Consider the following 140,998-nt stretch of genomic DNA (forward strand, 5'->3'; position numbering starts at 1 on the left):
TTATTTGATGTAATGTCTAGCTCCGGTTTAATTAACAGTACCTTCTCCTTGAAACATTCGATCATTGCAGGGCACATCAAAAATCTGCGTCTAAACCATTAATAGCTTTGGATTTTTTTAGAAATTATGGAAGAATTTCCATGTGGCTTGAATGACAGTGGCAATTTTTAAGATTATAAATAATTATAGCAGGGGCTAAGTCCTTTCCACAGTCCATGTTTATGATTTGGAGAATTGCAAAAGCCTGCCAACTATGCACCGATTTTCGAATCTCTAATAGTTTTTCTTCTCTTCAGTTTCAAAACTTTTTATAAAGCTTTAATTCGGTCCCCTCATCCATATATATTAAAATATTGCATCTAAATTGTATGTATTTTTTTATTAAAAAGAAAAAACAAAAAAAAAGGGTTCCTTTCTAGTAACAACTCATGAAGTGTTTGCCTAGAAAAATCATTTGAGAATCTCTCACTAACTTTAAAGGCAATTAAGAAAGAAAAAATATTTGAGGAGGAAAATGAAAAAAAAAATACTTTCGCGCGTTATCTAGGTAATTTTGATACATCAAAACTAAATCCTCTTTTATTCACATCTGAAGCCTCGATCGTGTCTATAAATACAATTGGTACATCGATCTAGGAAAAGCTTTCTATATTTTTAATAATCTAAAACTAATTATAAGTAAGCACTCTTTTGATTCACAAATCAATCATAATCTGAAATCCAACATTATCCTACCATCAAACGTCCTACATTATAGAGAAATCATAGGACTGACAATCGTGGTTAAATACCAGAGTGATTAATATTTGTCACGAAATTTTATCTGTGGGCTTGGTAGCTAAATACCAGTTAGCTAAGTCCAAGTCACTTAGACTTCATAGACGACGCCACTGATAAAGTTCTAAAAAATCTAAGTAGCCTAAAAATAGAGTTTTCGAGTTGGATAACCAGTTAATCAATTGATCCTAACAATCTCATTTATTCTTCCTAGCTAAGGTGTTTGATAGCATATATTTGATGCCTGATAAGTCAAAGTGGCTTGCGACTAGTACCTGTATAAGATCACATTTGGTGGAGGTGGGGACTCTCTAATTAATGCTTAAATAAGTATTTTTTTAGAGAGAAAAAATACAAAAATATTTTAGAAAGAAATGTTTTGAATATATGTGTGTGTGTGTGTGTGTGTACGCGCAGTAGAGAATGAAGATTGTGAATATTTGTCTGAAGGTTTCGTGGTGTATTTATAGCCCGTGATTTTTTTTTCTTTTACACTAATAGAATTTAATGAGGTATGAATATCCTTTACATCTATATTAATGTTTGATAGAAATATGACGGGTCCCCAAAGAACTTTTATACATCTAAAAGGTTTAGGAAGATTAGAGTCTAAGACGTTAAATCTAGCTAAATCCATAGAAGTTGAGCTCTTTCTCTAAGCTAAACCCAAGAGAGAAGGGTCATCCCCTTGGAGTACATGCCTCGGGTAGGATGGTCATCGCCTTGGACATGCCCCAGGTAGGATGGTCGTTACCTTGGACTCGGCTAACTACCAAGTCCAAGTGCCTTAGGTTTAGCATGTTTGTTATACCTGCATTATTTTGAACTTGACTAATTTTCAAGTCTAAGTGCAATGGACTTGGCGGACTGCCAAGTCCAAGCGTCTTGGGTCCAACATGTTTTTCAGCCCCACGTTACTTTGGGTTTGACTTGTTCTCCAAACTCATATTACCTCATTCTCTTGGGCGTGTCAAGGGAGAATGGTCGTTACCTCTAACTTTGCTAACTACGAAGTCTAAGTGCCTTGAGTTTGATATATTTGTCAAACTCACGTTACTTTGAACTTGGCTAAATATCAAGTCCAAGTACCTTGTGTTTTGCATGTTGATGGAGGATGGTCATTCTCTTAGACGTGTTAAGGGAGGATAGTCATTCCCTAAATGCTTTGGGTCTGGTATGTTTGTCAAATCGATGTTAACTTAAACTTGGCTTAATATCAAGTCCATGTACCTTGGTTTTGGCATGTTTGTCAAACCCACATCACCTCATTCCTTTGGGCATACCAATGAAAGATGATCATTCTTTTAGGCGTGCTCGGAGCTTGGCACATTGTCAATCCTAATCGTGTCTGGGTCTGGCTAATGTCCGACCCAACATTCTCGGGGCTTGGCACCGTACCAAACTCATTCACGTCTGGCTCTAACTAGTGTCAGACCTAGCATACCCAAGCTTGGTATACTGCCACGTCCAATCATGTTTGGCATGCTCGGTGCTTGGCACATTGTCATGCCCAACAACCTGGGACTTGGCACATTACCCAACACGTCTTTATTAGGGCGTGCTTGTTTTTCTAAAAATTTATATTTGTAATTTTTTCTTGATTCGATGTTTATTTGGTAAAGATATACTGGAAAAAAACTTGGTTTATCAATATGTTAAATGAAAATACCCTAATTTATTGAACTTAATATGGATGGAAATCCGGGTGCTGCTGGTTCAGGAGGACTTCTTCTTGATAGCATGGAATCTTGGATTATAGGTTTTGCTCAACACTGGTTACTGCTCTTCGATTAAGGCTTAATTGTGGGCAGTGATATGCAGTTTAGAGTTGGCTTAGAGTTGGCCTAGAACTTGGGAATTAGAAAACTGGTTCTTGAGTCAGATTCAACTCTTGTCATCGACTTTATCTCGAGATATCAAAGTAGGGTGGATGCAAACTATGCTTTAATTGACAAGGCCAAGAGGTTGTTGGATAGAGACTAGGAGGTGAAGATTCAACATGTTTATCGGGAAGCAAATCTAGTTGTTGATTGATTAGCTCATTTTATACTATGACGTGATTGGATCCTGTATTCCACTCTTAGTTTAATCTTTAGGTTTGTAAAGCACTGATTTTCACCCAAGAAAAAAAAACATTTTTTCTATTAACAAAAGAGGCATTCAATAGCTAAAGAACTAAAAGAAACACTAGCGCCGGAAAGGCCATGCCAATTGCAACTTGATGTGGTGAGGATCTTGTGGAGCCTGCAGTATTGCCCGGTGACAAGCATATGTGAATACCAGCTGACGGTAAAAATGAACTTGGACCGACATTTGCAATAAATAAATTAGAAAAAAAAAGTTTCAATTAAAGCATAAATCAATCTAAAACACCCTTAATCGTCAAATAAAAGAACTATAGTTTAATGAATTCACTGAACTCACCTCCGTTTGCTGGGGTTGAAATATTGTAGAACTGGTAATCATGGTACCACAAGCTACAGCTAAACCCATAAATATCCCAACTTCTCTTATTTCCAACTAAGTTTTTGTAAGTCACCAATTGAAATTCCAAGCACATGCCACAATCACTCTTGCTGAGATCTCTGGTGCATTGAGCCATGCCATACCTCTTTCCGTTCTGTCCAACATCCAATACTGCAGTCTGGTACATTAAAGGCTGGCTCGGAGTTGTAGATACCAGCGTGTTCGTGAAGTTAAGTGCTTCTGAGACCACTTTTGGATCTTCAAAATTGGTATCGTTGTAACTTGCCATTCCTGATTGATCCCATTCACCGAAAAAGCTCGTGTTTGAGTATCGTAGGAAACACCACGTAAACCAAAGCGTTGCATTTCTACTGTTTGAGCAGCCTTGTACCATGGTAACATTCTTGATGCAGGCGGCACAGTCTGCGGCGGAAATATCACCTCTACATTGTGCAAGGCCATAGATCTTGTTAACACCTTTTCCGGCTTCGGTCGTGTAGAAGCCATCATGGATAGGCCCATTTGCAACAAGTGAATTCAGCATACCGCTCAGATTGGCTTCGTATTCACTGCTATTGGTAGCCCTATCAGATTCAGAACATTGTGAACCGGTATTCACATTTGTGTCAGCGTGGCAAGGGCTCGATAACAACCAAGTTGAAAATATAATGAATATTAACATCTCCATGTTTTTTTGAATCTAAGGGAAAGGTCATGAATGGGCTAAGTTCTCTATTTATGTTGATATCATAATCAAAATTATCAAATCGTTGCATTTTTTGCCTTTTTCTATTGTAAAGTCAACTCCTTATGCTTTGAATGTGTTTAGCACTAAGAAATAGAATAAGTCAATAAAACGTAGCTACACTTATTTATATCATGAATGCTTATGCTTAGCGGTATAAAATTAATGTAATTCAAATTATTTGCTTAAATTACGCTTCAGATAGATATGCTTAGCAATATAAAAATTAAAGTCAATCCAAGCGTAGCTTGTTGCTTCTGGGTGCATGTTGTTGCCTTCTACGTACAGTCATCACCTAAACCATGGACTTGGAGACAGGCACCAAAGGCTACGTAATGGGACTTTGGGAGATTATAATTTTTAATTTGTAAGTAGATTGTCTTGGATAAATAAATAAATAAATAAACAGGTCCCGTAATCAATGAAATCATTATCATTTACCTCATCCTAATCTAATGAAATAATAGAATTGAAAGTTGTACCAGCAAATCTGTAACTTGTGCTTAATTATTTAACTAATTTTAATTAACAGCAAAAAGTTGTACCAGCAAATCTATAACTTGTGCTTAATTATTTAACTAATTTTAATTAACAGCAAAAAGTTGTACCAGCAAATCTATAACTTGTGCTTAATTATTTAATTAATTTTAATTAACAGCAAATCTGAAGATGATTGAGAGGAGCTTGAATCATTATAACCTAGTGTCACTGCGCTGGATGGCTTATGAGAGATCAAACATTCTCAAGTGGTTCTATTTGGTCATTGCATGTGCCCACTACAGTGCAAGAGCTTTTGCAGCAGCTCGTATAGAGGAACTATGCTCATTAAATCAATTACACTTTTTTTTGTTGATCCTGTTATGCAAAGAGTTATCAAATAAATTATAAGATTTAAAGTATAATTTTTTAAAAAAATAAATAAATTATAACATCCTGTTTTCATGTTATGCATGTTATGCTTAGCATTACCCTGCTCAAACTTGATAGGATTAGGATAATTTAAAAACATATAAAAATAATAAAAACTAATTCTCAAAAATTGTTTATTTTTTTTATATATAAAGTACACTTGAAATATATTTTATTTAAAATGGGAAGGATTAATATAGCTTCGGTTTTGAAAGATTAATTTGGTTTTTATCTTGAGCGAAGTCTGCTAGCGACAAGCTTCAACTTACCATATTGGAATAGTTTAACGACAAGAAAGTTTTGCTCTTTGAAAATGTATGGTGAAATGATGGAAAGCTAGAGGAAATAGAGTATGGCGAGAAGCAGAAGTTCGAATCTAACTGTATATATAAGCACGTTCAACTTTGTATTGCTGATGGCATTATAATTAATAATGTTATAGATGAAAACTTGATGCCTGTGATATGAAAAAAAGTTGAAAAATCTTTTTTTTCTAGCGGAGTTTGATCGATCAGTTACATTTAAATGGCAACTTTATAAGCTAGAAACAGAAAAAATGGAAATCCCATAAGAATTTCGGATCAATAGTGGAAAATTGATGTAAAGATATAGTAAGTACAGGCTATGATGCCTTTTATCAAGATATATTAAGAGAGTCAAATCAAATATAGTCTACACAAGCAAATTAATGGAGGGGTGAATTGCAGAGGAAGGTCAACTTCATACATATCTCATATATAGTCGGAGGTTTATCTAGAGTCAATGGGAAGGGCATTCAATTATATAAATGCAAAGAATTTCATCACATCAAATGTGATTGTCATCGATTAAAGAAGACAAATTAATAAAGATTACATTACAATCACAAAATATGTTAGAACACCTATAGCAATTCATGGTGACTCCATTTTTTAACTATTTTTTGTTCTCCAATTTTTATTTTTAATTACAGCCTTTTATACCCAAATTAATAACCATTTAATTAACAAAAGAAAGAATTTAATAAAAAAAAATAACCAAAGTGTAAAACAAGGAGAAATCATGTGATCAATCTCAAATTCAATAGAAAAGTCTTTTTAGTCCACCTATTTTTTTCTTACTTTTATAGTCCTTTTAATTTTTCTAATTTTAAGTTTGGTCTAAAAATTTATTTTCTTAAAAATTTAATCCATGAGTTTTAAAAAAAAGAGAGAAAATCACCTGAAAAAATAAAATGAAAGAAAAGGTTGGTGGATGGCCACCTTTGACAACGAAACTCAATGCTCTTGGTGTCAATAGATTCCATTCGACAATGAGAGTTCGATGATAGTGTTTTTTTCTACAAACATGCCTCATAGGGTAAATTGGGTTCTGTTTAGATGTTTTTTATTCAATTAATTCATATTTGTATGTGTATCTATTTTTTATTTCTACTATAAAGATTAGTTTATCGCTTTAATAATTATTTCATGTTAACAACTCTTTTTTATTTATTAGTTTATATATTTTTTAATTTATTTTATAAAACATAAATAGTATGATATCTTAAGAATTAGATTTTATAATTTATTTTAATTTATTTTTATAAAATCAATGCATTCTTAATCAAATATTTTGGTATTGGATTAATGCTTTAACTCTAATGAATTATTAAAGTCAGAATCACATTGAAACCAAGGATGCTTTTGAAGTTTTTCTCGTCATCAACAACATGAATAAACCCCCTACTTGGACCAAATTCAACATGAAAGTAAGGGAAGTCTTAGGGGATTGACCCACGAATTCCTTTCTCACTTGTATCAACGAGCATTGGTATAAAATAATTCTTAGATAGGTAAAATTTTAAATAGATAGAAATGAAACAATTAGTATTAGGAAAACTACAAGTATGCCCTCAACCTATTAGATAGGTTTTGATTTGGTCCCTCTCCTCCGGACTACGTCCACACCGTCCTCACCCCATCAATTTTAGCTATCATGATACATTTCCAATGCCAACTTCATTATCTCACACCTTGATCATCCAACTTATAATCAAACAGCAAAGGCATGTCTTATGAATACTGAGCCCTTAATCCAAACTCTATTCAGATGTCTTTACTCCATAACCGTTGCTAGCAGGAGTTTTCTGTTTCGTAGCTGCTTCTATATCTAGTGCAGGTGGTATTGGTGGTGGAGGGTTGTATATTCCTGTACTGACTATTGTGGCAGGTTTTGACCTGAAAACAGCCTCAAATTTCTCAGCTTTTATGGTCACGGGAGGGTCTACAGCTAATCTCATGTGTAACTTGTGTACCGGAAGTGATAAATTTGGTGGTAAGATCTTCTTAGATTATGATATTGCACTTCTGTCAGAACCATTTATGTTGTTGGGAGTTAGTGTTGGGGTTACTTGTAATCTTGTTTTTCCAGAGTGGCTAATCACAATTTGGTTTGCTGTTTTTCTTGTTCTACCTCTAAGACTAGTAAGAATGGTGTTTTTCGTTGGAGGTTGGAATCAGAAGAAGTGAAGAGAAATGGTTGTGGGAATTTGAGAAATGGTTGGTTAAAAATGAGACTAGCACTAAAGGAAGTGGAGAGGTGGAGAGTGTCAGAGAGCCTCTTTTGGGTTGTAGAATTAACTAGTGGCATATTGAGGTTTCCATGGATGAAGTTGGGGATATTAGTCATGATCTGGTTCGAAGGTTGCTAGTTTGCAGTTGCTGAACAAACCACAGTAGTAATATTTAGCCACTTGCAGTTGCTAGTTTTTGTTCTAGTAAATAGTTCGAAGGTTAGAAATCAGTTTTTGAGTCAGGCTTGAAATAAAAAGCTGTGGATTTAGCAAAAGCACTTGCTTATGCATGTAAATTTAGTCCCTACTATGATACATTCTTGTGGAAACTTCAAAAAAAATGTAAATCCTCCTAATGTTCAGATTAGACATCAAGAGCAACCAGGACAATAATATCCTTCGAAATAAAATTATGGAAGTTTTTTCGGAAGATATTTTCCAATCTTAATACATCAGTGCACATAAACACCTGTATCAAAAGAGAAATGAGCAACGGATTTGATAGATAAAAACTGGTAAACCAAAATCACCAAGTCTGATTTATGAAAATTACAAGATATACCATCAGTGATTGCACTCATACATTCTTAAACTTACAAATCGACAAGAACAAAAGACAATTGAAAGAACAGAAACATTATCTGTGACAATTAACAAGAATCATAGTTAGCAAGGCAACAAAGGCTTCCAGTGCTCTGTGAGAATGTAGACACCAAATCCCTGCCTGAATAACTTAAGCGACTGGAGGGCGTAGAACATGATCCTGAGAAGTATCAACAACAGCGGGGGGCATGAACTGCCACATAGATAGTCCAGGATAGCCAACGAAGGGCATCAGCTTGCTGCCAACAACGTGGCCTGGGGCAGAAAATGGAGATGGAGTGGCAGGGGGGTGAGGTAGGTAGGTTGGTGGAGGACTCGGAGCTTTCAGTTGCCACTCTAGGTTCTCCTTTTCCATCTTTAGCTTCTGTTTCTCATCACGAAGCTCGTTCTTCTCTGCCTACATATACAAAGTTTAAAGAAGATAAATGACAACAGAACTTACCAGGTTTCCTTTGCGTAATCATTTATAGTAACAGACCCCATATAATTTATAGCATGCATTTTTCAAGCCATTTTTAGGTGTTCCAGATTAAAGATAATGTCAAAATACTGAATACCAAATCCAAAGCACACCTTTAGTTCATCGATCTTCTCCTGTAGAGTCTCAATAGACTCTTTCAGCTTCTGAGATTCATCTCGCAACTGAGTCACCATTCGAGCAGCATCAACTAGTATAGCAGATTTGTCCACTTTAGGAGGCCTTCCAGGATCTAGAAGAGCACCCAATTCCATGAATCTGGAGTCCATGGCAAACTAAACATGAGGGAAAAAGAGAACAAAGAAGATGAGCATTAGAGGGGCTCTTTAGCATGCCTGTCATTCAGCCTATCCCGCCGCATTTTCTCTCTGCATGCTTTGGAGCCAGGTGCATTACCTGATCCATGCCTCACCCTGTCATACAATTTGTGCAAAAATAAAAGTTTGTGCACAACAAAAGCAGATATGGAAAAAAAAAATCAAAGAAATGACTAACAAATTATTATTGATCTGTGTAAACTGTACCGTTTTCGAAACCCAATTTCCTTGAGACCATCTGAATTCTCAAATGAATTATTGAATTCCGCACTGAAAACAAAAAGGATAGAGAGAGATAATGATTAGAACATCCATAAAACAGATAGAGTTGATTCACTTACATCAAAACTAACATGTCAGAAAGCAAAAACTTGAACTTTGTGTGCATGCACACGAAATGTAGACATGCAAATAAGACATATACGGCTATTCCTATGATCAAAATCTTCATCCTTCAGCACACAACTTAGCAGAAACCCTCCAATGGTTGCAGTGTTGCTAAGGATTATAGCAGCATCGAGAAAGATATACTAAAGAGCCAGCAATTGGTAATTAAATTCATAATGAAAACCTAATATCACAGTTAATAAGAATTAAATGGAACCATTCAGCCATATTAACTACTCATTCCTAATAAGAAGTAAATCCAAATCCCAGTACTAAAAAAACCACTTACAGCAATACCAATAAACCTGAATAAATAAGCCAATGCCTGGATAAAAAAAATAAAAAAGATCTCTCTTTTATTGAAATTGATTAACAAATTAACAATCTTCCAACTATATTGGGGAAGGAATTAGATGATGCTATCATCAAAACCTCAAAAAGGAAGTGACTTGCAACAGTGGAAGAACAATCATATTGCTAAAAAATCTCAAAAACTCATCAACAAATCCACCAAGTTCTATTCTAGCAACAAACATTAGCATGGTTGCTAATCAACAGAACTTGCAAAACCCATTTTGTTATTGACATCTCAAGTCATACTGTCCAATAAGCAACAGAATTCAGTCTTTTCAGACAGCATACTAAACTAAATTCATAAATCCAACATAAATTTCTAAACAAAACAACAACAACAACAACAAAGCTACCTACTTGCTGTAATAAAGGGAGGGAAATTGAATTTTACCAATCACAAAAAGTTCATAAAACAAAAGGAAACATAAAAAGACACCTTAAAAAGGCAGTATCATTGAAAGAATGAGAAGACCAAAGAGACCCGTTTGGGGTTTCATCAAGAGATTCAAGACAAAGTTGTTCACCAACAGGGACAGGAACGTCTTCAATCAACCCACAATCAAAAACCCAGTTAGCATTATCATTTAGTGACACCATCTCCGCCGGAATTCAAGGTTCCCGGTCTGTACTCCGATGAGTTGCCGTGGTGGGAAGAAACGAAAATGTTGAAAAAGACACGAGTGAATTTAGTGTGGTTTGTTAGGATATGAAAAGGAAAAGAAATGGAGAAAAAAGTGGAGGATATATATTTGATTATTTTCAAGTGTCACGTTCTGCTATATTCATTTTGATGTTATATTCACCACAAGTCAAGAAAAAAGGTGAAGCTAACAAGCAAATATCGAAAGCAACACGACACAAGCAAGCAACTCTTTCGATGGCCTTCATCATGTTCAAGAATAATAATAAGAGAAAAAAAAAATCATTGCAAATCTTTTGGGAATATTGGGCCTTCAAATTATGGTAGGGCAAGTTTTTTGGCTCGGTATTCTATATTTTTATTTATTATAATAATTTTTATGGTTATAATTTAAAAAAATTATAATTACAATTTTTAAAAAAATAAATTTAAAAAATAAATAAAAATTATTATAAGATAAATTTTAATACGCAAAATAAATAAAAAGTAGATCTTCATAAATAAATAAAATACATTATTTTAATTTCTATAAAATTAAGGTTAATAATGCAATTCTAAATGGTGCTCAATGAAAAAATATAAGTTATTAAGCTAACCAAACGGGTTTTTTTAATGATGGGATAAAAAATAATTGTTATTACAATTCAAAATAAATAATAATTATGGCCTTTTAATTTTTGCTTCTTTAACTTAATAAATGAGATTGATATAAAAATATATTTTTAAAATTATTTGAGAAAATAACTTCGTTATGAGATTTTTGGTATGGGTCAAAAATAAATATATTTTTATAAAGTATTAAATAAGTCATAAAAAATATATTTGATATGATACAAACTCATGTATCATCTTGAATCAAAATTACCATTATTGGATTTCAGGGTAGCATTTGGTACCATTTTGATTAATAATATATGGAATTTTTTATATATATATATATAAAAAAAAATCCCTGCTCATAAAGTTTGAATAGAATCTACAAAGGTTTACAAATCGTGGAAATTGTTTCCTGCCAAGATTAAAATTTAATTTTAGGTATTAATAAAGCCAGGATCAAATTCTGCCATGGTGTCCCAATTTGAGATTGTTTGCATTTACCATTATCAGAAATTTTAATCACACTGCTGTCTAAAGCAACAAATCTTTAGTAGTAAACAAGGTAATTAGGAAGTAAACCAAAAGGAAAAACCAGTTTTAATTACACAATTAAGAATGTAATCACACTTACAAGCCAAAGTCACTGGAAAAAACTGAACCACAACAACAACCACACATTTTACAGGTTCAGTAAGCAAAGTATAAAGATCACAGAGGCTATGCATTATACGCACGAATGGACTGCACAAAACCATCAATCCTTTTCCTTATCTCTTCTGGATTTGCACCAACTATCTTGTCAACTTGGGCACCATCCTTCATCAGCACAAATGTCGGCATGGCCTTCACCTCCATCTTGGTAGCTACCTCCTGACCAAACCAGCATAAAGAAAAATGTGGCGAAATCACATGATAATAACTTTAACAGAAAAATATCAAACATCTAACCACGGGCCCTCTCTTTCTCAAAGAGATTATGACATTTCAAAAGAATGATATTAATCTAAAAATTTAAACAAAGTTCTATGAATGATTACTTTCTAGCATATCTATGAAACAAGTTCATTTGAATAGCAAGACTATGATACCATGTCAAAGAACCATCTTAATCAAGAACCATGATTGTTAAATTGTAATTTTTGATAGCAACAAGGCTATGAAAACATCTCTACCAGTTTGGTAGAAAAGTGTCAAAATAATGTCCAGATGCAGTAAAAATCTTGCCAACTAAAAGAAATTAGATTAAACAAAATTATGCACATTTGAGATTAATGGTGTTAATCTAACCAAAGCATTGCTGAAATCAATTTAAGTGCCTAAAAGTTGTGCAAGAAAAGGAATCAGTACTTGGAAACTAAAAGGTTCAAATCAACAAAAGTAGAAACTTTAAAAACTTTAACACCCCGGGTCAGAGTCAAAAGCCTAGTTATAAGACCAGACTTGACTTAGTGGGTCAACCTAGTGAATCACCAACTCGAGCTAGGTCATTGAAAATACCCTGTTTTTTTGAAACAATGTTGTTTTGAAAAAACCCTGATTTGCTTAGCTACAAAAAACACTCAATCAACATCATGAATTTTAACAAAAATGATGATACAATTGAAACTAGAAATGGTTCAGATCAGTTGAGGAGTTCACTTAAGGTTCTTGTGGCTACATGACAGTGAGAATTTGTAATCCTGTAAGAAGATATTGTTAAAATACTCAAATTAAGTTGGAGAATTAGCATATGTCCCCTAGAGATATTTTAGTGATGATACTTCCAATCAATCAAAATAAGAATAAAGTTGCTATGAAAAACAAATGATGCTTATACTCAACATCATGTGAAGGAATCAAATCAGCAAATATTTGAAGTCATATGTAAAGATATCACTACCAAATATCTTATACATACATGTATTTATGTATGTATGCAAGCAGAAAAGGTAAGCATGTACGCATAGAAACATGGCAGTATCATTCTTGGTTCAAGCAATGAATTGATTACCTTAACCTCATCCACATCAACAATGAGAAACAGGCCATCTGGATAAGCTGAGGCCAGTTCTTCAAAAACTGGGTTCATGGCCACTGATGGCATACACCATAAAGCTGTGAAGTGAACAACGATCTACACAACAACATGGCCTCAACAATAAGCAAAATATTCCAAACCAAAGAGACCCTTTTATGACAACTTCTTCCACTCATCACCGATGTTATAAAAACCTCTCGATGGTTGTCAATCAAGGTCTATAAAAGGCGTGTTTTTGTTCCTCGAACACAAAATCAGCTAGAAACAATTTAAAGACATGTCGCTTAGAAACTTTGCTGTAAACCTAAGATGGCAATTGTGAAGCTTAAAAGATACAGAAAAAAACTTACAGGGCAGGCTTGATTGGTGGCTTGGGTGATATAGAAATCCCATGACTCCACTGACTCCACCTTTATAACTCTTGACTTAGGTTGCTGTTCTTGGCTCTCCATGTCTCCTACTTTCCTTTTCTCCTTACTATTTCTCTTCTTTTAACTACTTGGCTTCTGCTTCTGCTTCTGAATCCTGTTTAAGAATCTAGACACTGCTAGTTCTGGCGTCCTAGTACAACTAGATTACAAAGGTAAATGCCACACTTGGACCCACTTTTTGATCTTCGTCAAATTTTGGATATTTTCTACTCTATCCATCTAGCCTTTTTTAAAGGAAAATGCCAAGTTGAAGCGGGTCCACATTTTTGATGGCTGGGTCAAGGTCATTTAGGAGAAAACACAAGCCTAGTACACGAATTACAAGGCCTTAAACCTTAACAACAGATCTATATAGGACCCCAAACCCCTGAACTCTAGCAAAAATAAAACAATGCTTGTGTGCCATTGACCTTTGTACAATAAAACAGAAACTCCCTCAGAATTTCAAACCAAAGTGAATCAAACCACTAACATTACAATATCTTACAAAGATAGGCTGTGAAAGTGATATACATAACTTTGTAAAAATGAAAACTCATCTTTTAGAATCACCGGTTAGATTCTATAGCCTCCTTTGTACCTGTGTTCTCCAATTGGTGATTTCTGGCATTCGACTTATGACTTAGCCAACAATGACTCCTATAACAATGAGCTAATACAAAGATCCTAACCTCAACATGTAGTTCTAAGAGTACAAATTATTAGCATCTACAGGGGAATACCCAAACTCATTGCAAACACCCCAATGGCACATCAATGACCCTAAATAGAAGTTACTCTGTTACAAATCAAGGTGTGGCGATACACACAACAGAAGCAATTGAGCATTAGCCATAACTCAAGTGCAAATCTGCAGGTCAAGATGTCATTTGAGCAGTCATTTGGCGTCGAGGAATCCCAATTTCGCAAGCATTGACTCTGGCAGCAAACCGAAGGGAACAAAGGGACTCGCCAACTGAAGCAGGATCCGGGGAAATATTGACAAACATCAGGGTTTTGGAATCCCCTCCTAGACAAGGCTGTAATAAAATTTTAGAAAAAAATCTTGAAGTTTAGATAGATCCAATCGTCTGAGACCAGAAACAACATGTACACAATGATTCCCGCTCATTGGAGTAAGTATTTTCGTTCAAGTAAAAGATGCAAAGAGTTTGGAGGTGTCTTTAGAACTCATGTGTTACCTGCAGAAGATAAGTCAATTTTGAGTTCCTAAAAGGAACATGGTCCTCTTTCTTTGCCAAGGCAAATATCACGTCACTCAAACTTGACAAGCTTCTATTAATGGCCTGATCATGTAGAACAAGTTAGCATAATAGCATCGAGATGAAACACAGAGTTTGCAATATTGGATTATTATGGAGCAAACCTGAGTTTCCTTTAACCTGTCTCCAGTAGCCCCACTCCTTGAGAGTCGCTCACTTCCAGCAAGATCTATGAGGTTTAGAACTCCTTGCACTTGTTGTTCAGTACCCTAGCAACATATGAAAAAAAGTTGAACACTAATCAATTTAGATTAGAAAATTTAAGCACTTGCACGAAACATTGGACAAATAAGCACCTCATTTACTCCTGATATACGCAATGTGAACACAAAATGGCTTCTTGAAGACTGTTCATTCATTTGGGTCTTACCAACGGACCTAGAAAAACAAACAGGCAAGCAAAAACTTTTCAAACTAATATAATCTTAACTACGATGCAACAAGCACTAACATTTCCTAACAAAATTTGTTAAGCCAAAAATGATGGGGAAAAAATTAATTCAACTCTACAAATTTGCACAACAAGACAGAAGCATCTTAGTATCAAAGAAATTACTCCACCTGCTTTGTGCAGCTTGCCGAAGAAGAGAAGAAATCTCTTCTATTCTACAAACATCCACAATTGTAAGATCAGTGACATTGGTGTTTCCATTTGCATCGTGTTTGATGGTATACTGCTTTCCAGGAGCTCCATTTTCTGCACCACTCGATTTATTTGTTGACAACAAATCACGAATGGTTTCATTGTATATTTCCAGCATTGAAGCCTACAAATTTAAATCACAAATTAAAAGATAGTTAGATTAGCAAGTCAGTGTTAGACATTGAACAGTAGTTTTAGATGCATACCTGCATTTTGTACTTCCAACCCTGTGCTATAAGGGATTGACTTGTTTGAAATATTTGTTCTAAAGAGCGTGGTATCAGCCCCTTCTGCTCTGAAGCTTCTGGCCTGCCCATCATAGTATAAGTTTTTCCTGAACCTGTTTGACCATAAGCAAAGATGCATACCTGCCAAATGTAGCCCATTGTGGCTGATTAGGGCCATGAGAAAGGCTAAAAGGATCTATCAGACAAACAGAACTAATTTCAATTTAAAATTTCACTTTCACGCATGTTTTTAAACATGTAAGCCAAGAAATCATTGGGAGAGCCAATTAAGATTAATATTTTGAAATGTATTTTTGTAATCAAAATAATAACCTAAACTTCTTTTCCAAATACAATTGCATTCCTCTACAAGTTCTTTTAAGAATAATGGCCTAGAGAACAATTCACTCTAGACGATTGCTACTGAATTCTTTTCATCTTTTCAATTCACCAAGGCTAATTTTTTAAAATCTATTTTTATAATATCCCTATGTACAAGAGAAAGGGACAGTAGAATCACCTTATAGCCATCAAGGGCACTCTGCACAAGCTGTGATATTTCCACAAAAACTTCTTGCTGAGAAGCATCAGGATTGAACACCTTGTCAAAGTTAAAAGGATATTTCTGTCCTGCTGAGAACAAAAGCCAGAATTTTTATTAAAAAAAAATTGTCATAAAGAAAGCATGGATTTAACAGAATAAAAATATGTAATGTGCAGTTATGCTGGGAAACATGACTATACCACTTTGTATTACATCGATGCCTCTGCCAAGAGCTTCTGTTGAGGTAGGATATGAAATGACAGGCTGCTCAGACCCAGCAACATCATCTGGCAACACAGGACGCACTCTGCAAAATACTCGAATATTCCCCTTTAGCTCCTGCAATACAAGGCTTGTTTTGTTAATACCATCATCCAAGGCTTCACAAATTAGCACAAAGGAAACTCTTACCAAGATAGTGTTATGCAATTTTTTCCTCAATTTCTCTCCTTCAACTAGCTGATATTCTGTCTCTGCTAGGCGCTCCTGTAAATCATGTACATTTCTCCTTTGCTCTTCAAATTCTGCCCTTGTTTGTATAGAAGATAAATCAGACATCTAAAACAAACAAACAAGGATATTGTTAGGTTTCCTTTAAAAAAATGGTTGATGCACAAGATAACCAACTTCCAATACCTTTAGCTTTTCATTTGTAGCAGTGAGCTGATGCTCCAACAGGCATATCTGCTCCCTCTGGGAAGAACATGTCTCCTGCAACAAAACCTTATTCTCAGAGTTTTCAAAAAATGAATACTAGGCTTCTATAAGAAAGTGGCATGTACAACCTCTAAGGATTTTGTTTTTTCCATCAGATATTCTAGTTTTGCACAGGATTCACCGGTACTTTCTTTATACTTCACCAATTCAGAAGTTAAAACCTGCACTTGAGCTACTTGGCGATCACGATCCTCTCTAACCTGCTGCAACTCTCCTCGGAGACATTTCACTTCATTTGCTAATGTGTCTTTCTGATTCAAAGCTTCATCTTGAGCAGTCTAGAAAAATACAAGTGTCATAGCAATTTAAATAATAAGAACACTTGCAAGCTGTTAAATTGATGACAGTTGAAAGAAACATACCCTGGCTAAATTTAACTGATCCTGCAATGAACTATAGTGACCCCTTAATGTACTGTGGTTCTCCATTATAGTAGACTTCTCTTTTTCTACACGTTTTAGAGACTCACGAGCAACTTGAAGTTCAGAATGCAGCTTGCTATTGTACTGTTGTAAACTCAAGTTGTACTCTTGTAATCGCTTGTACATATCATCAACCGAGGCAGCCTGCAAAATTCACCAAAGATATCAATCATTAAGTTAAGCAACATAAGGAATTAAGAAACATAGAGTGAAAACATGGTGAAGTAACATTAAGAAATAAAGATGCAAGAATTACTCTTTGATTGGCAACTAAAATATCTTGTTGGGCTTTCTCAAGATCTTTCGATAGAGAAGCCTGCAAAGCTTCTAATGCAATTCTTGCTTCATTTTCCTTTCTATGACAAGCAATTGCATCCTATTTGCAAAAAAAATACAATATCAAAATAAGAAAAAAAAAAACAAGAAGAAGAAGAAGAAACAGGAAGAAAATATCACAGCAGAAAGTAACAAATTGAAAATTTACCAGCTTTTCTGATTCTTCTTTTACAAGTCTCTCTTGTACACAAGTATTATCTTGCCTCAGCTCACTAATAGTTGCACTAAATCTCTCCTCCTTGTTTTTCATCTCTGCCTCTGGAAGAACACAAATGAATCAACATTAAAAAATTTGTTTTGTCTACTTGAGTTAGTACACATTCGTCAAATAAAAACAAAATACCCAACCAAAGGGATACCATTTTACGATACTCTGTGCATCAAAATGGTAGGCCGGTTTGAATGCGTTCTATGACACAAATTACTGGCTAATCTTCGATACATAAGCTAACAATCAGTAGAACCCATCTTATTTTACAAAAGAACAAAAGGAATCCCAATTCCCAGCAGACATTATGTGATCAGCCAAGAAATTTCAAATAAACAAGACCCCTAGAGTTAAATCAATGGTTCACTATACTTGGTATGGAATTCATGGAAACAAATGATGGATGCGGGGAACTACATTTGCAGGTTCTCGATTACCAATTTATCATAGAGAATGACACTGACCTATGAATCCTATGTCAACTCAGTCAATGTATGTGGGTGCAAGCAATAGATTAGATTATCAATCACTTGTCAACAAACATAAGATCATGTAGTCCTGGAATGAGACATTAAAGAACCAAAAGTACCAGTTTCAGCACACTTCTTCTCCAAAGCATCTAAAGCATTTTGAAGCTTTCCTTCCCCTTCAACATGGGCTTCATCCCTCTTCTGGAACCATTTGATACAAACCTTGAGCCTGGCATTAAGTTCACTCACTAGTTCCATATTACCCTGCCAAAACAAAACGACAGTACCAAACTTTTCAAAAATAAAACCAAACCAACAAACAGTCCCTTCACCAAACCAAATTCACTGAAAACAAAAATAACCAAGTAAAACCTTGTGATCAAACTTCTTCATCTTCAATCTCTCATTCACCAGCGCATCAATTTCTTCTTTAGTAAACTCAACATTGCCACAATCCGAACCCTCAACACAGCTTCCCACATCACTGGTGGCAGCAACATCCAGCTTTTTGTTAACAGAACCAAATGGCTTGCGTTCTGTGTTCGTGGCTCCTCCCGTTCTTCCCATCCCAGTCCTCCTCCGCTTATCTAATGGGATACTTTCCACCCCTTCCTTCTTCTACAAACCCCAACAAAGCATCACATCAAAAGAAAATTCAACTAACTAAAGAAATGGGACCAAAAAAACGGAGCAACGATTGTTCAGTTAAACCTAAAGAACACAATTACATCCAATAAATGAACAATTAATCAAGACAAAACAAACCACAAATCAGCAACAACCCAGTAAATAAACTTCGAATTATCCAATAACTTTCATAAATATTAACCTAACAGAACCCCAAATTTGAAACCCAGAATGGCAAATTACAGACTAAACTGAAATTCACTACTATTTAATTCAGATTAAACAGAAGTTAGACAAATTAATATAACAGAAGCCCAAATTTCGAAACCCAGAAGGGCAAATTTCAGGCTAAACTGGGATTTACTACTATTTAAATAAACTTAAACAGAAATCAGATTAATTAATATAACAGAGACCAAAATTTTGAAATTCACGCAACAATTAATTAAAACTAATTAAGGGCAACACGATAAGATAAAATCAGTTCACACAATTAAAAAAGTCATTAAACACAAAAACCAGAAAACCCATTAGCATTTTGCTTCGAAAAAGCTAAAAACAACAAATTTTCTTTAAATTTTTCAAGATCCGAACCTCCTTTTTATTTTCTCGGCAACCAAACAACCCCTTTAAAACAGACAAAAGGAGAACAACAGCGATGATAAAAACAAAAACAGCAACAGAAACAAGAACAAGAAAGAAACTAAAAAGTTCTTACAGAAGAAGGACTTCGAGGAGGCCGATTCTGGTTCCTAGAAGTCATGAGAAGCTACTACCCTGAAAAATTTTCTCGAGCCAAACGCAGAATCAATCAAATCCGTTGGTTTTCACTTATATTGTACTAGAAGGTGCCAAGATTGAATTCTGACCGTTGATTGTTCGATTAGCAAGAGAGAGAAAGTTGAGATCTTTAGGGGTGTGAGAGAGAGAACGTTGGGGTTTTGGGCGGAGCGTGAAATTTGAATTGAATCTTTGATTTCAAAACTGGAAGATGTGGCGTTTGCTATATATGTTTACTGATTTGCCCTTTGTTGGAGAAAAGTGTACGTTGCAACCTTTCGGACCAAAATTCAAATTTTCGACTCATTAGTTCAGGCCTGGTTTAGAAATATTTACAACAGCCTTTTAATTTTTACATTTTAAAAGCATTTTAAAAAAATATTAATTTTTTTTATTTTTTTTCTTTAAATTAATTTTTATTTTTATATTTTCAGAGTATTTTGATATATTAATGTCAAAAATAATTTTTAAAAAATAAAAAAATATTATTTTAAAATATTTTCGAGTAAAAATCACTTTGAAAAGTAATTATTACCTCACTTTCAAATATTTTTTAATAATTAAAAAAGATAGAATAAATTGAAGACATAGTTATCATATCCAGCTCATAGAGTGATATAAAATGGAGTCCACGTAAACTAATCACTAGGTTAATTTGGATCAAAATTTTTATTAAATTTTTTTTTTGTGTTTATTCAATGAAGTTTGACTAAATTATTAAAATACCAATCATATTAATTAGGTTTCATTGTATCTTATTGAATTTAATTAAAAAAAATAAAGCTAGGTTCAAAATCAACTCGTTTGTTGAAGTTAATCAACAACTATACTTGTGTTGTGAGTAGTTGAATTACGATAACTTACAAACTTAGGGTGTGTTTATTTTTGTGGCTAAGTTTATTTTTTAAAGTATTTTCAAAATACTATTCATATAAAAAAATATTAAATTGATGTTTTTTTATGTGTTAATGTTAAATAAAAAAAGTCCCCAAGGAGTGTAGCGTGGTGGCAAAGGGCTTGAGATCTGCACAGTAGGTCTCGAGTTCGAGTCAGGGCGTGCACCTCTTGTAAGAGCTTGGGACAGCCGGGGTTTTACTCACTCACCTGGGCCCACAAAGTGCGCTTTCCGGGGGGTGGGGTTTCCTTGAATCCAAAAAAAAAAAAAAGTTAAATAAAAAAAACTAAATGTTATTGAACAAGTGGGTGGCTTGGTAAGCAAGTAGGTGCCACCTTCCATTTCAGACTTCAATTCTTCTTTAAACACAACATGAAATCATTTCTTTTATGTTTGATTATAACAAAAATGTTTCATAAGAGATAAGAACTTGCTTCGTTCGACTTGAGTTGAGAAGAGTCCTATTTATTTTCCTATGAAAAAGTCCCGTAATGCTTGTATGTTCTTCCTGAATGGAAGGAGTGGTTCCCTTACTCGCTTGCTGCATTATTAAACACAAACTTAAATTTGAGAAGTAGGGTTTTGGACTAAGAGAAATGTATTTTTAGTTTAGCAATTTCTTAAAATAAAGATAAATGTAGTCATAAAGTTTATTATAAAACTATTCTACCCAAAAGATACGTGAATTTAATATTGATAATCTTTGGGAATTGAGATATGATCTTATAATCAAAGAAACAATTTTTTAAAATAATATGAGATATGCTAGTCAAGTTACAAGTAATTACCACGCAGGGTGAAGCCAGGAATTTTTCTTATCCTGGCCTATGATATAAATACATATAAATTACTTTTAAGATTAATTGTTAACTCGGATATATAAATTTTTCAAGTTAACAATAAAGTTTTAATTCAAATACATAACATAAAATATATAAAAAATAAAATTTAAAGCATATAAAATTCAAAATAAAAATAAAATAAATTACACTAGTAAAGTTGCATCCTTTGATGTTTTGTAGAATAGAATTAATCTATAATCGAATCCAAATCAATGTCTTCAACAAGCTCTCGTTCAATGTAAACCATCGTAGAATCTGCTAAGAACTCCTCTTTTATTTTATTAAGAAGTACAGTTTTAACATGTTTCATAACCGAAAATGTCCAGTCTATAGTGGTATGAAAACAGGCAAAGTCAAAACAAGACGAATCAACCTGTCAATTAAATGATAGTGCTGCAACTTATTTATTTCAGCTAATCCTCGACATAATTCAGAAATGGTAAACATATTCTGAAAGCTCTCATGATAAATCACATAAATTTAATAATGCTCTAGTTGAGATCTCAAATAATACATCTCTTGTTCATTGAAATCTTTAGGATAAAATTTCTCAGCAAGCTTATAAATATCATCAGCTTTAAATGAGTTAAAATTGTCCTTAGATTCTAAAGCAGAGCTAAGTACGAGGAGTTCCACTGTCCCATCACTAAATTTAGAATTTAATTCTTCCAATTAAAAATCTATTGTTAAGTTAAATATATCATAATGATAATACTGGTAAACTGTCACTGAATCTTGTTGTTGACATGAACGAGATGTAGCCTTTTTATACTAAGCATTCATATGTGGTATGTTCATCTCATATTTTGTGCAAACTAATTGCACATTTGCAAGGAGAAGATCAAATCTGGCATTTCTCAAAATTCAAAGCAATGTTATAGTAGTTGATACAAAATCCATTGCATTTAAGATGCCAAGAGATTTTTGCTGCAAAGCTCGACAAAGTAAATCTGTAATCCCTATTATTTTATGCATCAAATATAAGATGAATATACTTTCAAAAGATTTCATCATAATCAAACAACCACCAGCTTCTCCACGTATAGAATTAGAAGATCATTCTTTAACCATACTTTCAAGCACAATAATAGTTGCACCATAAATATCTATTAAGCTGCAAATATAATCAAAATGAGAGCTCCAGCAAGTAGTTCCACTTCGATGTAAATTACTAATTTGATTAGCCCCTCTACCAGTCTCACATTCTTCAATAGCTACCATATGTGCAATTTCTATAGCTTGAATATCATGTAACTCGATATGATGTTTGGAAGAAGCACTAATAAGATTAATAATGGTTGTTAATTTTGAGAAAAATAACCAAATAAAAATCTCATTTACAGCTGCTGCAACAAATGCCAGTTGTAGTCAGTGAGCAAAGCAATGTACATAATATGCATGAGAACAATCTCTGAAAAATAGAGTTTGGAGTCCATTCCATGCCCCTGTCTGTCATAGTTAAGAGCACATTGTTTTTACACTTTAAAAATATATTTTTTTTAAAAAATATTTTTTTAATTATTTTTTTGATATTTTTCAATATTATATTTATATCAAAAATAATTTATAAAAATAAAAAAATATTATTTTAATATATTTTAAATAAAAAAAACATTTTAAAAAATAATCTCCTCTAATAATACATTGAACTTCCAGGTTGCAGTCCTAGCTTGCCATTTGATTGGTACATGCCTGCCACATCGTGGCTAGAAAAACGAAAAAAGCTCCCTTTGATTTCATGGAGGAGAATAATTATGGGTTTTGAGTTGTGTTGGCAGTATAAAAGTGGTAGCCGTGTGATCTGGCAATCTAGTTGAAACTATATTATAATTTAATCAGAGCATGTCTTTGCATATGAAAATGTGGTGCGAAGAAGAACAATTACAAGATATATTCAAGAACTCAGAATATTTTGAAAAATATAATTATAAATATTCAAGTATTCGAATAATATTTTTTTCTTACCTGGACTACAGCCCACCTGAGCCTTGTGCAAGGCTCCGCCCTTACCACGCTATGTGGTAAGAGAAATTAGTAGTGATCCTACATAAGCATGTCTTAATGTCTCCTGTTTACTATTTTTCTTATGATCAAGGAAAAAAGAACATGAATTTGTTGTTTCAGTTGGTACGATGCATAAACTAAGGAGTGGTTTTGAATTGATTATTGCATGAAATTATTTTACTACATCCCATTTAGAAAATCATTTTTACAGACAATTCTTGACAAAATCTTGGTGAAATCGAATTCAATTATTCTTGAAAGGAACTGATTGATTGAACAATTTTAACGTTAGAATTAAAATCTTTTTAGAATCTAGTTGGCATGATTCTACTAGTCCAAAGGAGAGACCAAACCAACGTGTCAAATTACAAGAAATCTAGTTACACATGTACAACAATGGTTGGTTAAGACTATATCCAGCTTATCCAAGTAGAAAATTCGGCAGATAAGGTATGCGAGCTCAAGAACCAATCTAAATCACAAATACCACACATAATTTAACAAGAAAATCCAATCCCCCCCCCAAAAAAATATATTTAGTGAACCACCAACTTGAGCACACAGATTGTTAAAGGAAAGTTCATACATGGCACAAGCAATGGCATCGATGGCTGGTCTACGTGGAGCATCTCAGGCTGTCCTTGAAGGTAGCCTCCAGCTAAGTGGTTCAAACAGGATGTTGAATGTGCCTAGCAACACCACTCGTGTGGCCGTGGCACGCCCTGGGCTTACTGTTAGAGCTCAGCAACAAGTGTCTGGTGAGCTTGAAACTAGCCGTAGGGCCATGTTAGGTCTTGTTGCTGCTGGTTTGGCTTCTGGTTCTTTTGTTCAAGTTGTTCTTGCTGATGCTCTTCCTATCAAACTTGGCCCTCCTCCCCCTCCTTCTGGTGGACTCCGTAAGTTCATGAATTAGTCCTCCTAGGTTATTCTGCTACTTGTAAACCAAATGTTTCAATCTTGAATTAGTTGTTGTCAATGGTCTTTAGTCTAGTGGTACTCTCTCCTGCTTCGGAGTAGGAGTCGAGTTCGAATCCAAGCTTAGCCCTAAGCTAATAACATTTTTGGTGAAAGAAAATTTAATTTTATGCTTCAAAAGATGGTGAAAATAAGATTAGATTATTCCAATGACAATTGGGCAGACATCCCACGTCGAAACATCGAGGGTGTCTGAGCGTCTGACAAGTTAAACAGAAAGTTCAGATGTCTAACAAATGGTATATGACATTGTTTTTCAAGTATGATGATTTTGTGTGTTGGCAGCTGGGACATTGAACTCTGATGAAGCAAGAGACTTTGATCTGCCACTGAAACAGAGGTTTTTCTTGCAACCACTTCCCCCAGCTGAGGCGGCAGTAAGGGCTAAGGAGTCAGCTAAGGACATTGTTGGTGTGAAATCTTTGATAGACCAGAAGGCTTGGCCTTATGTCCAAAATGACCTTCGTCTCAAGGCAGGATATCTTCGTTTTGACCTCAACACTGTTATCTCTGCTAAGTCCAAGGACGAGAAGAAATCCCTTAAGGAACTTACTGGAAAGCTCTTTGATACCATCAGCAACGTAAGCAATACACTATTTTGATTAAATTTGTTTTGATCATCAAACACTTTCAGTTGTTAATGGAATTAGTTTTTCTCTTTCCCTTTTACCTTTTCAGCTCGACTATGCAGCAAAGATTAAGAGCACTCCTGAAGCTGAGAAGTACTATGCTCAGACTGTATCTACTCTGAATGATGTTCTTGCTAAGCTTGGTTAAGAGAAACTCATGTAATTTGATTTAAGCTTTTGTGAAATACTTTATGAGACACTTCATTTGGATGTTCTTTGAAGGGGATCTAGTTGTGAAAAAGAATAATCATTGCCTTGCTATTCTGTCTATGAGGCAATCATGAGCATGCTAAACAGAGGAATTAATTTATTGAAAGCAAAGAAGGCTATCCTTGTATAGCCTTCGTAGCTAGTTAAAGCCAACCAGTAAGCAGTGAAACTAATGGAAGCATGAGAAGAGAACTCATAGTAACTATAAATCATTGGAAAAAAAAAACAGCTATTTCTTTTGTCAGGCAGGAACATAATGCTCGGAGCACGAAAATCATGGGGCATGAAAGCAGAAACATCAATACCAGATCATAATAACTTAATCAAATTGCAACATCTGGTTTCTTTACTAGAAGTGTTCGTATGCTTTCATAAACTATGCATCATGACATTGATGCGCCAGATAAGGAAGCAGTCAGCCAATGCAGGAAAGGAAAGTAGCTTTCAGCATGGCAATGCATCCAATCTCTACATAATCAAGCAAAGGAAAGTAGCTGTCAGCTTCCTAATACAAAGCAGAATCAAGAACTTGAATATTATTTCTCGACAGACCAGAAATTCTATGATGATTTTTTTTCTTTCCCAATTTATCTAGAATATCTATGTAAAACATCATCAAGTGAACTGCACATACCACACCTAATAATTCAGTGAGAAATAGACTGAAGTAAGGATCAAGATAAAGTTGACAATCCATAGACCTATGACAAAAGGATGGTGAATTTCAGCAATCCGGTTGCATTCCTTTCAAGGGTTACCAGGCTAGGGCCTGTCAGGATCATGAATACAAGATAAACGAGGTAGTTGGCTGAATTTGTCCTTAGATTTCAGGACCGACTCCAATATGTCCTTACAACTCTAATTGCTCTCAAACTATCCTAACTTCCTAAATTATCCTAACCATTCCCTGAATCCAGTGCAAGCAGATAGACCTGCATCTCTCATGTTAATGATTAGGGAATGGCTTGTAATTCCCAAATGGCTTCTAACCCTAAATATATTGCAATTCACATAGCACCAGTTATGCAAAAGGCAAGAATTTCTCCTGCTATAACCCTTTTTCTAAGTGAGATTTGCCAAAGATCCATGTCGGGTACTACCTATATATAGTGGCTGAACAATTTACAAGCCTAAGAAGAACGCTTCTACTAAGTGACAATGATCTCCCATTCTACTGTAAACAATGTTTTTTGTATCCAAGTGTTTCCCCAGAGGATTACTTGATAAAAAGCAGAGGAAACCATAATGAACTAGTGAATTGGAGTTTGATTCAAGTGGTGGAGATGGGTTATTTTAGCAGGGTCAGGAGTTGATCAATCCACGACAACTGCGAGGAAGTACAATCTGATATGAGATTCCCTTATCCTAGGTCTCTGTTATCTGAGTATCAGATCGTTCTTTTACCTTATCTCAGCATGGTTTTCACAGCTTCAAATTATTAGGAGTATCGGAACTAGAAGGTGCACTGCTTCTCAAATTCCAGCCTGAATTGGTCGAACTGATTCATTCAACTAGAAGGTGAGCTATAGTTTCATATTGGTTAGGAAATAATTCCAACCCAATGAATTTATATAATTAATATTTTGTTTTGAGTCAAAGATTTATACTCAATGTGTTAAAAGCGGATATTAACATAATCTCAATTTATTTTATAAAATAATTTGAATATTCATTAATACTTCACCAAAAAAAAACCTTCACGACTTGAGGAAAAGACGTCAATACCATGTTATTTATCTTTATTCTATAAATATTTTAGTTATTTTACTATGCATTAAAAAATGAATTAACAAAAACAACCCAAACAAATTAATAATAATAAATAAATTTTATAAAAAGATCAAAATACTCTAAAATTAAAAATAATCAATTTTTCCTATCAAAACTATATACGTTGCGGTGAATCTTTATGGCTACACAAATTTTCCCATGGCCATGTTATTGTTCATGTATATATAACAAAACAACTCATGGTATGTCTCTTATCAAAGCTGCAGCAAGAAATCCAAGTTCAGAACAGAAAAATCATGGCTCGTGAGATCAGGATTCCTTTACTAACAATATTGCTACATGTCTTTAGTCTTTTCTGATCATATTTATATGAATTCATACCGGCAAAACCAGGCCACCTACTCACTAGAAAAGTTCCCCCACCATGACTGAATGGTTAATAAATGTTGCAATAAACTTTCTCTATAGATGTTGATACATATGATCATAAATATAATTGCGAGACCGGCCAGGTCTCAATCCATTGAGTCATATATAGGATTAACTTGTTGGACCATCGAATTAATCGATTAATAGAAGTTCCTTATTTTTATTCAAAATAATTTTCTTTTAATTTTAAAAAAATCTTACTTTTAACTAGGTTTGAGTTTGACCAGTCACAAGTTAATTAATACATTTGATTACCTAAATTTAGCCAGGTTAATTTTAAAATTAGTTTAAATTAAAACTCATTTTGGATTTTGCTTTGAGATATGAGTTTATCGAGTCTGTGAAAAATCAGATTTACTATTTGTTGATAAAAAAAATCTTGAAAAATGAACTTACATATGACCGTGCGGTTTCAGTTCCTTTGAGTTTCACTCTATACTGAATCTGGTCCAAATTTTTTAATGTTGATCCGATCGATTTGTTTAAGAAGGGGTAAAATAATGTAGAGGTGATTGAGGATCTTGGCGAATTTCTCTCGTAGACTTGCATTCTTTCTAGGGAATGCAAGACCATACCATCTCCTTCATTCACTATTAATATTCCTAGAAGAAGGTTGGATATATATCTACGAGTCATTGATATCCCTTTGCTAGCTCCTTGTTTTTTAACAATTTTCCTTTCCGAGTAATTAGCAGATAAAACACTAATCTTGCTTCATAGTTCAAGCAAGTTGTTTACGAATCCTTGAATACATGATGTCTTACTCTCCTAATCTTCACAAACCTTCAAACAGTACTAACCACTACGAAGAAGATCAACAACAACAGATCAAAAGCCAGTCCCAGAAATATGAGGAGATTATTTCAACCCTTCCTCAGGAATATGGATGGTTGGATGAGCATTACAAGATTGAAGGATTTTGGTATGATCCTTTTTGGGCTGTTGGAGTTCTTTGGGCACAGGAAAACTTCCAGGCACGCTCTAGTGATATTATTTTGGCCTCATTTCCTAAGTGTGGCACCACATGGCTAAAGGCTCTCATGTTTGCCATCCAGAAGAGAAATGATCGTTGCCTCAATGATTCAACTCACCCTTTACTCACTACAAACCCCCATAAGTGTGTTCCCTATTTTGAGCTGCAAGCTCATGAAGATGACCCATTTACATACCTAGATTCTCTTCCCTCACCTAGGCTACTTGGCACACATGTCTCTTACACTTCATTGCCGAAATCCATCATAAATTCAGGTTCTAAGATTGTGTGTATTTGTCGGGACTCGAAAGATGTTTTGGTCTCCTTGTGGAAGTTTGTCAATAAAATAAGATCTGGAAGGAACATGCTACCCCTGCCTCTGGAAGAAGGGTTTGAGCTTTTCTGTAAAGGAGTTTGTCTTTCAGGACCCTTTTGGGAGTACAATTCGGAGTACTGGAATGCAAGTTTAGAACGTCCGAATAATGTATTTTTTCTCAAGTATGAGGATCTGAAGAAGGATACTACTTTTTACGTGCAGAAGCTGGCACGATTCATGGAATGTCCCTTTTCGGTAGATGAAAAAAGTAAAGGTGTCGTGAAAGACATAATAAAGCTATGTAGTCTTGAGAATTTGAGCAATCTGGAGGTGAATAAAGCTGGAACATTTCATCTGGGCTCCAAAGCGAAGGTGGACAACAATGCATTCTTCTGGCGAGGTAACGTTGGAGATTCGAAGACTTGTCTGACGCCTACGATGATCAAGCGACTTGATGAGATTACAAAAGCAAAGTTCAAAGGGTCTGGACTGGCAATTTAGGCGGGGAAAAGAGAAACATGGAGTATTTTTCTTATGTGAGGTACTGTTTCCATTTCATGATTTTTTGGAGTCTAGTTTAGCCTTCTTTTTAGATGTTAATTTATCTTAATTAGAATAAATTAATGGTGTTCATCAGATTAATAATATATGAACATATATATCACATCTTTATGAAACTTTTTAGGTTAATTTGTTTTCTAAATTCATGAATTAGAAATTGTTTCCATTTCATGAGTCTAATACTTAACAATAAACTAAAGGAGGTGGCACTCACAAAACATTGTTAATGGTGTTTTTTATTCTTTTGATTTTTTTATTTTTCTAAATCTATGTATTTTTTTTTAATTTTATACTTTAATATTTGTTTTATTAAATATTAGACTTCATAATTTATCATGGTTTGTTTTATACATGGTTAGCTCGGTCTCATAACTCATGTTATATATTTGGGCTTCAAATAAAGAGGCATGAACAACTTCCAGGAGATGTCGATTCTTACGCTCGGCGACCTCATTCTGTTGTGGTGTATATGCACATGTGGTGTGATGAACAATACCATATTGACTTAAAAAATTATGCAGATCATGGTTGACGTACTTTCCTCCATTATCAAGCATGAGCGTCATGATTTTCTTGTCAAATTGAGTAGCAACATATTGATAAAATAGTTTGAATTTGACAGTTATTTCACTTTTTTGTCTTAAAGGAAAAGCCTAGGTCATCTGAGTGTAATCATCAATGAACGTCACAAACCACTTATAACCACTAATTGTGGAAACACGTGATGGTCTCCAAATATCAAAATGGAGAATCATGAAAGGCATAAAACTTTTATTCAACCTTAATGGATAAGAAATACGATGACTTTTTGTCAAAATGCAAGTTTCACAACGAAAGTCTGATTCAGTAAACTAAGAAAACAACTCTGGAAATTGAAGTTTCAGATAACCAAATGAGGCATGACCTAATTATCTATGCCATAACCAAAATTTCTCCATCTTGATAGACTCACCTCCTTTCACATGATGTGCATGACTCAATCTCTTAGCGGTGTCGTCTATTAAGTCTAAATAATATAGTTTTCCTCTCCTAGTACCACATCTAATCACAACCCTGGTGTGAAGATCCTGAAATATACAATACAATGACAAAAAACACACGATACAATTAAGGGAATCAATGATTTGAGAAACAAATAACAAGTCATAGTCAAGTAAAGGGACAACTAAGACATGATCAAGATTTAATAAGGATATAAGAGATAATGACCCTTCTTCTATAACTCGGGAGGTGGTGCCATTGACACTGAGAATATATGTTTGGCTAGAAGGTGTGACAGAGTGTACCCCAATAAAACTAGATGTCATGTGATCCGTTGCACTAGTGTCAATAATCCAGGATCTATTACCAGTAAGTGAGGATGTGCAAGAGTTACCTGAGGTGGAAAAGGCCTTGAAGTCAGTTGTACCTGATGAGATTTTTGATGAAGTCTCCTATAATGACTAAACAGATGCAAAATGAGGCTCGATGTGAGTCCCTTTTACGCCCTATGTGAACCCATCCTTCTAGATAACTAATGATTTCTTAACAACCCTTAATTGTGTGATTATCTAAACCACATCTGATACATTTCATTGGAGCCCTGTTACGAGCAAGGTTGACATTGTAATTGTGCAGCCGAGATTGTTTGGACTTGGCAGCGACAAGAGTTGTGGCTTCGGAGGTTACACAACTTCAAACATGGTTCCCTGTCAGTTACTTTCTCTTTTAATATATGCATATGCAGCCTTAAGTTCTAGCTTTGGCTCCATCCTCAAAATCTCTCCTCAGACTTGTTCAACATTATTGTTTAAACCTGCAAGAAACATATAAACTCTGAGATGATCAACTTCTTTCGTCTAGTTTCAATGTCTGACGGATGCTCCATGGTGCTTGAACTTAATTGATCAAGCTCTTGAAAAATCTCAGTGAGCTCAACGTAATATTTGGCAACTAAAACACCCGTTTGTCTCATTATGAATGACCTACTGTGAAGGTTGTAAATCTTAGCTTCATCAGCCCCATCTAAATAAGTTTGCTTGATTGCATTCTAGACTTGTTTTGTTGTGTCATAACGAATAAGCCTTTTAATCTGATTAGGTTGCATGGTGTCAAACAACCAATTATTAACTTTGCAATTTGTTGCACACCATTTATTAAATGTGGGATTTGTGACTGCAGGTTGGGCGATATCACCGGTCAGATGGCCATGTTTTTCTCGCTCAATTATCTTTATCTATATAATTTGATGCCATAGAGAATAGTTATACTCATCCAGTCTGATTCCTACAGAGAAATAAAAGGTGTCACTCTGCAACGTGACTGTTTATGTGGTAATGTTGGAGTCTCCCGACATGAAGGATTTATTGGTGTTTGCTGAACCATCATCATCTGCCATGATTTTGGCTTATAAATGAATGAGAGAAAGAAGTAGGAAGAACAAACAGAGCAATTTGTTTAGTGTAATTTGGTCGAGGGAACAGTGAGCAATGGTTATGAAGGGTGGCTAATGGCTGCTACTGCGAAGGGAGTTTACGATTGTTGTTGCGGAAGCGATTTATGGAATTAAGGCAAGAGACTGTCAAAATCGACTGCTCTAATACCATATTAGATTTGGTGATGGTAATATTCTCTTATTCATTATGTTTTGTATAATAGCATGTGTGTGTGTGTGTGTGTGTGTGTCTCTCTCTCTCTCTAGAGAGAGACCTATATATATATATAAACTGGTAAACTATTTAGGAATGTTTTTATGAGCCTATAATTTTACAAAATCAAATAATTGATTCAAACTAATTAGGAATATACAACTCATTGATAGTAGATGTGTTTTAAAATATGAAGAAAAATTTATAACTTGGGTCATAAACCCAACTAAGTCAAATACGTTGGTTGTATTTCGATAAAAATGGACCAAATAAAAAATGAATCAAATAAAAAAATTAGGATAATTTGAGAAAAAAAATATTTTTTTAAAAGAGGACAAACAATGTATTTAAAGCTCATAAAATACTGAAAAATAAAATTAGGTAAAAAATAAAATCCTAATTCAATCTAAGTTAAACTTTTTTATATGAATGTTTTAATTACATGGGAGGATGTTTTGTTTTTTATGTGCGGAAGTTTTGATTTTTATTGTGTGGATGTTTTTATGAACAAAATTATTGATTTATGCTCGGATGTGTAAATTTTATATGAGGATGTTTATTTTTAATTTATGCTCAAATAATGATTTTCAACTGATTTTTTTTATTAAAAAAACTAGTATGATTGTTTTCATATAAAAAAGAAGTTTTTTTTTTAATCCTTAAATAGTTCCTATTACTCAAATATTGATGCTTTGTTGTTTTCACGTAATTATCATATCAAAATAAATTAAATTGTAAAAAATAAAATAGTCCATTCAAAGGATAATAATATACAATTATTCTAAACAAATCACTCTTTAGTAGATATTCCATGGAGTAATGGGAAGGATTAAAAAAAAAACAGGGAGCAAATGTCTAGAAAAGAGGGGTGTGAATTGAAAATTCTTGAACTATTAAGGACTGAAATGAGATTTTTATAAAAATTAAAGGAGGAAATTGCCTCCTTATCTTATATGTAGCTCCACGCATGCTTATTGATGTTTGCCGACTAGCAAAGGTAGTGTTTGTTTCTACGATTTTGAAATAAAATAATTTTTTTGTTTTTAGATTATTTTAGTATACAAATATAAAAATAATTTTAAAAATAAATTATTGATCAAAATAATTGTCGGTCAATGTTAAAAATAAATTGCTATAATGGTTATTTTAATGGTTTAATATAGTGTTTGGTATTTTGAAAGTAATTGTATTTTAAATTATATTTTTATTTAAAAATATATATTGATGTTAAATATATATATTTTTAAAAAATTATATTTAATATCAATATATATATATTTTAAAATAATCTTTAAAAAAATATGACATCGCAAAGATAAACAGGCTTCCGAAAAGGTTCTCATGACCGTCTCCGTAGTTAATTACTTTGAATTGATAATTTGAGGGGCTAGAATTGGAAAAATAAAAAGTGGGGGATTACATTGGATATAAACAAGATTCAGAGGTTGTTTGGACCAAATTGTGAGGAGGTTAACTTTCAATCAAGAGGGTTTACTCTCTATTTAGCTCCTAAAATTTAGATCTAATAAGAGAATGAATTTTTATTTATTTATTATTTAAATCAACAATCTTCACAAAAAAAAGAAGAAATTATCATTACTATTATTATTCTAGACCATTTTTTAGATTTTTAAACAGAGCATGGGTATTGTCGTAAATTCGCTCTCCTCCCCCAACTACCGTAAAATTTCCCGCCACTAAAAAAATACCATGAGTCCACGATCCAAAACTAAACCTCACCATACAATCTCAACCGTCTATAAGATCCAAACAAGCGGCCAAAGATCAGAATCCGCGTCCTTCCCATTGATTGGTTCACAATCACTCTCCCTTCCTATATAATAAACCCAGTATTGTTCACTTCCATCAGGCGCCAAAAAAAAAAAACTATCATCTAGCATTCAATAACTCTTCGTAAAAACTAAAAATCCCGATTTCTTTGTAGATTTCAAGTCTCTTTTGGGAAGATGGCAGGAAGAGGAAAGGCTTTGGGGTCCGGAGCAGCAAAGAAAGCAACCTCGAGAAGTAGCAAGGCGGGTTTGCAGTTTCCTGTGGGACGTATTGCTCGGTTCCTGAAGACTGGGAAATACGCCGAACGTGTTGGTGCTGGTGCTCCTGTCTACCTCTCTGCTGTTCTTGAGTATCTTGCTGCTGAGGTATAAAACTAGCCTTGTTTTCTTTCCTCCTCTTTGCCTATTTTTTGTGTGTTTTTTTTTGGGGTTAGTGAGTACTGAGAAAAGTTTGTGAAATTTGGGAATATGAATATTTTATGTTTTTGTAGATTTTTGTGAAGTTTGGGTACATTGGTGTTCTTTGTTTTTCAAGTTTTTTGGGGGTTTTTTTTAGTGATTTTGGTAAAAATAAGTGTGCCAATTAGTTGATTTTCATTAATTACAGGGTGTTTAGTTAGTGAAAAGAATTCGGGAAAATCAAAAGAAAATTTGGTGGAAGCTTTTGGCTCTGATTTATTAATTGAGATTCAAATCTTCTGGGTGTTTTTGTATTTTTTTTCATGATTCTTTATCCTGATTTTACATGTGCTCAACAACAGGACCGTTTCTTTTATCTGCTTCAATTAATTTTGGGTGTTTTTTTTTGTTGTGTAGGTGTTAGAACTGGCTGGGAATGCAGCAAGAGACAACAAGAAGACTAGAATAGTCCCGAGGCACATTCAGTTGGCAGTGAGGAACGATGAGGAGCTGAGCAGGCTGCTTGGCCAAGTCACAATTGCTAATGGTGGTGTCTTGCCTAATATTCACAACACTTTGTTACCGAAAAGGGTTTCTAAAGGTCCAGTTGATGATGAATGAGAGACGAAGCAGAATTGGCTTTGTCCATTGTGAAGTTACAAAGAGAAGCCCTTTTAGGCAAATACTGAGAAGAATTTAGGTTGCAGTAGTAGGATTAATTAGGTTTTATTTGCCCCTCTTTTTCCCCCTTTTATTGAATTAATCTTGATTTGATGTAGTTCTAGTTTGTTGATTTCTGAAATGAAATGTGCTGCTTCTTCTGCCCTTTTTATGTGTTGAGAAATTCCTTGATCACTTCATTGTTCGGTACTATATGATTGATGGCAAGAGATATTCAGTAAGTAGTAATGAGAATACACATTAGCATTGAAGGGAGTTGATCAAGTGGTAGCTCATTAAGCAAGAGCTTAAAACCTTTACATGATAACTTGGATGATGATTGTATGCCTAATGGGGAGGATTAGAGTATGATGGGATCAATTGAAATGAAAGGAAATTGGAAAAAAAGACTACGCTTGAGAAGTAGCAGGGGTTCGATGCCGAGAAATATGGTCTCTGGCTGAAGCAGTGGCAGATACATAATAGGCAACTGCGAAGATTCCATGAATGAAACACAGGATGCCTCCGATGGAGAGAATGTGATGATACGATAATCCACATGATTTTCTTGATTTTGAGTTTGCCATTGTCCCTATGACCAGCATTGTGAACCCAATGGCCAGTATGATCCTGATTTGCCCAAAACAGCAGTATATGCATGTCAGATTGAATCAAGTTTTTGTTTGCAGTGTTGTATTGATAGTAAATACCATGAGAAGAAAAGAGAAGCTACAGCTAGCTTCCTAGTAGCGGATGCCTTTAAAAAATCTTCCTTGGACCACATGCAAGTGCATCCACCAAGCAAGTTAGCAATGATATGAGCAAGGGGAAGAAATAATATTGCAGCCAAACCTAGCTTGAAAGCTTGATAGCTCGGGTCTCTACACTCAAAAACCCACATCTTTAAATGCTTCACCTGCCATCAACAAATCAAGATCCAAATGAAATGATCTGCAACAAGAAGCTGAAGACATTCAATTCAGAACTGGTTTACCTTGTTTTGAGCCATCTCAGCTTCAATCCCAAGTATGCCAGCAACAACATCCAGTGCTATGATTAGGAGGCAAACCAAAATACCATGATTTTCAGCCATTTTTCTTTTCCAAAGTGACCAGAGGTAACAGTTCTATAGAAGGTTGTGAACAAGGAGAAGGTAGGCTAGGGAAATCTTTATAGGGAATTTGCCTTTCTTTTTAAGCAAGCTTCACGAAAGACAGAATAAGAATAAAGTTGAGATCATCAATAAAGGAAATGATATTAGATTACCTGTGAATTACGAGTAAATACCTCTTTTCGTCTTGACATTTTTCTTCTTTCTTTTGGTGCTTCTTTTCTAAATTCTGATTCTTTTCATGGGAGACAAGGAAAATTTAATTTAAAGAATCAGCATCGACTCGGTTCAAATTTTAAGTCACAAGTCAGTTGGGTAGACCCGCAAATCACTAAGTCATTCTGAGCTTTATTTTTTTCTTAAAAATTTCTGAGACGATGTTTTAATAAAACTAAAAAAAACCAAGTTTTACAAGTAGCTTCGCTTCTAGGCCAAGCTTGAGATCAATGGGAGATCGAATTTGCTCGCCAGGCCAGCCGAGTCTTATATCACTGGTTTGAGGTATCACCAGCAAGGTTGTAACATTGACGTTCATGAACACCCAAGCAGAGATCCTACCTCAAAATTGAAATTATTCCCTTAATTACATCGGCACATTCCAAAATCTCAACTCATACAACGCTATAAATACTTATCTAACCGAAGGTAAAAACCCCCTCGTTCATGTGGGATTTGATAGCCTACAAGAACGTGGAAAAATTGGTATGTACACCAAGAGTATTGTATCCTATTATTTACAAGGTCAACTTTTTTTTGGGCGAACTATATTTTTGTAATATAAATTGGTTTATTTCGACTTTTTAACTCTTATAATTTAAAATCTATTAATGTTAATTGCACAATTATAAATAATTTCAATTTCATCCTTGATAATTAAATTAAATAGCTAAGGAAATCTAATGATCAACCCACCTTTCGATATTTTTTATTTTATGTTTTGAAGTATCTTTTTGAAACAATATCACCTATATCGGGGATAAATGAAAAATGATGAGCTTTAATAGCTAATCAAAAGATCAGGGTGTAGCTATAGATTTGTAGGACCATAGTGGTAACATTGAAAAATATTAAACTTTATGGGTGAAGGAGGAAAGTTGATGAATCTATTGGAGTAAAAATGAAATTTACTCATTTTTTTAAAAATAGCCTTTCCCTCAACAAGCCAACCGATTGCTATTTGGGCTTTTTCCTCATGGTCTTAAAGCCCTTGATGCAAAAGAAAACTATTTTTTCTTTTAGTTTTCCTTAGACAAGGAATTACAAGCAACCTCATTGGTAGAAACATATTTGGAAGAAGCCAAACAGGATATTAGAGGGTGTTTTGAAATGTGGTTTTACTTGTATTTTTTAAAATTTTAATTTTTTTGTATGTTTTGCATTATTTTGATGCGCTAATCTCAAAAATAATTTTTTAAAAAATAAAAAAATTATTTTGATGTATTTTGACATAAAAAACATTTTGAAAACAACCACAACCACACTCCTAAATAAACACTTAAAGACAGAGGACTGAAATATACAACAAGAAGAAAATTAATGGTTAACACCACATTAACAATATTTTTTTTATCTTGATTTAAAAGTTTATTTTATTTATTTTTCAGTTCTAAATATTATAAAAGAGAGAGAAACTCATTGAAAAACAATATAGTTGTTAGTTTGTCACAATATGAACACTAAAAAAGAGGATTTTTTGTGTTAATGATTTGCTTTTTTTGAGAGGATTTCAATGGGTGTAAGTTTTCTCTTTAAACACCGTGGAAAAAATAAATTGGCTTTGATTTTGATATAATATGTCATCGTTTTAATATTAAATAAAAGATGATATCTTGAGTTTTTTTCAAGGCCAAACCATCCTTTTTATTGGTCATTTATGTTGCATTTGAATTTGTCAAGTTGATCGAGTCACATTGAAACTACTCTTTTATGATTTAATTTTAAATTAGTGTCATGTAAAGAGTTGAGTTGAGAGATTTTAAAATTAATTCATTAAAAGGAGTTGAATAACAATACTAAATAATTTTATATGACTTAGATATTTTTTATTACTTTTAATTTTTTTTATCTAACCCACCCGTAGTGTAGTGCAATTATTTAAGAAGTTATCATTCTTATTTTGATTGAATAAAAGATTTAATATATTTTAAATTACATAAAAAACCCTTCTCTATGTAATTATAATGAAAATAAATATTGATATTAAAACTTGAGTCTTAATTCATTAAACAAATTATATACAATATAATGTTTTTTTTTAATTATAGTTATCAAATTTAAATTTGTTTGACAAGTTGATTTGATAATTTCCCAACCTTGTTTGTTTTAATTCAATAAAGTTTAAATGATAAAAAAAGAACTTCAAACCCTTGCAAAACTAATGAGAACTTGTCAAGCAAGCTTCATTATTTTTTTTTTAATTTTTATTTTGAAGGACTATTGTTTTATTTTATTTTTTACTTTTTTTATTTAAAATTATTTCATTTAAAAAATAAAAAATATTATTTTAAAATATACTGAATTGATTTATAACTCACAAATTAACCCAACCAACTGTTTTTAACCAGACGAAATCCCGGGTGACGGTGAGTATATGGTATCTATGTTTTCATCTCTCATGGAGGAAAACAAAAATCAAAATCCAGTCAACTTTAGAAGAAGCTACACTGGTCAAGACATGGATTGCAGTAGCATAAGAAGCAACACTTGTCAAGACTTCAGTCTCTGTAGAGCAAAATATTGTTGGACATAAGAAGCTGGACATTTCTCCATTGAGAGTCATCATCACTATCCTGTATCCGAAAAATCAAAATCATTGTAAGAAAGCAAACACGCTTTCCTTGGCATATTAACAATCAAGATAAAGGAAAGGAAAGGAAAAGATGTCATCATCCTCAGTATATTACCGATGGAAAAGCTTCGAGGAAGATGGAGATCGACCAGAGAAGCCTCGTAGATTTGGAGTTACAGAGATGAGAGGGCCTCAATACACTCTATTGAGCCAGAACATGCTTCAAGTATGTATAAAGAACATGTTTTCTCTCCTTTAACTTACAAACACTGTTTCTTTGTTGATTTTGGTGGATGCCCGTCTTGCCATTTAGTGGACTAACTAATTATTGACCAACTTTAGAGGAATAAAATTCTAGCTGTGTGTGTGTTTTGCTATGAATCACCATGTATTTGATGTAGTTTAACACAATGCTGTGTTTTTGGTAAATAAATGCTTAGATGATGCCGCGCTCTCTAGTCTCTCGGTTTTTTGTTTCTTTCTTCACGGTCGGGTGGGGGATGTGTTAAGTTTAAGGAGATAAAGGATAATTATTTGAAGTGTTTCTTGAATGACCCAAGTAAAGTTACCGAGTGGGACATGTATAGAGAAATTAATAGGTTGAAATTACCAAGTCTAGCTAGTAACTTCAAAAGCGGGATTTGTACAGAGAAATTTTGCAAGTTAAGAACTTAATACGAGTTTTGAGCCTTTTGTTATAATTTGATCTAAAGATTGTTTCTGCAATGGCGTTTTCATAGAATGTTCTGTGATTTATTTATTATTTCGGATAATTATAGGTACGTTGTGGAAAATGGCTATTCGATTTAGAGCGTTAAGGAGTCTTCAAGTAAATTTGTGGAATTGTGGTGTAATATCAAAGAAGCTTAATGCAGATTGATTGAATTTGATTCTTTATTTGCTTCTTACTTGTGCATGTGCATACTCGTATAATGCTTGGCAGAATGTTTTCGAGACAATGGGGCAGTTTGTTGATGGACTGAAATTCTCCGGTGGTTCTCATAGTTTGATGCCAAAGTCTTCTATTAAAGAAGTGATTGATATGGCTCACAAGCATGATGTGTATGTTAGTACTGGTGATTGGGCTGAGCATTTGCTTCGTAAAGATCCCTCCAGCACCTCCAAGCACTGTTAAGGAAGCAGCACCTGTCTTGGTGTTTGTTTGCTATGGTTACATATTACTTGAAAATGAAGAGATATGAATCTAGCATGATGACTGGTGAACTCAGGAATATGGTGTATCCTTAACTCTAAGTCATACGTTGCTAATCACATTCACAGGACATAGAGGCTGAACTATGATTAGATAAAGCTCAAATGGATAATCGATCCATGAATATAAAAATGTCTAAGATATATTTTTGGAATCTTTCCCTCCGACTAATTGGAAATGTAATGCAGGATGCTTTTGATAGAACATGACAAGCATTTGATGTCAACTGAATGATTATTGTTGCTAATGATCATATTAAGGTTGTCGGTATCATAACATAGGTTAAACTGTTGACTGAAATCGGATTATTGATTCTGATGAGATACTCCAATCAGTCAATGCTCTAAGCTTAATTTATAAGCAATTACAGCTACGCGCTTGCACATGTTCACATGTTCTGCAGTTGCATACCATTGACAGTTTTGATATCAATTTTTCTTTCATAAATTGGCTTCATTCAGATATAAAGAAGTATGGAACACTATGCATGTGGAAACCCTACAACTAGCATCTGAGAGATCTAGATAGTGGAAAGAAATTATGCTAATTTGGGAGAAAATGGACGAGAATATTAGTTAATGTTCATTCATCAAAACACACATGTTCAAACAATTATGGATAAAAGACTAGTGTATCCCCTAGTAGATTGGTGGTTCAGGTGACAAGAAGATGATGACGCACCTGAATTCAGAGACACATGCGGTCTTTTAAGGATGCTTGAGCCAGAGATTAATGAATTTGCCCATAACAGAAATGTAAATTCTTCAGGACAATTGCATCTGAACTTACAAGGTATATCTTTGTTGCGCAGAAATGGTTGAAGATGCTAATCTCCTGATCAGAATGGCCCAGAGGTGCTTAGAAGCTGGGGCAGATTATAATGATTGATGCAGATGACAACTGCAAGGATGTAATTGCAACGGTCGCCGGACGACTAGGTCTCGAGAAGACCATGTTTGAAGCATCAAATGCTAAAACTACAGAGTGGTTTATCAAAAGATATGGTCCAAAGGTATATTCCACTGTCTCTCCTTCTTAACAATATGGTGAAATCCAGTGTTTATTGAACTCGCTGTTGCTAATGGCATGCTTTCTTTCTCAGGTGAACCTCCTTGTGGATCATTCTCAAGTAATTGGTCTAGAGTGCCTCCGAGGACACAGCATGCATAAATGTTTTAAATTTCTCTTGAAATTTTTTTATATACAAAAACACATCAAAAAATTTATATATATAATTTTTTAAAAAAACATTGAACCGCAGTAAAATACAGATCAAATAGCTAGTATAGCGTATTCCTTGTAAGCTGTTATGCCACTCTTCAAGCTTGTGATACACACACACGCACACACACTTGTTACAAAGGAGAGTTGGAACTCGAGACCTTCGGGTGTGTGAGCATATCAATATAGTAAAGGTCTAATGCAATATTCTAAAGCATTATTTTATCTTTTACTCCACACCAATCTCTCCTTCACCAACTGCCAATAACCAGTGAGGCCGTGGCTGAAAGAAATGAAGCCTGACTTCTGTAGCTATAGGCAGTAAACACTCCTCCGATATACTAATTTGCATCATGAAGCAAGTTCTTGTTGCTGCTGCTGTGTAGCTTCCCTAAGCACCACCTAGTTTGACCTCAGTATAATATCTTCCTTATGGCCTTTACCTAGAGTTTAAGCAAGTACCTGACAGCTAAACCATTGAATCAAGTCTCAGGAAATGCACCTTTAACTACACATTAAGTATCCCATCTCTTTTTCCTTAATTTAATTTGACCAAAAATAGATTCATAAATGATGGAACGAAGTAAAATGCACATAGATTCCAAGAACAGGAATTATATATGAAGGCATCAAGGAATTAACATGGACTAGACCTCAACCATTTTTTATTGGCACACGCTGAAGTCTACGACCTCTGGACACTCCACACTGAGTGAAGGCAAACCATGAATCTTGTTATGGCCACAAAGAACTTTGTTGGAATGTGTAAAACCTGCAAAATCAAGGAGTTGCAGATGTCGAGCCACCTATTACACTCAGCTCAGTATGGCAACAACATTTACCTATATCCTTGCCAGTCGGAAGCTTACTTGTCCAGTCACACCCGTTTGTGTGGATTACAATGGTTATTCATCAAATTAAACTGAAAATGATACAGTTTGTGAAGCAATCGATCATGCATAGCTACACATCCCATAAACACAAAATTTCCCTTTCTTGCACTTCTTATTGCATCCTCCACAATGTCTTAATTTTATCAAATGATCATGTGTTCATACACTTTCCTTTGAAGCATGATTCAGTGTACTTGCACTTGTACCTCACATTCCACAGTTGAAGCGATCTGTCTTAACGTCAACACATTTCTCATTGCAGCAATCTGGCCCTGGAATTCTCTTCAGTCGACAAATGCGAGGCAATTTATTGCATGTCGGATTGGCTATCGTGTTCTGCTGGGCAAGAATGCGGCCACCCCCTCGTAAAGAAGTTACAGCTTCTTGAATTTCACACAATGAGAGTTGACTTTGCATGTTTGAGTTTTCGCTGTAATGATCTGAATGCAGAGCTGCAACAGTAGCTATGGTTGCAGATAGAGCAAAGAAGAGTTTTAGCAACTTCATGGCCACTAAAATGAAGCCAGGTTGGTGGAAGAAAATCTTACTGATGGGGCCTTATGGATAAATTTTTGTGTGAAAGCTGCCTATAGGAAAATGAATTTGCAGCCAACTTTTTCTGTGTGATCTTTGATCCAGGAGATTACTTAGAAATCACTAAATACCTTAAAACTTTAAAGAAATAAGTTGATTAAATGTGAAGAAAAGTTGGCCTCCTATTGATTCTGTATCCCCATTATTGTAAAGTAAAATTGACAGCAAGTTCTTCCAAGCATTTTTAGTACTATTTCAAGCATTCTGTATCTACATGGTATATTACTATATTGCACCCATAGTTTTGGGTTTGAATATAATACCTTTTTATTGAACAATAAAAAAATAAAAAAAAAGTGTGGAGTTGATTTTATGGTTAAGAATGTAATTTTTAAAAAAAATTAAAAGAATTGTTTTTTAATATATCAAACCAATATAAAAGATATAATTTAAGATCATTCATATATAAAACTTAATCTTATTTAATGCATAAATTAATTCAAAAGCATCTTTTAATTTACCATTAAAAAACAAGTATAAGGTCTGATGCAATATGCTATATCCTTATTTTATTTTATTCCCCATTATTTTTTTTCAATGTTAAAAGAAACATCCACACTTAGCAAATATTTCTCTAGTAAAGAAAAAACTAAATTACGTGGGAGTGGGCTCAATTAGACTCAGTCAATTTAAAAAATCCAAAAATAATTTAGATGACCAATAAAAATATAGTTGACTAAAAAAAATAAAATTCAAGTCGACATCTATTTTTTTAAAAAAATATTGACACAACTACATATTCAATTGATCCGGGTCAATTTTCTAATTCAGTGACTTAGATCATGAGACTATAATAATCCCATCTAAATCAAATCAAAACAAATTATGAAGTTTAATCCCAATCAATCTAATGCTAAAGAATAAAATTATAAAAAAAATTATTAAAAAAAAATATTTGAAAAAAAGACTCAAGTCAACCCGAGATAACTTGTCAAATCCACGACCTATGTTATAAGACCAGGATAACCTTATAGAAAATAAACTGGAATAAATTATGAAACTTAATTCACAATCAACTCAATATTGAAAAATTGAGTTGAAAAAAAAATCAATTTAAAAAAACATACAAAAAAATAATCCGAGTAAACCTACCAAATCCATCATTCAAGTTATGAAACTAAGATAACAATATAGAAAGTAAACCAAAAAATAATCCTAATTAATATATCAAATTTATGACCCAAGTCATGAGATTAGAATAGTTTTATAGAAATTAAATTAAATAAATTATGATAACTTTAGGGCCCAAATGACATTAACCAGAGTTTAAACAAATACTGACATGTGAAACTATTGATCAGGCTTAGGAAATGCAAATTTAATTTGTTATTCATTGAGTATCAATTTTCTATTTATTTATTTTAATGAGGTTGTTAATTTCACCCATAGATGTTGGAATAAAGCAGGAAATCAAAGTTTAATTTAAATTATGGAGAGAGTAGAGTAGAAAATGAATGAGAGTGTAATAATAATTACTTTTTAGAATGATTTTTATTTATAAATATATTAAAATAATATTTTATTTTATTTTATTTTTTAAAATTATTTTTTATATTAACATACACATAAAAGTAATTCAAAAATATATACAAATTAATTTTAAATAAAAAAATTCAAACAAAGTAGAAAGGCAACGAAATACGTGAGAGTTGACTAAGTACATATATTTTTAAGTGTTGACCGATCGTCTTTTCTTACATTTTCTGCAAAAAGTAACTGATTTTGAATACAAATTTCGTTTTGTCCAAAACAGCAGGAGTTAATGTTAAGAATATCAATTGTTAAGTAAATAATTAAAGCTATTAAATACAAATAACGAGACATATATACATGCTGGCTATATTCACATTGTTTGATCCTAAGTATGAGATTTTCAAGGTTATGCTTTTGGCAATTCTCCATATTTACACTTCGATTAGTAAAATCACAAGCACTCTCACAATTTGATGGTATGAAATATAAATTAAGCCAACAGAACCATGGTGTTCCTTAGAGAAAGAGACTCAGTCTTGCAGAAACATGAAAGGAAATATACTCTATATCAGAGAATTACACAGTTTGTGACGCATTCATGCATAGCTACACATCCCATAAACACAAAATTCCCCTTTCTTGCACTTCTTATTGCATCCACCACAATGTCTTTTATCAAATGATGGGTTCACACACTTTCCTTTGCAGCATGTTTCAGTGTACTTGCACTTGGAGCCACACGTTCCACAGTTGAAGCGATCTGTCTTAACGTCAACGCATTTCTTATTGCAGCAATCTGGCCCTGGACTTCTCTTCAGTCGACAAATGCGAGGCAATTTATTGCATGTCGAATTGGCTATCAGGTTCTGCTGGGCAAGAACGCGGCCAACCCCTCGTAAAGAAGTTACAGCTTCTTGAATTTCAGACAATGAGAGTTGTCTTTGCGTGTTTGAGTTTTCGTTGTAATGATCTAACTGCAGAGCTGAAACAGTAGATATGGTTGCAGAGAGAGCAAAGAAGAGTTTTAGCAACTTCATGGCTAGGAATGTGAAACAAGGTTGGTTAGAAGAAGATCGATCTCATTGATGGGGTTTTATAGATAAATTTTGTGTGAGAGTTGACTACAGGAAAATGAATATGGAAGCTTTGCTTTTTCTGTGTGGTCTTGATTCGGAAGTTTACTTAGAAATCACTAAATACCCTTAAACAAATTATAAGTTGATTGAATGCCAAGAAAAGTTGGCCTCCCAAAGATTCCGTATCCCCGTTGTAAAGTAAAATTGACAGAAAATTACTCCAAGTATTTTGATGTTCATATAGGAAATGTGAGATATATAGATAATTCCAACTCAGTGATGTGATGTTCATATTAGAAATGCTGAATGTGTACTGAAACTGAAGCCAGAAGAAGTATGAAGACAGTATAAATGCTTGTATGTTTTCACTTTGATAATATGGATAGCTAGCAAACTTTCCTGTCCTGGGAGGCCCTTGTTAAATCCTACCAGAGGCGGAAATGAGAAGAGGACCCCGTATTGCCCCCAGGTCACTACAAACTATTTTAAATTCTTTGCATACTAGCAAAATTAATATATAATTATTCATAAAGAAATAAATAATATTATTATAAAAACTCTTAATCATCAGCATATTAATAGTAAATACAAAACCCCCTGAGCTTGATGGAACCATTCCAAATACGCCCCATTTCCATCTCTCAATTTAATTTTGATGTGTAAAAACTAAATAATAAGAAAATAGAAAGAAAATAATAGAGTGCAATAATTAAGGAGATATCAAACAAGCCATGCATTTTATGAATGTATTCCACCAGCTCGAATATGTCTAGGAAATGTTGATTGGCAGCTGGAAATAATGATTACTTTAAACACATAATTGATATTGTTTTTACTATTATATAGTTTCTAATTTGTAAATAATGAATAAATCAATTAATATGACATCAATTTCTTATTTTCCTTTATTTTATGAAAGAAAAAAAAAAGCCAATACATTCAGAGCAATCTCTGTGCATTTATTAGCCTTGTTTTTTTTTTTTTTTGTTTGAATCGAGTTATAATTGATACATAAACATCTATTTTTAAACAAAAGTGGATTGAATTATTTAGTGCATTTATTATCTTTATATGTAACGTTTTTAAATCTTAATTATTAAAATAAGTTAAGTTGAAAAAAGTGGAGATTGATTAGAGATTTGATTGATTCTAATGAATCTTATCTAATAACGTAACACGCAATCAATCACAATTAATTTAAGGTTATCTAATTGATACTCCCTCCATCCATTTTTACCAGTCGTTTTGCGTTTTTAATTATCCATTTTATTTAACTATTTTAAAATCATTTTTTTACAAATATTAAATTTTCTACTGTGTCCCTTTGTGTCTTTTAAATTTGCAATCCAAAAATGCTTCATAATTTGACAATTGATTTTTTTAAAAAATTGTATCTTTTAATATTTGTCACAATATATATATATATATATATATTAGGTCCTGTTGGTGAAAGATTTTATGTAAACCCCGGAGTGATTGAAAATGAACTCTAATAAGCGAGTATTTATGACACAAAAATATTGAAGACTATATATTGACCCGCGTTGCACGTTGGTTAAGTTTAATTTTTTATTTACGTAAAAAAAAATTTAAATGTTATTAATGTTTTTTTAATAGAAAAAAATTAAATTATATAAGATTTTATCTGATATAACCGGTTAACTTTACTAGTTCAAAAACAACTTGTACAACATGTGAAAACAAGTTTTGATTAAGTAAAATTTTAAGATGATACTTTTTTAATATTAAAATAACAAAATATTGGATTGACCTTGAACAACCCAAGTTAACGTGTTAAATTCATGACCTGGGTTATGAGATTATAATAACTCAATAGAAAGTAAATCAAAATAGATTATTAAGTCTAATTCCTAATCAACCTAATATTGAAGGATGAAATTGAAAAAAAAATTAATTAAAAAATGACCTAAAAAACAACCCGGGTTAACATGTTAAACTTGCAACCCGGATCATAAGACCGAAATAACCACATGAAAAGCAAATAAAAAAATTACAAATTTTAATCCCTAACTAGTTCAATATTAAAGGATGAGATTAAAAAAAACCAATTAAAAAAAGAACATAAAAAACAACTTGAATCAATCTACCAAACCTATGACTAGAGTAATCAAACTGAGATAATCTTAAAGAAAAAAAATAAAAAAAAAACCTAATTTAACCCGAGTTAACCTGTCAAATCCGCGACTTTGGTCTTGAGACTTAGATAACCACATATAGAGACCTTGCATTTATTGAATGATACAATTTAAAAAATAGATTATGAAGCTCAATTCTCAATCGATCCAATATTGAATGATACAATTTAAAAAAATTAAATTAAATAAAAAACACAAAAAACAACTCGAGTAAAGATATTCTCATAAAAAGCAAATCAAAATAGATTATGAAACTCAATTCTCAACGATCCAATGTTGAATGATACAATTTAAAAAAATCAATTAATTAAAAGACACAAAAAACAACTCGAGTTAACTCAGGTTAATCTGTTAAGCATTATTTTCGTGTCATAAGACCAAGATAATCTAATGAAAAATAAACAAAACAAATCATGAATTTTAATTCTCAATCCAATCAATATTAAATGATGAAATTGAAAGGAAATCTAAGTCAACTGGGTTAACCCTTCAAATTTGTGATCCGTATCATGAAAGTGTGATAACTAAATAGAAAAAATCTAATATTAAAAAATAAAATTAAAAAAATATTAGTTAAAAAACAAAAAAAAAGCAAATCAATTGAAAAAAAAAAGAAGAAAAAAAAAAGCAAAGCAAAGCACTATTTTAATGAATAGTGCTTTGTGAGGAGGGGTACATTAAAACCCTCTCCTCTTTTAGTTTATAGTTAATAAATTGTTTTTATGAAGAAATTAACTACAAAAAATAAAAATATAAAGTAAATAAATAAATATTTTAGATAAGGAGAGAATGTTTTAACTGTTAGATGAAATTATCGATATAAAATTATAATGAAAATTATGAATGTTATTGATTGATCAGTTTGGCAAACAAATCAGTAGATCTTTTGGATAGAATGAACAGTAAAATTTACTTTTGTCTAATTAGATCGATAGAATTGGTTGATCATTTCATTGACCAGTTGAAGTTTTAGAAAGATTTATATGAATTGATTGACTATTTAAATTGAGTAAATAAAATTGGTTTAATTTTATTTCAAATTGAAAAAAAAAAGTTGTTTTTGGATTTATTATAAAGGAAATTCATATTAAGATGTTGGGATGTTACATTTTAGTCTTTCATCAATACTAATAGATATCAATCCTTTTCAAATAATAAGATATAATTTTAAAATTCTTATGCAAAGGTCATAATCTTTCATATCTGGAAACATAGAACTCTTTAGAGAAAGAATCATATATACAGATAAAATATCAGCCCTGATAGTAGAAAATTAAAAAGAGAGAGAGAGAGATGAGAAAAATATCATCCATATAAATGAAAACAAGAAAAAATCAATAAAAAAGAGGTTGCACGGGGTCTTTTGTTGACTGTTGAGTGAAAGAGAGAGTGGAGACAAAAAAAGAAAAAACGAAGAGACAACATAATTTTTTTTTTAATAATGAGTTACTAATCAATGATCTTTGAGTTTTTATTTACTATCATTTTAAAATTTTTTATTGGATCAATATTTCAGATGGATATTGTTACACCAAACGTTACCTCTCATTATTTGTTGTCATATGGATCCTCAAAATTTTCACCGGCACTTTCTTAACTTGTCATTGTCCTTGTGGCTGGTGGTTGGTCCTAGAAAGGAAACTAGCTAGTAGTAATGGCGAGGAGTCCACTAAAGAGAAACAACATTGTAAGAACCGGCTTTCCTTGACAGTCCATCTTTCTTTCGCAATTCAAACGTTACAGAAATCGCTTTCTCATGGAGTTCGTCAGAAGTGTTTGGAGTTTGAAGTCTAAATAAAGATTAAAAAGAGGAGAAACAGAAGGGATGCCTTCCAAAATTTGGTTCTCTGTGAAGAAATCATTGAAGTGCGAGCTAAAGCCATCAGACGTGCATGATCCAAGGGCCAAGAGCGATCTGAGCAACATTCAGACAAGAAACTCAATCAAGTCTGGATGTTCAAGATCCTTGTCAAATCTACGAGAGATCATTCATGGGAGCACGAGGTATACAGAGAAGCCACTAACTAGTAGCCCAAGATCTCTACAAAGCACTGATTTTCTCAACTCCATAGCACATGAAGTAGTCCTTTGTGACACTAAATGTGAACTAAAGATTACGGGTGGCAGAGGTTTTGAAAAGGGTGATTCGTCCTTTGAGGATATCCTTAAGCTACGGACACCTCGTCCTAGAGGACATGACATTGTGTCCCCCAGAAGGTCAAGTAGCTATTCAAGGAAGAAACATGGTGATTCTCCTATATATTGTAATGGAAACGGTTTATCTTCCAAGCCTAAAAGCTCTCATGATGCAGATTCTTATGGTTCTCCATCTTTAGTTTGCAAGAAATGTCATGCAAAATTTAAGGAGTTGGATGCTTTTGAGGCACATCATCTTTCAAACCATGCTGGTAAGAGGCCTCAATCCAACAACTTCTGTCTCTTAATCTGTGTATAATCAAGTTTTTCCTGCTTTTTTTTCAACAACAATCTTATCTCTCTAGAAAGTCATTAAAATCAACATGTTTGAAGGTTCATCTTAATAAGCTGGTTTTCAGAAAATTTGGGTGCCTGCATTTGTGTTTTCTTCTGCACAAATCCATATTCTTATGATGAAAATCAAGAGAAATAATCTAGAGTAATTATGACAACAGGTCTACTTTAGAGCCCTTTTAAGTCAAAATCTTGAATATTATTGTCAGTTTGTCTTATAGATTTCTGTTTTCTGAAATGTCACTGCCATTGTTATGATTGCTGCAGTTGTGTTGTCTTTTCTATCAACTTATTGCTGAGTATAACTATACTTATTTGACAGTACTGTTTCAATTTTTTAGAAGCACGCAGTCCTTTTTATTTAATTTTTTTAGTTCAATTGGCCAATAGAATCCACTTGTCATTATCCTTCTGCAGTTACTGAACTTGTGGAAGGGAACTCATCTAGGAGGATAGTAGAATTAATCTGCAGAACAAGGTGGTTACAATCTGAGAACAACTGTGTTACTATAGAGAGGGTTTTGAAGGTCCACAACATGCAAATGACCCTTGTTCAATTTGAAGAACATAGAGAAATGGTGAAAATCAAAGCTAGCAAACTGCCTACGAAACATTCGCGTTGTCTCGCCGACGGCAATGAGCTTTTGAGGTTCCATGGCACAACTGTCGCTTGTTCTCTTGGTCTGAATGGCTCCTCTAGCCTTTGTAGAATGGAGAAATGCGGTGTATGCCAGATTTTGAGACACGGGTTCACTGACAAAGATGTCAATGGCATTGGGGTCGGAATTTTTACTACTTCCACAAGTGGCAGAGCCTTGGAATCTGTAGAAGTAAGTCAAGATAACCAAGATGTAAGAAAGGCTTTGTTACTATGTAGAGTTATTGCTGGAAGGGTTCACAGGCCTTTGGAAAATGTTCAAGAAATTGCAGGTCAATCAGGCTTTGATTCACTTGCTGGGAAAGCTGGTCAAAATTCACATCTACTTGAGGAACTGTATCTGCTAAATCCCAAAGCTCTCCTTCCTTGCTTTGTGGTAACTTGTAATCATGAATGTTAAGAGATCAATTACAAGTTATGCAAATTCCTCTTTGCTTTCATTTTCTTGATTCCTTTCTCCCCACTTTGAAATACAATTTCAAGTTACAGTTTATTTTTTTCATTTGTAACCGTGGTTTGATGCGTTTTAAAAGTCTGTTCCACTTCAAGAAATATTAAATCAAATTTTTACATGTATTTTTTTTTATAATTTTGATATGTTAATATAAAAAAATCTTAAAAAAATTTATTTTAATGTATTTTTAAGTAAAAATATTTTAAAAAAACATTCCATATCACAATACTATTTTTTATATGTTTTTGAATCGTTTTAATGTTCTGGTCTTTAATATATTTTCTAATAAAAAACAACAAATAAAACCATTCATTACTTACATAAGCTCACAACGTTGTTCAGTTCAACTTTAAAGTGCCATGAAATAATGGATTATTTTAAATGCACGTCAAGACCAGCACACATGAGCGCACATACATTCTATGTTATTGAATAATTAATGCTTCATCTGTCCCATGTCTCGGCCTTTTCAATTCTTTCCATCGTCTGAGGGCATGGGTTAATTGATACTTAACAGGACGCAGCTCCGCATGGAGTCCTCGTTGCTATAAAGGAGGAGAAAAATAGTTAAAAACCCTAGGATTTGGAATTCAGATTTTTTTATATACAAAAACGACCCAATGAGATGCAGATTTTGTCCCTTCTTCCATGATTTTTATTTTCTGGTGACCACCGATCAGCTTATCTGGAGGCTGTTGACACTCTTGGTGGAGGTTCAGGGTGCATTAAACACTGCATGGTCCCCTATCCTCTCACTGCACAGGGTGGTCACTTCCAAAAGTCAATTAATTTGAGTTTTTTCTACTGCTCACACATAGACACCGGCTGACGGTACAAAATTTTGTCTAGAATTACTTATAGTTTTTAAAGTATTTTTTATTTAAAAATATATTAAAATATATTTTTTTATTTTTTTAAAATTATTTTTGATATCAACACATCAAAATAATTAAAAATTTAAAATAAAATTTAAAATTTCTAAGAACATGATTTACACGGCGTTCCCAAACGAGCACTAAAGCTTGGATGCAACCTGTTTTTAGTTGGAAATTAATTTTTTTTATTTTAAATTAAATTTTTAGTGTTTTTAAATTCTAATATTAAAAATAAATTTTAAATAATAAAAAATATTATTTTAATAAAAAATATTTTTAAAAACAAGTACTCACAATCACATACCAAAATTATTCCTTCTTATTACAATTTAACACCAGCACATTCAATCCAAGAAACTAGATCACAGTCGTGCGTTATGGGTATGATATTTTTTAAAAATAAAAAAAAACTCTAATCATTAGTAATTTGTTTTTTTAATAAAAACAATTATAATTATAAAATTAAAATAAATTTTAAAAAAACCTCATAGTCTTAGTTTAAAACCTGAATTAACCTTTTAAAATCACGAAACATGGTTTCAATAGTAAAATCAAACAGCCTCTTCATAAAAAAAAAAATAAAAAAAAAATTCACAGTCAACCATACATCCACACATGATTCTAGCGCAGAGAAATAAAAAAGAGCTGGAACATGAGACTTCCCCACGGGGCATTATGAGACATTTTACTTTTATTTTTATTTATAAAAAAATTATTAGATGAACAGGACCCATTATAAGCTTAGACTTATGAAATGTGTATTTTGTTATGATTTTCTATAATTTTAAAAAAGATTTTCTTCTGTAGTTGCACAGGATTTCAGAGAAGACGACATGGTTATGCATGAATAATGATGGCTTGAAACCAATGGGTCATAATGGCATGGAAAGGTGTTGTTTTCATGGCAGTGGAACGACATGTGCTCTGAGTAGGCACAAGTAATAACACCACCACAGGGTTAGAAAAGGACCGTTTAATCACGCCATTAAACCACCAGTGCAGAATTTAGGTGAAAGGATGACGAAGGGGGTTAAAAAATTGGTATATACAAAAGCCACTTTTCAGTGCCCGTTTAAAATATATTTACTGTTGTTTTTCAATTAGAAATATATTAAAATAATATTTTTATATTTTTTAAAAATTATTTTTAATATTAGCACATAAAAATGATCTAAAAATAACAAAAAAAAAAATTTGAAATAAAATTTTTTTTAATTTTTTTAAAAACACTTTTAAAATATAAAAATAAATTGATAAATTTTTGAATGTCAAAATGATAAAAAAATATTAGTACGGCTGAATTTCCATGTCATTTTCGCAATATGCTCTTTATTTAGCTAGTATGAATGAGATTTCAAGTTATTTTTATAACTCAAGAGGAATGAGCTGGTATTTTGAATAAATTTTCTTGCATCATGAAAAAAAAATAATTGTGAATTTAAAAATTAATGCTTTTGTTTAATTAAATAAAGAGTTGTTAATGTAAGGCTAAAATAAAAAGATAAAAGGTAGATACATATGATGCTAAAAACGGTATATTTTTTGATAAAATATTTTTTATCAGTGGTTTTAATTTTTCAAATAAAATATTATCATTATCTTAATATTAGTGTTTTAATAAAATAAGATAAATTAATAATTTTGACGTGTATATATTAAAAAGATATTTCATCCACATTTATAAAATTATGCATTTAGCTTCATATATAACTATTAAGAAAGTAATTGTTAATATTATAATAAAAGAAGCTACATATTATTTAAAAATAATGGCATAACTGAGTGATTATTTAAACCTCATTTAAATAATTTAATTAAAAAATATGAAAAAAAAAAAGAAAAAACAATGGCATGAAGAAATTAAGGGCCATGCATGGGCTGGACCTATGTACCTAGCCCACATGAAATTCTGGCGTGTTTGGGCTGGCAAAAAGTCAACTCTTTCTTGGTCTTGAATTCCCTTAATTAAAAAAGAAAAACAAAACACGAGGACCAAATTAAAAGAAGCTGCAGCTTAAAGATCAAAATGAAAAAAAAAAACCCTCAAGGGATTACGTAGTAAATTAGGCAATGCTACAGTGCTTACAAAGAGTCATATGTGAGGGGATGAATAAAAATGTCACAGTGAAAGGGCGACTTTTTTAATTTATTTGTCAATATATAAAGCAATTTCATCTCAAGCTAAGGAACGAATGAAATTCTGTTCTTTGTAGGTGTGGTGCGCTAAGCTCAAAATAAAAATAAAAAAATAAAGAATTATGTATATATTGTTTTTGTTAATTGAAAAAAAAATCATTAAATAAAAATTATCTTATAAAAACCGATAGTTGACATAGATTAATATCTATAGATAATTTCAAAAGAAAAAAAAACGTACATGAGTGAAAAAATTCTAAATATTCAAAATCAGTAAGTCTATTGAAAATTATCAATCAAAACAAAATAAAAGGATCTGCCTTATATTTTAATTTTATTGATTACAACATTATAGTTGACATAGATTAATTCATATTCCTAAGCAAATTCATCAACTCATTCAATACACCAGTCTTGAATATTTTTTTTTAATTAACGTGGATATACAGGTCAGCTTGCGTGTATTTCGACTAATTTCACGGGTCTTGAAGTTAACAACCATGTAAGTTTTCAGTGGCCCTGAGATTTATGAGACTCAAACCGGTGACCAGTATAAAAAATTTGTTCATCGTATTAATTGCACTCATTAACTATATATAAATTAATTTTCAAAAATAAATGACACCCAAGCAAAAGCTTGCCTGGATAGATACTAAACCTCATCACAAGGATTGTACTCCATTTTTATAACTATATAAAAATAATCTCATTAAAATAGGCCTATAAAAAAACTGTCCTGATGCATTCATTCTCCTAATAATATTTGGATAACTATATATAATAACAAGGAAGGGTAAATTATAATAATCTCCTCAGGATATTGTGAAATTGAAGAGATTATTAATCATGAATTTAAGAATTTGACGAAAACTCCTTCAAACTAAAAAAAAAAAAACATTATAAACCTCCTTTTGTACCCAAAGTGCCCCTTAATTACCATTTAAAAAAGATAATTAAATTAAAAACTTGAAAAAGTTAGGGAAAAAAAGAAGAAATAGGGCATTATTAGTTTTTAGGAGGAACAATATTAATTTCACTATTTAGTTTTATTCTTTTTTTTGAGTTTATTTTCTAATATTCTTTCTCTAATTTTTAGATTTTCTTAATCCAACTACTTTTTCCTAAATAGTGATTAAGGACATTCTATAGATTAATAGGGGATTTCTATCAAGTCTTCAATTTGTTTTTTTAGTAATTGTAATTTCATGATACAAAATATTTTTAAAAAATAATCTTAATATTATTTATTTTAAAAACATTTTAGAAAAAACTGTTTACCGTAGCACCAACTTATTAACGTCCTTTCCTTTAAAGTTATCCATACGATGTTCTTTTCAGTCAGCTTTCCACACATGTTGACATACAAGGCCAAAACCACAACATGAATCCTGCTGTGTGGACTTGGGTTTGAATTATTTGGGTGGACTGCCTACATGTATATATATAACTGGATGATGCCTTGCATATGTGGGCCTGATTTCATTTTTCTCAAAACATCAGATGAAGATGGTTAGGTCGTTGTGATGTTTGGTATTACAGTAGTAGTTATTTTTTAAATAATTTTTTGTACTAAAATATATATTAATAATTTTTTAAAAATTAATTTTGATGTTAGCACATCAAACTGATCCAAAACATATAAATTATATTAATTTTTAATTAAAAAAAATTAAATGTTTTAAAAACATGATTTACACGTTTCCAAGCATAGTCGACTAATTCATCTATGAAAAGTAAATAAATTTCATGGGAGCTGAAAATAAGCACCTAACCGATCATGGAAATGCTGCACCTAACCTCAGGCAGACGGATACCTACCCTCTTTCCAAGATCTGCTCCTGCTATCAAATATGTTCTCTTTTTTCTGTTTATGTTCTTCATTACATTATAGAATAAGAAAAGAAAATAAAATAAAATAAAAGAAAATAAATAAAGAAGAAATAGAGGAAGAGTTATTGGTTTGAGCCGTAGGTGGACTTCACGTGCTCACCTTCTACCTAGTAGCTCCAAGCCGGATTGTTCGCTCGGTTGTCTAGAAAACGAAACGTCAGTATAAATTAAGTCACATCTCTATGAGAGAAATAAATACCATAACAATAATTCTCTATCACATTTTAAGAAAGAATTCTCTGCTAATTCAAATATTTTCATCAAAGCATGGCATCCCAATTGACCAAAAAGACAGCTTGTGTGATCGGCGGCACAGGGTTTGTGGCATCTTTGCTCGTGAAATTGCTGCTTGAGAAGGGCTATGCAGTGAACACCACAGTCAGGGACCCAGGTTGGTGCTCATTTTTCTCTTCTTGCACCCTTTTCTTGGCTTGCCCTTTGTTTCCTGGTCCTTTTTGTTTCCGTTCTTGTGAAGACCTGGGAGATAGATGAGAATTTTGTTCTGACGTTTCTTTAGTTTTTTTATTTTTTCCGTTTTGCTAAATTGCCTGGCCCTGATGGCCAAATGGGCAAGTCAATCGAGCCCATGAAAAAGGTCAGTCTCCACCTAAAATTTCGTCTAATTTGAGCCCTTTATAGTTTATAGTGGTCAACGATCTAGAAGTCCTTTCGTCTTCTGTCCCGTGGTCTGTAGGGGCTACCAACATGCTCCATGCTTCTTAAGTTATGGCTATGATTATTCTGGCACTTGTCAAAACTTGTATTACACAATCACAATGTAGTGCTTTGTGTATGCAGACAATCAAAAGAAGGTTGCTCACCTAAAAGCACTACAAAATCTGGGGGACCTAAACATTTTCGGAGCAGATTTGACTGATGAAGAAAGCTTCAATGCTCCCATAGCAGGCTGTGAGCTTGTCTTCCATGTTGCAACCCCAGTTAATTTTGCTTCTGAGGATCCTGAGGTACAAAAAATCTCAGAACAACGCTAGTAATACAGTCACTTGAAATTCTAATCATGTTGCATATTTTGGTATTGAGGTTGCTTCTACTTTTTGTGCTGTGAATATAGAATGACATGATCAAGCCAGCAATTCAAGGAGTGCATAATGTTCTGAAAGCCTGTGCAAAAGCAAAAACAGTTAAAAGGGTCATTTTGACATCCTCAGCTGCAGCTGTATCAATCAATAAGCTTAATGGTACAGGCTTGATCATGGATGAGAAGAACTGGACAGATGTTGAGTTCTTGACTTCTGAGAAACCACCCACCTGGGTAATTAACAATTTACTTGCATAATTCCATGATAGTAGTAGACCTATTTGAACAAAATGAGCAGTCTAAATCAAGCTTATCCTTAACGTGTATAGCAGGCCTATATACCCGAACAGATTTTAGAAGTTTAATCGCTGACAAAATTATGTGAATATATATGCAGGGCTACCCTGCCTCCAAGACACTAGCTGAGAAGGCAGCCTGGAAATTTGCTGAAGAAAATAACATCGATCTCATTACTGTCATCCCTAGCCTCATGACGGGTCCTTCTCTCACGCTAGATATTCCCAGCAGCGTACACCTGTCAATGTCATTGATTACAGGTGCTAAACCAGCTAGAAGTCTAGAATGTAAAATATGCATCATTTTGTTTGTGTTTTCTATCTGTTCAAATTAACAGATATGTGGCCCTTTCATGGGTTTTTCAACAAATTGCAGGGAATGAATTCCTGAAAAATGCTTTGAAGGGTATGCAAATGCTGTCAGGCTCGATCTCAATCACGCACGTAGAGGATGTTTGTAGAGCCCATATATTTCTAGCTGAGAAGGAATCTGCTTCTGGTAGATACATATGCTGTGTTGCTAATACCAGTTTTGTCGAGCTTGCAGAGTTCCTGAATAAAAGATACCCGCAGTATCAAGTCCCAACTGAGTAAGCTACTAGCCTCAGGATTTTAGACCTTAAATTTTCCATTTTATAGAAACCATACTGCCTCTGAATCTCTCTCAACTTTTCTTGTCAAAATATACAGTTTTGGGGATTTCCCGTCCAAGGCCAAGTTGGCCATCACTTCAGAGAAGCTCATCAGTGAGGGTTTCAGTTTCAAGTATGGGATTGAAGAGGTCTATGACCAAACTGTGGAATACTTCAAGGCCAAAGGATTGCTGAATTGAGGAGTTCAAGTTATTTGTCACCTTCATTAGAAGGATTGGCATTTGACTGCGGAGAAATTCTAGCTTGGCTGTATTTGGTGTAAAAGAATAATTCCTCTAATATTAAGGAAGTGTAGTACTGCTATTATGCTGAAGCAATCTAGCGTCTTTATTTCCAGACAGCACGTTCCCATTCAGAATGTACCGGACGTTGCCCGGAGTTTACCGAAACTGAAACCCAGAACGTCTTGCCCTTCCCCTTTTTGTTCGTCATCAAAGAACAATGTCTGATCAATAAAACACTTGATCCTTTTCTTGCATCACAGCTAGAATTTGTTGATGCGTTTTCTAGTATCGTTTTCTTTTTCTTTTTTAATTAAGAACTAAAAGGATAATTATGCATTTAATAAGATAAATTGAAAAAAGAAACTGAAAATCATAAAAGAAATTGTTAATGCTAATTTTAAACTAAAATGAAAAGTTGATTTTCATTATAGAAGGTAAATAATAAATGCACACATAAATACCTGATCTCATACCGCAGAGCACTTATTTATTTCTTTTTAAATTTAATTATATAACAATTAAAACGGATATTTGAATTGCGGCAATGGTTTAAATTATGGTGAAAAATATACTTTTTTAAATCAATTAAAATTTCTGGGCCATTTAAAGAAAAAAACCAGGTGTGTCTGAGACTCTGAGTTAGAAGAACGAGCACTAGTCCAAAACTAAAGAGGTCACGGATATTTAGGCTGAAGGCTATAATACCTGTTCACATTCTATTTTCCAAGGAATGGACCGATTCTTAAATAAAAAGAGAGAAGTTCCGCAACTTGTTTCCAAGTATAGCAGTAATTATTTTTTAAGATATTTTTATTTAAAAATTTATTAAAATAATATTTTTTTAAAATTATTTTTAATATTAATACATTAAATAATTTGAAAATAAAAAAATAAATAATTTTTAATTTTTTTAAAAATTACTTTTAAAGCATAAAAACAATCCTCCACTACCACTTTGCATCCAGAATATTGTTGCCAGGTGGAACTCTGTACGGAACAAAATCAGCAATTGCACTCCAAACATGACTGTTATCACAGATTAATATACAACCACTTTGATTGAGATATATAAATCTATAAACATCAAAAAAAAAAAAATCTCATTTCTTTCTTTTTAGGCATTTTTTTTTGCTCTTTTTATTACAACTAAGTTAAAACAAATAAAGTTCAAATATAAATTTTTTAAAATAATAAAGATTAAATCTATAAAAAATGAACTTGAATAATCAGATTAAACTTTCCATATTTTTTAAACAATGTAAAAGGATCGAGACTATGTTTTTTATGTTAATCTTTGATCTTTAATTTTTTTTTCTTTAACAATAACATAATTTTTTTTCTTCAAAAAATCAATCTTTAATTTAATGTCAAAATTTTCTATGACATATCGAATATGCGAGAGCTTACAAATCAAAATATATCCCAACATATAAAATCATGTCATGAACATAATTTGTAATGATGAAATAAAAATAAATAATACAAGTATAAAAACTTTGTATAGAGAATAATTTGAACTCCGAAACCAAATAAAACCCAAATTATTTTTTTAAAATACTTTGAAAATATTTAAAAAACCTCAATAACTCTATTTTCAATCTCAAAATACCTTATACTTAGTTTCAACTAAATAAAAATAAACTTTGGGGATTTTGATCTATTTTTTAGTAATTTTTTTTCTCCTCTCAATTTATAGGGATTGAAATGTGAAAAAACAAAATTCAGCATTGAAATGTCAACAATGAAATCTACATTGACTAAAGATGTAAAAATCTAAAAGTACAGGGACTAAGGTATACTTCTCCACATCTTAGGAACAATAGCCATTGCACTCAGAGGACAATGCAATCCACAATTAGTTTTTGTCTTGTTTATCAATAAAGATATACAACAACAACAATAATACAAAAAAAACCCATTTCCTTTACATTTTTTGTAATTATTATATTTATAATGGATTTCATACTAGAAACGGTGGTTTTCTTGGGAACCTGTATTTTAAAGGGTGTTTGGAATTATGATAGCAGTTGTTTTTTAAAGTGTTTTTACTCGGAAATACATCAAAATAATAATTTTTTTATTTTTTAAAAAATATTTTTAACATTAGAACATCAAAATAATATGAAAATACAAAAAAAATAATTTGAAATAAAAAAAATATTTTTTTAAATATTTTTTAAAATATAAAAATATATGAGGTATTAATGACCCTGACCTGCATATATATATATATATATATATATATATATATATATATATATATATATATAAAAGACTTGCAGTTGCTGCCTTCTGGCTGTTTAGGCCTATCTTCCTTTATGATACTTTATTGTGCCAAGTTTTAAATGGGTAAATGGGTAATCAAATTCAATCATTCTATCAATCAACACTACAGATTCCTGATGTTTGTGCTTTGTAAGAAACAAATTTCTGAAAGGCAAATGAAAGGCAGAATAAACAAAATTAGCTGATCGATGTTCTGTCCGAAGGAGTCTCCCCGGAAACATGAGGATGCCTTGTCCCTGACCGATGGCTATTTTTACTTTGATTCTCAGCACAAGTGCTTATCTGCATAGAGTTTCATCTAGAAACTGTAAAGGTCTAACTTGGGGATTCAAATTTAAGATTCCCATGTTTCCTCCGTTCTTCCAGGGATTTTTAGTGCTGGTCTTTTATCACGGATCGGATTGTTATGCAAAAAAAAAAAAAAAGCTAACAGGAAAAAGAAATTCTTGTTTATCTTCCTAGCTTTTCCTATGTTCTAAGCTTCTAACAGCAGTTGGATTTGGTTTTTATGGGTTAACTCTTGCATGGATAGAAACATAAGTTATAAAATCATATCAGACACTCTACATAGACTATGAATATGGACTCGGTGAGCTGATGGAGGACTGGATTGGATATGACAGGATGGTGTACAGGATAGGACAACATTGTCCCATAGCAGGAGATCATGAGGAAGAACAATAAAAACATAGTTGTCTGCTCTAGTCTAGGGTTTGGCTTGCTTTAATATCATGATTATAGATTTGTAAAATTAACCCAAATATATTTTTAAAAAACTCTGTTTTAAATAGAAAAGGTTCAAAAAATTATTGAGATAACTTTGTTTTGAATAATATAATAAGATTTATTTAAATTTAATTGAATTAATCGTGAAATGACCTACTAAATCACTTAAATTTAATAAGATAAACTATCAAAACAAGTAAAAATAAACCCAGTTTAGGCTAGATTTCGGATTCATCAGATCAATGAGCGCTGTGCTATACTAGATTTTATAACAATGCATAAAAGTGAATTTGTTTTTGTCAATTTCTATCAGTCTCATGTATCAAAGCTACCTAATGGAAAATTGGATAAACCAAGTCAACAACGAAGGTATATGAAAATTTGGATAAACTGGGTTTTATATGAAGGTTTGCCGAGGAAGGAGCTCACAGCTTCACCTCAGCCCAGTTCAGTCTTCGCTTTCCATGCAATGGATCATTTTCTGGATTTTATGTACAGAACTACAGAAAACGTATGTGCTGCGCTTCCAGTTGATTTTATTTATGGATCCCGGTCAGCTGCTTCTTCCATTGTTTTATTCATGTGGGACTCCAGTATCCACTAGAAATGCAGCTCTTGGAGTCAAGCCACTACAAGGATAGGCGGCGCAAGTGACGGAAAAAGGCGAAGGTGATTAGGTCGAGTAGAATTTATCACATGAGAATTCAAAATAAAAATAACACCATGAACCATGAGGAAAGTCAGACTCAGGAAAACAAAAAAAAACAAAGAAAACTACCTTGGGTTTCGAGCTTCTCCAAGTGCGTGGTCATCCCCACCGATCCACCATGCCATTAGCAAAACTTTGACAATGTCAAGTGCCAATCACTGGTCCTCTATATTTGTTGCTTGATGCAATGCAAGTAGAGCATCCTATGAGTATGGATTTAATGTGTGTAAGTCTGTGTATCTCGAGTCCAGTTAAATTCTTATGAAAAATAAATTTGGAGAGTAGTTTCTTGAGCAGAAGCCTTGGCTCCTTCTTCGGTCCGCCACTGTTTAAATAATTCCTCAAGTTTTTTTTAATAAAAAAATAGGTAAATAAACAAAAATATCATAATGCCATGAAAAATAGTAAATCTTTTATCTTACACAGTTGTATCGAATTACCAAATATATAGTTGTGAGACCCGATTAGAGTTTAACTCAAAAAAAAAATAGTTGAGATTATTAGATTAAAATATATAATTGAGATTATCTAAGTTAAACTTGAATCAATTATTTTTTATTAAAATAATATCATTTTATATTTTTAATTTTTTTAGAAGTTGACCTGTACGAATTTAATCAATCAACATGTTAGATGTACTGAGTTTATCAATACTTTTTTATAATTTAAATTAAAATAGGTTAAGGTTAAATTTTAAATCATAAATTTTTCGATTCAATGCATAAAATAAAGTTACTACCAAGCATAAATCACAAAGCTCGAAGCTACAAAATGAAGATATTTCATGTCATGTCTTAAAATGAAGTTGACACAAAACAAGATGACAATGGTCACTACAGTAATGAAAGCTTGTCGCCATGGCGTATGCAAAGTTGTGAGAGCTTTTATAGCGAACTAGATAGTTCATTGTTCCCATTTTCTTGCAAATTGTCTGTTGTCTCCTCCAAGTCTTGGTTGATTTTCTTCTTTTTTTGAAAGTGCCTCGTTGCGTCTTATAAAAACATTGTCTCTGTGCACTTTGACCAAGCAACATCAGATTCAAAGGCACCACTTTTTACTTTTCCTCTTTCCCTTCTCCGAGAATGAGCTCTTCATAATCATAATCATATCTCAATTATCATTTTTGGATTAAGCTGAAAAGTCCCTCCTTTTCAATTGCATGGCAGTCTGATTTGAGAGGGTTCCTGTTTTTTTTTTTTTGGCCAACAATGGAAGTTTGCTACATTCTTGAAGTTGATGTCAATGGAGAAGAAATTTTCATAGTGGACAAGGTAAGAACACTCCGCTTTGCTTTACCTTGCCTTGCCTACCTTTCGCGTCTATAACGGTCTCTCTATCCATATTCGTGGTGGTTTCTGCACTGAGTTTTCTACTAATTCTTATGCTCAATAAATATCTCTGCTGCCTGCCTGCCTCTCGTCTATCTAATCTAAAACCACTGTCCGATGGTGCGGGGCTTTTCATCATATTTCATGTTTCCATTAATTGTTATTTTCACCCAAGCTTTTGTTCTTTTCCACAAATTGTAATGGGGTCTTCACCATTTAATGCCGACAGCAACAATGTCCTCGAGTAGTGTTTCACTGTTCTGTTTGATGCATTTAATGCCTTTCTCTTGTCGGTAGTTGTTTGGGATTAGAAGGATCCAATGAACAAGGTGTTTTTTTGTCAAGTTTTCTAGTTTTTTTGCCTACTTTGGTCCTGGAAAGTTTCATTGACTTGTTGTTGCTTTGTTTTCAACTTTCCGTTTCTCATTTTGTTGCAGGAATTTGGTAAATGTTCTGTTTTAACCATGTGGTCATATTGTGTGTAATTTTTTGCAGAAAACTCTTTCATCTTTCTCAGATAGGCTCAGCAAATTATTTGGTGATTTGACTGATGGTTCAAGAAAATTGAAAGTAATATTTGACAACTTTCCAGGAGGTGCATATGGTTTTGAGCTCATGGCAAGGTTTTGCTACAACAATGGCACCATTGAGATAACTCCTTCTAACATTGTGCTGCTAAACCATGCTGCTCATTACATGGAGATGGGCAGTAATAGCTCAGCAAAGCTTAATCTAGTAGATCAGACTGAGAAATTTCTTGAAGGGATCAACTACTGGACTTGGTCTGAGCTCCTACAAGCCCTTAAACTGTGCCAAGATTTACTTCCTACTATAAATTCTTCATTTTTGCTTGATAAAGTCTTGGATTGCCTTGTGAGGCTTACTTTACCAACTATGGCAAGCCCATTTACATGTTCTTCAGACAATTCCAGTTTTCAGTTCTCATGTGATACAAGCAGCACCTGTAGTATGAGAAACAACTGGTCTCAAACAACTTGGTGGTTCGAAGATCTTTTGGTTTTGAATGTTAATTCATTTGACAAAGTAATCAGGATGATGATGTCCCAGAAACTAGATCACGCTACCATTTTTAAGTTCATCGTTTTTCACCTAAAATCGATATATTTCAGTGTCACAGCATCTGAGAAGTGCAAAATCACAGAGCTTGCAATCAATCTGCTTTCACTGCTTGATAGGAGCTCTCTTTCTTGCAGAGGCTTATTTGATATTCTACTAGCAGTCTCAAGGTTGAAAAATATAAGCAAGTTTTATGCACTCAAGTTAGAGCATCTGGTTGGTTCAATGCTAGATCAAGCAACTTTGGATCATCTACTTGTTCCATCTCCACACAGGAACCATCATGTTTATGATGTGAATTTAGTTTTGAGGCTTTCAAAAGCATTTTTCCTTGAAGGTTCAACGATGTCTCAAAATCAATTAAGGAAGGTTGCTAGCTTGATGGATTCGTACCTTATAGAAGTAGCTCCAGATATCCTTCTGAAACCTTCCAAGTTTGCAGCACTGATAATGGTTCTGCCAGATTCTGCTAGAGAATTTAGTGACAGACTCTATCAAGCCATTGACATGTATCTCCAGGTATGCTAGTTAACTTATGGCATTTAAAAAGCAAAAAAGCATAAAGATATCTAAATTTTGTCTGAGCCAATCTATGTGTTTTCTTTTCAAATTTGGAATGCTTGGAATGACTTTGGCTCAACACAGGTCCATGTTCAATTATGTGAAGAGATAAAGATGAGACTATGTTCTTTTGTCAACCATGATAAGCTCTCGGCAGAAGCTTCCAAACACCTTGCTCAAAACTCAAACTTTCCACCAAGATCAACACTCAAAAGTTTCATTACTCAGAAATCCAAGCTCAATAGCTTAATCCATAATCACTTATCTCATTTCAAAGTCTCAAGCCAATCGAAGTTTCATAGCAATGCCATGGAAGAACAAGAGGGCTTTGATCAAATCCTTATTTATGCAAGAAAGCATGGACATTCAAAGGAGATTGACAATCTTGAAACCAGATTGCAAGGAATGCAGAAAAAGGTGACAGAATTGGAGAAAGTTTGTACAATGACGCATTCGGAGATGTCAAGTGTGACAAAATCAAGATTGCATGGCCCTGGAAAGGCTAGATCATTGCCGAAACTTTGTTCATGAAAGGAATTAGGCCTCAAGATTCTTGTGATTTTCACAGTATGCCTTGGCTAATTGTGTATATAGTATGAAAATTGGATTGATGTAAACATGGCAATTCTTTCTTTCTTTCTTTCACTCTAGCAAAGCTCGGTGCAGGGCACATATTTAGCAGAGTGGGAGTGAATTGAACTGCATTAGGACAGCACAATCCTCCTACAAGACTTTGGCATCACCACCACTAAGAAAATGTTGCAGGGAATTTATCAAAACATGTAAGCACTGTCATTTTCCACTGGCCTACTTGGAATTTGATCTTTTGGCATCCTCGAAGTGAAAGTGAGGAAAATGTTCAATTCTAATTGCACCTTAATCTATACTTTTGATTTGTTTTCTAAAGCACTTCTTTGAAATCAAGCAAACTTGAAGGTCTTGAACCCATCCAACTTAAAGCAAATACCAGTGCTATTTCATAGTAATGCCAGGCATGGGCCATCATGCTAGAAAGTAACTCGAGATATGCTTGTCCTTTGGATAATATAATGCTACTCGAATCATTAACATGCCACATAGTTTATTAGAATGGCAACAAACCACAATATTAAGTTCCTCACACGAGAGGTAAATAAGGTGGTATCTAACTGTTTAAGGCGCAAAAAACAGGGAATAAGAAGAAGAAGAAAGTCGCTGAAGCATAGATATTAAACTCGGGACTCCGAGTCTCGTATTAGCAAACTAGAACTTGATTTGACTTTGAACTATTTTGAACATTGATCATGTTAAATTTGGGTGATCTATTGGATTAATCCGTGACCAGTTTACCTAATTAAACTTGATTGTTAAAACAATATATTCTTGAACAAAATCTAGCCTAAACACATTTGTTCAGGCCGTGAAGAATCCAACATTCTATCAATCAACACCAGCCACCCTCATCTCTATCAACGCCGGCCACTCACCACCCATGTCTCCACTGAGCACCAGCAGCAGTAGCAGCCAAGCTCACAGTGGAAAGAGAAGCCGGGAGAGAAGGAGAAGGCCAAAACCAAACAAAATATAAGAGATGATCATGACTCTTGAATAGTTTAAAAATTGTGATTTTTGTGAGCCTATCCTATCAAACAGAGATCTGGCGCCACCAGCTTCAAACCAAACAAAGTGTGGAATAATGGTCATGATGGTTTAATACATCGTACATTAAAGATTCAATGTTCATATCATAGTTATGTGAAACAAGGTTAATACCCTTTTTGTAGGTTATTGAACAAACCAAGATGATGGAGGCATCCATGTCCTTTCCTTGACAAAGAATCAATGGCTGTTTCTAAAGAATAGTGAGAGTGGACTGCAACAGCGACCTATGCGGCTTATAGCATGCGAGTTGCGGGGCTCACTACTCAAACAAAAATCTTGAGAGCCCCGGAGAAACACGACAGATTAATTTATGGAGTTCCAAAAACCAAGGCATGGTGTTTTACCATGCCATACATTTTTGTTCTTGTATAAGACAAATGTAAAAACAAATATGTCCCATGCTTTTATTTATATAGAGCTCCATTACAATTACAGTACTACCCCCATTTTTTTTTTAAAAAAAAAAAACCTTCCTTTCTGCTTTTTATTTCTCATTTTGTTGTTGGTTTGAATTTAAGAATTTTTTTTTTTAATGTATCTGTTCAAGAATGGTTGATCAATATTTAGTTCTATCATATCTATTTAAAATCTGACTTGAAAAGGAATTAATCTTGATACTTCACGGCGACTCAATAATATTTTGACCCTTAAAATAAATTGTAATTTCTTTAGTATAATGAGATTGTTATTTTTAATAATAATAATAATAATAATAATAATGAACAATGAGCAAGTGCACTTGATTGGAAAAAAAAAAAAAAGGAAGAATGAGCGAGTGCTGAAGTTAGAGGGGTAGTAAATTTAGGAAAAACAATGGAGTGTTGGACGTCCTTTTTTTTTTTATGCACATTAAATGCAAGTTGAACTATAGATGCTTCTCTCCTACCATCGGAGCTTCATGGACCAACATTCTTGATATCACCATTGCAATATATATGTAGCATAAAACAGGGGTTCACAGGGGGGGGGGGGGGGGACATCTTTGAAGATGGTAATTCTTCACTTTTCAGCTTTCCAATTTGTTTGAACCAAGGAGCCATTTATGTTCCCTTCTTGTATGCTGAACTGTCCAATTTGTTCCCTTCTTTTATTTTGAAACTATTCATTGTGTTCAATGCATAAAGGATCATCGATAAATAATGTTAGTCGATATTTTTTCAAGAATGCCCATTGAGCATGGTAGCCCGAGCCCAACACCCAAGAAGCCTAGGCTACTGCCCAAGCCTAATTCTTTATAAGACATAGGCTAGGGCAAGAAGTCTGAGTCTATGCAGGGTGTACGCCCAGCGTGAACGTTACATGTCCCGTGGATTTAGGCTCGGTAGCGCGCTCGATCCCAACATGCTAGGGTTCAGGCAACGCGCTTGAACCCATTTCTCATCTCTAATGGGCCCGAGCCCAACACTCACTAGAGATTTTTTTCAGGACCCCACGCGGGTCCTTCAATATTTTATAATGACCCAATACATATTATTTTGAGTTTTTTAGTATAATATAACTTCATGCTAATGATGCCAAGTTCGAGAGATAAAAGGAAAGAAAACCTACTAAGACTGTTAGAGTGACAAAGCCATTAGAAAAACCTATTACAATATCACTTGTAGAATCAGCTCCATTGAAACTAAGAGACAAACAAACTTATGTAGAGGTTTTCGAAGAAAATTTTAATTGTGATCAAAGGTATGTGTGTGCAATTTTCTTAGATGATACAAAAGAGTGGCTAAATTGCAGTTTGGTTGGAGATATTTTGAAGGGAGTGAATTATGTTACCTTGGCAAAAGACTTAACCAATTATGGTTTATCTTTTCTCAAACTAGGTTTTCTTAGGGCATCAAGGGCTATTTTGACTTTTAATGGCATTAGATCTATAAGATACTCTTTAGGCTACATGAAGTCTATCTTGTCGTTGTTTCTCTTATGATGTCAAGCCTCGGAGTACATCAAATAATGTTGTTGACTATTTTTATTGGATTGAGATTGCTAGTTCACTCTTATCGGCATGGACAAAGGAAAAGTTTCAAGCTATTATAGCTTTTCATGATTGAGTGATTGGTGTGGATAATTTTACAAGTTCTTTTGAGAATTTATCTAAGGCAAAAATTTTAATTAGCACTTCTCATAATAAAACTTCCATAAAGGATATTATTTTTACACATAACCGGAATAGCTATGAAGTTACTATTTCTGGGAAGACATTGAAGGGTTTTAGATGTTATTCATACCATGAAAACTTCTCCCTTTACCAAGTTTGATGGTGGTGATGTGCTTTTCACATCAGATATAATAGGGACAAACAAAGATGATTATACCTATGGCATGGAGAAAACTAAAACTAATTCAGATTACATTAAAGATATATCACTTTTTTTTAATGAGTGTGAAGTGAGATTGAAGTCTATAAGTATAATGGGATTTGATTTTGATTTTCAAAATCATTCTATTAATTATTTGTTTTGGGAGATCTAGGAGGTAATCGAGAATTTTTATTTGGTTATAAATTCAAATCAAACTGGGTTTTTGAGAGACTTTGTATCTGGTAGTTAAAATAAACTGTAGATACCTCTGCAAATGACAAACTAGTTCCTTCTGAAATTGGTGGTGTACTAAGAGATCACGGGGATGGTTTTCTTTGTATTTTCTCATATTCTACGAGTATTAAGGAGTCTAATGTAATTGAGATTTTAATATTTCAAAAGCTCTTCAATTGGATATTGATTATTGTTACACTTCTTTTAAAGACGGATTGTAGAGTTTGATTTATACAATGCCTATACTTGGATTAATTCAGAAATATCATGCAACCATGATGCTTTAACATTTTAATGATATTTTAAATGCATGTAGGATGCTTTCTTCTATGAATTTTACATAAGTTCACATAAAAAAATAATGTAGCGAAACACTTGGTTAGGTAGGGAGTTAATAGGAAAGCTAATTTAGTAGTATGGTTATAGTTTTATAACATCTTTGGTTATGTTTTGGCCCGACGAGTTTGTTGCACGTGCCTGTGTTGAGGTTAATTGTCGTTTGTTTTTTACAGTTGCCACCTAGTATTTAGTTCAGGGTCACTAGGAGATCCGAGTTTACTGGTCTTGTCAAAGATTTGAGAGTAAAGAATTAGTTATGGCTAAAAAATATATTAGCACCCTAAAACACCCTACTCGAAGTAAGATGCTCTGTGATTTAAATGTAGTTTAAAAGTTTTGATGGATGTCTTGTTAACGACTTATTAAAAAGCAAAAGTTCTCCTTAATAAGTAGATTATTATTAGATTTTAACATTGATGTAAAAATAAATAAAAAAATCTTTATCTTATCATGTAAAAATAATCTAACTATTATAACATTATAAAAATAAATGAAAGCACCATTTTATTTAATACCAAAAACACTTCTTCTATATAAGTCTGAATATTAAAAAAAAATAATTTTTAGTATTTTCTAAAATATAAATTAAATTCTTATAATTTTAATAAATTTGTTATTAATTCATCAAATCCTAAAATATATACAAAAACATATTTTAGATATGATTTTTGATATTTTATATACGAAAATATATTCTAGAATTTTCATGTAAAACACGATATGATTTTTGATATTTTTTAGAAAGATCTAGCCTTATACAAACTAAAACATTTAATTTTTTTTTGGATTTTCGATTTTAACATTAAAAAACATACATAAAGAATACAGACACATTCTCTTTTTATTATAATTTACTCCCATACCCATAATTACAAGTTTATAATGTCACAAAAATTTAAAATGCTAACAATAATTTAAATACACATTCCAGCCAACATGTAAAAATTACAAAATGGACCTTCCAAAGGTCAAAAATCATTGGAAAAAGTTGCTTGAACTCGGGAACAATGATGGAAATTTCCGGGTGTCAGGAACAGTGGGGGCGCGTGGTTTCACGCGCCGCCGCTAGAAAAAAAACACAAGCAGTTGATTTTAATCCTTTTTAGATTTGTTTAATTTTTTGCCTTCTCTCTTCCTCGGTTCGTTTTGTTTTTCTTCTTCTGTAGGTGGCAGATCTGGTGGTTGGGTAGCTAATGGTTGAACGAGGAAGGTGATGGATCTGCCGGTGTTTGAAGGCTTTGGTGTGGAGAAGAAGTGAGTGTTGGGCAGCGACTGGTTGAGATGGAGACCTGGTTCGGTCAGCGGGGAGAGGTTGGTACGGGTCTTGGAGAACTGGTTTGGGTTTGGTCGAGACAGGAAGAAGAGAGGAAGACAGATATGGGGAAGAGAGGCCAAGTGGTGGTCTGTCGGTGTTTGCCAGGAGAGGGAGGCCGATGGGTCAGCTGGGAGAGGGGAAGATGACGGGAAGAGGTTTGGCTGGTTTTGAGAGATTGGGGAAGCTCGGTGAAGAAGAAGAAAAGGGAAAAAGCTGGGAGCGGGGGCCAGTTTTTGGTTTGCTTTTGGCAGATGGAGGAGAGAGTGAGGCGGCTAGTGGTGAAGAGAACGGTGAGGGGCTCTTTGGTTTGTGAGGAAGAAGAAAGTTTAGTAACGGCTGGGAGAGGAAGCCGAAAATTCAAAAGCAATAGGAGGGGCGACAGCTTTCTGTGCAGAGAAGATAGATTTAGGTTTTTTTTAGGGTTTTTGTGGTATCCTTTTTTGACTTCCCATATTGCTTCCCCTCAATTCTTTTTAAAAATCTTTTTTTTTTCGTGTGCTGTGGATATTTTTTTATAAGTAAGTGATTTTATCCTTAAATATATTGATTTTTTAATTTATTTATTTTTAAAAATTTTAATTTTTTTTTAAAAACAAGTAATATTAATATTAACTCAATAAAATAAATTAATTATTTTAAAAATTAACGTGTTAAAGGTCAATCATATTTAAAAATTTTTTGAAAATTAATTTTTTTTAAAACAATGTTGAAAATACTAAAAATAATATAAATATATTATAAACATATTTTTTTTGTTTTTATTGTTTTTATATTTTTTTAATTTATCAAATTAACTTTTAACATATTAATTTTTAAAATTATTAATTTTTAAAATTGAGTCGACATTAATATTATTTGTTTTTTAAAAAAATTTAAAATACAAAAAAAAATTAAAATTTTAAAAAAAAAAAGTTAAGAAAACCAAAATATTTAGAGAAAAAGTCACTTTATGTCTACAACACACATAATAAAAGAAAATTTAAAAAAGAATTTAGAAAACTATTAGAACCACAAAAAAACCCTAAACTTAAATTTTCTTCTGCCCCAGCTGCTGCTCTCCCTCTCCTGACCGACCCATCTTCCCTTTTCAGCCAACCACAAACCCACGGTCCCCTCTCTCAGCTGATCCCCCATCCCCACCATCATCTCCCAAAACCAGAGCCTCACTTTTCCCTCCTTCACCGTTTCCCCGTGCCATTCCCAAAACCAAACCAGAGCCCCTCTATTTCCCTCGTCAGCATAAGCTTTAAAAAATGGTTTGTGGGGAAGAAGAAAGGTGAGTATCGATTGGGAGAGGAAGCCGAAAATTTAAAAGCAAAAGCAAGGGGGTGCCATTTTTCTGTGTGAAGAAGGTAGATTTAGGTTTCTTGCAGGGTTTTTTCTGGTTCCTATTTTACTTTCTATATTGCTCACCCTTAATTCTTTTCAAATAAATTTCTCTGTTTTGCATGCGTTGTAGACATATATTTATAAATAAAGTTATTTTATTTTCAAATACATTGGTCCTCAACTTCGGGTTTTTTTTTATAAATTTTAATTTTATTTATTTTTTTTTTGTGTTTTAAATTTTTTTAAAAATAAACAATATTAATGTCGTCTCAATTAAAAAATTATTAAGATTTTAAAAATTAACGTGTTAGAAGTGGAACGCTTTTAAAAAATCTTTAAAAATTAAATTTTTTTAAGATAACGCTGAAAATATTAAAAAAATATAAATATATTATGAAAGTATTTTTTTTTTAGTTTTTGTTGTTTTTTTGTTATTTTTTAGATTTTTTAAAAAATTTATTAAATCAACTTCTAGCATATTAATTTTTAAAATTATTAATTTTTTTTCATTAAGACAAAGAACAAATTTTTGAAAAGAATTTAGAGGAAGCTATAAGGGAACCATAAAATACCCTAAACCTAAATTTTCTTTTGCCTTAGAGTGTGTTTGGTATTGCGGTAGCTGTTGTGGTTGTGGTTTGAAAAAAATTATTTTAAAAAAAGTACTTTTAATTGAGGTTGGTTTGAAAAAATAGGTGTTTGGTTAAAACTGTGGTTGAAATTGAGGTTAAAGAAAAAGTAGTTTGATGTGTTTAATTAAGAATGCTTTTGAAATTGAGATTATAAAATAATTTTAAAAAATATATATTAATATTGATAGTTTTTAATTTAAATATTGTAGATTTAACTATTTACTATTATATCATGAAATAAATAATACTTTATATAAAATATTTTTTATTGTTGCATTAAATTTTTTAAGAGCACAACAATATAGGTAAAATATAATTAGAAATAAAATTGGGATTGCGATCAAATTCTGCAAATATTACGTCATCAAGCGATCTCCGTTTAATTTATGTAGTGTCATTGAATAATGTTTAACACTATTTTTTTTGAATAAAACACAATTAAAAATAAAAAATATTTTTTTTATTTTATTAGATCAGACCCGGTTCAATGTATTTTTAACGTTGAACCGGACCGGTCGGCCGGGACAATGGATCCATGAAAAAAACCCATGAACAATGGACCTACCTCCACTGTTCATTAAAGAAAACCCATGAACAATGGAGCTAACTCCACTGTTCAAGCGTTTTCCAGCTCAAGAAGCAGCAAATTGCTGCTTCTTGCAAACTTGTGGTTATGCCACAATTAACGGTAGACCCTACTAGTAGAAATCTGCTGTAGGAGCATTACCAAACAAGTGAGTTGTCGTGGTTGCTTCAAACGCAGAAGCAACCACGCAACCAAACACCCAAAAACAGCACATAAATAAGACCCAGATAGCCCTTTTGACCTGTTTCTTCCTTAATGTTTTCTTGGCTATTAACAAGGAAAAGAGGTGGAGATTGATCTGTATTTGTATTTATACTTAAAGAGAGATGTTGGAGAAGATTAGATTACCAGCAAGGCCATCATTGAGAGGAAATGATTGGGTAGCTGATGCTTCACATTGTCAGGGATGCTCTTCTCAGTTCACTTTCATCAATCGCAAGGTGTTTTTTTTTTTATAATTATTATTAAAGTCAAAATTGAACCTTTTCAATCTTTTTTTTATCTTTTCTTCAATACCCATGTCACAAAATGTCTTCTTTCAGTTCTCTCCTTGTATAATCGCTTGATCATGATTTGTTCATTCTTTGATTTCTATGTTATGATAATCACTTATAGCTTAGTTAGGAATATTTGGATCATAAGTTGAAGTTATTCATAATTATTAGACTTGTGCTTGTTGTAGATATCAACTGTCATAAGTTTTAGCTTTTGATTTAATTTTGTGTGTTAAAAATCTATAATAAGTTTATTATTGGTTCTTAGTATCATGCAAGCTTGTTTATCAGATTTTATAATGAGATGACTGTTGATTTCCATATGGGTTTTTATCTTGCCTAGACTTTATGAAATATTGATTATGTGTAATTGGATTTGCAGCATTATTGCCGAAGATGTGGAGGTTTGTTTTGTGGCAATTGTACTCAGCAAAGAATGGTTTTGCGAGGTCAAGGTGATTCTTCTGTGCGTATTTGTGATCCTTGTAAAAAGTTAGAAGAGGCTGCACGTTTTGAGACGCGGTACGGACACAAGAATAGAGCTGGGAAAGGTATTTTTTAGTTTTTGATTATGATCATTGATGTTTCTTGCATTACATAGCTCATTTATGTACTGTTTTACTCATTGCATCACTGCTAAATTCTCTGTCCTTCTAGTTCTTCATTCATTCAATATATCTAAGGATTGTTGTTTGGCTACTCAAGTTTGTAGAAAGGTTACTTTTAGTCCCCTTTGTTCTTTCCCTGGCTTAATAATCACTTTGGAAAATCTGTTGGTTTGTGTTGAAGTTCATTTCTCTAGCTCATGAAATGATGTTTGGACATGCAAATGCACACTGTCTGATGTTCATGAATATGTGCACAGTGAGATATAATGCATTTTCTTTTTAAATGGTACCTTTGTCTAAACCTAGATGGATTTTTGTGTAGGAAGTTCAAGAATGATGCCAAAGAACGAGGATGAAATTTTGAATGAGATTCTAGGCAATGATAGAAAGGAATCTTCTTCATCAGGACGACAGTCGAACACTGACATGTTTTCTAGCATTCAAAGGGCAAGTAGCTGTGCTTCCTACTCAAATACTCAACAAGTTGATGCTCTAGATGGGGGAGAAATACATAGAAGTCATTCTATGGATGAGCGCAATCATGTATATAGTGAGGTGGGATCAACCACCCCTGAGGAATTACATCAACAAGCTTTGGATGAAAAGAAGAGGTATAAAATTTTGAAAGCTGAGGGGAAGTCTGAGGAGGCCTTGAAAGCCTTTAAGAGAGGAAAGGAGCTTGAGAGGCAGGCTGATACTTTGGAATTGTCTACTAGAAAAAATCGTCGGAAGGTTTTGTCTTCTAGCAACACAGTTGAGATTCAGAATGAAGATGGCCCCAAAGAATCTGTCAGAAAAAGTAAACGCCTTGCTCAAGTCAATGAAAAGGACAGCTTTACTGATGAACTCAGAGAACTAGGGTGGTCTGATATGGATCTCCATGACAGAGACAAAAAACTGTTGAAAATGAGTTTGGAGGGTGAACTGTCTTCTCTTCTTGGAGAAATCTCTGGTAGAACTAATAAGAACACGGGAAGCAGTGGCATTGACAAAACCCAGGTTTTTGAACTTAAAAGAAAGGCGCTAGCTTTGAAACGTGAAGGAAAGCTTGCCGAAGCCAAGGAAGAATTGAAGAAAGCAAAAGTTTTAGAACAGCAGCTTGAAGAACAGGAGTTGTTGGGTGTGAATGAAGATTCTGATGATGAGATATCTGCTTTAATCTCTAGCATGGACAGTGATCAAGAAGACAAACTATTTGCTGAGGATGAGCAGGGTCATGGTTTTGATTTTGATCACCTTGTGGGCACAGCTGATGATCTCCATGTTGATGGTAATTTTGAAGTGACAGATGAGGATCTGGTGGATCCAGAATTAGCTGCTACGCTTAAATCATTAGGCTGGACTGATGATTCTGATACTTTGGAAACCACTGCTACACGGTCTGTCCCAATTGATAGGGAAACTCTACAAAGTGAAATTCTTTCACTGAAAAGAGAAGCACTTAATCACAAACGAGCTGGCAATGTTGTAGAGGCTATGGCTCATCTAAAGAAGGCAAAGTTGCTTGAGAGGGACCTTGAAAGCTTGGGAGGTGAAGTGGGCAGCTTAATTGCACATGATACCACACGAATGATGAAAAGTTCACCTTCCCAAAATACTAATGCAAAGAGCAATGTGAGTTCTAAACCTGCACCAAAAAGTAGATTGATGATTCAGAAAGAGCTCTTGGCTATAAAAAAGAAGGCTCTTGCTTTGAAAAGGGAAGGTAGATTGGATGTGGCAGAGGAAGAGTTGAAGAAAGGCAAGGTTTTTGAACAGCAGCTTGAAGAGATGGACAATGCTTCAAATGTCAAAGGGAAACAGGTGGCTGTTGGGAGTAGGAACCCAGATTTGGAAAATGAACATCCTAGTATTTCTGGAAGTCCAACAATTAGAGAAGGGGAGGAGGATGTAACAGATCAAGATATGCACGACCCAGCATACCTTTCACTCTTAAGGAACTTAGGTTGGAAAGATGATGACAATGAGCATGCAAACTCTCCATTTAACCCTCCTAAGGAAAGTGATAACCTTTCTACTCAAACAATCAATCCTTTAGTCACTCGGTCTACATCCAATATCTCATTGAGGACACCAAGAAGAAGCAAAGGTGAAATACAGAGAGAGCTTTTAGGCCTGAAAAGAAAGGCTCTTACTTTAAGACATGAAGGTAAGATTGACGAGGCAGAGGAAGTGCTTATAGCAGCAAAAGCATTGGAGACCCAGATTGCAGAGATGGAAACACCGAAGAAAGAAATTCAGATTGAGTCTAACAAGCCCAAGGATGAAATTGTCAAACCTGTTAGCAGTGCAGCAGAGGAAGGAGATGTAGATGATATTGCAGAGAAAGATATGCATGACCCATCCCTGCTCTCATTGCTAATGAATTTAGGGTGGAAGGATGATGAAGTTGAAGTTGTAACCATGCAAGCAAAGCCATCTAAACAAGTTTTGGATCATTTGATGCATTCAACTGATCCATCCACAATTCTGCTCTCTTCCAGCATTTCAGCTGCCAGACCAAGAAGCAAAGGTGAAATCCAGAGAGAGCTCTTGGGTTTGAAAAGAAAGGCCCTTTCCCTTAGGCATAATGGAGAAAATCAGGAAGCTGAGGAATTGTTGAAAATGGCCAAGGTACTAGAGTCCCAAATAGATGATCTGGAAGCTCCAAAGAAGGAGCTTTTCCCTGATGCTTCTGAAGACAAAAAATATCAGAGTACTGGATCATTGAATAACCATGTAAAGCAGAATAATGTGAACAACGCAGTGGAAATGATTGAAAAATTGGAGGCAGCAGCAGCAGTGGATCCTAATGAAAAAGTTATCGAGTCATTCACTGGTTTAGGAAGAAATGGAAGTGACAAAACTGCTCCTCCCTCATGGAGTCCTGATATTGTCAATCCAGTGCCTTTTGAGATCAATGAAGACAACCGTCCATCTGTAGGAGAGCTTGATCTATTGGATGAAATGGGATCCTTAAGTAACTCGAGAATAAATCAAGGCACCGAGTTCTTTCCTCCACCTCATCAGTCTATGAATCTGATGGATTTGCTTACTGGTGATGATTGGAGTAGTCCTCAAATACCAGCCAGAAAATTTGAAGATAAAGTCGATTTTGGTTCTGATATATCCTGCCTGCCTGAGCCTCATGTTCATGTTGGCTCCTTGAGAAGTGGGCTTGAAAATCTCAGAAGCAAGGACAGAGAAGCCAATTCTATTTCTGATGTTTTCCATTTTCCTGATCCCCATGTTCATATGGGTTCCATGATACATGCGCCTATGGATCTTGGAAGCACAGAAAATGTTAGAACTGGAAAGAGAGAAGAAACATTTAATTCAGGCAAGAAGCCCCATGTTGATAAAACAGATTCTGCTCAGGGATTGGCTTCTCAGAACAACAAAAATGCCCTTCAACAAGAAGTTTTGGCTTGTAAGAGGAAGGCAGTTGCGTTAAAGAGAGAAGGGAAATTGGCAGAGGCTCGAGAGGAACTTCGGCAGGCAAAGCTGTTGGAGAAGAGTCTTGAGGTCGAGACCCTTGAGCCTGTAAGTGGTACCCATGATGGGTCAACATCTGTGTCAGATGCTCCCCCTTTTCAACAAAAGGATCCCAGTGCCCCAAAATTTTCTCCAAGACCACTGTCTGGGCGTGATCGATTTAAGTTGCAACAGGAGTCACTGAGCCACAAACGTCAGGCCCTAAAGCTGCGAAGAGAAGGCCAGGTGGAAGAAGCAGAAGCTGAGTTTGAATTGGCGAAGGCTCTGGAAGCCCAGTTGGATGAAATGTCTTCTAATGATTCTGGAAAGTCTTCTGTCAACATAGCAGAACCAGTAGATGATGTAGTTGTTGAAGATCTTCTCGATCCTCAACTTCTATCTGCCTTGAAAGCAATTGGAATTGAAGATAGCAGTATTATATCACAAAGTTTAGAGAGACCAGGGCCTGCAAAAGTTAGTCCTACCAAGAGTGAAAAAAATAGCCAGGAAAGAAATCAGATGGAAGAACGGATCAAGACAGAGAAGGTAAAGGCAGTAAATTTGAAACGTGCAGGGAAGCAAGCTGAAGCTTTGGATGCTCTCCGACGGGCCAAATTATACGAAAAGAAACTAAATTCCTTGGAATGAATTTGATCATTAAGGATGCTTGAGAATCATCCAAGTATGTTTTCAGGAACACATTTGGATTAGAGATAAATAAAGTTCCTTTTCCCACGTTGGATCCGTACGAATTTGTATTATAGAAACTAGAGGGACAGTGTACCTACCACATGAATTTGCATACCTTTATGGTAAGAGAGAGAGTTCTCAAATGGTTCTCAAGCAGGTTCTTCTCTACTGTAATGTATGATTTATTTATTTTAAAAAACGACAACAGTTTGAGCTGTTTGGCTTCATCTCTAGTTGTTTCTATGATTGCATGTTATAATTGCTCAAACGTTGAACAGTATTGCAGATTTGACCATTCTATCACCAGCAACTAATAATTTTTCAATGACAGGTATTCTGGGAAATTTCACAAACTGTTGCCTGACAATGAATTTTGTGAAAAATGAGAAACTTTGTGAAGTCCCCTGGAGATTCTATGAGGACATTTAGAAATTGCCCCGCCATTTTTTTCCCTGTTATTTGAAAATTTTGGAGTTGTGTTACTAATTTCAGAATCAAATACATGAACTTAAATGCATGAACTGAAGTGCTGGTTGTTTTTCTGCCTTTTTTCCAGTGGTTTAATCTTTTCCTTTCTTCATCATCTTTGTTCCCTGGTTTATTCTTTTCTTCTTCTTCTTCTTCTTCTATATTCTTAATCCGCTTGTCTTTCTATAGAATTCAAGCTTCATGCAGAGGAACAAGAGCTTTGGTTTGTGAATTGAACATCTTTGAAAACATACGGATCCTGTAATTGAAGGTATCATCTCTTTTACACACACACACACCGTTACACTAATTCTCACTGCTATGATAAACAAAGGTGCTGTCTTCTACTGTTCCTCTATAAGGTTACAAATTGAGTAATATAGGTTATATAGCAAATACTGGATTATTGTACCGTGTTATGGGGCTAGACGTGTCCCAAGTTTGACCAAATATGTCTCAAGTTGACTTGGTGGGATAAAAAAAAATCTCAAATGAATGGTTAAATTGTAGTTTAATTTTAAAAAAACTTTTTTAATATTGAGATAATAATATATTAGATCAATTAGGGTCAATTTGAGTTAATTTATTAAATTTATGACCCGGATTATAAGACTATAATAACCTCATAAAAAATAAATTAAAATAAATTATGAAGTTTAAATTGCAATAAATCCAATGTTGAATGATGAAATTGAAAAATAAAATAAAAAATTATCCAAAAATAAAGAAATTAAAAAATATATAAAAAATCTAAAAAATAACTTGAATAAATTAGGGTTAACATGTCAAACCCACAAATTGAATCATAAGATTAAGATAATCTTATAAAAAATAAACCAAATAAATTATAAAACTAAATTTCTGATCAATATAATGTTGAATAATAAAATTAAAAATAAATCAATTAAAAAAATAAAAATATTATTTCAATAAATAATACTTTGTGAAAAAATGAACAATAATTTACCTCCTCGTTTAGTTTTGGTTAATAATAGGTTAATATCTTTCATTATTTATTTTTTTATACATAAAAAATAATAATCCTTTTAAAATAATTTTAATTTTTTTTTCTCAATCAATGCTTTAATGGATCTTAGCCTATACACAATGAGAGATAACCTTTTTTTTTTAATTTCTAAATTCTCATTCCTTTTTTTTTTTAGAATTTGAACTTGAGATCTCTTAATATAAATCATAACTTTCATAGCATCCTCATCCTCAGTATTTTTTTCTCAGCTAAAATTACATTACAATTACAATTACAAAATATTTTAATGGAATAACCTTTTTTTCAATTTCTAAATTCTCATTTTTTTCTTTCAAAATTTGAACTTGAGATCTCTTAATATAAATCATAACTTCCATAGCATCATAACCCAATTTTTTATATATAAAAAAATGAGAAAAAAATGATAATGAAAAAGTAAAAAAATATTAAAAATAAAATAAATGAAGAATAAATTCAAAATTTGGGTCAAGATAACATAAATTGGACGTTTTGTGACTTAATTAAACTTTAGATTAGTTTAATTAATCAAATCAAGAGCTTAATTGAAAAACTAATAAGTTTGAGGACTTAATTGAACTTGAAATTAGTTTAATTAATGAAATTAGAGGCTTAATTGAAGAACTACCAAAGTTTAGAGCTAATTAAGGACTGAATTGAATTATTAAAAAAGGACTATCTTGTAAATAGCGATAAAATCCAGGGGTCCAATTATAATTTATCCAGGGGCCTGATTACAAAATTACAAGACTCCAATGACCAAATTAAAAATAGCCATTGGAATGGGAAAACAGAGCCGTTTCAGGAAAAAAAAACTACTCATTGCCTTCTTCCTCAGAAATCATTTCAACAGTAAAGGCAGTAGAGCCGTTTTATCAATAAAGGCACTAAAACTGTTTCAGTCATGGGGCACGTCTCATGGCTATTATCACTCGCCCTCATAATGCATATCGTTACCAAGCTTCAACTGTATGGCATTCTCTGGCCTTATAAAATCCAGAGAAAGGCCATGAACCTGAGGATGAACTGAAAGACGAAAGAAAAAATAGAAACAAACACAGAGGAAACAGAGTAGAGAAATACAAACACGAAAAGAAAGTAAAAATACAGAGGAGAAACCAAGGGAGGAACAAACGAAGAAGAGGAACAGAGAAGAGATAAACATAGAGAAACACAGACAAACACCAGAACAAATAAACAAACATAGACAAAGGTTGCATTGAGAGAAAGCAAAAGAAAAGAAAGAACCAGAGGAAAAGAAAATGAAAGGAGGAACAGAGGGGTCCCAAGCACGCCATCACCTTCGTCTAGCTTCTAGGTAAGTTTCTTCAATTGTGCAAGATAATTCACCAACACTGTGCACTTGCACATATAATTACCTTGTGGCTGTAGTTCACGCACGCTTGCGGGTAGAATCCGGCTGGGTCCAGTCCAGCCCGTACAGTTGGTCAGGCCCAGCTCCAAAAAAGGAAAAAGCAGTAAAAAACTGGGCCTAGATCTCAATTTCTTATAATTTATTAGAGTAAGATAAAATTCAATAGAAGGTGATCAGAGTGTAAAACAAAAGGAAACATGTCTAGCCAATCTCAAATTTACATGAAAAAAGTGATTTTCAGTCCACCTATTCTTTTTCTTTTCTCCATTTAACTTTTTTTTTCTAGAAATTTTACTTTTAGCCTAAAAACTCATTTTTCTTAATTTTTGAGTTTGAGTGGAGGGAGAGAAGCTCGTCGAAAAATAACAAAAAAAAAAAAAAAATTGCTAGTTAACTAAATTTTGATCACTATAAAGAATATTCTTAGTATCAATGAGTTCAATGAAGGTGATATTGTTCTCTATAAACATGGCTAGAAAAATAGGTCCGAGTCCATTTGGTTTTTTAATTCAATTAATTTTTGTTTTTTAGAGTGATTTTAAAGTATTTTGAGATTGATAAATAATTTTTATAGGTTTATATTGTATTTTGAATGTGTTTTTATTTTGAGCTGAAAATTAAATTTTTTTTTTTAAAAAAACCCTAATTTTCTGGTCTCCGTGGACAACCAAACAACAAACCAATAGGTAACAGGTACCATGCTTTAATAAAAAAAAAAAAAAACAAAAAAAGCAGTGGACGATGTGCCTGAGGAGGGGCCTGAGTTTTTTTATTAAAGCCAGACGTGTGGCCATGCACATAGCATATACTACATACGTTAAGCAATTTTTACTGTACACGCGGACAATTATTATACATGTGTTACGAGTGCAATCATGCATATAATAATTAATAAAATGATTAAATATATAATATATAGATGATCACATGATTGTGTTTTTATTGTACACGTGATCAATTATTGAACATGTAGCCCAATCACACATATAACATATGCATGATTATTGTTTTTAACACATGGAATTACTTTTTCTCAGTGTACTAGTTTGGAAAATAAATCTGTTCATAGAAAAATTACAACGGACAATTAACTTGAGGTTCTTGGATGGAACCTACCTCTCCACCTAACATCTTATTATATGCATGAAATTGAGTGCTCCCAGTCCATTTATGTTAATTTCCTAATTCTAGCCCTTTTACTTTTCATGGCGGCAATCTTTTTCTATTATCTTGTGCACCCCATAATGAATTAATTATCGATGATAACGAGTAATTTTGAATTAGACTATATGTTAAAACGAAATATCTTACTTTTTAAGAATACATTTATAATATTAACTTAATACACTTAAAAAAAAAATTAAAACTTTCAATTTAAATACTAGTCTTAGGATTGAAACGGAGAAACAAAAACAAACAGTCGCGGTCCCTTTTGATGGTGTTGGAAAAGACAACGCCTCTTGTCTTGTAATAACCCATTTTGTGCAGCGTGCAAATTGACTAGAATATTCTTCCTAAATCATTTTCTCACTTTGCTTCATCAACGAGCATAGCCAACGCCATTCATATGGATGTCGTGATATCCGTTGAGAAATAATACAAGAAAGATGTCCTTGTTCATATGGAAAACTACCCAATGACTTTCGTGCTACGTGCTGTGTTTTTTCTTAATATATATTTTTAGTAATTCTGATTTATTGATATGATAAGAGTTTGTATTTTAAAATAATACGTTTTTAATTATTGATTTCTAACTTATATAAAAAAAATGTTGAAGTATTCATGACATCTATAAAAAGAATTTAAATATCTAATTTTCGTAGTTGGTAAATATTTGTATTATAAAAAAACTTCTTTTTATATTAAGATGCTGGTAATTTGTACTTCAAATTGTGATTCCGTGTTCATAAATTTTATAATGTTCATTAATATTCCATATCCTCCAAAACAAGTAACAAAATATTCTAATTATTTATGAAATGATAATTATTTTTTATTTAATGACTAAATTTTTTTTATATTAAATATTACAACGACATTATCATTAAATAAATAAAAATACCCTAGCCACTGCCTTCAATCTTTTCTTCTTCATTTTTTAAATCCTAACCCTAAACTCTCAAATAATTTCTTGTAGTGCCGAACGATTAAAAATGTATCTTCTTATGATCAAATGATGAATTCTGCATTTAATTGGGTCGACTAGGTTCAAATTCACAAAGAAAGCTCGTTTAATTCTTCAGTTATGTTTTTTAGGCAATTTTACCTGTTTTCTTATTCACAATCTTAACAATTTATTTTTATTTTTTTGGCAGTAAATAAGAAGAATTTAAATTGATTGATTTTAATTTTTCAAACAGGAAGTGGCACCATGGGCGTCTCGGGGGAAATAGATTAAAGCATTGGTTGGTTTAAAGCAGTCTGAAGAGTCTTTGAACAATGAGGAAAATATTGTTGGTTTTATTGTTCTTGTTATTATCATGCTGTTTTTCTGTTTCAGATTTTGATGGTGTTGTTCTTTGACTTGATAGGAGGTGTTTGAAAGCATATAAATAATTATTTTTTAAAATATTTTTTATTTAAATTTATATTAAAATATAAAATGTCAGCATCATTCACAGTTGCTGATAAAAGATGAAGAAGTAATATATAGAAATTATGGCAGTTAAAAGATAGTTTTTTATTTAAAAATATATTAAAATAATATTTATTTTATTTTTATTTTTAACATCAATACATTAAAATTATTAAAACACACTAAAAAATATTTTTTTAATCTAAAAACAACTTTAAAAAAATCTAAAAACAGTTTCAATAGTATTTCTCTTGGTGATGCAGCTATCGAGGATTCGAGGTTGGTGTTGATGTGCACACAATTTCTTTTAAACTGATATTTGTTAATAGAAACACGTTTAAATTTCGTGTTATAGCAGTGGTTATTAACATTTTGGTTTTGATTTCATCTGTAAGGAAAAATCTTGAAGAGAGAAAATAATGTTTAAAAAGAGAAAAATTGTGGTTTGAGAGAGATGTTTTCATTTCATTTAATATTATATATATATATATATATATATATATATATATATATAAGGGTATTATAGTAAATTTATCATATTTGAAATATTTTATTGAGGAGATGTAAATTGTACCTTTTTAAATTATAACAGTTAATCATAATTTGAATTAAACTATTTAAGTTTTTTTTTTAATTATTCACATTTAAAATAATATATACATAATTAATGATACCTAACTTGTATAAAATAATTCTAAGATATTGAATTGACATAACAAAAAAAATTTGAATACCCGATTTTACGAACTAGATATATTATATAATGATTAATTTGTATTATAAAATATTTATTTTGATAATATTAAAATCTTTGCTTAAGAAAATTCTTGCACAATTAATTTGATTTTTAAGCAAGCACTCTTCTGCCTAATGGTGCTTTCACCTCAATTTTTTCCAGTTTTTTTTTTCAATTCCAAACACCTTTTCCTTTTTTTTTTAATTCTATATTCCAATTTTTTTTCTTCTAATTTCATTGTTTAATATTTTATTAATTTTATATTTATCATCATAATTTATTTTTATTTTCTTTTATCATAGTCTCAAACAGATATCATGATATTTGATTAATATTCAATTTTTTACAAATATCTATTTTTTTATTATCATATCAATAAATAAAAAATAGTTTTTTTTTAAAAAATAAACTCAATGGAGTAAAGTCCATGATTCAGTTTACGAGTTTTTATATCTTAAATCATAAAACCTAGGCGATTCAATATGTTGTTACCTCAATATTAAAAAAAATCATCTTGAAATTTTTTAAAGTGAACCCACGCTTTTAATAGATATCCGAGTTTCATTTGAACCCGTCAAGTTACTAGATCGTGTAAAATCAACTCTCATGTGAGTTAGTTTTAAACTTAGGCTAGATAAAAAGTTAGGTTGGAAGTTTTTAAAATTGACTTGTTAGATTTGATTTAATAACAATATCAAATAATTTTTTTTCTAAAACCCTATCTTTCAATTTTTTTTTCTTTTGGTTGAATCTTTTATGTGTTTTTTTATCATTCAATATTTAATTGATTTTAAATTGTTTTTTTATAATTTGTTTCGGTTTACTTTCTACGAGGTTATTGTAATCTCAAACAAATATCTTGATATTTTGTTCATACTCAATTCTATAATTAAAAAATATTATTATTATTATATTATTAAATAAAATTATTAAATTCAAAAAATCCTAGAAACAAATTTATAATTTAAGCATAGTTTGAAAGAATAATTCTACGGACAAAAAAAGAAAAGAAAGTGGAGCACAATTCTACGGACAAAAAAAAGTGGAGCACACCACTAGAAAGCTATCCTCCCTAGACTAGGCTTTTGCATCTAAGTTGTTTTTCTATTGTTTTTATTTCTCTCAAATTAAGACTTAAATGCACCATATAAAATTATTATTCAATTTTTTTCATCTTTCTTAAATAATATTATAGGCTTGTTTTATGGGAACTCTCTCTCTCTCTCTCTCTCTCTCTCTCTATTATTATTATTATTATTATTATTATGTGCCTAATATGAAAAACAAAACTCATGGATATCTATTTAACATAAAATCTATGTTTTTAAGATTCTGAATACATGTTTTTATATATTTTTCTCACATTTATCAACATTTTTTTTCTTCAATCATAATGAAAAATACTAAGAATTTGTTTGAATGTTTTTTTTTTTAGATTTGTTTTTAAGACCATAATGTATTTTTTCTTAGATAACAGTGCTTGTAATTTATAAAACATATAAGGTTGATCCTTAATGTTATGAATATTTATTTTTACTGAATTATTAAATATTTTTTTTCTTCATAAAAACAAAGTCAGGTTGGGAGTTTAATTCCAAGTGCCCCCCCCCCCCCACATTGAACAATAATGGAAATGAGTTCAACATGGATAGGAATACCTTTTTATTTATTTTTTAATGAGCCGAGATTCATTAGTTATTAAACATTCTACAAGCGGGTGAGAACAAATAAGATATACAATGTCAAAAGAAATTGAATTATTCATATTGTGAATAAAAGATGAGAAATCACAGATTTTAAATAAAACTGTTTTTGAAAAAATTAAAATAACAATTATAGGAAAAATCCTCATTATTTTCTTACAAACAATAGAACTCTAAAGATATTTCTCTATAATATATAAGTCGTCATGCAATATATATTTTTTATATATAGTTGTTAGATTCATCCAGTCATGACATAGATAATGACAGTGATTTCATGTGATTAATAAGATAGAAGAATGTGCTTATTTATGAGTTTTCCTTTTTTCATTCAACTCATTACGTTGAATATTACAAAATTATACAAATCAAGTTTTGGTGGAATTGTAAGAGTATATATATTTGAAGGGAAAATATAAAATAGTTAAAATTAAGGAGCTATGATAAGAAGCCTACTTGTGTTAAGATTCACTATTTAAGCTTTGCATAATAATATGATTAGCACTTAATTTTAGACTTTAATTTGTTGTTCATGTGCAGTCAGTCAACAAAAACATAATTATAGACTTCTGCTGTAGAATGTGCAGTCAACATGACAGAACACATGAATCACACATTGTGTGGTCCTAGCTAGCACTTGTTCGTTAACATAAAACTCTATATATATCGTCCCCCAAACTGATTTATAGAACATCACAAATTCACAAGACTCACTCAAATCTCTCAATATCTGCTTCTCGTTAATTATTGGTGATATTATCAATGGCATTTCCCATCAATGATGGCAACTTCTCAGCATCCTTTCATCTTCCTAGCCTTGAGGTAAGGTTTCGGTTCACATGTTGCATGGTAATTTGTTCCTGGTTTCTTATATTGCTTAATCTATATTTCACTTTTGCAGAATGAGCTATGCCTCAGACATGGAAAAATGGTGAAGGAAGCTGGGTGTATTCTCAGCAATACTGCTGGAAAAGATCCACTGGAAGGCTTAGTAATGATCGATGCACTTCAACGCTTAGGCATTGACTATCACTTCCGAGAGGAAATTGAAGCTTTTCTAAATACTCAATATATGAACTTTAGTTCTCCAAATCATCTTCCTCTTGATGTTTTTGGAGTTGCTCTTCGCTTTCGATTATTGAGACAAGAGGGTTATAATGTCTCTCAAGGTGAGCAACCATTAGACAATAATATAAATTCATTACCGAGGTTCTAATCATTTACTTAACTTTTATACATGTTTAGGCGCTGGTACGTAAATTTGTTTTGTTACATGTTAAAATTCGATGAATTAAAAACACTTTGTAATGGACACAGTAAGATAAAGTAGGAAATAACACTTCGTGATGGACCGCATCACCACATTCGGTCATCAGAGGAAAAGCCCCCGTGCTAGATTGAGGAGGCCATGAGAACTCCAAATTATCAGAAGATAACTCTTTATTATCCTACTTCCCCCAGAATTACTGCTAAGACACCAAAAAAAGAACAAAAATCCAAAATATTTCATAGCTCTTCTCAAGCCTCATGATATTTCTAACTTGACCCTACATCAATTTGGTCCACGCTTCACCACTGCTTTAGTGCCTATGTCGAGGAATACAAGCCATACTCCATTAATGCTAGATGTAGATTAGTATTACTGCATCTGAAAAATAAATAAATTATTTACCATCAATTTTTTTGTTGTGGCTGTGCTATAGAGGTGTTTAACAACTTCAAGAATGAAGAGGGAAATTTTCATTTGATACAAGAAAATGACGTAAAGGGTTTGATGGCATTGTACGAAGCTTCACAACTGAGTATGGAAAGTGAAGATATACTTGATGAAGCTGGAGAATTCAGTGCCAAGCTACTTAATCATCATGAATCTGAAATTGTTGCAAATACATTGAAGCATCCTTATCACAAGAGCTTGGCAAGGTTCATGGTCAAAAACTTCCTAAACAATATTGATATCGGAAATGAAAACATCAAGGTTTTTTCAGAGTTGGCGAAAATCGATTGTGAAATTGTACGATCTATACATCAGAAGGAAATTCTTCAGATTTCAAAGTAAGAACTATATATTGCTTGAAATGCACTAACAAGATTAAATTATTCTCCTCTAATGCAAAATCTTGTGTTTTTTTAGTTGGTGGAAAGACTTGGGCTTGGCTAAGGAGTTGAAATTCGCAAGAGACCAACCTCTAAAGTGGCACATGTGGTCCATGTCTGTCCTCATAGATCCTAACCTCTCTGAGCAAAGGGTTGAATTAACTAAACCCATCTCTCTGGTCTACATTATCGACGACATTTTCGATCTTTATGGGACGCTCAATGACCTCTCTATCTTCACAGAAGCAGTCAATGAGTATGCACCGTCGTATCATCTCTCTCTTTGATTCTTCGTGTGTGTTTTGTTTAAGATTTTCTAATCCATCAAATCATTGCTGAATTAGATGGGACCTCACAGCCGCTAATCAGCTACCAGAAAGCATGAAGATTTCTCTTAAGGCTCTTTTCGACATCACTGCGAGCATTAGCACCAAGATTTTTGAAAAGCATGGATGGAACCCTATAGAATCCTTACAGAAATCGGTATGGATCATTTATTTACAATTCAATATATGCTAGAACCAACAAGGAATTCTCTCGCACACATTATATTTTCTGCCTAACATTTGTCATCAAGGATCATCTATGATACATGTTTGCCATATTCTTATCTGATTGTTGCAGTGGAAAAAGTTGTGCAACGCATTCTTAGAGGAAGCAAAGTGGTTTGCTTCTGGGAAAGTGCCAAAGCCAGAAGAATATTTGAGGAATGGAATTGTTAGTTCAGGTGTGCATGTGGTGCTGGTTCACATGTTCTTTCTCCTGGGCCAGGGCATCAACAAAGAAACCGTTGATTTTGTGGATGGCTTTCCTCCCATCATATCATTCACAGCAACGATCCTCCGTCTTTGGGATGACTTGGGCACTGCTAAGGTAAAACTATATAATCTGAAAAGGCTATAAAATCAATAAACAAAGAAAATCGCATTAATGATGATTTTATATGATGATTGAGACATCTTTCTCTGATTGAATCAGGATGAGAATCAAGACGGTCATGACGGGTCCTACTTGGAGTGCTACATCAGAGAACATCCAAACGTTACGGTTGAAAGAGCGAGAGAGCACGTTAGCCATTTAATTTGTGATGCGTGGAAGAAACTGAACCAGGAATGTCTGTCTCCGTCCCCATTTTCACCGTCTTTCACAAAAGCTTGTCTAAATGTCGCAAGAATGATTCCTTTGATGTACAGTTATGATGACAATCCTAGTCTTGCAAGTCTCAAGGAGCACATGAGGTCACTTGCTGCTCATTTAGAAAGTAAACCTTTCTAGGTTGAAAGAGAATGTGCTACTTTATTCAGAACCCTAAAGATCTATATATAATTAAGTTAATAATCACTAATCACTACGTTTTCTTTAAATAATCAACGGTTTCGAAGAAGATTGTTATTTAAATTAACTTAAGCATTCATAATAAATATTTTATTAAAAATTTTAATTTATTTTTATGTTTGATCTGAATTATTTTAACAGGCTTCTCTAACATATATATATATATATATATATATATATATATATATATATGTTCCGATCAATCACTCCCTAAACTATTGGTATCTTTTTCATCGACCCTCTCAGTTACGTACGTACTATACTCATAAATTATATCTATTAATTATCAAACCTATATTATCAATAAATATTTATTATATATAGGGATGCTTATTAAAATTTTATATTTATTTTATAAGTATGAAATATTTTTTAAATTACATATCTTAAAGTAATTAGGCTGGGCCGTAGGCCATTTGCAATCAAGAACATCTCAAATCTTTCTTCATCACGCCTTAATATTTTTGTAATTGTTAAAGCAAGTTAAAAAAATAATATGAACAATTTATTATTAGTATTATTATTTTCATATTAGATATATAATAATTGAAAAAATTATTAAAATTCAAATAAAAAATTATAATAATATTTAAGAGCCATGTCAAAATAAAAAATAAAAAGCAAGTGAATCTAATAAAAAAAAAATTAGAGTGCCAAATAAAAAACCAAAAAAAAAAGAAAAAAAAAGACAAAAATAGTTGAGGTTTAGCATTTTCCCACTAGTAGCAAGTTGGGCGTGCGTGGGCAAGGATGTTTGGGAATTTTTCATGTTTGATGCCTTTGGCTTGGAAACACAGGTGCCACTGTAATCGCAAAAAATTAAAATTAAATAGTGACAAATAAAAAATTAAAAACAAATTAATGCATACTACCCAAAACACTTTTAAAATACTTAAATAGTGACATTTTAACAGCATAGACGACAATACATTAACTCGACCTGAGCTAACTATTGTTATCCAGCGAATATGAGGTATGAGATCATGATAAAATCATGAAACCCATTTCAAACCAAATCAGGAATCCCAATTATACTGAACCAAATATTGAAGGCCGAAAACAAGAAATTTTTTTTAAAAAAAAGGGCCAAAAAAATGCTAGCTAGTTTTTATTTAATTATTATTGATATTAATGAAAAGATTAAATTACCCCTAAAACCAAATGATTATAATTAAAAAAACCAATATAAGATTATGAATAAGCTCTTGAAATCAAGTTTTAAAAATTTTAATTTTAAGAACAATAGAATAATTACACTGTACTTTCAAAAATAAAAATTTTTAAAAACATTTAAACCCAAGCTAAGTGTTATTTTGCTTTTAAGGTTATTCTAGTAATTTAATTGTACAAAAACATTTGTAAAAGGATAGTAGTACCCTCGATAAATTTAAAAATATCTAATCCACAGTAATTAAAGGAGGGTAAGTGTGGATTTTCTTGAAAAATAAAACTGTAAATTTTACTGTCTCAATCTATAATAATTGACCTGACGAATCTTCTAAACATGAGTTAAACTTTTAAATTCACAAACTTGTGGCAAGAAGTATCAAGTTATATCAACCTATTTACTTTTATGTTCTAAAAAAGGAAAAATATATGTTTATGAGAGTATATATGTTAATGAAATTTATATCTCTTTTCTTGGCAGATATTTCAAAGGCATGCATGCAATTACTTCCATATGTTTCTTTCCAAATCTTCCATAATTATGGCTTTGTCTTTGTGAATTGCTGAATTCTCATCAACAGTTATGGCTTTTTGACCATGAAAAATACTAACGTCCCATCAACAACTATGGCTGTTTGACTATATGTAAAAATTCCCTCCACAATGTTTTCTTTTTCCCATGGAAACGCGTTTGAAACCGCAAAATGCAATTTGATCGTGGAAAAAAAGCAATTTGAATATACACGCGACTCACGAGTCTGTAGTTTTGGTCTTTGTAGTTTTGTATGAAAGCTAGGGAAGCAATGAAAAATCATTTAAGGAAGCTTGGACAAAATTTTAGGATTGGCTCCCCTCAAATTGTGGAGTGAGATTAACATTAAAAATATTTTTTTCCACGAACCATGTTCTCAAGATTCGACAACAAAAGACGCCTAGAATGTTCTCCAATCTTTACATATTCAAGGTAGGGCTATTCACGGTTCAGTTCGGTTTGGTTCAGACTACAAAAACCAACCGAACTGAATAACTTAAATTTTGAAAAATTTAAACCGAACCGGACCGAAAACCGGACCGGTTCGGTTCGGTGAAATTCAGTTTTTTTGCCATAAAACCGAGAAATCCAATCATATCGTATATGAGTATTTTTTCGGTTTAGCTAGAATCTTGTTGTTCAAATCCTGCAAATATGGCAAAGCAAAGCCTCAAAAGTTTTAGCATCCCGATTAATAAGAATATTTGTTAATAAAGAAATTTACAAAACAAAAAAAAATGACAAACTAGATTGAGGAGGCTAGCCTTCTCCCATGGGCACTGGTTGTAATCACACTTTTCACCCACCAATCTAAACTTGCACATATAAAATTATCATTAGTTTTTGCTATGGAAATCTTTTTTTAGCGTGCCCAGCAGGCCAATGCAAACAACACTAAAAATCAAAAGCACTTTGACTGTCTCTATTCTCCTTTATCCATTTAACAAGAAGATGAACCAGATCTTCATGACAGCTTACGTAGAAATAAAGAGAGAAGCCAAAGAGATGGAGATGTTGATTTTTGTTTGGCTTGCGCAGAAGAGATGAAGATATGGGTTGTGTAGAAGAGATGGAGATGATGCACAGAAATAAAAAGAGAAGCCAAGGAGATCGAGATGTGGGTTTTTGTTAGGCTTGCGCAAAAGAGATGAAGATGATGCACATAAATAAAAAGAGAAGCCAAGGAGATGGAGATGTGGGTGGATGACTTGGCTTTTGAGTTTTGAGATGGAAAGTGGAGGGCAGCGGTTTTTTGTGTTATCAATTTTGAGATGGAGAGTGGAGGGCGGGGCAATTTGTTAGGGTTAGGTTAATTGCAGTATTTATAGCCCTTTTGTTTTTTTGGTTGGGTCGGTTCGGTTCATCGGTTTTGATTTTAAAACCAAAACCGAACCGAACCGGCAAGATTTTATGATTTTAAAAATTGGTTTAATCGGTTTTTTACCTCGGTTTGGTTTTCTCGATTAAATTTTCTTCAGTTTTTTCGGTTTTTTTGGTTATTCGGTTTTTTTAAACACCCCTAATTCAAGGTATCTTGAAATGTTAAGAAAGAAAGGAAGACAAATTAACCTCAAGATTCAAGAACATGAAGGTGTACGTGGCTGTGTAAAGGGCCAACAATTCCTGTAATTCGGCAAAAAAAGAAAAAAAAAAGGATTTCAACACATTCAAGCTGAAAAACATGCATGGGTCATCCATAATACAACTTTTGCTTATTCATTGTTAGCTGCTAGGATGCAGGGAAGGAACGCTACAAGGATATCAAGATCAAGAGTTAATTTTTTTGTACAAACCATTGGATTGATTTATTTGAAACAATATATATATACTATGCGTTTATTTATTTATTTTAGGTCGGTGGCATATTTTTTATATATATTGAATATATAGAATATGTTTATTATCTCATATTTTTCTACATGGAACATTAATTACACCTACATCATTATGCATTTTATTATAATCATCAAATTATAAAGGTGGCTACAATGATCTCCTGTCTTAAAATTTGAGGAATCTCCCAAAGAGTATGGAAAACAAAGCCGAGATACTAATTAACAATATATCTCAAATTAATTAACAAATCACTAAATTTATATAAACTTGAAACTGAAGTACAATCTTGGTGAGTTGATTTCGTTTAGTTTGATTACTAGAAACGCGGCCCACGCTATGCTGCGTGTCAATTTTTTATATGTAAAAAATATAAAAAAAGTTAAGATTTAAGAGTGTTAGGTTTTTCTGCAAAACTATACTTAAGAGCATTAAGTTTGTCTGCGACGCCTAACCTAAAAGTTATATTTATAATATCACTAATAATATTAAACTTGCATGACCCAAGTTTAAGTAAGTTTGGTTGCAATATCAAACTCGGAGCCTTAGATATGAGTCTGACTGTAAGGTTGTGTTATAAAAGTGTGATAATTAAAAAGAAAAAAAATTAATATTACATAATAAAATTAAAAAAAAGATTAATTAAAAAAAAAACAATAAAGCAAAGCATTATTCCGATAAATAGAGCTTTGCAAGGAGGGGTGCAGTAAAATCCTCTCATGAGATCACAATAATCTAATGAACAATAAACAAAACAAATCATAAAATTTAATTCTTAATCAAATCGATATTAAAAGATGAAATTCAAAGAAAAAAACTACTTAAGAAAAAAACTGAATCAACTGGTTTAACCTAACAAATCTAAGATTCGTGTCATGAAATTGAAAGAAAAAAGGTTGATACCTTTTAGTTATAGTTAATTACAATATTTAAAGATGAAATTGGAAGAAAAATGAAGAAAAAAGTTTTTTGAATCAATTGGATTGACCCACCAAATCAGGTTACAAAGAAAAAAAAGCTTACATGAAGAAATAGAAAAATAATCTGAATTAACTGGGTTAACCCTTCAAACCAGGTTAACCAGTCAAACTTGGGATTTGCGTCATGAAAGTTTGATAACTGAATAGAAAAAAAAAATTGACGGATTAACCCAGAATTAATTAGGTTAACCTGTGAAACCCGGAATCTGTGTCATGAAAGTTTGATAACTAAATAGAAATAAATTTAAAATTAACAAACTAAACTAAATGAAAAAAATTAATTAAAAAGAAAAAAAGCAAAAAAAAAATTCGGGTTAACTCGTCAAACCACGTTAACCTGTTAAATCCAAGATTCATGTCATGAAAGTCTGATAACTAAATAAAAAAAATTTAACATTAACAAACTAAATTAAATAAAAAATTATTAAAAAAACAAAAAAAATTGACAGGTTAACCCGTGAAACCAGGTTAACCTATGAAACCTGAGATATGTGTCATGAAAGTCTAAAAACAAATTGCCCAACCTTTTCACCGTGGGTTAATTATAATATTAAAAGAAAAAATGGAAGAAAAAAACTAATGAAGAAAAAGAAAAAAAATCTGAATCAACTTGGTTAACCCACCAAATCAGGTTAACCTGTCAAACTTGTGATTCGTGTTATGAGAATGTGATAACTAGATAAAAAAATCAATATTAATGAACCAAATTAAACAAAAAAAAGATTAATTAAAAAGAAAAAAAACCTACATTAAGAAAAAAACTAATGAAGAAAAAGAAAAAAAATCTGAATTAACTGGGTTAACTTGTCAAACCTGAGATCCGTGTTATAAAAGTTTGATAACTAAATAAAAAAAAATTTAATATTAACAAACTAAATTTTAAAAAAATTAATTAAAAAGAAAAAAAAAGCAAAAAAAAAATGCTAAACAAAAATAGATTATTTTAAAAGAAAAAAACAAAGAAAAAAAAGTCTACATGAAGAAAAAAAACTAATGAAGAAAAATAAAAAAAAAACTGAATTAACTAGGTTAACCTGTCAAACTTGGGATTCATGTCATGAAAGTTTGATAACTGAATAGGAAAAAAAATTATGGGTTAACCCGTCAAACCCGAAATTCGTGTTATGAAAGTTCGATAATTAAATAGAAAAAAATTTTACATTAACAAACTAAATTAAACAAAAAAATTAATTAAAAAGAAAAATCAGAAAAAAAAATTCAGGTTAACTCGTCAAACCCGGAATCCGTACCATGAAAGTTTAATAACTAAATAGAAAAAAATTAAACATAAAAAAAATATTCATTAAAAAAAAGAAAAGAAAAAAAAACACAGCTCTAAAAAAACAAAGAAAAAAAAACAAAGCAAAATGCAAAAAACAAAAATGCTCAGTTTTTTTACTGTGGACTGCATTGTGCAGTCCACCGTAAAACACTGATGTGTTTTAGTATAAGTTGCAATATAATTAAATTTTTCAATATCAAACATTTTAATTGAATAAAATTTGTTTGTGTATATTCTAACATATTAATTATCTTTGTTTCAATGAGCAAGCTGAATATATATATATATATATATATATATATATATATATATATATATATATATATATATATATATTAGCGTTACAATGTCATACCCACTTAAAAACAAGGTGTGTATATCAAGAGGAATCTCATAATTCAAAAAATATCTTCAATTTCTCTCTATTAACGGACGTTCCGAATACTTAAACCATACACGTTTTCCTTGCTTAAACCATGACCACTGGGCTCCACCATGTACCTTATAGATTGATTTAGGCCATATAAAGTATTTTTCAATTTATATATCTTATGTTTATGACAGTGATTTTTAAAGTAATGTCAAATATGTTAAAATTCTTCATTGTAAATCGTGAAATGAAATGTTAATAAATTTACTTTGATTATTGTTTTCTGGTTTGTAAAGCCAAGATATATTCACTTGATCAAAAGCATTCATATGTTACGAGAGAAAAAAATTATTAAGTAGATAAAACTAATTTAATTAAAGTTGGTGATGAACATTACAGATAGATTAAAATACTTGTAAAATATGGTAGTGTTCATGAGATTTTCAAACTATTGTGAAATATATTTAAATTCTTTAAGGTGTTTACGTGGAAAAGTCCTATCTTAGCATTGCTAATTCTTTTAGTAAAAAAATCATGAGAATTAATCTGACGTGAATCGATTATCTTGATGGGTTTAAAAACAGCTTGAATAATTAATAAGAATATAATTTGACTCAAAATAAATATTTATAATGAGATTTTTTTAATAAACATTAAGACGACAACATATTGAATCGATTTAGGTTAATCTGAGTTAACCGGTTAATCCACTTATCAAAATTTAAGATCATGATAATACAATAGAAAGCAAAAAAAAATAAATTATGAAACTTAATTTTTAATAAATTTAATGTTGAAGGATGAAACTTAAAAAGAATTAATTAAAAAAACCAAGAAAATGAACCCTGGTCAACTCAGGTTAACTTGTCAAATCTATTACCTGAATCATGAAACCAGAATAACACAATAGAAAGCAAATAAAAATAAATTATGAAACCAAATTCTCAATTAAACCAGTGTTGAAATTGAAAAAAAAATCTATTAAAAAAAAGGCATAAAAAACCGTTGAACCAATTACTTGAGTTATGAAATAGATAACCTTATAAAAAGCAAACTGAAATAAATCATGAAGTCTAATTTTTAATTAATCTAACATTAAGGATTAAATTAAAAAAAAATAATTATAAAAAAACTTGAGTCAACCAAAATAACTCGTCAAATTTGTGGTTCGGGTCATGAGTTTGAGATAATTTTACAAAAGTAAATTGAAAAACAACTATTAAGTCTAATCCCTAATAAATTTAATATTAAAAAATAAAATTAAAAAAAATATTATTCAAATAAAATTTATTATATAAGAAGAAATACAACAAAACTCTCCTCTAGTTTTTTTTAATAATAATAAATAATTCCCAAGTGCATGGATAAGTTAACAGTGGCAAGAAATGGCATCTCTTTTGCATGGGCTGGACTGATTTATAGGAAAATATGGGCTGGACTAATATTGTTTCAATTTATTTCTCTTATCAAAAGGGTTCGACAAACACAGAATGATCCAACTGTTTTTCTATGGATAACTAGGAAGCTCCTGGCCCAAGAATCAGGAACCGCCTCCGCCCCCAGAAATTCTCTTCAGGCACAGGGTATCATCGTTTTCCTAGCTCATGCTCGTAAGAAGTCTCTACTGTCTCAGCCTCTCTACTCCCTCTTCTCTCACATATTCCAGGCAAAAGGATTCTTTTAAAATTATGAACAGTTTTAATTTTGATGGTTGGATTTGATTTTTCAGGTCAGTTCCTCAATTGGGTGTTGCCCTTTTATCTCGACAAGTTCACTTAAAAGGTATAAATTTATTTACTTTCGTGTTCTTAAGTCTTGTTGCATTTATATGGGCTCCTGTTTCTTTGAATTAAAATTGAGAAAAGTAAGGGCTTGTTTCTTATATTTGAGTGGTTGGCGGGCTCTATTTTTGTTGAAATGTTTAAGTATTCGAAGATGATTTATGAGGCTTCTTTGAGTTAAATTTGTGGAAATGAAAGAGGTCCTTTTGACTGTTAAGTTTCTTGAATGAAAATTTGTATCTTTTGGGGCTGCTTGTTGGGATTTCTGCTGTGAAGTGTGGTGATAAGAAATTGGCAGACTTGTTAGCTTCAGTTTTTGTGATTCTGTCCAGGTAATTATGGCTACAGCTCTGTCATGGCAGCCCCAGCTGCCCACACGCATACACAAGCATTCACACCCAAGCTCCTTTATTGATGCTGGCACGGGACATGCTTTCCAATGCCGCATCCGCAGGCCAATCTCCTCCATCCATTCAGGCAAGGCACTTGCTTTCCGACGCGACTTTGATAGGTTTGCAAAAGATGCTTGGCGCACTGCCAATGATGGATTTGAGCAGTTTCTTTTTGAGGCCAAGAAGACTGCTGAGCGTATTGACCGTAGATACTCAGTGTCACGACGCCTCAGCGCTGTAGCACAATCTGCTTCTGATCGTGCCCGTGAGATTGACAGAGAGTATGATATTAGTCTTCGATGGCGCACTTTTTCCATGGATTTTAACAGAAATTGGCCCAGGGTTCGTTCCTCCCTTTCTCCTTCCTTATGCACTGTCTAATATTGTGATTTTAATAGAAAAATGATTCTTGTTCCTGTATATGAATTTAATACATGGAAAAAAAAATGAAAGAAAAAGATATCTGCTCATCTAATTGTTATACACTTGTTTAGCTTGGCTGTTGTAGTGAGTTTTAATCCATGCTTGTCTAACCGAGGACCATAGAAAGTCATGGAGTCTAAACAATCCTATATAATAATTTGAAGACTGAAACATTTAACTACTCTGGACCTTAAATCTAGAAACAAAGTAGAAAGTCTTGATCCAATGACACTGGAGTAGAGGGCAGTAAGTTCTCAGGCAATAAGCATATGGTAAGGGATTATTAATAGGAATTGGGAAATTTATTCTTTGGGAAATTGGTTTGGTTTCTGGACTTTTTGGTGAGAAAAAAGGAAATTAGTTATAGAACCAATAACTTCACATTAGTAAGCTTAATGAATCACTTCTTAGTAGAAATCCTCATGCAGGAAACTAAACTTCTGAAGACTATTAAGAATGTTTGAAAAAAACATAACACATTATGAAGCTTATATAAGTTTTCGATAATGTAACCTTAATAACGAGCAATCATAACTGTCTGAAATAAACTAATCTCTATCAAAACTAAATGAAGATAAAATAGTACATGCAGACACTGTTGATTAAAATAAAATAGAGTTCCATGAAATTCTGATAATTATACCCCCCCTGATAATGGATCCATGGTATATTAAATATAACAAATTGAAATAGTTATGCATAGTGTTGCACTGTATTATGAGCAGTTGCTTGGACACTAACATGAAAAATAATATCCTACAATCATTTTAGCTCCCGTGTTGAAGCAGGGACCAGAAACGTAAGTTATGTTAATCTTTAATTGTGCTTTTGCTTGAGTTTCTTGTTGATGAGATCATAAACATGACATATTTATTTCCTCACTGTATTATGAGCAGTTGCTTGAACACTAACATGAAAAATAATAACCTACAATCATTTTAGCTCCCGTGTTGAAGCCGGGACCAGAAACGTAAGTTAGTTTAATCTTTAATTGCGCTTTTGCTTGAGTTTCTTGTTGATGCGATCATGCATATGACATATTTATTTCCTTCTCTGTTTCTTCTCATAATCAAAGAAATTAATCAAAACATATTGAGGTTAATAACCCTGAGAGAGCCTTGAAAATGATACCCGGTGAAAAGCACCTAGAAAAAGAAGGGGCAAATTAGCTGCTACTTCATTTGCATTTTCAAAGAATTGGAAGAAATGAAGCTCGTGACTACTCATCCCACAGTCCCCATCTAGCCTATATTATAAAGCTCTTTTCATACTTTGCATTGCTGTTACAACTTTCAAATTCTTACTTTAGGTAGCCAGAGGTGTATTAAATATTGGTTGCTGCATATTTCACAAGATTTTGAGGTTAAATTTATGTGATATGCTGATTTGATGACATGTTTTAAAAGATGGATTGAGGAATATTTGCTGCCACCATAGTGAATATTCAGGGTCTACACATTCTAGTAGTCACTAGTCAATGATACAATGCGCTAAAAATGCCATAGTAAGGGACCATAAAAAGTTACTAAACCATTTAGTTTCTTATACTTAACTACTAAAAGTGTGGGTATTGTGTTAACGTGTGCAGTACTACCATGTTGCATAGAGTTGCTAATAATTCTTAACAGAAACATTCACAACCATTACATAATGCTGGTGACGACCCCTTGACTCCTCTATCATGGATGCAGTTAAGATTTAAAACCAAGATTTGAGCCCCATCCCAGGTGGCTTTTCTAGGATTTGTAATTCATAGTATGCAATTGATTATGGAAAACCTACAGACTTTAGATTTAGTTTTGATTAATTGGTTTCATTCAAAATTTATTTTAATGTTGGACACTAACAATTTATTGGCAAAAACTCTGCCTACCACTAATATAAAGTTAATGGCATAAACAAGTCTCCTTCACTCTTCACAGTTTGGAATGGTATTAGTTTTGATGATATCATATTTTTTTAATGTCATTCTAAGTTATTTGAGCTTTTGGTTTGATCAATGATTTTATCTTTGCAGTACAGGAAGCAGATTAATGACTTTTTCAATACCCCGATAGGAAGGAGTTTTGTTGTGAGTATAATCCCTCTGTACTTTGCATGCATAATTGCAAGTAAAATGTTTTTATTGTCATTAAATTTCACCAAGCATGTCCTAATGAAATTAGTTTAATAGTGGTCTATTCCTTTTTTGTTTTTCTCTGGGGAAAATGCAACCAGCATGTCCTATTAAAACTAGTTTAATAGTAGTCCATTCCTTTTTGTTTTTCTCTGGGGAAAATGCAATGTGTAAATATAAATTTGTAGGAGTTTTAATAGACAAATATCTCTGGATTCAGTAGTTTGAATTAAGTGATTTCCTTTCCATTGGTTGTGCTTTTCTAATTATCTAATTGTTTTCAGGCTCACATTTAGAATTACTTGTGTGTTTGCTTTGTTTGTTGCCTTTTAGACTATTTTTTTCCTCTGGTTTGCATTATCTGGGTGGATGTTTCGGCTCTTCATAATTGCTACATGGGTTCTGCCGATTGCTGGACCTCTTCTCATTGGGACTTTGGCAAATAATCTTGTTATCAAGGTATCACTGGCTATGACACATTGCCTTTGACTATATTGTTTTATGGTTATACAATTGATAGAAAGGATATTTTGGTTCTGTCATTAATTAATTTTGTTGATATTAATCTAAAAAATCCTTTTAACAGAGGAAACTTCTTATTTATGTTGTTTAATGTTTAGTAGAATTGGGCTAGGGATATTAGTTGATAAGGAGTTGCTGGTTCTTATTTGATTAGGATTATTGAACACAACATATTGTATTCAATTGAAAGCACTGATATTTTTATGATTGAACAAGTACTATGGAGTCTTTGAAAAAGATTGAAATGCACAACTTTTGTCTTTTTCTTTCTTCTTAAAAAAAAATCCATTCTTCACTTGGTGCACCTTAAGTGCCTTTAGAACTCTGACTTTCTGAAACTACTAATTTCATGCTTAATTCTTGATCGAATGGCTTAAATCCATGCATCTTTCATTCATCAAGAATTTAAATATCTTGAGCAGATTTCTTGATTGCACTTCTTATTACATTTGCTTGAGCTGCTGAAAAGTTAATACACCATCTTCTGTTTATGTCTTTATTTGTGGTAATTTATAAATTAGCATAGAGGTCCACTATAAATATGTCAAATTTGGACAGGGAGCTTGTCCAGCTTGTAAAAGACAGTTCGTTGGTTACAAGAACCAAGTGATTCGTTGTGGTGGCTGTGGTAACATCGTGTGGCAGCCTAAGGGGGGCTTTCCAGGCAGAGGGCCTGGGGATTTCTTTTCAGGAGGTGGTAGAGGGACCAGGAGTTCAAAGTCAGATCCTGAGATCATTGATGTTGATTTTGAGGAAAAATCATGAGATGCAAGCTTGTACAAGAACAACGTGTGCCTGATGATATACAACAACATAAAGAAGCTTCTTGAAGAAAATACTGTTCATTTGCTACGATGTTTATTACTTGTTGTATGATAATCTTACACCCAGTTGAGACTTGAGTAGCTTATTTACCCGTAGTACATGTAATTATAACAAATCCTTTTTTTTGAAGATCAAAATAACCTTTCGTGATCAATTTTCTCTGATTGGAGGAACCAAACTATTGAAATGCTCTAATGGGCTTTCATTTCTTGACTGGGAAAAGAATGACAAACATAGAATTGTACTTTATTTTGGTAAAACTAACATTTTCGATGACGGAGAAGCTGATAGCCAAGGTTGTAATGGCACCAGCCTCCCAAGAAACCACATATATAATGAAATTAACGAACAATGAATTTGATGGCTTTGTAAATGATGATGAACTTCAGTCTTCAAGCAGTATTCCGACTTGGATAAAATTGAAGATTCTCATGCTTATTATGCAACATTTGGATAGTAGGACAACAATGATTGATAAGTTATTTATAGCAGTAACATTGCTACTCTTCTCGACTAAAACTTGAAGTAGCAGAATGAGCTTGTGACATCTTTCTCGGAATCTCACCACAAGCTTTGGCACTCAAATAGTAACCGTTGTACCACTCATTTGCAAGCAATTTCAAGGCATGAGAAGTTCATATTTGTGTTTCTTTCCATCTTGCACGAGCTTTTCTGCATCTTGGATCTTAGCCTCCATAACCAATCTATCCACCACAAGCTGCAATACTTCTGCTCTTGCATGCCACTTCTTGTCAAAAATTTCCTCACAAATCTCAACAGCAAAACCAACATCACCCTTCTCGCAAAGAAAGGGAATCAAAAACTGAAAAGTCACCCTGTTCGGCTCGCAACCATGGCTCCTCATCTCACCATACCACTGCTTAGCTTCTTCCAAATCCTCACCATTAAGAAATCCTCTAATCAAAGCATTGAAGCTAAACACATCTAGCTCAAGCCCCTTATCTCTCATTTCCTCAACTACTTCAGTAGCTTCTTTCATTCTGTTCTCCAACGCCAAAGCATGCAACTTTGCATTATAACTTCTTACATCAGGCACAACATTCATTTCCACCATGCGACTCCAAATCCTCTCTCCGTCAGCAAACTTGCCATTCAAATAAAACCCATTTAAAAGCGTATTAAACGTGATCAAGTTCGGCTCTACATCACTCTTTATCATTTCATCAAACACCATTTCAGCGGACACCAAATCACCCATCTTGCAGAAGCCATTAATAGCAATACTGTAAGAAACTACGTCAAAAGTTATTCCCAACTCAGATCTAAAATCTGCAAGAAGTTTTTTAATCTCATCAAACCTGCGTGCATTAATACACGCCAATAGCAAGGCATTAAATGAGAAAACTGTGCGAGGGCATTTTAAATCGGGCATTTCATCAAACAGTTTGCGGGCGTCATCAAACATGCCGGCTTTCCCATACAAGTAAATGAGATGCGCAGTGAAGGTCTCATTTGTCATATCAGGGAAGTTCTTTTGGTGGTCAAGGATCTCGTTGATCATGGAGAGTCGATTGTATTTGATTAAGCGTTTGACGGTGATAGCATATATGTCGTAGCGGGACCGGAATGAGCTGGACTCTGTGCATTTCTTGAACCTGCTTACCATTTTCTCGAGCGTGTTTCTTTTTTTGGTCGCGGTTGCGGCGGCCGGCGGTCTGAAGGAGGGAGATCTTTTGAAGATGCCATGGAGGCGGCCACAGGCAGAGGACGATTTGATCATTTTGGGTTTTGTTTGAGCTTACTGAGAGAAAGGGGTTCAAGACCTCTCCGCTAGTAATGGTTGGTGTTTAAAACCAAAAGGGGAAAGGAAAAATCTGCCCCTCGTACTATATGCATGTCTCATTTGGATCCCCACCCGTCGATCATACCAATTAAGTCCCCCAACAATTCTGATTCTTATCAATCAATCCAATTCTTGATTCTTCATGTTAACAATTCTCCCTTCCTCTTGCGAGAGAGAGAGAACCCACCTTTCCTAATTCACAAAAAAACACAGACCCTTTAATTTTAGTTTGGTTGTTCAAAAAATCGAGGGAGGCCGAATTGCTGTAAAATTTCTCCTTCGGTTTGTTCTTTTATTTGAAGGCTGAGCTCCAAGTTCATCTTCCTCGCTTGCTTGGAAGCATGTTGTCGCAGCCAGACCTACTAGACGACAACGAGAACCATATCATTGCGGCCAAAGGCCTCTGCACAAGCCTTCATGTCGTGAGACAAACACCTTAAAAGACCTTCTCTAGCAGCCTCGAAAACCCAGGTCAAGAATTCTAGCCCATCATCCCAGCGATCGATTCCTCTTTTGAAGATGCGATAGAAGGTTAATGCTTCAAGGACGGACATAAATTGATCACCGAGTCGGTCAGCGACCTATTCACCAATAGCTATGGGTTCTTGTTGAATCTAGCGAACTTGGTCTTCATGCGGTAAGCTACGCAACATGTTTGGATTGTGAAAGCTTTCTGAGATCTTTGTTCAATATTCTCTAATTTGAGTTCGTATTGTGAACAGATTTCACAGCTTATTAAGATTCTTCTCCGAAGGTCACAAAATATACATCACATAAATAGCTTAAGCTTCCAGTAAATTTCCAAGCAATGGGAAATGCCTGCAACAAAATACCAAGAAGGGATCTTTGCAAAGATAACCTAGAGTGGAATACCGATTCTTTGAGAATCCCAAAAGCCAGTAAGAATCTGCAATATAATTTGGATATCATTACAATGAGTAATTAATTTTAAGAAGGGAGTCCTTCCTTTTAATCAAATTATGAACATCCTTATATTATTAATATTGAAGTTAATTCTTATAGTTGAGTAACTCCTCTATCAAGGGGCTTTTGCAATCACACTGGTTTTTTTTTTTTTTAGCTTTAGATTTTTCTTTTATAAATGAATTTATTATATATATGTGTTTGATGCGTATTTTAATTTTAATTGAGACTAATTAAAATATATATTTTAAATGCTTATAACAATTTTTTCTAATATTAGCAACTCTACATAATATTTTTTCAAATTGGTTAAAAAAAAAAGTTCATCTATCTTTTAGTTTCTTCGTTAATAACCTTTTTTTTTACTATTTATTTTTTAATGTATATAGTTTTTTTTATTTAACTAAATATATGCATTAATATTTTGATTTACAATTATTTTTTTATTTCATAAAACAGTTTAGAAGCACCTGCACATCTATTTTTCTACATTAAAAAAAATTAATTTAGCCCACGCGGCCACCAATCTAGTGCGTGTCTATATATATATATATATATATATATATATATATTCCTTCAGACCTTTTAAGGTGTGAAACCATTTCACTATCACTGGATCATGTCACTCTCTATCTTTTACGTTGACAAGGGCAAATCAGGTTTTTTCTTTCGGAAGAAGCATACTTCTTAAACCTTGCACCAAGTGTGCCATAAAAGTAAGTTAGAAATTTACAAGCTATCCCAAGAATCAAGGGAAGGACTTGTACCCATAATCTCCGTTGAATGTACCTCAGGTGAAGTCACGAGGGGAGTTACTTTGCCGGAGGCTGGCAGAATCTCACCTGCCATGTACTTTTTAACCGTCTATATTTGAGTCACACAAGCAAAGATATTGTTATTGACAGGCAACCATCTATGAAAGCAGTTTCAATTGTGAAAAGGTTGCATAGTTTTTCAAGATTACATCCATTTATACAATGAGTCTTTCCCACAATAAGGTGATTCCAAAAGAAGAATCAAAACTCAAACTTTGAAGACGGAATTTTTCAATTTGGTTCACTTACGAATAAACTTAAGAACACGTACTAATTCAGCAATAAAAACTTGACATAGAAATGAAAGCAAAGCTATAAAATTTCAATGACAAGTTAGAGCATAGATTGACTACCACTAGAAAATAAAGACAAACGAACTAAGAAAGAAAGTGTGGAGTACCACTGATCAAGCTATAAGATGTTTGGAATTATTTAACTGCGAAAGCTCCATAAAATCCTTCTTTTCTCAACATCTGCAGGTATACCAGATGAAAAAACGAAACCAGAGAGGCAATTGCATGCCTATATTGAAGGCAATGTCAACTTTAAAGAATCGGAACGACGTGCCTTGCTGAGTTCCACAAGCTCCTTTGCTTCATTGATCTTTGACTCCTTAGCCAATGCATCCAGCACAGGTTGTATCAGTGCCTCCTTAACAGCCAACTTGCTAGAGAGAGCATCCTTGCAAAGATCAAAGGCAAAGGCAACATCACCCTTCTCAACAACGAAAGGAATCAATGTCTTAAAAGTCAATTTATCTGGTTTAATATCAGATTTCCTTATCTCACCATACCAACCCTTGGCTTCCTCCAAATCACCCTCATTAACAAACCCTCTAATCAAAGCATTGTAACTAAAGATATCAAATTCAATCCCCTCGCTCTTCATTTCTTCAACAACCTTAGTCGCATCTTTCATTCTCTTCTCCAATGCCAATCCAAGCAACTTCTCATTATAACTCCTGCCATCAGGCTTAACATTCTTCTCCTTCATTCGCTGCCAAATCCTCTCCCCAGCATCAAACCTTCCATTCGCATAAAGCCCATTTAAGAGCGTATTAAAAGTAATCAAATCAGGCGTCAAACCCTTCTTCTCAATCTCTTCTAGCAACGAAACAGCCGAATCCAACGAACCCATCTCGCAAAAGGCCTTCATGACCGTGTTATACGAAACCAAATCCGGTTCAATCTCTAACTCCTCCGATAACCCTCTAAATAAACCAACAACTTCATCGAACTTCTTCGAATTAACACAAGCCCCCAACAGCGCATTGAAAGACAGCACCGTCCGGGCACATTTTCTTTCAAGCATTTCATCAAACACCTTGCGCGCATTATCGAACATGCCCGATGAACCATAAAGAGAAATCAAACGAGCATTAAAACCTTCTTTCGACATGTCCTGATACTGCTTCTGGTTCTCTAGAATCTCTTCTACGTATCGAAACTTTTTGGCAGCTGCGAGGCGGCGAATGGTGTCTTTGTAAATGGCACTTTTAGTTCGAAACCTCTCATTCTCGGAAGCTTTTTTGAATTTTTCAACAAGACGTTTGAGGCTGCGTTCTCTGAAAACTTCGTTAGAGAGTGATCTGACGATGGTGTTTTCCGTTGCTGCGGCGGAGGTGGCGGTGGAGAATGTGCTGCGGAAAAGGCGGGATAAAGCCGACATAGTTTTTGGGTTATGGAGAGGCTGGGGCCTGGGAGTCAAAGTGAAAATGACACTGTTGTGTGGTTCGTAGGGTTTAAGATGTCCCCTTATGATTCATGCATGACTTGTCGTTCTTTATGCAATTGGACTGATTTGTCGTTCGATGTCTTGGGCCTAAGCCCTGTTATAGTAGGCGTCTGATTTTATACAAACCCAACTAATATTCATAGACTCTGTTTTGAGATTATTATTTTTTCTTTTTCAAATATAATAGTATTTTTAACGCCTGCATTAGGCATAATAAAAGTGATATAAGAATATTAAAATTAATTATATCATAATAAATAAATTCATATATATATATATATATATCATAATAAATAGAGTATGAGAGTCTTTCACACAGACAAAAAAGGGTAATAATTCTAAAAGGAAAAAAAAAGAAGCTTTGAACAGAAGGCTTTAGAAGAAATACAAAAGTAATTCACTCATATTGTACTTAGAACAATTTATTGGAAACAAAGACAGAAGATGTATACTATTAGTCCTTATTTTACCTCACAACTGAATAATTGGTAATTACAATAAATGTAGCAATAAAAAGTATTCATATTTTATTAATTATATTAAAAAAAGTATTTATATTTTCTTTTTTGATTACCAAATTTATGTGAAAATAGAAAGAAAGAAAAAAGGCTTCAACATGACACAATATTTGGTTTCTGGCATCTGTTTGGTACACAACATCACCCCTTAACACATCTTTAGCGTGGCCAAGCACACTTTCGACAACAAAACTGTCCTTCAATAGGACACCATATTGTCTCCTTCGTTCTTCACACTTCTTGTAACATTACAAACATTACAAAGGAAGTTATTAATTAAACATGTAATATTATAATTAACTCGATTAAATTTAATTATGCTAGTATAAATAATTTTTTTTAAATGATTTTAATAAAAATAATTAAATCCAAAAAGAATGGCAAATTGCATGCAACTAACCATATTCTCTCTCTCTCCCTCTCTCTCTCTCTCTCACACACACACGCAATTAAAACAACAGAGATTCTGTTTCTCACTTGTGTGAATAACTGCTTTATAAGTAGCCAAGAACACGACTAATGTCCTTAGTTGTAGTATTAATCCAGAAGTTCATCCTCTCTCTCTCTCACTTGGTCAGTACCGATTGTCATGACAATGAAATACTTAGCCATGAATGAGTTAGGCTTAGCTGATCAAGAAGGCAGTTGTTGGGGAAGGATGGGCCGGAAGAGGACTAGTTATGATGATACAGTTGGTTACAAATCAAAGAACCTTCATGCTGAAAGAAGGAGAAGAGAGAAGCTGAGTAACAGGCTCTTGACACTGCGTGCACTAGTCCCTATTATCACAAATGTAATTACCCTAATCTTGATTTTTTTTTCTTGACATGATCATGTGTAGTTAATGATGATTTGCTAATGAAATCTTGGGCTGTTTTTTAGATGAACAAGGGCACCATAATTGAGGATGCAATTACTTACATCCAAGAGCTGAAGAAAAATGTGGAGGCTCTTACTGACATGCTTCAAGAAATGGAAGCATCATCGTCGGAAGAGGAATTCAAGACAAGGGTTAATGAGATTGATGCTTCTGAGGAAATGAAGCAGTGCGGGATTAAGGTTTTATTGAAAAAAACTTCAATACAGCTTTTTTCACCTGTCTAAAAAAGCTGCTAATTAATGTAATTTTTCTAGCCTTAACTTTTATTTGTTTGGCTCTGTTGATATTTGCAGGAAGATGTTCAGGTGACTAACATCGAAGGGGATAAGCTCTGGATCAAGATTATCTTGGAGAAGAAGAGAGGCGGGTTCGCTAGATTGATGGAGAAAATGGCTTGCTTTGGCTTGGAACTCATTGACAGCAATGTCACCACCTCTAAAGGAGCAATGCTTGTTACAGCCTGTGTTGAGGTATGGAGCAAAAATTTTAGAGTCATTTGTTTTAGTAGATGCCCTCTGCACCTCCATGACAGGTGACTAGTTTTATAGCAGGGTAGAGGTTTCTTGTAAGGCTACATGTGAGGCTACCTTGTTATTATAGCAGGCTAAGAATACCACCATGGTTCCTACATTTACAGACAAAAAGAGGATAAAACAGAAAGAGAATGCTTCAATAATTGTGTGTTTCTGATGTACCTTTTTCTGTGTTCTAAGTTGTCGTTAGTTTTTCTGTCTTCTAAGCTCAAATGGTATGTGATTTCAGGGTGCTTTCGGCGACACTCTCACAGTTCAGCAGACCAAGGAACTGTTGACACAGATCATCAAAGGCATATAGAGACCCTTCTAGCGCTTCTGATTACAGAATTATTCATAATTTATGAAGATTCATTTAGCTAATTTATGCAGGAACATTCGTTTAGAGTTTGAAAATTCACACTGTATCATCTACTGTGTGGTTCAACATATAAATGCAAGGCAGCATGTTCAACATAAAGTGCAAAACTATCATTTTTTATATTTTCAGAACTGCTTATGCTTTTTGTCGTGTCTGAGACGAGGCAGAAAAGTCTACTTTCACTAGCACTTCTTCAAAACAGTCGAAAACAATATTCACTGCCTACCTTCTTATATAACCAAGATTTCAACATAAAACTTTTAGTGATACTTATATAAAACTAATTATAATATGTATTAATTAACTAAATATTTTTAAAATTATAATTTAGACAAAATTTAATATCAATCGCACCACTAAACTCCTAAATTTACCCTTATATAGGCTAGGATGTGGAAACTTCTCCGCACACCACCTTACGTGTTTAGTTACTGCATAGAAATCAACAGTCCATAACTCAATTTTCAAACTTTCAAACCAAAGACCAGTTATGCCAATTACTATATAAGTGGTTTGGAAATGCCGTCCAAATAATATTTTATAAAAAAAATTACTTTTTATATTTTTAGATTATTTAGATGTAAAAATATCCTTAAGGCACCAACATAAAAATATTTAAAAAAGTAATTATTATCATAATACTAAACTATACTTATGAAACTTATTTTCTTTTGATTTTCATATTTATGGTTCAAGTTGATGTTTATGTAAAATTTATAAATAAATGAAAGATTTGTTTAAGATTGTGTTATCATTTAAAATACTTTTTGTTTTGACATACATTAAAATAATATTTTTTAATTTTAAAAAATTATTTTTAATATTAGTATAACAAAACAATTTAAAAATAATAATAAAAAATTTTAACACAGGATTTCTGTTGAGCACAGACACAACGGTCTATCGATTGAAAATAAATTAATTATAGCCCTCGAGAAAGTACTAATAATTAAAGAATCAAGACAGCAGACCTGTGTATTCAAATCCATGATAAACAATGGGATTCGAAACCCAAGATTACAGAAGACAATGGTAAACTCATGGTCATAATTGGTACCCAACATTCTGTCTAAGATTCAAGTCCTCGAATGGTGGAATTCATCTTCTCCCTAAGATTCAAGTCCTCGAATGGTGGAATTCATCTATCTCCCTACATAAACCTCCCCCAGCAGCACTTTCCCTATATAGCGTAGAGATCTACAGTCCAACATGGAGTCATCTGCCGAACTTTTCAAACCAAACATTGCTTATTATATTGACAGCGAAGACCAAATCTAAAGCTGTCTCGGTGCACGGATATATAATGAGATCAAGACTTCCATTCACATATTTAAGAATTGCCACAGAAATAATCAAGTAATTTGATGGCTAGGCTTCTTCTCCTTAGCATTGTGCTGGCTGATCTGTCGGTGTTAGGATTACCGCAGCCACCTGCTCCAAGTCCAGCACCATCTGAAGGTGGGGTAGTCATCCCTGCTAGTCCCTGGATCAGGCGGATAGCAAGACATCATTCTGATAAGTCTGAAGCTGGGGGAGATGTGATTCTTGGTGGATTCTTGGTAGCCATTGTTGCAGTGGTTTTGTGTTACATTCGTGTCACGAGACGAAACCAAATCCAGGATGCCTGAATTCTTCTTTCTCTTCAAAGAATTTTGAAGTTGGGAGATAGCTCTTGGTTAGTTGGATTCAGCTTACTTAACTAATGTATACTTATCTTTTCTTCAGGATTCAGGAAAAAAGGAATCCTAGAAACTCTTGAAATTTTGAGACGATGATGATGTAAGATCTACACAGTACATATCGTTACATTATTTTATCTTAAATGAAAGAAACTATTGATAGATACTTTCTTCGTTAATCACTGCTCTTACCAATTTCCCAACTAGCAAATGACACGAACAAGGCAATTGCGATGAGCTGGAAAATCAAATTGACAATGATATTGTGCTGGATAAGCATGGATCCATGATGTGAGTTGTGGGACTAAATTTCGATCTAATTCAGATTGTTAATTTCATGTTTCACATATTCAAGAGAACATCAAGGAAAAATAGAGTTGAATCAAAGTACATAAATAAGCATTTGAGTTCCATTAATGTTTAAAATATTTTTGATTTTTCAAATATAAGAAGATCTAAATCGATTTATAACCAAATTGACTCGTGCATCAATCAATCGGGCCCCTTGTTGTCTCCCTTTCTATTTTCTAAGCAAGAATTGTGATTTTTTCCCAAAGTAAATTGTCAGCAACCATTAGTTCTGTGTCGAAACATGGATGATTTGCAGGTTTAAAGCAAACTTTAAATCAAGAACAAATTAAAACACAGCGCCGTTCGTCATGGAAATAAGAATCCAATCCACCCCCACCCCGATAGCAAGTTTAAAAACAAGACAAGACAAGACTGCAGCCACGGTACGTTGTTGACTATATACTTTCAATATATATATATATAAAAGAATTCAAATCTATAGAATAATATCTTTAGCCGTTTGCATGTGAATTGGTTTTGGGATTTCTAGCGCAACCAAGCTGGTGCCCACTTGGATCCACAAGAAATCGTACTCCAAATCAGCCTTTTGTTTAATTTTTTTTTTTTTTTCATGTCTTGAAATTTCACATACGCCTTCATATCTATGTTTTTTTTGCCATAAGTTGGCGAATCCTTGTACCTTGATATTTAAAATTTAATAATATAATCTCGAATTTAACAATTCCAATAGGTAACAATTTCCATTGTATAACACAAAGTCAAATATACCTTCCAATAAATAAATAAATATTATTTTTGTCGTCCCTGTTTCAAATCAAATTTAGGAAGAAAATAACAATGATTTAGTGAAAGGAGAGAGAGAGAGATGAAGCCCCATTTCCTTATCTTACAAAGAAGTAAATGCAGTTAGCTATATTAATCATTCCCTGACAAATTATTTAGGGAATTTAATGTTTCCTAGCCTAATTTATAGCTATAAATTCACAAAGCTAGTTGGGAATAATATAGCACACCAAATTTCTTGGGAATAATATAGCACACCAAATTTCAAATATCCCATCAGCTTCCCTGTTTCCAGATGCGAACAACCTTTCCTTTCAAATTCAGCAAAACATTAAGAACATAACAGACCAGCACAATCATTGAATATCTTTTTTAAGTGATTTAATATTTTTATCAGTTAAGAATCTAAGAATTCCAAAAGTTTGCCATTTGATTCCGCAATTAATCCCCCAGTTTCCTTTTTGACAGACTCTATGTAGCATCCAAACAAGAAAGAAGATTAAAGAAAAAACAAAAAAACAAAAAGAAAAAGAAAAAGTTCTGTCTCAATTTGAAGGAGTTTAATTTGCTTCTTTTTTTTTTCATCTCTGAAACTGAAGTCCAATTTTCCTTCCAAAGTTCTTCAATAGATCTGCAGCCCCTGCAATATTTCACATAATTAATTTCTCAATTAGCTTTCCAATATTCAATTTCAAAATGTTTTCTAGAAATTCCTTTAAAAGAAACAAAATTGCTAAATTCCGAAAAAAGAAAAAATTTCTCCATTTATAAGGATATAAGATCTTCCTTTTCTTTTTACCGAAATGAACAATTAATTGTTTGAACATATCAAGTTTAGTGTGTATAATTCATTTGTTTTCATGATCCAGAATGAGAGGATTACAGCATTTTTTTCCATTTATATCTTTCTCTGGACTAAAGTGAGATTAAAAAAAAAAACAGAAAAGAGACAAAAACAGCAGAATTGAAGAAAAATACTCATCAAAATCTAATCCGAACTCAAGTCAATCCAAGCAAAACTAAAATAAATTAAGAAAACCCCATTAAAGAGAAATCAAAGAAGAGCAAAACCCATAAATTAATTAATTACCTTGAGGCTTGCAAACAGGAGGAACTTCAAAGAGAGAACGAGAGAGCTGCTTATGAGCAAGACCAATATCAACAGAGATCAACCCAGAAGATGGATCATTTACTTCAAAACCTTTGACTGGAAGCCAAAGAAAAAGCTCTTCTTGTATAAGCCCTTCCAACCCCATAAGCCCGCCATAACTGAGATTGGCTCTAACCACACTGTCAAAGACCACTCTTGTCTCATACTTAGTCATGCATAGACCATCTAGCTGCACCTCTAAGCGACCATCTTGGTCAAGACTGTAGGACTTGACATTGTTTGGAAAGAGACCGCCTGGTAAGCCGTGGCTTTGAAGGAGGTTTTGTAAAGTGGATGTGGTTGTGGTTATGGTGGAGAGGAGGAAGATCAGGGAGAGAAAGAAAGGGAGGAAAGATACTTGTGTCAGAGACATTGTAAGGTTTATGTGTACAGATGAAGTACAGAGTTTCAGAGAGATTAACAGATGGATGGGTGTTGTCTGAGGTTTTTCAAGTCAGGTTTTTAGGACTTTCGCTTCAGTTCGAGCCTGGGGCAGTGAGTTTTTGTGATGACGATGGTGAATGTAAGGCTGGTGGGAGTAGGCCTATTACAAATTATGTGCTGGCGAGATTTGTTGTCCAAATTGCCCTTGATTTGATAAACCTTCTTTTGGGTGGGTTCAATGTTAATTATACAAAATTACTTAAATGACCTCCTTTTTTTTTTCTTTTTTTTGAGATTATGATTTGGTCCGATTTGATGGATATTGGCCCTTTCCTTTTTGAAAATAACACAATGTTTATCCAGTAAGAGATATGATAGGTTGCGTTTTTCTATTATAATCTGACTAAATAGTAGTAATATATTTATGCATATTCGTATGTATATGCTTTAAATTGTCAAACATTATTGCATATAGTAGTTTTTAGTATACATTAATTATACACCATTGATAAAAATCAAAGTTAATTCAAACGAATATGAGATTTGAGGAGAAAAACTTTGATCTCACTTCATTTATTAGTATATGTTCAACAAAGCGTTTGAATCTATGTTTTATTTACATAAAAAAAATTAAGTTAATATTTTTCATGATATTAAAATTCTATTTCAATCTATAGTTAAAATAACTTTTTACTTGAAAATATATCGAAATAATTTTTTTCAGATTTGTTTTTATTTTTTATACCAGAACATTAAAACTATTAGAAAATAGTAAAAACATCATAAATTTAATATTTTTTCAAGCAAAATTTACTTTTTAAAAGCACCTAACAACACACAAAAGTTATATCAACACCCTCATAATTTTATAATTTAATGATTTTAGTTTTGATGTAAATCTTATCAAGAGAGGCTAAATGAGGAGCATATGATAGGGCATACCTATATTTTAACAAATAACAGGAGACTTGTTAAGGTAACAATATTAGAAGGGTAAATAAGTAAAGTAAGCAAGACAGGATACGAGGAGGGAACATCGGTAATAAAGAACAAAGGGGTGGCGAGGGAAAGATAAAATTTGGTAGCGAGTCAAGTGAGGTTGGGACCAAAGAGTGAGTATGCTGTGCCTAACAACAGGAGAGGTGAAAGCATCCAACTCAGAAAGCTTACACTTGGCAAAAGGGCAAGAAATGATGAGGAAAAGAAAGAGGAAGAAACTGCTGCTTCGACCATGGTGGATACTACGAGGTTCGAAAAGCACTTCTCTTTTGTCTCCCCCATGGGTTTTTTTCCCTCTATGGCAAATATGGTTTGTGGGGGAAAATTACAGTTTAGTCCTTATGTTTGTATCAATTCGATAATTGAGTCTCCCGAGAAAAGATTTATGAAATATATATATATTATGAAATAGCATAAAAATCACTCAAAACCATCCAAGATATATATTAATTTAATATTTTTTTTAGACAAAAAAAAGAACAATTTAAAAGACAGGTTGTTTGTTGAGTGAAAATTACAACTACCAATAAAAATATTTTATAAGAAGGATATTTGTCAAGACTGTACAAAGAAGGGTGCTTCTTGTGTATGTGACATGTCATGTTTATCATGTTTTCCAAAAACGTACATTAAGAAAACGACAACATTTATCATTCATGTCAATTTCTTTTTTTTTTCTTTTTTCTTTTATTGAATTTGGCTTAAGATCTTTTAATATGGTAGTCAATGTTGACAAATTAAGATTCTCGATGAAATCCGTCTAATTTGATTAATATAGATATCATTAATATCTACATTTTTTTGCCTTGTGGTAAAATATTCTCGAGCCAATCATGAGTTACGTAGATTATATTGATCTCAATAATGAAATTCAATAAGTTATGCTATTGAAAATAACATAACATATTAAAATATATGTGTGTATATATATATATATATAGATTAATTTAAAATAATATTTATTGTTTATAAACTAAAATAACTGATTTATTAATGCTATCACTTATTTATCAAGATGTAAACAAAAATTCACATTAACCCTTTTAACGAGCAAAATCATTTATAAATTACCACATGAGCCAACACTTGAAGGATTATATTAACATAAATTCACTATTATTGACTTGTTAAAGAGTTTGAAATTTACAAAAAAATCCTTGTGACCAAAGGCCTTTGGTAACCTATTCATCTACCAAATGACATCATCTTTTGCTCAAGAATAGACATAAGGCTTAAATATTAAACCACATCTCATTAGCCATTGGTGCAAACCCAAAGGGATATCTCTCTCAATTAAAAAAATATGCAAATTGGCCTCCCCTAAGAGTAAATTAAGGGCAGCCAATCAGCCATTAATGGGAGATTAAGACTTCTTTAATACACGGGCATCCCAAAGTTCTCCAAGTTAAAAAGACAAATCGAGTGCTTTAAAGCTTTATTGTATTATATTATATTATAGTACTCATCATCCATTGGTTGCCATATCGATTAACAAAGGTTTCTGTTCATAATCATAGTGATAAAGATCCACTTTCCTTTCCTTTACGACCTTTTCTTCCTCTCTAATGATAATATTTTCGTCCATGAGTTTGATTTTCATGTCTCTATTGTTTTTGACTTTACCCTACCATGCCCTCTTATTTTTCTTACAAGCCTTCCCTACACTTTCTTTCTTTAATAATTATGGCCAATTAAGCCATGATTTCTCAGCTCAGTAGTTTTAAATCTGATCTCTTGGACTTCCACAGTTTTGAATTTGGCATGGCCAACAATTGTTTTACAATACCCTATTTATATTTTGAAAAAATAATTTGTTTTTTTTTTATTGTAAATTAATGTTACTGATAATCATACATCATATAATACAATTTCTTTTATTGTCAAGTTAGGTTTTTCTTTGTGCATTTCTTGCATGATGTCTCGAATATATTTTAAGATTATCATCTATTTTTAGATGGATGAGATAATATTTATTTTTAAAAATTTACTTGAAAATATATTTAAATATAGTTTTTTTATTTTTAAAAATTTATTTGTGATATTAATATATCAAAATAATTTAAAAACAAAAAAAACATTTTTTTTTAAATACAACCTCATAGCTTAAACAAACAAATGTTTTGCTTAAAATCTCTACTAGAATTAGGAATTGAAATGATATCCCGAGGAAGGAATCCATTTACCATCTAAGACTACCTCGTAACGTGCTCAAAGCTTGAGTCTCAGACTATTATACCGTTACGTTTAACCATCAATTACTTCTAATGATGACTGCTTCCCTTATGACAACTCTCTCGTGACCCATGCAAATACCGGTTGGCCTCTGCCTATACAGCAATCACCACCCAGATAATTATCGAAGCCACCCAAGAATATGCATACAGTAACCTCAATTTAATTTCCCGCTATTACTCTTATAGCAATTAACTCTGTTTAGCATGTTAACTTGGTGTAAATTTTATAAATAATAAGAGGATTAATTCCGAGTAGATTCATATTCCAGTCAACATGGTTAAAATTTCAAGATTGTTTCAAGAATTATTTTTTTTTCAAATTAATATTGTTTTTATTTTTTTAAAAAAATAAAAAACTTGTTCGAACTATGATCCGGGCTTTGTGTTGGATTGAATCTAAAGTTCGGGTTAATAATTATTGGGTTTTGAAGATAGATGAAGCCTTAATTTGCAGATTATTAAGGTCCATTATTTAAGACGCATTTTTGCAAAACGACCTAAAAACCCACCCTTTTGGCTGGAATAAATGGATGAATTATTCAAGAAGATGCACAAATGACCGCGCAACATGCTCAAGCTGACCATCAATCCTCAACATACTTGACCTGTTAATAGAGAATTTCCTATTGATAATGCCTCCCATGGACATAGATAGCATTCCCATAGCTGCTGCCTGTATCCCTTCTTTCAGCATAAGGATTTGATCAGCTTCCAAATGGATAACCAGCAGTCCCCTTCCTTGGTTCCCATAACTTCCACAATCAGTTGCTTGTTGACGATCATTGTTATTCCTAGCATGCCTAGAAAGACAAGGCCAGTAACCAAATAAGTTTCACAAAGGTCCATTGCTTCCAAGCCATATCCTGATGGAATTTGAGCACTCCCTGGCCATACTCATAACCAAGTTCTCCACTTGATCCATTGCAATATCCAGCTAGCATCATAGCCAGGCAAAGAATCGTGATGATCAGCCTCGTTTTCTTCGTTTTCCTCACTTTCTTCACCTCTATGCAAGACTAGAGACTTCTCTTGGGAATTTCCTTTGCCATTGCCATGTTCAAGGGACAGCGGCGCTGCTTCAATAGCAGGAAGCCTTGGCGGTTTCCTTTCACTTCGAGGTTTCGGAGCAGGTTCATTGACTTCATCTTTTCCGTAAGGTGCTGTAATCGATCCATAGGAGACACCATTAATGATAAGGCATTCGGATCCGGTGTTGAACTAGGGTAACAAATTTTGTCCGAGGGAGGAAGAGGTTTTCCGTAAGTTGCAGCAGGATCGTAGCCACCACCAAAAGCAGTTGGATCGTATTCTTCGAACTCAGTCTCGTTAAACTCGGAGACTTTATACGAGACAATGAACTGCGTCTGTTCATGATAGCAAGGACCAGGATCTTTCTCAATACACACAGGCTCACAGAAAGTAGAGGCAGAGTATGCAATTCTTGTGTAAACTTGAGACACGATCGTAAAGCATAATAATGAAGCGGATCATGGGCAAAAATTTGGTGCTCATTATGGTTGTAGCTGGAATAAGCCACTGAATATCATGATCTGGGACAGAACCATTGCATTATAGTAAGGAGTTCGAGAGACTCACCGTTATAGTACTCACTCTGATATTCATCATCATAGCAGGAGCTGTAGTAGGCCATTGATGATCAATCTGCCTCAACTAATATCTTCAGCTACTAAAACATAATCATGTTATGGTGTTTCCAGCAACCATTTTCCATAACCTAATCAGATCTCTACAAGAATATCAACAAAAGAGAAACAAAGCTTATCTGCAATTTCACAAAACCTAGCAATTGTCTATGTACAAGAACCATACAATCCCTATCTGATAAGAAAGAGGATGTATTTGTTAGGCATTAATAACCCACCTAATTGAATCCTCCTTCGTGATCATCATATGCGGGAGCAATTCAGATATTTGCAATGAACCAGCCATCAAGCCATTTTAGAGAAAACATGCATGTGCATACGCTTTTAGTCCATGGAAAAGGACAAGAAATTCATGGTCATATGATCATTGATTAGTCTGCTTTTCGAGAACACAAGTGTGAAAGTTAGACATGGATGTGACGGAAAAGGAATCAACTTTACAAGCTTAGGAGCAACTTCTTTTTTCGTTGGTTGGTCTGTCATTATCACTGGTTAATCCTACAGAGCGTTGTTACCTAACCAACTGGAAAGTTTCATCCAAGTTCAACAGGATGAATTCAGAAAGGAGTGTGTCATCCATGCTGTAAGCTTAACAAGATTATAATGAGAAGAGAGGTAACCCACAAGAGTACAACAAGCAGTTATTAAATCCGGACCGGTTTGGTAAGTCAACTCAAAACTCATTCGATTCGGTGGTTGAACTGGTCTAGGTAAGACAAAAAATCTAAATAAAAAAAACCTGGCAAAACCTGGTTGACTCGTGAACTGGGCGACCTGACAAAACCTGGTTGAGACCTGATTTTTTTTTCAAACGTGTTTTTTCTCTTAGCCAAAAACCCATTTTTTTTAGTTGGTTATTAATCTTTTTCAAAGTTTACTATATAACTACTAAAAGAATATTTTATTTTTTCAATGTGAGATTTGAAATCCTTTAGTATATATACTTTATATTCATAAGAAAAAAATTATGTTTTTTCAATATGTGATAAAATACCTTTTTGATTGAAATACTTCAACTTAATAAGATAATATACTAACAATATATTTAAATATGAGATAAAAAAATTTTAAAATAAATTTTTAAACTTTATTATTTATAACATGTGTAATCTATATTAATATAGATTATTTCATAATTTTTTTATATAAAATATTAAATTTTAAATATTTTTTAATTTTTTTAACCCGAGTTACCGAACTGATTTTTTTTTAACCAAATTAACCTCGAGACGAGTATGAGAACTATGGAGAACTATGGTGGTAAGCACTTGACTTCAGACATGAAAAGCTCTTGAACTCAAATCATATATTTTGGGGCCGAACTAAAAGGCCCAAGGCTCAAGAGAGAGGGCCGAGCTAAAAGGCCTAAAAAAGATAGAAATACCAGACAGCTTGGGGCTGTTTGGTCCAGCTATTGGACCACGATCAAACCGCCTCACTAGTTATCAGCGAGGCTCCTACGGAATACTTTGCCTCACTAGTTATTCATTTTATTTTATTTTATTTTATTTTATTGGTGTGATGCACGGTTTTCATGGCAAGGCAAATGTACTCACTGATTTCTCTTATGCTTGCAACCCTACTCCTTCCATGGCAAATTCATATGATTTAAATACCCCAAGATCATGCGTTATGTATAAGACATAACTTAAATGATCGAAACACATAAAATATTTCTATAAAATTATTCTCTTGCATTTTCATTATTCTCCTCTCATCCACAGCTATCATCCCTAATTTTTCCAACTTATGCATTAAAAAATTCCTTTTTTACAATAAAATAAAATAAAATTATTGCCCATAATGACCACACCTGGAAAAAAAAACCATCAATCACTTTCAAATCATAGATAATTTCAAAAAATTGTTTTTATGTATATTTAGAAGTCCATTTATGTATAAACACACATATGAACTCTACCTGGTACAACCACTTCCGAATCATAGAAGTCTAGTTATTGATTTAAGATATTAATCATGTTCCTGCGAGCATTTTTTTTCCGAAACAACAGGTATAAACTCATAACATATTAAGTTAAGCAGGTCCAAACTGGATCTAAACAAAAATATTTAAAAAACAATGTTTTATGTACTTTTTATTTTAAAAAATTATTTTTTAAAAAACATTAAAACTTTGACAATGTCATTAAACTTGTCTTAGTGGGTCAATTCTAAAGCCTTCTGACCTGATTCTTTGTCCAGATCATGGTTAAAATTAAATTATATATGAGTTGTTACGACGTTACTCAATCGATTAGATGGGTGCAAATGTAGTTCATATAATTGATAAAAATGTGGTTGGCTCTAAAAGAAATTCAGTTTAACTTTTTTTTATATATATATAAATAAAATTGAGATAGGATATATTGGATCACCACCTATCAACTTGGGCTAATTATCAAATACAATTCAGTAATTTGATTGACCAAGTATCTTTTTTTTTTCTCTCCCTTATTCTCTTTTTGTTTGGACCTTCATTGGATTCGAGTTTGATGAAATTTGTGACCAAATTAAAAAGTTGTTATATAAAGATGGGTTAAATTAAGAGAAAAGGGTTAGGACTTAATTAGATATGATAAAATTCAAGACACAATTGAAGAGTTATTCTAGAATTTGAGACTAAATGGAGCAAATGAGATAAAAAGTGATTGATGTGTATAATATACATGCTAGGTTTTGTGCCATGATTTTTTTTTCTTCCCTTGAAGGATGAAAAATGGTTGTATTTTATCATAATGTTCAATTATAGACCCTTTAGTTTTAATCTTCTAAAAAACAAAAAATATCCAAATAACTTCTTATAAAATTTAGCACGAATCCAATAACAAGATGCTTTTTTTTTAACTCTACAAGAAACCCACGCCTAGTTTACTAGAAAAAACTATCAAGATAAATCTCAAATAAAATAAATATGGAAGTGCTCAATTATGAAAAAAATATGTGGATAAAAAAATTTACTCTTTATCATTGCATAGTGCAACTGAGTGAGTAACTACTGCAATTGAAACAATCAATTACTTAACTCTTTAGTTTTTTTAATAATAAAAATTGGTTATAAAAAAAATATAAAAAAAAGACAGAAGATAGAGAAGCTATATTCCTGGCTTTTGATAATGTGATCATACAAGGCCCATGCATGTTACCAAGTTCAGAGGAAGGCATAAAACTGCATTTCTATAAGAAATTCCAAAATTATACATAGGACACCACATATTAGACCAGCTTAAAAGTTCATATTAAAAGAATCGATCTAATTATCATTGGAAAAACACTATAGCCCATTAATTTCAAATTCTCATATTTCTATATATAATATATATCGAATTATGTATTTGAGGACGAGCAAGTGAATATAGCTGAAGCTCAGATATGGTGATAAAAAAGGAAAGGAAAAAGGTATGAAACGACTCATACTTATTGTTGTCAAAGTCTCTTGATTTCTATATTTTGACAAGTATGGCTGTATTGGTGGCCCTATCTTTTATATATTCAAACACACCAAGTTAATGGAATTATATCATTTAATTTGAGGGCGGCAAGGGCTTATAGCTCAAGCTCAAGTACAGTAATAAGAAGAACGAAAGAAAAAATGGCTGTAGATCTTCATGTAGTGATGGTTCCATGGTCTGCCTTTAGCCACATCATGCCATTCTTTCAACTTTCCATTGCCTTAGCCGAAGCAGGAGCAAAAATATCCTTCATATCAACGCCAAAAAGCATCCAACGTCTCCCCGAAATCCCTCAAACCTGATTCCCCTTATATATTGACCTGGTGGAAATTCCATTGCCGAACTTAAACGACAAAGCTCTCTTGCCAGAAGGTGCAGAAGCTGGACATTCCGTCTGAGAAAATTCAGTACCTGAAAGTTTCATATCTCTTGCAGCAACCCTTCAAGCAATTTTATCCAATCGATCAGCAGACTGGATCATAGCTGATGTTATTGTTCATTGGGTGGTGGAGATAGCCCAAGCACATGATGTCTCGCTTATGGTAGTTTCTCAATGCTCAGCTTCAACAGCTGCATTCATGTGGCCTCTACATTATCTTGTTGGAGATGGCCAGAAAAGGTTCCAGTCCTCACCGGAAAGTTTGACAAAACCACCAGAATGGTTTGACTTTCCCTCCTCCATAGCTTTCAAGCTTCATGAGGCTACTGGATTCCAGGCAGGGTTCTATGGAGATAATGCTTCAGGAATATCAGATGCGGAAAGGACTGCTAAGATTCTTAATGTTGGTCAAGCATTGGCCATACGTACTTGCAATGACTTTGAAGGCGAGTACATTAATCTTTATGAGAAACTATGAGGAAAACCAGGATTCCAGTAGGTTTACTCCCTCTGAGAGACCAGAAACAGGAGAACGGTTAATGATGAGTCATGGAGGTAGATTTTCATTTTTCTTGGTGAACAGAAACCAAATTCTGTTGTGTTTGTGGGTTTTGGGAGCAAGACTAGGCTAAATAATTAAAAACCAGATACATGAGATAGCTTATGGACTCGAGCTATCAGGCCATTGCCGTTTGTCTGGACTCTCAGGGGACCTAGTGGAGTTAATAATGATGTTGATGCTCTCCCTTCAGGTTATATTGAGCGTTCGAGTAACAAAGGAATTGTGTGTATGAGATGGGAACCACAGATGGAGACTTTATGGCACCCATCAATTAGGGGATCTCGGTTTCACAGTGGTTGGGGATCTGTGATAGAGACTTTGCAATTTGGACGTTGTCTTGTAGTGTTACCTTTCATCATTGATCAACCTCTTAATGCAAGGCTTCTAGTTGAGAAAGACTTGGCTGTGAAAGTAGACAGAAATGGAGATGGGTCTTTTAGCAGGGATGCTATAGCCAATGCTCTGGTGTCTAAACAAGGAGAAAAATATAGGACAAATACAAGAGAAGCTGCAGCAGTTTCTGGGAATCATGAGCTGCATCAGGACTATTATCAACTACTTCAAAAGTGTTGTTAACAAAAACAAAAGACCACCTCTTCCAACTTGTTTCTGCTATTGTTTAGTATTTATGTCTCTTTGTCAAGCTGTCGAGGCTTACCTCTGCCATCATTACATTGTTGGCTCTTCCTCCAACTGTCTGGTTTTACTGTATCAGCTGTCCTTTGTGCATGTACTTTGGAACTGATTGATTGTTTCCTGTAATAAGATCACTTTTAATCTATCCAAATTAAAACAAAACGTGCCACCATTATCTAAATCATACTGTTATCAACATTAGAGAAGCTAATGTCTGTAACGAAATATATAATTCTGCGCACAATATGAAGTAATTTAGATGCACTAAGGATTAATAGCAATGTTCTAAAACCTAACGGGTCCAGTGGGTCACGACCCACAAACTGGATTGGGCTAGTTTTTTTCAAATAGATATGTAGTTGATTTAGTCCAATCTAAATGATTGACAAATCAACTTGTAACATGATATTCTTGTCAAAACTTTGATAAGACCTAATTAATTTTTTTTCTTTTAAAATAGCATCATTTAAAAAAAAAACTATTGATCCAAGTTAACTCATTAATATGTAAATTGATATACTAATAACCTGAGCCTTAAACTAAATTACAAGTCTGGTTGAGTTTCAAAACACAATCATTAATATTATTTCATTTCTTTTTAGATTTTTTTGGTATGCGTTTGACATTGTGGTGACTTTTGTTTTTCAAATTGTTTTTTACTTCAAAAATCTTCAAATTGATGCTTTTTAGATGTTTTTCTATGGTTTTGATGTGTTGATATCAAAAATAAAAAAATAATTATAAAATAATTTATATTTTGATATATTTTCAATTAAAAGCATTTTTGTAAAATACGTTATTACGAAAAACACACTAAGAACTTGTTTAAGAGAGTGGTAAAGATTGTTTTTCAAACTGTTTTTCACTTAGAAATACTTTTAAATAATATATTTTTTTTAAAAAATTATTTTTGACATTAGTTAAACAAAACCATTAAAAACACTAAAAAATTTAAAAATAACAAAACGACCTGCTGCACCAAACAAACATTAAATATGGCCCCTTTACTATTTTTTTTTTATTTACTTGGTCGCTATACTCTCGAGATTTTCTTAATGCGGTCCCTTTTATAGGATTCAGTTCAATTTTCCAACATGTGACAGGTGGAATTAGGGGCCATTAAAAAATAACACATGGTATGGCACGTTGAAAAAAATTGACACAAGGCAATTTTTTGAAAAAAAAAGAGGAGAAAAATGACCTTTATTAATAAAATGAAACTAAAATAATTAAAAAAAGAAAATAAAATTCATCCATCCCCATCAGAGGTATCCAAAAGGACACGTTAAAAAATAAAATAAAAGTACGAATATGAACATGTTATTCATGTGAATGAAATAAAAGCGGAGGATGTACACTTTCATACCGAAGTATTAAGTAATACTCTAAAAGGCGTGGGAAAGCTACTGTAGCTTTCCCACGCCTTTTACTAATATATTAATATATTATTATTATTATTATTATATTATATTATATTATATTATATAACTGTTTTTTCTTTTTTTTTAATGAATTTTTTTGTTTGATTTAGTTTGTTAATGTTAAATTTTTTTTTATTTAATTATCAGATTTTTATGATACGGATCCCGAGTTTGATGGGTTAACCTGATTTGACGCGTTAATCTGGATTTTTTTTAATTATTTTTTTCATTTAGTTTAGTTTGTTAAAGTTAATTTTCTTTCTATTTAATTATCAGACTTTCATGACACGTATCCTGGACTTGACGGGTTAACTTGGTTTGATGGGTTAACCCGGTTTGATGGGTAAACCCTTCATTTTTTTTTCTATTTAGTTATCAAACTTTCATGACGCGAATCCTAAATTTTATGGGATAACCTGGTTTAAAGGGTTAACCCATTTAATTTTAATTTTTTTTTCTTTTTTTTTCATTAATTTTTTTCTTCCTGTTGATTTTTTTTCTTTGGTTTTTTAATTAATCTATTTAATTATCACACTTTTATGACACGACCTTATAGTCAGACCCACATCTAATATTCTTGGGTCTGGTGTTGCAGTCAGACTCACTTAAACTTGGGTCATGCAAGTTTAATGTTATTATTAATATTATAAATATTACTCTTAGATCATGCGTTGCAGCCAAACCTAAAATTCTTGGGTATAAATTTACAGAAAAACTTAAGATTTTTAAATCTTTATTTATATATATATTTTTTATGTCAAAAAAAATGACCCGTGGCATCGTGCAAGTCATGTAACTAGTTAATTAACAAAAACCGAAGCTTGTAGGTAAAATACTGTATTGTTCTTCCTCTTACAATTAAATTGTGGATTGTAAAAGTTTATCTTTAAAAAATTTTATTTTGATTTTCAAACCTTTTTTTTTTCATGATTGGGAAATGGTTGAATTGAAAGAACAAAAATTGAAGTAAAAAATACGGGTAACATAAGTGGTGACTGAGTTTTTTTTTTTGTAAATTTCATTTTCATCCCTCATCTTTATTAGCTATTAGGTAACCGGTCCCTATAATTTTTTTGAAATAAATTTTAGTATCAAATTTCATTTCCCTTATTTTTAGTTCTTTTTCTTAGTGGAGGAGAGAGGGGGGGTTGTTGAATTTCAACTTAGAGAGAAAAAGTTATCATTGACAATGATTTTAACCACCAAAATAATTGATTTTTATATTAAATAGTTTCATATGATGAGGGGGTAAGATTATGCTTTTTTTACCTTAAAAACAACTAGAAAAACAGATTTGAACTTGGAAAGATTTTTTTTGTTTCGGGTTGATTTCAGGTTTAGGGACATTTGTTTACGCTTTTGAATGCGATGAATTGATTTAACAAAACTTGTAAGATGTTTCCTAGGTGTTTTAGGTCAAAAAAATGAATTAATATATGTTTTCCAATGAAAAAATTGGTTCAAAATTGTTGAATTCCAGGAGTTCCATATGACGCGTTGTTCGCATCTCCCCCCCTCAATTCGAACATATGACATATTGTCCACCCATTAAATTAAAGAAAAAAAGACCCGTGCGTTTAGGTCTTTTCTTGATGGGCTAGGTGCTTGGCTTGACTTACCATACCTAGTAACGCCTAGCCTCATTTTTTTTTAATTAATAACTTTTTATACTTTTTAAAAATAATTTTTGATTAATGTTTTAGTTAATACCCCTTCTCTGTAATTTATTTATTTTTATCTTTTTTAAATAACAATTATTTTTTAATTATATTGGGTGTGTTTAATTTTTTAGAAGGTTAGTATGATTCATTTGTAATTTGTTTTATATGTTTTATACAGATTAAATATTTATTTTTTATAATATTTTCAGTATGTACAATCTTGCATAATATTTCTTTCCTTTTGGTTTATTCAATAAGTTTTATATGTGTGTCGATTTCTATTACAAATTGATTTTAATAAATAAATTCATTGAACAAAACCAAGTAAATGACCCGTGTTGCGATATTAAATATCTTGATTTATATTTGTCTTTTATTTTTTTCAATTATGTTTTTCTTTATCGTTAATGATTTGTTTTTATTTATCTACATGATTGTTTGTAATTTATTTAATTAGATGGATGCAAAGTTTTCGATTTCCATTTATGATTTTTTTTATGTGAAAAAACACATTGAAAAATTCTATATGTTCAACTTCTTATCATGTATTGGTGTTTTCAATTTGATCCTTATTCTTATGATTTTTTATTTTTTATTTCACCCTTCAATCTATGTTGATAGTGTATGGTTTTTTTTAAAAAAATTTTGGTTCTTTTTTTTTTAATTTTCATTTTTTTTAATGCCTTTTTTATATGTCTTTTTTAAATTAATTTTAAATTTATGCTTTAATTAATACCTCTTCTTTGTTATATTTTAGTCCTTTTTAAATAGCAATTATTTTTTAATTATATTGGATGTGATTAAGTTTTTACGAGGTTAATAGATTCATCTATAATTGTTTTATACATTATATAGATTAAATATTGTTTTATTATATTTTTAATATGTGACATAATATTTTTTTTCTTTTATTTTATTCAATAAATTTTATGTGTGTATCAATTTCTATTACAAATTAATTTTAATAAACAAATTTATTAAACACAACTAGATAAATGACTAATTTTTTTTTAACTTCTAGATAAAAGATTTTTTCTCATGTTATCGTGATTTCTTTTATATATATATTCCTGTTTGCTATCGTCACCTTTTGTTTTTCTCTATATGATTCAAATAAAACCAACTTATTTATTTAGTTTACCAGGACTATAACTTGAGTTTTTAGATTTTAAAACAAAAAAAAAGCTTGAATGTCTAAATATTTTACTAAAAAAATAATACAACATGCAGCATAACACGAGCTCTCCAATCTAGTTATTACCTATTATTGTTACCCTTTCATCCTTCATATATAAAAGTCTTTCCATACTCACTTGGTATGGAGGGGGACTTGGTAGAGATGGTATAATTTTTATTAGGTAATGTTTAGTTATTTTCTACAAAAATAATAAAAACATGTAATCTTACATTTTTTATTTTGAAAATATAAAAATTTATTTTTTAAAAAATTATTTAATATTATTATCTTTATCTTTTCAATCAATCATATTTCTATCTTATTTCTATCTTTTTTTTTTGTTTGTTTTTTGTTTTGTTTTGGTACACTACTAACGCAACCTCAATTTCCCACTCTCGGATAACTTTTGTTTACCTTGGATTAAATATCCAAGAAAATATTTGATGCAATCGTCCACTCTAACCCAATTTGTGTCGACTACCCTCTTAGACCCTAGCCCGGTCCAAATAAATGGTTCATTGGTTGCCAATAAGTTCGATCTCAAACCATTTGTGAATCACACAATGGGGAAGGCTGAGCAAACAAAATTAGGGTTGGGTTAGAACTTGCCGTCCTAGCTAGCGAATCCTAGTAGGTCCCTTTTCCTTTTGCCACAGCCTGTCTTCAATAATAATTGTGACATGCAGCTAAGCAGCTTGGAGCCCGTCGAGTCATTTTTCCTGGCATCCTCATGTTCTTCTCTGTAATTGACTTAGACCCTTTGAAAATCGATCCAACGAATCTTAATAGAAGAAATAAGTCTCAAGTACAAAGACTATCGGGTTCATGTGCATTGAAAATTTGCTATTTGAGTCTCTTTGCTGTATGTTACAAGGTTAGGTGCATGTTACATCACAAACATCATCAAATCCGGTTGAAGAAAAAGCCCTAACTAGATACGTGATAAGTATATATTTTTTTCATAATTATTTGACCAAATCTTCTCCTTACATCAGTAGTTCAACAAAACTTGTTTGTTTTAGAGAGGGTGTGCAGAGATTAGGGAAGAAAGTAACACTAGCAAACAGGAAGAAAAGCAAAGCAAACAAAACCTTGTACTTATGTGCACAATATTTACTTGTATATTATGTTAGAATATATTTATGAGATTGCTAAAATAATTACAAGATAACAAGTCATTCTAGATTATTAATTAAATTGCTAGCACATACATAATTATTACGTTTTTTGTGCCTACCAAATAAAATAATGCCAACAATTCTAATTTGGCATGCTGGTTTCATGGTAATCAAATAAACATTCCTTTGATGAGGATCAACCTCCTAGCCAATAGAAACTTTGTTTAGTTTCGACAAATTGAACTGAAGTCTGTAGTTAACCTTTTCATTTGATCTCAAAAGGCGTGTTGAATTAGGTTGCAATAAGTTTACTCCTCATGACTTTTGTACATGCTTGACTTTTGTAAATGGTGCAGGTCTAGCCCTTGATGTGTTCATTAACCTGAAAAAACGTGTGGAAGCAATTGACTTTGAATTATGTGTTTGTTGATTTCTTTCGGTTTCTGTTTTGTAGGAATATTCTTTTTATTTTCCTTTTGTAATTTTTATAAGATTATTCTTTTAATTTTCTTTTTATAATTTCTTATGAAATAGGAATCTCTGCAAAATCGAATTAAAACTTTATGATTGTGTTTAGTTAATCAATAACTTATGAAAACAAAAGAATATTGATAAAAATAATAAACAACTAGGTCGCGTTTAGCTACTGTCTTGAGAAAACAAATAGAGATAGTTAGGATATAAAAGACTTGTTTATAGATCTATTGTGACTTGTTAAATTTACCTGGTGACTCAAGATATTTATAGATCTTGGTCACGTCAGCTCATCTCAGGAATTGCATGAAAATTGATTGGTGAAAATGTTGATGCCTACCATTGGATTTGAATTTGACATGTTATTGGTGGAGTAGCTAGTGAATATTAGCTAGAAATAACCATTGGTTGAGAAAAGAGGTGTCTAATTGTATATAATATGGTATGTGTTTCACTATCAACCATTGGCTAGAAAATACAGTGCCAACTTGCATAAAAGTTTGTACTAACAAAAAATTTGTTATTAAAAACATAAAAAGTTTATGTGGGTGGGCAATGCACCACGTCGCATTCTAACTCGTAACTTAAAAAATGTTTAGTATATGCATATTACACAGTGTATTTGAAAAAGATAGGAGGAGGAGGAAAACATTTGGTCATTTAGGTTTTGACCCAACATTTGAGTTTTGACCATTGACACGATCAAAGAGTTAATGTTTTATCCCAAGTGCAAGAGTGTCAAAGTAATAAATAATCCGGCAAGACCGGGGTCGAACCATAGGGAGGTGAACTATATAAATTATAAATAATAATAGTAATGATGATGATGATGATGATGATGATGATGATGATTTAAAGAGGACTTTGAGATGTGAAAACTAAACAATGATAAAAACAATTGTCAAGGTTAAAGGATCCACTAATAGTATTTCAAATAAATATAATATAAACTCTTTTTATTACTCAACTGGAAACCACACACAAAGGAGGTTCCAATCAGATGATTTATCATTATTAGCTCATTATAAATTATTAACATAATCATATTAATCATCTTATCTAAGTAACACCATACTTATAAATATCATCAGGTATTCATGATGCTAACTTATGTTAACAACAAATCAAGTTCCTATCATAATAACGATGTCGGCCGAAAACTATGAATGATCAAGCATTTGATGTACCAAGTGTTATACAACACAAATCTAGATTATCCATTTAACAAGCAAGATATTAAGAATTAGTAAGATAAAAATATAAGATATGTTAATAACAAACTTTCTTGGATATAAACATTGAAGTCCATGTTGAGTTTATATTATACATATTCTAACACAATTAGATAAACCTTTTCACCTTAACATAACTAACTTAGCTAAACATAATGAAGAAGAAGAACATAAATAAACTAGATAAGAACATAGTTATGATGGAAAGCATAAACAAGAGATTAATGAAAGCAAAACTTAAACATTAAAAAAATATAAAGAAAAAAAGCAAGAACATGATCTTGATCTGAAAACCAAGATAACTAAATACATGGAAAATATCTCATTTTATAGGCTAAGATTCAGAACTATTGATTGGTTGACTAAGAAAATAGTTGGTGGCCAACCATTGATTTGGTGCCTGGTTTTTGACATTGTTGGCTACTGGTTATTGATATTGTTGGTTGATTATTGATATTGCTGGCTGGCCAAAACATCATTGCTAACATCAGAATTTGAGCCATTTGTTCCATGAAAGTTATGGGCAATTGCCTTAGCTTTCCAACAAAAAAAACCAGAGCTCATTTGGATTTCTAGAACTCAAGATATGAGCTGAAAACCGAAAAATATCTGAGCTGCAAGATAGATTCTGACTTTTTCGTTGTTGCTAAGATTTGAACTTGAAAACAGTAGAATTGAGTCTTGAACTCCCATGAAAGTTTTAGGTTTATGTCTTAACTTTCCATCCATATAAAGCAAACCTAAATCTAAGATCTACAACTCCAGTTATGATCCAATAACCGAATGATGTTCCATTTTGAACCAACATCTCTTCTCTTAGCCCTTTTTTTGTCTTCTTAATTTCAATAATTAATCACATCAATCAATCATTTAAATTGTAAGATATACCAGCATTCAAAACAAGTATTTACCATAAATTAAAGATATATTATATTATCGGACTTGTTATTATAAAACATGCTTTAGTTAGGGAATTTAATGATATTTGAGTGCAATATGATGATATAAAGCCTTAATGATAATGCACTTTTAAGTACTAATCAACCATTGAAGACATGAGGGTGAAAACATATGAGAGAGAGAAAAAAATGCAATCTATTTGAGTTGCTACTAAAACAATTTGAAAAGGTAGTCTATCTGGGCACCAACCCAAACACACTGCCAATCTTCTTTTATATATGTATATATAAAATGCACACCATCATTTACCCCCTCCTAAGTCTTTTAAATAGACGTGTTTAAATTAAAGACTAAACTAGCCAAAAAGGGAGAAGAAAATACTTGTTTTATACAATTGATGTTGCCTTTTTATTTTTATCAATGTTTCTACAAGAAAAAGAAGAGTTTAATTGTCTTGTTTTGTTTAAAGAAGGAGTGTAATAGTAAGAAATAAGAGTAAAAGTAAGTAATATGGTTTGTGTATGCATTAAGGACGTATGAAAGTGTTCCATAAGTAGTCATAAAGAATGGAGAAGGATCTAATCCATTTAAAGACAAGTGATCATAAAGACTTAGAGAAAGATCCTTGATTCCTTTGGAAATAAATGGTCATAAAGACCTAAAAAAGGATTTCTGATTCTTTTGGAGATAAATGGTTGTAGAGACCTAAAGAAATATCCCTAATCCTTTTAGAGAGCTTGAAGACTCATATGGAGATTCAATACAGATATATTTAGATTCATAAAGATCTCGTCGTAGAGATTTTAATATAGATATATTAGGAGATTATTTTGAGACATTGGAGATATAAAACAAATTATTGTTTTTATTGAAAATTTCAAAAGATTGAGATACAATTCTTATATCTAATTTGGAGATTATATGATCTTAGGCATACCATTATGTGTGTAGACTTCCTTTATTTCATGTTTAGGTTTTGTTTCTTTTTTCATGAGCAAATAAAAGTAACCTTTGGCTATCAATATTTCTATCTTTTTTTTTCAGGACATGACATTTCTTAGTATCATGTTCATGGTCATGATGAAAAAAGTAGAACTTATTAGGGTTTCTTGTATTCACTTCACTTTTCATGGGAGAAGGATATTGCATAAATTCTTTATCTCTAATAATAGCTTGCACCTCAGTCATTATGATGATAAAAGGGGTAGTCAAGAGCTTAAGGAATGTCATATAACCAGGGATGTGTTCTTGGTGCTCTTTTTATTGCTTTTATCATAAATGTGTCCTTGATGTTCTTTTTAGATACTTTAGTTGGACACTAGTGATGTTAAGGAGACTTTACTCAATAGAAACATTGATGACCTTATTGGGTCACACTAGCTTCTTCCATCATAATATAATTTTTCATTACTTGTTTAAATTTAAGGATTTTTTTTATTGAGAGAATACAACTTTTTCCATAGGAAATAATTATAGACTCCATTAATCAGATCTTCTATGATGATGAGTTTAATGAGTCTTTTCATGTAGAGTATTTTTTTTTTAAACCTTTGGGCACTCTCATCTTCTTAATATTGTATGATGACAAAGAATTAAGTGGTGATCTTTCTAGTTGGAATGCTTATGGTAAAGCGAGAGATGAGTTTAGAGTCGAGATCATAAAAATAAAAAATGAAACCATATTTTAGGATATGGTACTATGCATGTAGAGACCCATAAACATTATTGGAATAATTTTGCACATAACATCACTTCCTCGTGTGACAAGCTCGAGAATGTTTCTCATATTTTGTATGTGCTTTTTGGGGTTTATGAGTCCTTAGTAGTTGTTTAAACTAGCTTTTGCACAGACACAATCTTTGAAGATTCGCGTGTATAGTATTTTATGCTAAATATAAGATTCTCCCACTTGGTGGGGGGTTATGTTTAAAAGCTTATAAAGTGGATCTTGTCTCATGCATAGAATGTTTTGGGATGTGTAAGTAAGACTCATATGGAGATCGATAGTGATTGGATTCTTATTTAGAGCATCTTATATGAGAACAATTGGTATAGTTTCTTTTGAGTTGAACAATGTGGTAGTTACTTACTTGCATGTTATCTAGCCATGTCTCTTTAAGACTAGATTCATCATTGCAGACTTAGTGGTGCAAGCATAAGAACTTATTATTGTGTTAGAGAATGATAATGAAGATGTAGTTGTATTGCCATGACAACATTATTGAGCATCTACACCTAATAAGATAGTTGTTGAAGACTTGGAGAAGCTGGAGTCTCTGTGGCGGGAAGATAAGTTATTCTTCCCTGTTCTAGAGTTTCATCAACCATGTAAAGAGTTTTTGGTTAGTAATGAAAGGGAATGAACTGACTTTTTATTTAGTTCCCACATACAGTGCCACTAATAAAGTAATGAAAAACATCATATAGAAATTGAGCTTTTCATAGGCTACGACCCTAGGTTAAGATGTGTGGGCTTTGATTATGAGCCACAGGAGATTTTTTGATGCTTAAGTCAATAAGTATATGAAAGAAAGAATGTTTGATCAAGTTAAAGACAAAGACCAAGTTTCTAGTTAAAAGGGGTATCTAGATTGAGATTTCAGGTTAACCCAACCACAAGCAATATTTTAGTTCTGGTTAAAGAAAATCATCAAATTAAGATTTTAGATTAGTTGAGCTATTTTTTAGATTTTGATTCTGATTAAAGGGAATTGCCAGATTGAGATTTCAAGTTAGTTGAGTTGTTTCATATTTTTATTTTGGTTAAGGGGGATTGCTAGATTGAGGTTTCAAGTTAACCCAGCTAAAGACAAAGATTTTTGTTTTAGTTAAAGGGAATTGATAGATTGAGATTTCAGGATAACCAAGCTGAACACAATTTGATCATAGTTTTGGTTAAAGGAGATTGCTATGAAAATAGAGTTTCAGGTCAACCAAATTAGAAGCTTTAAGAAGATTAGTTATGAAAGAACAATTCATTTGTCTTTACAAACTTACTACACAAAACACTTAACAAGTCTTTTCTTCGTAAATATTATAAAGATAAGGCATCTATTGCTATCTAGTTTTTACTTTGTTTATGGAAACTTTTTATAAAAAACCAAAAATAGCCAAAAAACAACAAAAAAACCCAAAACCATACATTCTTGATGTATTTACATCACTTTCAACGTCTTTTTCTACGTGTTCAGTTGTTAACGTGCCTTTTGAGTCGACGTTGGTGTTGCTCTTTTAAAAAAAATCAAAATACAAAAAAATAATATAAGAAAAAATCAAAGTGAATCAAGGGACCAAAAATAAAAAGAAAGAAGTTGAGGGACCAAATTGTTTTTGGGTTACTTGGTCACCAAGTTTGCTTGGAGACTAAGCAATTAAAAATAACAAACTTATTTACCTATAAATATGTGGTTATACGATACATAAAAAAATGAAAGGAATTTTAAGGGAAAGTTGATAAGAGGAGACTATTACAAAAAAAATAATAAATTGAAAAGAAAAATACCAAAAAACTCTCTCCAAGTCCCCACACCCACACAACACAAAAAACCTAAACCCATCTATGCACACATCAGTTGCCAGCATATGCTAAAAAACCCATACTTTTGACAAACCATTTCTAGCCAACCACTGTGAGATCACCCATAATAGCCATCTATTCTTTCATAACCATTAACTAGAGAGATACCATGGATTGTTATCCTCCCCTATCGTTTTTTTTGTCTACCAACCTCTTGGCCGAACCATTACCAACAGCCTTACCTATACAAAAAAAACTTACGGATCAAGCTTTCTCTCTCCTTTAATTGCACTTGTGGTCATCAATACCATAGCCCGTTGCTGCTAACAACGACAATAGAAACCCAATCATGCCAATAGCCTTTTGGTCCCATCATGAGCCACCGTATGCTTTATCTCTTTTCTAACATGTTCATAGCCTTTAACTACTTTATCTTCAACCTCTAACCAGTTACTAAGACCTACTATTAACACTACCAAGCCACCAACCTCATCACCATAAGAAGCTTTCCCCTTATCTAGCCTTTTCTCTTTAACTCCCCAAAACACCAGCCATCAATTAGCCTTCACTGCCTCCATAAGACAAAACCTGAAATCAACAAGCCTTCAAACAAGTGATGCAAGCAAGACCTAACTTCCATCGCGTCTTAACCCCCCATTGATTGTTGAAATAACCAGAAAAAAGAAGAGAAACATATCCATGAATAAAGACCAAAAAAAGATGAAAATGAATTGCTGGTGTTATTTCCTTTGCTTGCAGGCCACAATGACACTCACTGCCAGCACAAGATGGAAGAGAAGAAGAATCTACTTCAGATCCACCATGTTTCCCAACAATGGTGGCACGTGGATACAACACCGCCATTTTTCCTCCAGCCCCGGAATCTTCTAGTGTGGTTCCTAAGTTCTAGCGACTTCGCCCACATTATTTTGTGAATTTTAGGTGGTTTATTTTTGCAAATTTTAAAAGTTTAATGTGTGTTTTATTTATTTTTTAAATTTTAAATTGTTATTGTTTGTAAGCATATAGTTGTGGGGGTGTGTGAGTAAAAACTATAGTAAAAAAAAGAATGTGTGTACTGTTTTGTAGTTTCTTTTATGTTTTTTGAGTGTTTAAAAACTAAAAAGCAAAAAGAATTAAATATTTTAATTGCATACATCCAAGTTTCTCAAAAATACAAAAAACATATCTTTAAAAAACAAAGTATGTGGTATATTTAATTTTTTTAGCATGCATTTTGGATTTAATAATCAATTTATCGAATCCATGAGAATTAGGCCAATATTTCAATAATTGATAAAATTTTGATTCATGAGAACTAATGATCAATATTCTGGTATAAATGCTAGATCTACTATCAGGAGTTGACTAAAAAATTCTTAAAATTATTCTGAGTATTCAATCATTTTAATTGAGAGTATTTTTTACCACAAAACACAAGTTGTGGAAAACTCTTCCGTCTTCCAGGATAGATGAACCCTGTTAAGACACCTACATGGATCCTCTCTATAAGAATTCATTTGGGTACACAAGCTCATAATAAATTAAAAAAGTCAAATTTATTCACATAAATAAATCTTCACCCCAAGCCATAGATAGACTAGTGGTTAGAAACCCATCAAAACCTTTAAACCACATTCAGACCATACAATGCAACTTACCTCATGTAGGGTTGGTAGAGGTGTTAATACCTTGTATAGCCACAACTGGTTCTTTACCCTTAGAATCTCTGATAAAACTAGTATATCTAAGTTTTCTAACAATCTTAAACCAAACAATTAGATGACGACTCCCACAACCCCGACACTTTGTGTCTACATCCTATAAGCTCCACCACTAGGCAAATGCAATTCTAAACAAAAATAAATAATAAAACTTGCTTTTGCATAGTTCTCAAATTTACTTAAAAGCAATTTAAAAAAAAACAAAAAAAAATAGAAGATCTGGAAACCAGACAAACATTTGTTTCTAGTGTGAATAATTCAGAAAACAATATCGATCATATTCTACTTTTTCAGAGAAATAAAAACACTTTTTTTTTATATAAAAGAAAAAAACAAAGAGAAGATGCGTACCAATGTTTGCATCATTCTAAACTCTACATAATAATCAAATTTCTTATAAGATATTTTCATCTTGAATATCAGGAGCAGCTTAACTTTCCTTTCGTAATTTAGTGTTTGGACGAAAGCCATATTGACTCTTACAAGACACGAGGTTACGTCTGCTTTTGTTTGGCTTAAACTGGTTATAGATGAGACAACATTATCTAATCTTGTTTCCCTTGCTTAATTATAATTATGAATTTGGTCAGCAAATAAATACAAAAAGCTATTGTCTATGTGATTCTCTCTTCGATATTTCCATATCTCTTTGTTTGCACTATCATATAGGGCAAGTTACTTAACCATCCCAACTTCACCAAACTCTTTAAGTGCTCACTTTCTACTTAAATTGTCAAAAAGTCATCAATGAATATTAAATCAAGTCAGTGGCTTTTCATGATTAAAAAATTAAAAAAAAAAGAGGCACTGGCTTTCTTTCCTTTAAGAAATTGAGTGAAAGCAAAGGTTTCTAATTTGAATTTTGTGCTCATCACTTTAAAATATGGAAAATGAAAAAAAAAAAAAAGAGTAAAAAATTACGATGTTATTGCAACAGACTGTTCATGATGCTGGGCCATATCCAATTTTCAACTTGGCTTGTATTTTTCCACCTATTTGGAGACTTGTGTTAATTTCATTAATTTATGCTACAAAAAAAGTAATACTTCTTAGTCGCATTTTCTTAAATTTTTTACTCCTTCCATAAAAAATAAACGTTCATTACAAAAAAAAAATGGTAAAAATATATACTTTATATACTATAAAAGAAGTTATTATTGTTTCAAGCATCTATTTTCTAATCTTATAGGTTTAATTTTTTTTAAAAAAAGAATAATACTTAAGTTGTATCATTTTTTCGTGCCAGCCATGTATTTTGAGACTGAAGGAGTACTTCAAAATGATATTATGAGTATATTTTTATAATTGGCATTTCACAATATTGACTTCTTGCAAATTGGAAATTATAATATGTATGTATGTATGTATGTATATAAGAAATTATAGAATATTTTTTTCAAAATACCAATATTGGGTCTCAAACAATTTTCCCAAAAACCTTCATGTAACTTGCCACTTGAGTACCAAGTGTGATATCATATGACGAATAAAAATTATACACGGATGAGAGTAAATTAAAGAAGAAAAAAAATAAAATTTGCGTGGACAAACAAGAGAGAAAGGGAATTCTTCGTTTGGTAATTATTAGAATAAAGAAAATGAACGAAAAAGAGTAGGTCCAACCCATCCATCCATATCTCGACAACTTCTCTCTACCATAATTGAAACCTGAAACAATACAACACACAGCCTTATTTTTAACTCCTTGGGCTAGCTTTTGGGGTCCTTCGATTAATAAGAACAAAATGGACCCATCTCAGTTTCTGTTTCTCTTTTTTGTAATGATGATTCGTGTTGTGGCATGGTCGCCTGTGGAGTGACCCATATCATAACCTCAGAGAATTTCGAATTAGCTAGACACCATCAATGGTGCAAGTGAAAATTAACGTTAGCTGATTCTTTGGTAAATGTCCCATGAACTAATGTCTATCTCTAACTGATGGGAGATTCTTGCTCCGAAGATGACATGGAATGGGTGTTCATCCTGTCTCCTTTAATTTGTTCTTGTGTTTCGTGGCTCTCTGTTCTCTGGTTTACAAGCTCCCTGTTTGCTATTTTGCAATCTTCCCATGGGTGTTTTCCATGTGTTCATATGCTTATCAGAAAGAAAGAAAGAAAAATAAAACATTAAGGTCCATTAATTTCTAACCGATACATTGGCTGATTAACTTTGTACAGTGGTTTTTGGCAATTAAAACGGACAAAAAAATGGAGGAGGTGTAGCTCTACTTTAGGGTACATTTGAGAAACTAAACTATAGTGATCGATGCTTTCAAAAACGTTGCAAATTATAACTTTCAAAAATAACACATTGGAGTGGGGCTGTTGAATTAATTTTCAAATTATAATCAAGCACTTGAAAGAAATCACAGTCACAGCTAAATTAGTGATTTCCAGACATGTACTAATTAACAAGCTTGATTGTGAAATGACAAACACAAAATTCACTTATAACTCTTGCTTAATTTTTTAATTAAGCAGTTAATTGGATTTATATATTTATTGAGATTAAATTCTTTTTTAATCACATTTTAGTTCAGATGTGAATAATATTTAATTTGATATATAAAAACTGCTTTAAAAAAAAAATTAAATTAACTTATGATTTATATAAAAAGCAAACCTTCGTGACCTGAATAATGCACGCCCCTAGGATCTGCATCTTGAACCAAAATTGTATTCAAAATCTAGAATCATAAGAAAATAAGAATACAGAACAAAAATGTTATTGAATACATTTACATAAGACAATTCCGAAAATCAAGTGTTGAGATAAGTAAGCAAGGACTTGTCTTAATAACATAAAATGACAAAGGATGACCCATGTTTTCAAATATCGATGTCCTAAAACCTCTATCTCCCGATAATTTTTCTGATAATTTTGAAGGAGTTATGAAATGTGGGACCCCATGGAGACTAAAAGGAATGTTTCAGCATGGGTCAATTAATCCATGTCAACCCCACAAAGGGGAAGACTAATTTGGCGACATTTCATAAAGTTCACAAAACCAATGATTAAGTAGTTGTCTTTGTTTGGAATTTAGGAACTCTCTCTTTGGTGGAAATAATACTAATTGCATTTAAATATTCCACACTTTCAAAAGTCAAACTAGATAGGGGATGGCTATGGAGGGAGCGAAACCCTAATTTAAAAAAAGTATTGCAATTGGCTTAATGTGTACGTGTGTGTGAGAGAAAAAGAGAATGAGAGGGTAGGTGAAAATTACAAGAATTTGAACAAGTAAGCCATGGCACAAGCCTAGACAATAATTATAACTCCTAAATGATAGAATCAAGCAATAGGACGGCAACCCGAAAGCAAGTTCATTGCTCTTTAATCATTTTTCCACTGAGCCTGCCCTATCCACACATCCATTTTTAAACTGCTTCACCAACCAGTTGGATTTTATTCTCATTAAACAATTTGCTCATTCTTATCTTCCTTTTTCTTAACTATGTAGTTAAAAACAAAAAAAAAAAAAAAGAGAGAAAAAGGAACAAACAGTAGAGCAGGCATGCAAATCCCATCTTTGTATTTGGTTAGACTCGTATATTATATCTACAATTTTTTTAAATTTTTTTATTACAATAATGGATTAGACAAATGAATTTGGGATGTCGGATCAAATAGAATACAATAATTATATAAGTTATCTTAGCAATTGTTATCCTGTTTGTTCCACTGTGTGTATATTTTTCAAGTTAAGTAAATGGCTCAACTTCTTCAAATGAGTTGACTTATATCACATCTTGAAATAAATAATGGAAAGGTCTTGTTTGGTCAATGAGAGAAGATAGAATATTGCAACAGGGTTGCCTTCTTAATCAGATCGTAATCCACCAATTAATTACAAAGTTATAAACAAAGCTTTTAATCGTTAGCTGATTCAATTTTGCCGTTTCTTAGTTTGTCATAAGAAAGGGGAAAAAAGAAAATCCATTAGCTGATTGGTATAGTAAGTTTGATGCAAAAAGTTTTCAAGTTGCAGAGCTCAAATTGTCTTGCAAAACTCCTTAACTCGTGGACACAAATTATAGCATAGATATTATTATCTCAAGAGGGGAGAGAAGGGGAAAAAAAAAAAAACATAAGAGAAGTATCTGAATAATAAAACGTGTATATTGATCTACCTCGAGAACACAAATCCTATCTTTAGGTAGTGGCATGAGATGTCTAGCAAGTGACATTTAGCCTTTCATGAGGTAGTGACGTGAGATGTCTAGAAGGTTTGGATTGATTAATGAATAGAAACTCAAGAACTTAGAAGAAAGGGTAGATGGGCATTTTGATATAAGTAAGAGAATAATATAAATTATATTCAAAATAATATATATATATATATATATATATATATAGCAATTAAAAGTTTGAGGACCAAATTT

General features: G+C 32.7%; 19 protein-coding genes and 2 pseudogenes across 22 annotated transcripts; 12 read left to right on the forward strand and 9 right to left on the reverse strand.

The window, feature by feature from the left end:
* Positions 1-2,932: 2,932 nt before the first annotated feature.
* Positions 2,933-3,942, reverse strand: LOC133698302 (cysteine-rich repeat secretory protein 38-like). Its single transcript, XM_062121185.1, has 2 exons — positions 3,202-3,942; positions 2,933-3,021 (listed from the first exon to the last, which is right to left on the reverse strand). Exons 1-2 carry the CDS (start codon positions 3,929-3,931, stop codon positions 2,945-2,947), a joined length of 807 nt encoding a protein of 268 aa, XP_061977169.1. The 5' UTR covers positions 3,932-3,942; the 3' UTR covers positions 2,933-2,944.
* Positions 3,943-7,946: 4,004 nt separating this feature from the next.
* On the reverse strand, positions 7,947-10,442 carry LOC133698313 (transcription factor ILR3-like). Its single transcript, XM_062121193.1, has 5 exons — positions 10,006-10,442; positions 9,036-9,098; positions 8,847-8,924; positions 8,607-8,769; positions 7,947-8,430 (listed from the first exon to the last, which is right to left on the reverse strand). The coding sequence occupies exons 1-5, from the start codon at positions 10,164-10,166 to the stop codon at positions 8,164-8,166; spliced, it is 732 nt and encodes a 243-aa protein (XP_061977177.1). The 5' UTR covers positions 10,167-10,442; the 3' UTR covers positions 7,947-8,163.
* A 938-nt stretch (positions 10,443-11,380) lies between these two features.
* On the reverse strand, positions 11,381-13,573 carry LOC133699819 (thioredoxin-like protein CXXS1). Its single transcript, XM_062123294.1, has 3 exons — positions 13,174-13,573; positions 12,797-12,919; positions 11,381-11,676 (listed from the first exon to the last, which is right to left on the reverse strand). The coding sequence occupies exons 1-3, from the start codon at positions 13,273-13,275 to the stop codon at positions 11,524-11,526; spliced, it is 378 nt and encodes a 125-aa protein (XP_061979278.1). The 5' UTR covers positions 13,276-13,573; the 3' UTR covers positions 11,381-11,523.
* Positions 13,574-13,696: 123 nt separating this feature from the next.
* On the reverse strand, positions 13,697-19,684 carry LOC133699818 (kinesin-like protein KIN-14C). 2 transcript variants are annotated; one of them, XM_062123293.1, is made up of 17 exons: positions 19,429-19,684; positions 18,456-18,701; positions 18,203-18,347; positions 17,554-17,663; positions 17,326-17,445; positions 17,010-17,213; positions 16,716-16,925; positions 16,567-16,641; positions 16,342-16,488; positions 16,131-16,269; positions 15,907-16,016; positions 15,366-15,527; positions 15,078-15,283; positions 14,813-14,894; positions 14,621-14,725; positions 14,436-14,540; positions 13,697-14,273 (listed from the first exon to the last, which is right to left on the reverse strand). In XM_062123293.1, exons 1-17 carry the CDS (start codon positions 19,471-19,473, stop codon positions 14,112-14,114), a joined length of 2,373 nt encoding a protein of 790 aa, XP_061979277.1. In that variant the 5' UTR covers positions 19,474-19,684; the 3' UTR covers positions 13,697-14,111. The 2 variants fall into 2 exon arrangements, with proteins under 2 accessions (XP_061979277.1, XP_061979276.1); XM_062123292.1 differs by having other exon boundaries at positions 15,907-16,019.
* Positions 19,685-23,727: 4,043 nt separating this feature from the next.
* Positions 23,728-25,096, forward strand: LOC133700225 (oxygen-evolving enhancer protein 3-2, chloroplastic-like). The gene is made up of 3 exons (XM_062123771.1): positions 23,728-24,127; positions 24,492-24,787; positions 24,885-25,096. Exons 1-3 carry the CDS (start codon positions 23,818-23,820, stop codon positions 24,981-24,983), a joined length of 705 nt encoding a protein of 234 aa, XP_061979755.1. The 5' UTR covers positions 23,728-23,817; the 3' UTR covers positions 24,984-25,096.
* Positions 25,097-27,960: 2,864 nt separating this feature from the next.
* LOC133700156 (cytosolic sulfotransferase 12-like) lies at positions 27,961-28,995 on the forward strand. Its single transcript, XM_062123703.1, has one exon. The coding sequence runs from the start codon at positions 27,961-27,963 to the stop codon at positions 28,993-28,995; it is 1,035 nt and encodes a 344-aa protein (XP_061979687.1).
* A 4,555-nt stretch (positions 28,996-33,550) lies between these two features.
* LOC133698848 (probable histone H2A.3) lies at positions 33,551-34,697 on the forward strand. The gene is made up of 2 exons (XM_062121937.1): positions 33,551-33,838; positions 34,289-34,697. The coding sequence occupies exons 1-2, from the start codon at positions 33,650-33,652 to the stop codon at positions 34,490-34,492; spliced, it is 393 nt and encodes a 130-aa protein (XP_061977921.1). The 5' UTR covers positions 33,551-33,649; the 3' UTR covers positions 34,493-34,697.
* Positions 34,698-34,749: 52 nt separating this feature from the next.
* LOC133698847 (protein DESIGUAL 2-like) lies at positions 34,750-35,733 on the reverse strand. The gene is made up of 3 exons (XM_062121936.1): positions 35,526-35,733; positions 35,242-35,447; positions 34,750-35,161 (listed from the first exon to the last, which is right to left on the reverse strand). Exons 1-3 carry the CDS (start codon positions 35,622-35,624, stop codon positions 34,942-34,944), a joined length of 525 nt encoding a protein of 174 aa, XP_061977920.1. The 5' UTR covers positions 35,625-35,733; the 3' UTR covers positions 34,750-34,941.
* Positions 35,734-38,521: 2,788 nt separating this feature from the next.
* LOC133700157 (protein HEAT-STRESS-ASSOCIATED 32-like) lies at positions 38,522-44,910 on the forward strand (annotated as a pseudogene).
* A 3,690-nt stretch (positions 44,911-48,600) lies between these two features.
* On the forward strand, positions 48,601-50,644 carry LOC133700216 (uncharacterized). The gene is made up of 2 exons (XM_062123756.1): positions 48,601-49,464; positions 49,964-50,644. The coding sequence occupies exons 1-2, from the start codon at positions 48,882-48,884 to the stop codon at positions 50,602-50,604; spliced, it is 1,224 nt and encodes a 407-aa protein (XP_061979740.1). The 5' UTR covers positions 48,601-48,881; the 3' UTR covers positions 50,605-50,644.
* Positions 50,645-55,734: 5,090 nt separating this feature from the next.
* On the forward strand, positions 55,735-58,025 carry LOC133699702 (anthocyanidin reductase ((2S)-flavan-3-ol-forming)). The gene is made up of 6 exons (XM_062123086.1): positions 55,735-55,950; positions 56,358-56,524; positions 56,632-56,832; positions 56,996-57,155; positions 57,271-57,484; positions 57,585-58,025. The coding sequence occupies exons 1-6, from the start codon at positions 55,827-55,829 to the stop codon at positions 57,724-57,726; spliced, it is 1,008 nt and encodes a 335-aa protein (XP_061979070.1). The 5' UTR covers positions 55,735-55,826; the 3' UTR covers positions 57,727-58,025.
* Positions 58,026-62,356: 4,331 nt separating this feature from the next.
* On the forward strand, positions 62,357-65,075 carry LOC133698619 (BTB/POZ domain-containing protein At3g22104-like). The gene is made up of 3 exons (XM_062121612.1): positions 62,357-62,763; positions 63,316-64,416; positions 64,543-65,075. Exons 1-3 carry the CDS (start codon positions 62,701-62,703, stop codon positions 64,987-64,989), a joined length of 1,611 nt encoding a protein of 536 aa, XP_061977596.1. The 5' UTR covers positions 62,357-62,700; the 3' UTR covers positions 64,990-65,075.
* A 6,206-nt stretch (positions 65,076-71,281) lies between these two features.
* LOC133698618 (uncharacterized) lies at positions 71,282-78,300 on the forward strand. 2 transcript variants are annotated; one of them, XM_062121611.1, is made up of 3 exons: positions 71,282-71,633; positions 73,705-73,873; positions 74,253-78,300. In XM_062121611.1, exons 2-3 carry the CDS (start codon positions 73,759-73,761, stop codon positions 78,029-78,031), a joined length of 3,894 nt encoding a protein of 1,297 aa, XP_061977595.1. In that variant the 5' UTR covers positions 71,282-71,633; positions 73,705-73,758; the 3' UTR covers positions 78,032-78,300. The 2 variants fall into 2 exon arrangements, with proteins under 2 accessions (XP_061977595.1, XP_061977594.1); XM_062121610.1 differs by lacking the exon at positions 71,282-71,633 and adding an exon at positions 72,703-73,268.
* Positions 78,301-86,632: 8,332 nt separating this feature from the next.
* Positions 86,633-89,378, forward strand: LOC133699161 ((3S,6E)-nerolidol synthase 1-like). The gene is made up of 7 exons (XM_062122318.1): positions 86,633-86,758; positions 86,838-87,105; positions 87,640-87,991; positions 88,071-88,289; positions 88,378-88,516; positions 88,658-88,906; positions 89,012-89,378. Exons 1-7 carry the CDS (start codon positions 86,699-86,701, stop codon positions 89,306-89,308), a joined length of 1,584 nt encoding a protein of 527 aa, XP_061978302.1. The 5' UTR covers positions 86,633-86,698; the 3' UTR covers positions 89,309-89,378.
* Positions 89,379-97,012: 7,634 nt separating this feature from the next.
* Positions 97,013-101,745, forward strand: LOC133699592 (uncharacterized). Its single transcript, XM_062122892.1, has 6 exons — positions 97,013-97,142; positions 97,262-97,314; positions 97,646-98,047; positions 100,146-100,199; positions 100,578-100,703; positions 101,325-101,745. The coding sequence occupies exons 3-6, from the start codon at positions 97,652-97,654 to the stop codon at positions 101,529-101,531; spliced, it is 783 nt and encodes a 260-aa protein (XP_061978876.1). The 5' UTR covers positions 97,013-97,142; positions 97,262-97,314; positions 97,646-97,651; the 3' UTR covers positions 101,532-101,745.
* A 465-nt stretch (positions 101,746-102,210) lies between these two features.
* LOC133700158 (small ribosomal subunit protein mS79 (rPPR3b)-like) lies at positions 102,211-103,218 on the reverse strand. Its single transcript, XM_062123705.1, has one exon. The coding sequence runs from the start codon at positions 103,216-103,218 to the stop codon at positions 102,211-102,213; it is 1,008 nt and encodes a 335-aa protein (XP_061979689.1).
* Positions 103,219-105,408: 2,190 nt separating this feature from the next.
* Positions 105,409-106,858, reverse strand: LOC133699820 (small ribosomal subunit protein mS78 (rPPR3a)-like). The gene has a single exon (XM_062123295.1). It carries the CDS (start codon positions 106,800-106,802, stop codon positions 105,657-105,659), a length of 1,146 nt encoding a protein of 381 aa, XP_061979279.1. The 5' UTR covers positions 106,803-106,858; the 3' UTR covers positions 105,409-105,656.
* Positions 106,859-107,996: 1,138 nt separating this feature from the next.
* Positions 107,997-109,100, forward strand: LOC133699822 (transcription factor DYT1). The gene is made up of 4 exons (XM_062123298.1): positions 107,997-108,179; positions 108,269-108,445; positions 108,560-108,736; positions 109,029-109,100. The coding sequence occupies exons 1-4, from the start codon at positions 107,997-107,999 to the stop codon at positions 109,098-109,100; spliced, it is 609 nt and encodes a 202-aa protein (XP_061979282.1).
* Positions 109,101-112,274: 3,174 nt separating this feature from the next.
* LOC133699821 (uncharacterized) lies at positions 112,275-113,624 on the reverse strand. Of its 2 annotated transcripts, none has more exons than XM_062123297.1 (2): positions 113,025-113,624; positions 112,275-112,565 (listed from the first exon to the last, which is right to left on the reverse strand). In XM_062123297.1, the coding sequence occupies exons 1-2, from the start codon at positions 113,455-113,457 to the stop codon at positions 112,516-112,518; spliced, it is 483 nt and encodes a 160-aa protein (XP_061979281.1). In that variant the 5' UTR covers positions 113,458-113,624; the 3' UTR covers positions 112,275-112,515. The 2 variants fall into 2 exon arrangements, with proteins under 2 accessions (XP_061979281.1, XP_061979280.1); XM_062123296.1 differs by having other exon boundaries at positions 112,275-112,574; positions 113,025-113,623.
* Positions 113,625-117,212: 3,588 nt separating this feature from the next.
* On the reverse strand, positions 117,213-118,687 carry LOC133699159 (uncharacterized). The gene is made up of 2 exons (XM_062122316.1): positions 118,298-118,687; positions 117,213-118,065 (listed from the first exon to the last, which is right to left on the reverse strand). The coding sequence occupies exons 1-2, from the start codon at positions 118,328-118,330 to the stop codon at positions 117,718-117,720; spliced, it is 381 nt and encodes a 126-aa protein (XP_061978300.1). The 5' UTR covers positions 118,331-118,687; the 3' UTR covers positions 117,213-117,717.
* A 3,091-nt stretch (positions 118,688-121,778) lies between these two features.
* On the forward strand, positions 121,779-123,339 carry LOC133698304 (putative UDP-rhamnose:rhamnosyltransferase 1; annotated as a pseudogene).
* Positions 123,340-140,998: the final 17,659 nt, after the last annotated feature.

Source organism: Populus nigra, chromosome 7 (genome assembly GCF_951802175.1).
Source record: "Populus nigra chromosome 7, ddPopNigr1.1, whole genome shotgun sequence".
In the NCBI taxonomy this organism is placed as follows: domain Eukaryota; kingdom Viridiplantae; phylum Streptophyta; class Magnoliopsida; order Malpighiales; family Salicaceae; genus Populus; species Populus nigra.

Bases quoted from the DNA above. Each gene is read 5' to 3' on its own strand.
- LOC133698302 (XM_062121185.1), bottom strand. From the start codon at position 3,931: ATGGAGATGTTAATATTCATTATATTTTCAACTTGGTTGTTATCGAGC. The intron at 3,022-3,201 runs GTGAGTTCAGTG...GCAATACTGCAG, and splicing joins TTCAACCCCAGCAAACGGAG to GCTCCACAAGATCCTCACCA.
- LOC133698313 (XM_062121193.1), bottom strand. From the start codon at position 10,166: ATGGTGTCACTAAATGATAATGCTAACTGGGTTTTTGATTGTGGGTTG. The intron at 8,925-9,035 runs GTACAGTTTACA...ATTGTATGACAG, and splicing joins GAAATTGGGTTTCGAAAACG to GGTGAGGCATGGATCAGGTA. The intron at 8,431-8,606 runs GTGTGCTTTGGA...TTGTATATGTAG, and splicing joins AGAAGATCGATGAACTAAAG to GCAGAGAAGAACGAGCTTCG.
- LOC133699819 (XM_062123294.1), bottom strand. From the start codon at position 13,275: ATGGAGAGCCAAGAACAGCAACCTAAGTCAAGAGTTATAAAGGTGGAG. The intron at 12,920-13,173 runs GTAAGTTTTTTT...GTTGTTGTGTAG, and splicing joins CCACCAATCAAGCCTGCCCT to ATCGTTGTTCACTTCACAGC. The intron at 11,677-12,796 runs GTAATCAATTCA...TGGTTTGGTCAG, and splicing joins TTGATGTGGATGAGGTTAAG to GAGGTAGCTACCAAGATGGA.
- LOC133699818 (XM_062123292.1), bottom strand. From the start codon at position 19,473: ATGACTTCTAGGAACCAGAATCGGCCTCCTCGAAGTCCTTCTTCT. The intron at 18,348-18,455 runs GTTTTACTTGGT...TTGTTTTGGCAG, and splicing joins TGAAGAAGTTTGATCACAAG to GGTAATATGGAACTAGTGAG. The intron at 17,214-17,325 runs GTAATTCTTGCA...TGAATTTTGCAG, and splicing joins TTTTAGTTGCCAATCAAAGA to GCTGCCTCGGTTGATGATAT.
- LOC133700225 (XM_062123771.1), top strand. From the start codon at position 23,818: ATGGCACAAGCAATGGCATCGATGGCTGGTCTACGTGGAGCATCTCAG. The intron at 24,128-24,491 runs GTAAGTTCATGA...GTGTGTTGGCAG, and splicing joins CCCTCCTTCTGGTGGACTCC to CTGGGACATTGAACTCTGAT. The intron at 24,788-24,884 runs GTAAGCAATACA...TTACCTTTTCAG, and splicing joins TCTTTGATACCATCAGCAAC to CTCGACTATGCAGCAAAGAT.
- LOC133700156 (XM_062123703.1), top strand. From the start codon at position 27,961: ATGTCTTACTCTCCTAATCTTCACAAACCTTCAAACAGTACTAACCAC.
- LOC133698848 (XM_062121937.1), top strand. From the start codon at position 33,650: ATGGCAGGAAGAGGAAAGGCTTTGGGGTCCGGAGCAGCAAAGAAAGCA. The intron at 33,839-34,288 runs GTATAAAACTAG...TTTGTTGTGTAG, and splicing joins TTGAGTATCTTGCTGCTGAG to GTGTTAGAACTGGCTGGGAA.
- LOC133698847 (XM_062121936.1), bottom strand. From the start codon at position 35,624: ATGGCTGAAAATCATGGTATTTTGGTTTGCCTCCTAATCATAGCACTG. The intron at 35,448-35,525 runs GTAAACCAGTTC...TGTTGATGGCAG, and splicing joins CTGAGATGGCTCAAAACAAG to GTGAAGCATTTAAAGATGTG. The intron at 35,162-35,241 runs GTATTTACTATC...TGGGCAAATCAG, and splicing joins GCTTCTCTTTTCTTCTCATG to GATCATACTGGCCATTGGGT.
- LOC133700216 (XM_062123756.1), top strand. From the start codon at position 48,882: ATGCCTTCCAAAATTTGGTTCTCTGTGAAGAAATCATTGAAGTGCGAG. The intron at 49,465-49,963 runs GTAAGAGGCCTC...ATCCTTCTGCAG, and splicing joins TCATCTTTCAAACCATGCTG to TTACTGAACTTGTGGAAGGG.
- LOC133699702 (XM_062123086.1), top strand. From the start codon at position 55,827: ATGGCATCCCAATTGACCAAAAAGACAGCTTGTGTGATCGGCGGCACA. The intron at 56,525-56,631 runs GTACAAAAAATC...CTGTGAATATAG, and splicing joins TTGCTTCTGAGGATCCTGAG to AATGACATGATCAAGCCAGC. The intron at 56,833-56,995 runs GTAATTAACAAT...ATATATATGCAG, and splicing joins CTGAGAAACCACCCACCTGG to GGCTACCCTGCCTCCAAGAC.
- LOC133698619 (XM_062121612.1), top strand. From the start codon at position 62,701: ATGGAAGTTTGCTACATTCTTGAAGTTGATGTCAATGGAGAAGAAATT. The intron at 62,764-63,315 runs GTAAGAACACTC...AATTTTTTGCAG, and splicing joins AAATTTTCATAGTGGACAAG to AAAACTCTTTCATCTTTCTC. The intron at 64,417-64,542 runs GTATGCTAGTTA...GGCTCAACACAG, and splicing joins CCATTGACATGTATCTCCAG to GTCCATGTTCAATTATGTGA.
- LOC133698618 (XM_062121610.1), top strand. From the start codon at position 73,155: ATGTTGGAGAAGATTAGATTACCAGCAAGGCCATCATTGAGAGGAAAT. The intron at 73,269-73,704 runs GTGTTTTTTTTT...TTGGATTTGCAG, and splicing joins TCACTTTCATCAATCGCAAG to CATTATTGCCGAAGATGTGG. The intron at 73,874-74,252 runs GTATTTTTTAGT...ATTTTTGTGTAG, and splicing joins CAAGAATAGAGCTGGGAAAG to GAAGTTCAAGAATGATGCCA.
- LOC133699161 (XM_062122318.1), top strand. From the start codon at position 86,699: ATGGCATTTCCCATCAATGATGGCAACTTCTCAGCATCCTTTCATCTT. The intron at 87,992-88,070 runs GTAAGAACTATA...GTGTTTTTTTAG, and splicing joins GAAATTCTTCAGATTTCAAA to TTGGTGGAAAGACTTGGGCT. The intron at 88,907-89,011 runs GTAAAACTATAT...TGATTGAATCAG, and splicing joins ATGACTTGGGCACTGCTAAG to GATGAGAATCAAGACGGTCA.
- LOC133699592 (XM_062122892.1), top strand. From the start codon at position 97,652: ATGGCTACAGCTCTGTCATGGCAGCCCCAGCTGCCCACACGCATACAC. The intron at 98,048-100,145 runs GTTCGTTCCTCC...TTATCTTTGCAG, and splicing joins TTAACAGAAATTGGCCCAGG to TACAGGAAGCAGATTAATGA. The intron at 100,200-100,577 runs GTGAGTATAATC...GTTGCCTTTTAG, and splicing joins CGATAGGAAGGAGTTTTGTT to ACTATTTTTTTCCTCTGGTT.
- LOC133700158 (XM_062123705.1), bottom strand. From the start codon at position 103,218: ATGGTAAGCAGGTTCAAGAAATGCACAGAGTCCAGCTCATTCCGGTCC.
- LOC133699820 (XM_062123295.1), bottom strand. From the start codon at position 106,802: ATGTCGGCTTTATCCCGCCTTTTCCGCAGCACATTCTCCACCGCCACC.
- LOC133699822 (XM_062123298.1), top strand. From the start codon at position 107,997: ATGAATGAGTTAGGCTTAGCTGATCAAGAAGGCAGTTGTTGGGGAAGG. The intron at 108,180-108,268 runs GTAATTACCCTA...GCTGTTTTTTAG, and splicing joins TAGTCCCTATTATCACAAAT to ATGAACAAGGGCACCATAAT. The intron at 108,737-109,028 runs GTATGGAGCAAA...ATGTGATTTCAG, and splicing joins TTGTTACAGCCTGTGTTGAG to GGTGCTTTCGGCGACACTCT.
- LOC133699821 (XM_062123296.1), bottom strand. From the start codon at position 113,457: ATGTCTCTGACACAAGTATCTTTCCTCCCTTTCTTTCTCTCCCTGATC. The intron at 112,575-113,024 runs GTAATTAATTAA...GAAATATTGCAG, and splicing joins TCCTGTTTGCAAGCCTCAAG to GGGCTGCAGATCTATTGAAG.
- LOC133699159 (XM_062122316.1), bottom strand. From the start codon at position 118,330: ATGATGATGAATATCAGAGTGAGTACTATAACG. The intron at 118,066-118,297 runs GTGAGTCTCTCG...TATCATGAACAG, and splicing joins TCAGAGTGAGTACTATAACG to ACGCAGTTCATTGTCTCGTA.